Below are 144,179 nucleotides of genomic sequence, written 5' to 3' on the forward strand. Positions count from 1 at the left end.
TGCTTCTTCCATATATTTAGTAGATACAACATATATAATTGCATTTCTTATCTACCTAACAAAAATCTGTATATACAATTTATTATGATTTATCTAATTATGCATTTCATGGTCATACCAAAAGCTGATTTTTTTATTTTCATGGATTTTATACATATAATGAATTGTATTTATTATCCGCTGAATAAGACTACTATTACTATAACAAATACGGGACCCATCAGAATTCAAAGGTAAATATAATTTAGACTTTGTCGAGCACCACATTGTTTTTACTATCTCTTTTTTTTTACTTTGTAGACCCCAAAAATTGTCACTTGATTCTTTTTGTATACGACTCCCCTAAGACTCTCATCTATATCTTCACATACGGATTGTTCTAAAATTCGTTCAACTCCGGTGAAACATTAAATGCCATCAACCACCATGAACCCCACCCCCAACCCACCCAAACCACTCATTTTGAAACAAAAGGACATATTTTATATGTGGGTCTCATCAATCATAAAGACAAGAAGATATATAGGGGAACTTGAGATGAAAATGTTGAATGGTGCTCGGCCTCCATGGAGGCCGAATTTGAAATGATTAGAATTCATATTTGTATGTTTCAAAAAATTGAATACAAATTACACATATACTTAGAGAACAATGTGCAAGTGCGTAACTTTTCAGGACTAAATGCATTAAAATAAGCGCTACACACAAAAAAGAAATATGCGGCTTTTTTGTACATGCACTGTTCATCCTTAAAGTTCATGAATTTCTTTTTTTTTGCGCAACTTTCATTTCAAGGTATTCTATCCTGAAATTTTACACACATACACATTACATCCATTTATACTTGTACACATTCTTTTCTAGATTTTTTTAAACTAAGAAGCTTGAATTTTGAAAGCACTACTCAACTTGAGAGATCCCAAATATAATGGAGCGAGATATAGGGGCATCCCCAAACTTGGAGAGACAAAAGGGGAACTGTTGGACTAGCGTTTTCTCTATTTATCTCTTATTTTAGGTATATATAGGGGACATGATAGACGGATTGTTGAACCTGCTCATTGATATGTTTTAAACGTATATACTTATCCGAACACTTTTATGTAGTTTTTCCCTAAACTTGCATGAATGTATGAAATTTAACCTGACAGACGATGTTTTAAGAAGAATTACCTTGATGTTATTTATCGGTGCGGAAAATAAACATTTCTAGAAGAATCCAAAAAAGAGAGATAGGTTTTGAATCAGAAGAGGCCAAGTACAAGGAGATAGGGCCAAGGAGCACCACATGACCTTAAGTGTGTGGGCCCCATAGGCAGTGGCGGAGCTTGAGCATAATCCAAGTGGGGGCCATTACTTTAATGGGAGCAAATTAATCGGGAAGGAGGAGCTAATCTCTAGTTTAAACACTAGTTAGGCTTAAAATATAGCATATTCTTTGGTGGATGCACAAATAAAGGGGGGAGGGGGCATGGCCCCTATTGGTCTACATGAAGCTCCGCCACTGCCAATAGGCACCCCTTGGATGTCAGAATGTGCCTGTATAGCTCCTTCAGCGTAAAAAAACTCAAGGGACTAATCACATAAATTTTTTCTTGGAACAGAGACCATTGTAATTGTTGTTCTTCATCCAAGAGGGTTGTCTTAATTGTTGTTCTTTATCCAAGAGGACTGTCTAGAGGTAGACTCTGCCTCTGAAGAGGTGATTTTATCCCCATCGACTCCATCAGCCCGTACTCCATCATCTCCGTCACATTTCTCTCAAACATGTGTGAATAACCCGATGTAGGCATATGTAGTGGATGGGAATTGGATGATGTCAATCTGGTAATAGTGCTAAGATTCATAGGGCTTTGGTTCATGGTATGATGATTGTTCTAGAATTGTTATTGTTATGGCTTTGTTATGATTAATGCTTATTAATAGAGTTTAGGTGGTATGATTTCATATCTTAACCATATATGTTTTCATGGTATTTATGTGTTTGGATTGGACTTGTAAGTTGTATGCACCTATTATTGTCTTGAACCACGACCCATAGGGTGACAAACCGGGATATAAATGGGACCAACTCCCTCGATTTGGACAACACCTCTATTGCTCGCAATCGAGCTGGTCCATTACTTAGTGAGAAGGAAAGAAATGGATCGTCTTGCCGCCATGCATGATGTTTCTCGAATGATCAGCCGGATGTGGTAACCTAGTGCCCAAACAGTCGTCTGCCTCTGCTCCTCAACTCATGCACAGCGAAACGAGGACGAGGGGGTGGCGTCGGCTGAATCAGGGGAGCATTTTCTACTTATCAACTTTGAGCGCATGTGCTCCCTATGCCACACCAATAGTGCTCCCCACAAATGTGCCTCCTATCTGGAGGCTGAGTTAGCCATCCATGTCAAACTGACTATGGACCCTATGATAGAACGGGTCAAAACACTAAACGAAGTGCAAAAAAGAAATAGAATAAACTTGCTTCAATGGGTATTTTGAAGGAATTTCTACTAAACTGAGTAAATAAATTGTATCACAAAATTTACGGAAATGTTAACGATCTATCGTCATCTCAGAGGGTTTTTTTGAGCGAACACGTTGTGACACATTTAATTTTCAAGTACAAATCTCAAAGCAAGATAGGTGCCGATCAATGTTCTCTCCCACGCCCACACATCTGAGCTGACAACGAGTTGATGGCACTACACAGTTCGCTCAAGATGTCAATCTAAGCGAACACATCCGGGGTGACAAATTGTGTTTGTAGAGCATGGCATTTTTTACCAGTTTCCTTTGATGTAACACGAACAATTTGGTTCTGCCACCATGGCAAATCCTTAACAAATTGAACTTTTTAGGCTGCCAATTCTTACAGAAAATCCTTGAACACTCATGGCAATTATGCTGTAGCTTGACAAATTCCTAGCAATCTTTTCTACTAGTATGTCATTGTTTTCTTTACAACACGACAAATCTTTATACAATAGCACAGCAAATATATTTGTTTTAGCATGGCAATTCTTGAGCATTCGCTGGGTGTGATTTTTTGAGGGAATACTCGCAGATCGCCGTGTTCGATCGGATGACCTCCCTGTAACATCAGCTCGAATAGTTAAATGTTTGGGTCCAAAACTTCAGCTCGAATAGTTAAAAATATAAAGTAGATTTCACTATTTATGAAATGTAAATACTAGTATATATGTGAATGGCCAGTACTACGCGCCGGCAGACCGGCCAGGGGTTCGGCCGGTTGCATCCAAACCATACATGCAAGCGCTGGAGGCCGTCAGATTAGCCTTATCGCTTCGCACAAAGTCAACTCTCTCATTCTTCCTCACGCACGCATTCCTCGCCAGAAGGAAAAAGGGGAACGCCGCGCCGCATGCAGCCCGCACGCACCCAGGCCATCGGTCAATCCCCGACCACCTGCCCCGCCCCCACCACGCAGATCGCCGCCCTCGCCGCTGGTCGGAGTTTGCCGTGGTAGTGTTTCCACTTCCGCTCCCCTCTTTCTCCCCCGTGTCCATCTCCTGCGCCCCTGCACCACCTCCTCCCTCCCGGTATCCTCCGCATGCTTCTATTGCAGCGTCGGCCAACTCGCCGGCGGCAGCCCGACAACTTCCCCATGTTCAAAGCTCTGAACTCGTTCACGGTCACCATTGTAGCATCTCGCAGATGCGGTTCCAGCTCGCCACCGACACCGTTGTAGCATCTCCCCCCACGTACAGAAAAAATCTGGTCTCGTTGTCGCCATCATTGCAGCTCGCTGCGGGGGCCATTGTAGCATCACAGGGATAAGGTTCCAGCACGCCACAGGCATGGTCGCAACATCCTGCTTTGTAGGAATCCAGCTCGCCGCGCCCGTCGTTGCAGAACACCATGGTCACCATTGTAGCGTCCACAAGACTTGGTTCCAGCAAAACACGAACTCGATTGCGGCTCCACAAAAACGTGGTGCCAGCATCCCTACAGTTCACGTAGGCACCGCCGCGGTCGAGGACATTGTCATGGTTGTAGCTCACCGCTTAGCCGTTTCCAGCACGCCAAGCGGCCAGTTCCAGCAAAACTCCATGGCCGCTTGCAGCTTGCCGGCGTGCTCGTCGCCGCTCGGGCTGATGCCACAGCTCATGCTCATGGATCACATCTCACAGTCGTAACATCTCAGTCACTGGTTCCAGCAAAAAAATGAGCATTGTTCCAGCAAAATCAAGCAATGGTTCCAGCAAAAAATCATCTTCACCGTTGAGTCGCAATGCCGGTTGCCACTTGCACTGCCGCCGGTTGTAGCAATTTGAAACGCTGGTTGTAGCACGGCGTGACACGACTGTAGCAAAAATTCCCGACCTCGGCTTGTGCAATGTAGCAAAAAATGCCACGCCGGTTGTAGCAAATGGAGACACCGATTGTAGCAAATTGTGATGCCGGTTGTAGCAAAAGCTGGAGCCGGTCGTAGCAAAAAACGAAGTCTGTTGTAGCAAAAACCAAGTCACCGCACGCGCTATAGCTTCGCTCGACGCTAGTTGCAGCTTTCTGGGATGTGGTTGTAGCATTCTCTGCTTCCGTTGTAGCAAAAACCAAGTCGGCGCACGCGCTATAGGTTTGCTCGACCGTGGTTGCAGCTTCCTGTGAGGTGGTTGTAGCATTCTGCGCCGAGTTTGTAGCAAAACGTGAGGGTCATTACAGCTTCAAGGGTTTGGAACAAAAAAAAGGTATGGCCGTCATCGAGGGGCGCATCTCCGGCGTGAATGGATGTAGGAGCCGTCTGGCCCTGGTGTGGAGGATTTGTGGACGGGGAGGTGCACGCTCACCGGACAGAGAAGAAGGAAGGGAGGAGGGCTCTGTGGGAGGAGGCGCTGCGCGCGCGAGAGAGAGGGGAGAGAGAGAGATGCGGGGGAAGGACGATACAGGAGGTGGAAGAAAAGACGGAGAAGACACGCACACACGTGAGCAGGGCCCACATCCCACGTGTCACCAACCGAATCGTTGCGAGGGAGTGCGCGTGGACGCGACCGGCCGAAGCTTCGGCCGGCGCTCCGTCCCGAAACGTTTCCCTATGTGAATTCGAATAGTGATATTTATATGAGTGAATTCTGGTTTTTACCCTCTATTTTGATATTTTTGACATTAATTATCCTATTTAGCAGGATTTCATCCATTTTACCCCATTTAGCAAAAGTTTTGCCACAATTTACCCATTTTAAAATTTTGCGAGCATTCTGATGAGCAGGTCCCAATTGTTAGGTCCACCTAGCATGCCCCATCAACAGTTTTTACCTACCTATTTTTCTCCACGTTGAACCAGTCCTCGCAGCTTCGCTCGACTGGGCTGGCCTGATATAATCGCCAGAGCAGGTCGCTCGCGTCCAACGCACAAGGCGTAAGTTGGGCCGCACCACTCTGGCCTCCAATATTCATAGCACACATTGTTCGCCTTCCTTCGAATCACACACACGCTGCAAACAAAGAAAAAAAAGGATTTCAACAATATTCAAAATGGTGAAAAAACTTTAAATCAATGTACGTCAGTTATAGATGGGTGATATGTATACACGTGATCTTCTAATAAGCATTTTAATTCTGTCTGAATCAAACGCCTCACCGGCCAATGCATGAGTCAGGAAAACTTCATAATACATATATGATGGAGATGGTCAAAATCATGTGGAATGGGGTACGACGTGAGGGCTTGCTTGTTCACCAACCTCGCTGATTTGTTGGACGAGCGGCCCCCATAGATCTACAACCAAGCACAACCTGATGGGGGCATGTACATGGACGCGCCCACGCCGACGTCGGCGAGCTTGATGGAGCCGGATTACATGGGGTCATTTCTTGCCTTGATGTCGCGCCCAGACGTCGGCGAGATTGACGGAGCCGGATTCCACGGGGTCATTTCTTGTCTTGATGTCACGACCATATATAACACCGCTCGAGGAGGTATGAAATCACGCCGCTGCCGTTGCCTGACAATCCCTAACCATAAGTTCGAGCGAGCCTGACGGGTACGTGTGGGCAGAAGCCTGGACGGGCGATGCAATCTATTAGGCGTGAGTAAGGAGCGTGGTCGACTCAGGCATTATGCGTTGGACGAGACGCAAGTGACCTCCATCGGGCCGGTCCGGTCGGGAGAAGCCGTGAGGACTGGTTCACGATAGAGAAAAATAAGCAGGAAAAAACCATCAATGTGGCATGCCAGCTAGACTTTATAATTGGGACCTGTCTGCCAGAACACTCATGAAATTTTAAACAGGGTAAATCGTGACAGAACTTTTGTTAAATGGGGTAAAATGGATGAAATTTCGCTAAATGGGGTAAGTAGTGTCAAAAATGTCAAAATAGGGGGTAAAAACCGGAATTCACTCTATTTATATTTATCCAACAGTATAACACAATAACGCAAGCCCCAAAGTGAACCATATGAACACATATAAAAAGGAAAGTTAACCATGAAAAGTACGTAGTATACAACGATGAGAGCTGCGTGCTCAGCCTTCAGATTTCCACGGGAAGCTCCCTGTACGGCGACGCCAACAGGTGCAGCTGGTTTTTCCTCCTCGCCGTCGAGCCGACGATCATGTCCATGTCGAGCTCATCCGGCCGCATTCCGTTGGGGAGGCTCCAGTTGAAATAGTAGAGAAGTCGCGCAACGATGAGCTCCAGCACGGCGAGCCCGAAGGTGTCTCCAGGACACATCCTCCTCCCGCTACCGAACGGGAGGTACTCGAACTGCAAGCCTTTGAGGTCCCCCGCCGTGCCGCCGTCGAACCTCTCCGGCCTGAACTCCTCCGCGTCGGGCCATTGCTCGGGGCTCCGCGCCATCGCCCACGCGTTGACGATGACCTTGGTTCCCTTGGCGACCTCGAACCCACCGATGTCGCAGGTCTCCCCGCAGAGGCGGGGGAGAAGGAGTGGCAGCACCGGGTTCAGCCTCAGGCCCTCCTTGATCACCATCTTCATGTAGCGTAGCTTGTCGATGAGACCCTCATGGTCGTCCGGGCTCTTGCCGTCGAATGTTCGTCGAACCTCAGCCTGCGCTTTGGCCATCGCATCGGGGTTCCTCATGAGCTCCGACATGATCCACTCGGCGGCCGACGACGTTGTCTCCGTGCCTCCGGTGAGCATGTCCTAAACCACGACGAACATGTATGACTCAAAGAAGAGAAAACGCCGGACATGGTTTAATTTGAGAGCATATATGTCACCACTTACGAATAGGATTGCTTTGATGCTTGTCATGCTGATGGGGACCTCAAGCTTCCCCTCATCCTTGATCCGAAGCAAGACACTCAGGAGGTGTTCTTCTTCATCTCCGGTGGTCTTCGACGTCGTTGCTGTCTTCTTTTTCTCTGCTCGATGTGCCTCGCACTCAGCGATCATCTTGTCAAATATGGCGTCGAGCTGACGGCGCGTTCGCCACAGCCGGCGTGTCAGCCCAGTGGCGACGTCCACGAACCACAGAGACGGGAAGAGGTCCCCGGCGCTGAAACCCCCGCCTTCTTTCACAGCCACTTCGACGACCGGCATGTACTGCTCCTGGAGTTCCTCGCCACACAGCCGGCCGAACGTCGCCTTTGCGGTGATCGAGATCGAGCTCGAACAGAGCAGCCTCCCGAGGTTGACCGGCTCGCCGCCTCGGCCCGCGGCGCCGACCTTCCTCATGAGGGAGCGGGTCTCGCCGTCCCGGACAGGCGCGAGCTGCCGCACCTTGTGCGCGCTGAGGAGCTCGACCATGCAGAGCTTGCGCAGCATCCGCCAGTACGGGCCGTACGGCGCGAAAGCGATGTCCATGTTCCCGTAGAGGATGATGTCCGAGGTGAGCATGCTCGGCCGCGACGCGAAGGTGAGGTCCTTGTCCCGGAGCACCTCCTGCGCCGCCGCCGGAGAGGAGATCACGACGGCGTCGACTTGGCCCAGCCGCAGGGACATCACCGGGCCGTGCTTCCTGGCCAGGTCCCGTAGCGCCGCCTGCGGCTGCGAGGTGAGGAGGTGGAGAAGGTTGCCGATCAAGGGGAGGCACCATGGACCTGGAGGCCGCTTCTTTTTGGATCTGCGGCTAAGCAAGGACGCAAGGATCACCAGTGAGACGACGGAGAGGAAGACGGTGGCTGCGCTTAGCTCCATGTGGATGTCTTGGCTTGGTTTGTTTTGCTGAGGACGAACAGCAAGACAATGCTCTTGCAGTTTTATAAGCCTTGCGATGTCTGGCGGTATCACCAGTCAACTGCACTATGGTAGTATGAATTAAATTCAAATATAATTTATAGGTGCATGTGGAAAGATACCATTCTTTTATCTAACATGTGGAAAGCAAATGACAATAAAAAACATTTGAATTTATGAAAGTACATAAGAGTTGGATATACTAGCAAATTGTCCGTGCACTACATGATTCAAAGTACAAAAATACATGTGCACAAACTTAAAGGAAAAACACTCTAGTTTTTATGGTCTTTTGTCCATGAGGCTCTAGGACCTGATGTTCTCGGACCTGACACTCTGGAAAGCCCTAGACCTGGCAGGGTTTCTTGAAACTCGAACCAACCGGACCAGAAGGAGGAGACGCCGCTTCTGGTTAGTGTTTATAGCGATGACCTGGACCATCTGGAGGACACCTAACAAGATGGTATATCGGTCTTCTTACGGCGGGCCTCTGACTCTACATTCAAACTCTTGGCTTTTTCGCAGCTCTGACACATGCTCTTTAGAGCATTTCCAACAGGCGTCAGACGCGCCGCGCGTAAAAAACAGATTTGCCGCGCGCGCATCGCCTGATTTGGCACGGCGCGCTAAAATGCAGCAGCGCTGGCTTCAGTAGCCGCGCTAAAATGTAGCGTGCGTGTGCCGCTCCAGCAGCGCGCTAAAATGCAGCGCGCGCGACAACATTTTCGGAAGCATAAAAATAAAGATAAATTGCATAGATAAAAAATAAAGATAAATTGCATAGATAAAAAACGATACAAAGGTATTTTACATCGGTGCAACTAGATAGATAGTTCGAAAACATAGATAGATAGAACTACGGTGCAACTAGATAGAAACTACTACGGCATACTAGATACAAACTACTCCAAATCGTTACCACCACCATCACCATCATCATCCTTGTCGGTGTTGTCCGAGGTATCGAGCCAAATGTCGTCCCAACGTTCATCGTTTGACGTGAATATCGACCTCCCACCTGCTGAAACGATGTCGCACTGCGCATTCGCCAATGCCTTCCGCCGACGCCGGTCCGCCCGCTCCGCGCGGCGCCTTGCCGTCCTCTCCGCCCAGTAGGCACGCTCGTCGGCGACGTCCTCCGGGTGGCGACGGCGCCACTCCGCCATGGCTCGCTCGTCCTCCTCGGCGATGAGGAGGCGGCGGCAGCGCCGAGCGTGGTCGGCACGGTCCATGTCAGTGATGAGACGCGGCGGAGGGGCGACGCGCTGCGCCTGCTCGCGCGTGAAGACGTCCCGGAAGTTCATCTGCTTCCGGGGCCTACCCAACCGCCACGCCGCCGCGTCGTACGCGCGGGCCGCCTCGTACGCGCTCCGGAACGACCCGAGGCCGAGCCGGACGTCGCCGGACCGGATCTCGGCGGAGTACCAGCCGTTGGGGCGCTCGCGGACGCCGCGGTAGCCCGACGAACCCCGGCGGCGCGGCGGCATGGTGGCGCGGTGGTGGCGCGGAAAGCGGCGAAACGGCGAGGTTGCGAGGGGAGGGCGTGTGGCTGTGTCTGTGCCCGTGGCGAGCGCGGCATTTTATAGGCGCGCGCAAAGCGGCGCGCCAAATCTACCGCGCCGCGTGCCGCTTTCTCCCGCGCGCGCGTAAACGCTTTCCGCGCGCGGTAACTTACCGCCACCGCTGGAGCGCGCGGAACCATCCGGCGCGCGCTAAACCCAAATTTTATCGCGCGGGCGCGTCTTTTGCAGCACCTGTTGGAGATGCTCTTAGGTAGCAGGACCAGGAATGGTTTAGCAGTATGATGGACGTGATGACGGTGACAACATGTCGCCTTGCCTCGCCGCTTAGCCCTTATGTATTGGCCGCATGGTGGCCTTTTAATTCAGAGTTGGTGTTGTTGTCCCAGTAAACTTATTTTGTATTTGACTTGCCTTGAACTTGTTGTCCAGACATGATGGTTACTTTATATATAAAGCAAAGTGAAAGACTTCTGAGGCTGTTTGGATGCGGTAAGGCAGGAATATAGTTCGTTTGAATAGACGGTGGGCTATGTTGCAAAAAGATGTCACAACTTAACTCAAATGTGTTAGATGCAGATCTGACGATCAGAAATAACGGATAACAGATACACCACCGTCATGAACCGAGTTTATTACAGAGGTAAAGATAAGTGCATGACTACGCCGGGTACAATCTAAAATTACCGTGTTGACCGGTCAGCTTGATAAACAATTGGATGAGCATTATCCAACTGGACAGCTCATCCTGCTTTGTTGGAGAATAGCATTGTCACATGGACAGGTCATCTTTGATTTATTCAAGAAATTGGATTGTTTTTTCCCAGATAATGGATGAGAATAAATAACCATCATCTATGCATTTCAAAGATAGAGACAACCTAAATAATTAGATGGTCAACACGGCAAGCAAAGATGGAAACAGCAGCAAGCAACGTCTATTGCGAAAAATGTTGGGGCTTAACTCCCAGATAGCTTAGTACAACCTATTGTTCCAAGCCCCCACCATGATGTGCTCCTGGTGCTTTCTACGCTGCAACATAGACCAAGACCGTGACTGGTTGATAGAGTAAAACCTTTAGAAAACTAGCTACTAGTAGATATTAATGGAAAGAAGAAAGAAAAAACATATTAATTCTCTCAATAGCCTAGCCTATGGAGTCAACCCAATAGCCCTGCATCGAAGACATATTAATTTTCAACTAACTTAGAGCATCTCCAGTCGCGTCCCCAACAGTCATCCCCCCCCCCAAACGACTTTTTCGCCGTTGGTGCCGAAAAAATGCCCCAGTCGCGCTCCCAGAAGGCCGAAATTCGCCGGTTCGACCCGTTTTTGGGCCCGGCATTCGCAGGCCGAACCCGACGCACTGGGGGGGGGGGGAGGGGGGGAGGGGGCTCCGGTGCAAGAGAAAAGCACGTCTGGCCCACACCGTCAGGCGAAAAGTCAAATCTTTCTTCCCGATTTGCCTCCCACCCCCCGCGTGCTCGGCCGCCAACAGGTTGTATCCCGGCGCCGCCCACCGCCCCGCCATCACTAGATAGCCATCCCCGCCGGAAAAAGAGCATAGGTTTCGGCGAGGTAGCCCTTCTGCCAGTAGCTGGGTGATTTTCTGCCGTTTTCGGCCGCGGAGGGGCAGTTTATCGGCGGGTACGCGCCCACCACGCCCGCAAGGTGTTCAGCGATTTGCCTGCCTCGGCAATGGACTCGGACGACGAGGAAGCACTCGCCGCGCTGCTGGAGAAGGAAGCCGAGGTCGACGTTCAGGAAGAGGAGCATCTCATGGTCCCCGCCGCACTGCTGGCAAGCAATGAAAAGCCGCGGCGAGGTGGCTTGGCGCCGGGGCGGATGAAAGCAAAGAATCGGCATCGTATCGAAGGCTACTGCATGCTCTACTCCGACTACTTCGCCGACGCTCCACTGCACGGCACAAAACATTTCGGCGCTGTTATCGGATGAGCCGAAAGCTTTTCCTCAGGATTGTGAATTTCATCCGGGAGTTCGACAGCTACTTCAAGTGCAAGAATGATTGCACCGGCAAACTTGGATTCACCTCGATCCAGAAGTGCACGACAACGGTGAGGATGCTTGCATACAGAGCTCCCGGTGATTCACTCGACGACTATGGGCGCATGGCCGAGTCCACCACCATTGAGTGTTTCTACAAGTTCTGTCGGGCAGTGGTGGCAGTGTTTGGACCGCAATACTTGCGAACACCCAATTCGGAAGACACTACTCGGATCCTAGCACAGAATGTAGCAAGAGGATTTCCTGGGATGCTCGGAAGCATCGACTGCATGCATTGGAAATGGAAGAACTGTCCATTTGCTTGGCAGGGGATGTACAAAGGCGCCAAAGACGGTTGCAGTGTGGTACTTGAGGCGGTGGCCACACAGGACCTCTGGATTTGGCACTCCTTCTTTGATATGCCAGGAACTCACAATGACATCAATGTGCTGCAGTGCTCCCCTGTCTTTGCCAAGCTTGTTGAAGGTCATTATCCTCCGGTGAACTTCGAGGTCAATGGGCGGCACTACAACAAGGGGTACTACCTAGTTGATGGCATCTATAAGAGGTGATCTATATTTGTGAAGACTATCTCAAATGATGTGCCAAGAGGCAAGAAGGCCCACTTTGCCAAGGTGCAAGAAGCTTGTAGGAAGGATGTCGAGCGGCCATTTGGTGTGCTCCAATCTCGATTTGCTGTTGTCCGGTACCCTGCTCAGACCTGGTCGAAAGATCAAACGTGGGAGATCATGACTTGTTGCGTCATCTTGCACAACATGATCATCGAGAGCGAGCAGGAAGAGCCAGTGTTTGTCACTGAACCATACTACAGGCAGGGTCCTCTAGCCCAAGTTGATCACTATCTACCGGAAACCTGGACTGCCTACCTCAGTGTTCATCAGGAGATCCGAGACCCACAGGTGCATCATCAACTACAGCAGGATCTATTGGAGCACCTATGGAGGCTCAAGGGCGACGTCGGGCTCGAGGTGTGATGAAATATGAGTTTTTATTTGTTGAACTATATAATTTGTATTGAGCTATTTGTTGTTGCACTATTTTGTTGAACTATTTGATTTTTGTGATTAACTATGTGATTTGAAAAATATTTATGTTGAGAATTCAACGTCGAACCACGCCGAATATGAGCCGGTTCTCATCCATATTGGGCCTTTATTCGCCAAAAGTGGGCCGAAAACTGGACCAATATCGGCGCCTAGGGGCGACGGCTGGATGCCCAACCGCCCCCAGCGCCGATTGTACCGCCGGCTCGCCTCCACGCGGCGATTTTTATGCCTCCTGAGGGGCCAACGGCTGGAGGTGCTCTTAGTTTCTGAAAGATGTTGTGCATATGATCCAAGGCAATTCCTATTCGCCACTCATTGTGTGAAAAAGAGGTGATCCGCACACAACTCTAATGTCTTGGGTCACACCCATTACGAGGTTAGTTGTTGTCTCATTTTGTGTTTCCACTTTTGTTTCTACTTATTCTATTTTTTAATTTCTAATTTTTACATTAGTTAATATTTTTTTCTTGTTATGTTAGGTTTATTTATTATTCAATTCATGTATTCATTATTTATTATAAAAAAGGTTTAAAAATAATCTCCATAGGTATTCCTTTGTCATATTAAAATTTTCTTGTTCATTGACAAAATATTACCATTATTAAGGTCCTCATGTTTCGTCTTGGTTAGGTGAACATTTATTCTGATAATCATGAATGATTTTTGGGCTACATGAACATTTTTTTCCTTTTCATATTTTCTTTTGAAAATATATTTATTTCACTAGTTGTATGATTTAAATGGAAAATTATTTACGTGTTGGTATCCATTAAAGAAGTAACTTTGATACAGCATATTTTAAATGAAAGATATATTTTGTTAAACATGTATAAATTGAAAAATAACACGTTGGAAATGTTCAGGAATACATAAAAACAATCATCTAGTTTAAAAGAGACCTACTATTCCCCGACGAACTCAGAGAATAGACAGAAAACGCACACCCCTCCTTCTGCCGCGCTAGATTCGGCCTGGCCAAAAGCACGGCGACGCTCCACTGTTTCTGTTTCGTTTTTTTTCCTTCTTTAAAAAAGGTTTGGGATTTCAAATATAATCTGAATTTCGAAAATGTTCCAATGTTCAACAAATTCTCATGAATTGAGAAAATATTCCCGGATTATAAAAATAGTCATGAATTTGAAAGAATGTTCCAATTTCAAAACAAATGTTCATAAAATTTAAAATCCTTTGAGTTTCAGAAAATGATCACGAATTAGGAAAATGTTCCTCGATTTCCAACCTATTATTGAATTTTTTTGAAAAAAATCAAAAAATAAAAAAAGTAAATAAATCAAAAATTGTTCTTGATTCAAAAAATGTTCACCAATATCAAAAAATTCAAAAATGTTCACGGACTTCAGAAGTTGTTTACAATATTCAAACTAATCAAGAATTTTGACAAAAAGTTTTCTGATTCAAAAAAGTTCATGATTAAAATAATGTTCGTGAATTTAAAAAATGTTCATGAATTTCAAAAATAATATTAAGTGTTCCTGAAATTCAAAATTTGTTCTCATATTTCAAAAATTGTTCCTGTTTGAGAAAAAATATTCATAATTTTTAAATAAAGCAAAAAATAGAAGTAGAAGGAAAGGAATAACCAAAAAGGGAAAAAGGGAAAAAGGACAGAAGAAAGAAAAAAACAGAAATTTGTTCTAGGAAGGTTCTAGGTGTGGAGGACACCCTGGATGGGCTGGCTCATATAGCACAAGGGCGCTTGTGTGTGGCCTCGGGGGTGCGCGTTTCATCTCTATCCCCTGCGGTACACGGGGGAATAGGACCGCCGATTTAAATAGGGTTAATGGATTTGTATAGAGGAAAGTATCGTTATCCCCCTCAAATCCTATCTGATGGACCGATTTCCCCCCAAACTCTAAAACCGGATCAATCAGCCCCTAAACTCTCCAAAACCGGATCAATTCTCCCCCATGGTGGTTTTGCACCAGATTTAGGTGGTTTTGACTAGTCTCTTTGCTGACTGGACAGTGCTGACTTGGCAGATTTCAGGTGTTTTCATCGATTGGGGGAGCCGGTCGACCAATCAGCCCCCAATTCAGGTGATTTCGGTCCATGTGCATCGACCAACCTCCCTGTGCCTGGACGACGACGCCCAACCTTGCCGCGACGGCGTCAAGCACGCCGGCGGCGTCCGCCGACGCCGCCATGCGTCCGCCCTGCCGCCGGCCTCCACGCCGCCCGATGGTGAGTCAACCGCCCCCCTTTCTTTCCCGTCAAAGTCATCTACTGCATGATCTTAGTTTAGGAGAAATCAGAGCTGCGCTTAGAAGTCATCTACTGCACCCAATTTTGCTGCCATGGCAGGCAGATGGTGGAGGTGTAGGGTAGATCATAGGAAGATTGTTTTTATGGGTAGGTCCTGAGCTATGTAATGAGGTAAAGATTGTTTTTTTGGGCAGGTCTTGTCGATGAGGCAGCAGATGAAGAAGAAATAAGTTATGTGTCACTACATTATTTTGGCAAATTTGAGACAGTGGATGGATTGCTTGTATACAATGGAGGTCTGATGATTACTTTTCCGTTCGATAGGAAAAGCCTAAAGTTTGAGCTTTTGTTGTCTTATGCTCAGGACATGTATCATGTACAAAGAGGACATTGTAGGGGGGATTATAGTTACAAGATGCACTGGCTTGTTCCAGGGAAAAAACTGAGTGAGGGTTTGCAATTTATTTTTGATGATTCAAGTGTGGAGAAGATGGGGAATGCAACACCTATTGGGTCATGTGCAGAGATCTATGTGGAGGAAGTGCAGTTGTGTGAAGAAGCAGTAAAGCAGTTGCAAAACAGAGTAGATGATGTGCCTGTGGTAGATGATGTGCCTGTGGTAGTTTCAGAAACATATTCCAAGCATAAAGGTAGCAGATTTGCATTGGTAAATGTGGATGCTGTGGAGACAAACATGGTCGATGAGATGTTTTTATCAAATGTAGCAGCTTTAACAGAACAAAGAGCAGAGCTAGAAGTTGTTGTAGGTGTGAAAAGGACAGCTGCTGAGCAAGAAAATTTGACGATAATAAGTGAGGCTAATGACTTTCTTACTACATTTGAGAGTCCAGTGAAGATTAAGAAAAGTAGAGCAAGTAGAGTTGCAGCTAAAAGAAGAAAATTACCTCTTGCAGCTCCAGTTTCAGCAACTACATCTTCAGGTGCAGCTCAAGGTACATGTGCTCCTCCTCCAACTCCAGGTGCAGCCCAAGGTGCATCTTCTTCATGTCCAGGTGCATCTTCTTCATGTCCAGGTGCATCTTCTTTAGCTCCAGTAGGAAATAAAGCAAAATCTGCAAAGACCAAAGCAGTAGCAGGTACACCACAGAGAGGAACAATGCCACAATTTACTCAAGGACAGAACCCAACAGCTACTTCTGAATTTGAGTATACATCTACAGATCATGTTGAAAATGGAACAAGTGCTAATGAAGTATTACATGAAAATGTAAAAGAAGGAGAAGAAGGTGATGATGAAAGTGACATTGACTACCAGCCTTTGTCAGAGCACAGTTCCGCTGAAGAATCAGAGGCAGAGAAATTAAGGAAATTAGCAAGGGAAATTAGGAGGCAGAAGAGAGCAAAGAAATTAGGGGATGCTGTGGGGCCTGTCATCAAAGATAATAATGTGATTGAAGGATTGTCTGGTGATGAGAAGCTGGATGGCATAGAAGATGATGTTGTGTCATCAGATGATGACTGCTCTTTTGATGAGGAAAGTGATGGTGAGGGGGCCACACAGCTAGTGAGAAGGAAAAGTGAATGGAGAAAATATGACAGCAAATCAGAAATTCCTACATTTGAGATAGGAATGGTTTTTAGAGGAAGACATCAGATGAAGAAAGCTCTAATAAAATATGGCATTAAGAAACATGTGCATATTGCTTTCACAAAGGATGAAAATCATAAAGTAGGTGCAAAGTGTACTTGGCCTGGCTGCAACTGGATGATCTATGCTTCTAAAACTACTAGAAATAAGTGGCTACAGGTGTCTACCTTTGTAGATGAGCACCATTGCATTCCAAGAAGAGATAACAAACTGGTCACATCAACTGTTATTGCTACAAAATATGGCAGGCTTATAAGAGCAAATCCAAATTGGAAGTTAGAAGATTTGAGGAAAACTGTACTTGAGGACTTATTTGCTGATGTGACAGTTGCACAGTGCAAGAAGGCAAAGAGAATGGTCATGCAGAAACTATTGCATTCCACTGAAGGAGAGTACTCAAAATTATTTAATTATCAGTTAGAGCTGCTGAGAACTAATCCTGGAAGCACAGTTGCAGTGAAGTTGGACCATAATGAAAAGGATGGGTCATATGTATTTCAAAGGTTTTACATGTGTTTTGATGCCTTGAAGAAAGGTTTCTTGGCAGGTTGTAGAAAAGTTATTGGCCTTGATGGTTGTTTTTTCAAAGGTGCTTGCTATGGACAGATGTTGTGTGCTATAGGAAGAGATGCAAATAACCAGATGTATCCTATTGCTTGGGCTGTTGTGGAGAAAGAAAATTATGAGTCATGGTTCTGGTTTCTTGCCAAAATAAACCAGGACTTGAAAATAAGCAATCAAGGAGATGGATATGTATTTATGTCAGATCAACAAAAGGGACTTATAGGGGCAATGGAGGACATTTTTCCTAAAGCTGAGCATAGAATGTGTGCAAGACACATATATGCTAATTGGAAGAAAAAACACCCAGACCATGATCTTCAGAAAAGGTTTTGGAGATGTGCAAAATCACCAAACAAAGTGATTTTCAACTACAACAGGGCCAGGCTAGCACAATTTACTGTTGAGGGTGCAAAAGATATGATGAACACTGATCCAGTACATTGGAGTAGGGCCTACATGAAGCTGGGGTCTAATTGTGATTCAGTTGATAACAACATGTGTGAATCTTTCAACAACTACATCCTGTTAGCTAGGTACCTTGCTATTGTCTCAATGCTTGAGTGGATCAGGTGCAAAATTATGGTGAGGGTACAAGAAAATAGAGGGAAGTCAGTTAACTGGAAAGGAACTATATGTCCCAACATTTTCAAAAAACTGAAGCAAAACATAAGGAGATCAGGTTTTTGCCATGTGCTGTGGAATGGGAAAGATGGATTTGAAGTGCAAGAGCATGAGAAATTCAAATTTACTGTTAACTTGCAGCTCTGGACTTGGTCGTGTAGATATTGGCAGCTGTCAGGTTTACCCTTCTGCCATGCCATTAGTGCTATCTATAAAACATGACAGAAAATTGATGATTATATTGCTCCTTGCTACTCCATAGAAGTGTACAACAAGATATATGATCATTGCTTACAACCTTTGGAGGGAGAGGAGAGTTGGCCTATTTCAACAAATCCAAAGCCACAACCACCTGGTCACATTAGCTTGCCTGGAAGGCCTAAAACAGAAAGAAGGAGAGAGGAAGGAGAAAAACCTAAGGGTACTAAGATGAGCAAAGTAGGTGGCAAGATCACTTGTAGTTCTTGCAAAAGGCAAGGACATAATAGATCAAGCTGTAAGAACAATGATGCAGCTAAACATCATGGAAATGCTCATTTGGTCAGAGAAGCTGCAAAACAAAAGAAGCAAGACAAAGAGGCTTTTGATGCTCTTTAGACTCAGAAAGCTATGCTTGAAAAGCAGGTTAAGATGACACTTGTTAGTACTAATGAAAACTTGGTTGCTTTTTGTTTCTACTAATGAAAACTTGGTTGCTTTTTTGTTTATACTAATGAAAACTTGTTTGCAGGCTGCTGATATAAAAGGCAAGGCAATGGCTGTGCAACCTAGGCCAAAGACCCGAGCAATGACCTCCCCATGGTCCAAGGCCCGAGCCCCTGCTAGAAAGAAGATCACGCTATTGGTGTCCAAGTGGGCCTGGACCATGCTGCAACGATAGTACGTATCTGACTACAAACCGCTACGCGGCGGACACTTCCAGAACTCCATGACAACGGTCTAGCAGAAGCATAGCCAAAGCAACCAGAGTGTTCGTCATCGTCCCTGCCTCTCTTTCCTTGATTGTACCAACTGCGACCATCCAAGAAGAATCACCGCCAATGCCTACGCCACCACTGCTCCGGATCGTGCACCTAAGCCGGTCTCACTCACCGCCCGACACCGCGACAGAGTCGGCGGCAAGCGCGGTGGACGGAGGTCGTGGGGTGGACCTCGCTTTTGTGGGCCACGCACTAGGGCTGGACCCCGCCAGCGTCCGCCTCAACGGCTACTTCGTCACCCGCGGCCCAGGGCACACCTCCACGGCGGTCACCTGGGGTGTGCTCATTTCCATCTTGTCGCATGCGGGATGTCCACCGACGCCGACCCAACCACACCCGTCCCCGTCCATGGTAGGTTCGCGCCTTCTCCACCACGCTAAGATACGCCTCTTATACAGTATAGTGCTCCCTCTGTCCCAAAATTTCTTTCTTAAATTTGTCTAGGTGTGATATGTATCTAAAATTAATTAGATATATCTGTATCTAATCTAAGACAATTTTTTTTGAGATGAAGGTTCTTGCGGTGCCGCCGTGTTCTTTGAGGAAACCCCGGTTTCCTGATTCATGGCACTACGGGAGATAGAGAGCAACAAGCTGGATGGAAGATTGGAAGATTACGTGTTTGCTTTGTGACATTTAATCTGTCAGTTTGTCATTGTGGACGTACATTGTGCGACCGAGAGTCCAACCAGCAACCTGTTGATCTCTGATTCTTTGAAATTGCTCAATTTAGCTACTTCCTCTGTCTCATATATAAGATATTGTTACAACCAATGTGTGAGTATAACATGAAAAGATTTTCTAGCGAAACCAGTTTCTATCCGATCAGATGATGTCGCCCATATTGCTTGGGAATGTGTGCACATATTACTGTAAATCAAGCATTGTGTGACACATATACATCATACTACTTTCTCTCTCTGCTTCAATCCATCCAACTTTCTTACCTAGCTATGTGACTCTGTGATGTGTGGGACAGCTAGCGAGGGGAGCCCACAGCAGAGTGACTAGTGGGAATGTTTGACATTAAAAGGTAGTATTACATCCCACCCATCCATGCTTTCAGTTTGATTATATCCAATTCACAAACCGTTTGGATATTGATACTTTAAATCTTCAAGGTAAGATCAATTTTAAACACATTCGAATATTTTTCATATTCAAAATATTTTTTCGTTAAATGTTTTCATTCTTTTTCCATCCTGATATCAGTACTATCTCATTCATGTTTCATTTCTACTTTTAGAATTTTGAAATAGTTTTTCATATCATTTTGTTAAATTATCTTTCATGGTTAGGTTGGATTCTAAAGTGTTTTTTCACATATTTTCTACATGATTTCATTTCTATGTCATCGCAAGTTTACATGTTACATTATTTTTAATGCATTCCCTTTTTGCATGTTTTTTGTTATTATTACATTCCACAATTCATTAATGTTTCATCTAGGATTTGATGTAAGTTTCATCATGATTTATTACATTCTCTTTTGCATGTTTTTATTATTGGTTCATCGTGGTTTCATTAATGTATCATCTCGTTTTTTTTGAATGTTAGGACAATAGGAAAGGCTCCTACTGCATGTATATATGTTCAAGCCAGCAAATTCTTACATATGTACAACAAGTGAGGGAAGTAGGAGTTCTATCAAAAGTGCAACAATGTGAAATAATACACAATGGGCTGGATTAGGGGACAACCTCAAGAATGGCATAGACTAGTTGCCTTTTGTGGGAAGGCACTCTATAAATAAGATTGTGAAAGTCATTCTTGAATCTTCTTTTCCAGGAGGTGACCGAGGGTAGCACTTGTCTAAAGTGATTGTTGTTTCTTTCTTTCCACAGGCTCCAAGCTGCCACCAAGAAGATCTCCATGGTCATCTCATATTTCATATAAGTTCCTGAAAGGATCGATAGAGTTGACTAGAGGGGGGGGGGGTGAATAGGCAACTAACAATTTTTAACTTTTCTTTACCAAATTAAACTTTGCATCAAAGTAGGTTTTCTAGACATGCAACTATGTGAGCAACTTATATGATGCAACAACAACAAGCACACTACCAAGCAAGGGAAATAACACAAATAAGCTTGCACAAGTAAAGGTACGAGATAACCAAGAGTGGAGCCGGTGGAGACGAGGATGTGTTACCGAAGTTCCTTCCTTTTGAGGGGAAGTACGTCTCCGTTGGAGCGGTGTGGAGGCACAATGCTCCCCAAGAAGCCACTAGGGCCACCGTATTCTCCTCACGCCCTCACACAATGCGAGATGCCATGATTCCACTATTGGTGCCCTTGGAGGCGGCGACCGGACCTTTACAAACAAGGTTGGGGCAATCTCCACAACTTAATCGGAGGCTCCCAACAACACCATGAAGCTTCACCACAATGGAACATGGCTCCGCGGTGACCTCAACCGTCTAGGGTGCTCAAACACCCAAGAGTAACAAGATCCGCAAGGGATTAGTGAGGGGAATCAAATTTATTTTGGTGGAAGTGTAGATCGAGGCCTTCTCAACCAATCCCTAGAAAATCAACAAGTTTGATTGGCTAGGGAGGGAGATCGGGCGAAAATGAATCTTGGAGCAACAATGGAGCTTAGGGTTGGAAGAGGTAGTCAACTCGGAGAAGAAGATACCCCTTATATAGTGGAGAGACAAATCCAACCATTATCCACTTAACCATCCCGCGACATGCGGTACTACCGCGCCTGCCAAGCGGTACTACCACAAGGCCTCACGGTACTACCGCATCCCCTTGTGGTACTACCGCAAGGCAGGGATGGACCAGCCTGGGAAGGTCGTGGACAAAAAACGTTTGTGGGCAGTTCCGCTGATTTTCAAATAGTGCAAAAGTCCGACACGGTACTACCACTGAAGGCAAGCGGTACTACCGCACGGGGAGCGGATGTAAAAAATTACATCCGCTCCTACTTCCGCTATTGGTGATGTGCCGGACCAGGGGTCACGGTACTACGGCTCCCAAGGAGTGATACTACCGTGACCACCTGCGGTACTGCCGCAAAGGCATGCGGTACTACCGCAGGGGCCTGCGGTACTACTGCTCCGAAGAGCAGTACTACCGCAAGCCTCAGAACAACAACAATAGGAAATCTTCTTTTTGCACAAACATGAAGAAACGGAGGATGCTCCAAAGTGCTAAGGAAAAGGCGGTTCCAAGAGGAGTAAACGTGTACGTGACGATTCCACCCAAACCTTTCCAAAGCGGACCCCTCTTAATAGTACGGCTTTCCTACGACTCAAATCCACCAAAAAAGGAACGTAGAAAAACGCTGTCTTCAATAATCTTCGAGGGGCTCCTAACCGTCTTGTGCCTAGTCATGAAATATCTGAAATACTCGAGACACACGATTAGTCCGCAAATGCATTGTCATCAATCACCAAAACACCTTAGGGATAAATATGCCCTTACAATCTCCCCCTTTTTGGTGGATTGATGACAATACGGGATTTGCACAAGGGAGAAAGAATAGAACATGAGCAAACCATACATCTCTAAAATATAGACGGGCTCCCCCTAGATGTGTGCTATTTAGATGAGTGCTTTGGACTGCACGACACACATACTAGGATCAAAACTCCCCCTATATTTTATAGACATGGCTTATCTTGCAATAACAATGCTATCACTAAGCATGATAGTAGATAAGAGCATGAACTAAGTAGAATAATATATCATAAGCTCAGTAAGGTGCGATAGATAGAGTGCATATGTCTTACACCATATGATAGATAAGTCTCACACGCTCAAATAAACTCAAACCAAACCAAAGCAAACAAGGTTCAACAAACCAAACACAAGTGAAGCAAACACGACACGACACGACAAATCCCTACACTCTCTCCCCCTTTGGCATCGAGACACCAAAAAGGCAGAGAGGACACCTACAACACAAGTGGTGGCTCAAGCAGAGTAGTCGTTCGCACGCTCCTCGTCGGACTCAGTAGTGGGAATGTGCTCCTCCTCAGAATCAGTCCACATGTAGCCTTGTTTTGCCATCCATTCAGCCTCTGGAGTGATGTGCTCCTCGGAGCCGCCAGAAACATCCTCTCCAAAAACCCTCATGATCTTCTTGTCGCGGCGACGACTCTCCTTGGAGGCCACGTGAGTCCGATACTACCCCTTGGCCTGCATGCAGAACAAGGCCTTCATCTTGGCCTTCAGCCTCTTCGCCCATGAGGGCTCAATGGAGGGAGGTGCATATCCCGCAGAGCTATCCTCAGCTGCACTCTCCTCCTCAATCTCCTTCTCATCAGCAGCCCTCTTAGCAGCCTCAGCCTCGGCACGAGTAGTAGTGTTAGCCCACTGGGGCTTGATGAGGAGTCTGATGGAGTCATGACGGATCCAGTCAGGGGCCAGAAACTCCTCAGTGGGATAGATCTTCTCCCAAGTCTTCGATATCAGGAGGAACAGATATGGACCATAGATGGGTACCTTGCGGGTGAATACCGTGAACCGAAGCTCACACCACATGATATGTGAGACATCAAGTGGTTGAGTCTAAGAAACTCGGGCCTCCTCACAAATGAGCAACGTGTCCACAAGAAAGGCATGCACCTTGTCCTTGTACCCAATGCGAGGAAAGAGGGAGTGGCGGAAAATCCGGTGCATGATGTCAAGGAACGGGTTGAGCACCCACGTCGACTTGCCACTGGCTAGTTTCTTCTCAACATAGAACAACAGAAGCTTGTCCTTGTTAGCTGACTCGGCGTTGGCATGAGGGCGAACACCAACCGGCGTGTGGAGCCCCTCATCAGGCACTCTGAGCAAATCCATGAACTCCTTCCAAGTAGCAGTCAACTGGCGTCCATTGGTCATCCAAGTCATCCTCCGATCCTCCCCAGAATGAAAGTGGACCGAAGTAAAGAACTGGGCCACCAGCTCAGGGTCATAGTCCAGGTGGAAAGAGATCACATCCTCAATGGCAAACTGCTCCACGAGATCCAAGGCCTCACCAAAGTAGTGACGATGCATATCATCCCTCATGTGGTGCATGTCGATCCAGTGCACATCCACATACAAGTTCTGCTTGGCCTTGATCACATCCAGGTAAATGAGATTCTGCTGCTTGGTCCAGAACAGTTCATTCCCTCTGAAGTTGGCACGAGGATTCGTATAAGGGTTGATCTTCCTTAGAGAGACAAACTCAGCAAGAGGTAACTCATCCATGTCCTTTGATGGTGCCTTGACCTTGCTAGCAATGGTCTTGACATTGCGCTTGGGGGCATTGGAGCCCTCCAGAACATCCTCTTAGTTGCGTAGACGTTTGGAACCGGTGTCACGACTTGGATTGGAACGAAGAGCAGGGACACCGGAGCCACCACCTAAGACACACACAAAACACAAACACACACGAGAAGCGAGATGGGTCAAAACAAAGACCACATTAAAACACAAGAAACCAGTAGAAAGTGCATATGGTAATTGCCATGAAGAAGATTTGACAGCAGCGGTAGTACGGCCTAGTCGCGCGGTACTAAAATTTCAGTGCTTCTCCTAGTCGCGGTAGTACCGCGCGGTGGCATGGTAGTACAGGGGCTCGAAGCGGCAGTGGAGCTTTAGTACCGCGGCCCGTGCGGTAGTACCGCGCTCGAGGAGCGGTAGTACCGCACGGCATCAGATCCGAACAAATGAATCTGAGAACAACCGTGACAATGAGGCGGTACTATGGTTGATCAAATCTACCACGGGACAACATATCAAGTACACTTTCTATGCACCACTACTCTCCTACATCCTACTCTTGCAAAGATTTGGCTTAAAATCTCAAGAATCAACATGCATCTCCCCAAAACCTAGAAGCGAAAGCACGAACAAAAGAGAGAGGGATTTGGGGAGAGACCTTGATCCATGGCAAGAGGAAGTGGTGCGGAACGATCCCACCGGTCGGAATCCGAGGAGAGCGGCCGGGGACGGAGATCCGGCGAGGGTCTCCGGTGCCGTTCCTGAGCAGGAGAGAGAGAGGCAGTGGGGAGAGAAACAGATGAATGGGTATGGGGGAGTTGGAACTCCCCCTGCCGGGTCTTAACCCCACGCGCCCTCGGCAGCGCGGTAGTACCGCACCTCATCGCGGTAGTACCGCTGTGGCGGAAGAGCCGCACCGAAGTGGTAGTACCGCTCCCCAAAGCGGCAGTAAAAAATTACTGCCGCGCTGGGTGCGGAAGTACCCTGCACTCCACAAGCGGTAGTACCATGGCCGGCCGCGGTCGTACCGTGAGCTCAAGACGATGCAAGTTTCAAACAAAAAAAGAGAGAAAGGGGCTACGCAAGAAAACTACAAGCGAACGAGACACCGCAAGAACACGCTCAGCACAAAGAAAAAAAGGCAAGAGACAACAAGGACCAACCACGAGACACAACCTCTCCAAGGAGAGGGCGGTGGCCGGAGCCACCTATGTTTGAGTCAATTGGCATGGCACCGCGAAGAATTATTCTTGGGCCCATGACCAAAACTCGTCTTTGAAGCACAAGTGCCATAAAAAATGGCTAATGTGAAAGAGTTGATCAATTTATGCATAATGGGGGAGGGAGAGTTCATTGAGAGAATAACACTCCCCCTATGTCCATGCCTACACCTAAACAAGATAACAAGTTGAGTATGGTGGGGTGTGCACGGGTTCAAGCAACATTGCTCGAATCAATGATATTTAGCTCATGCCTTAACTCGCGAAATCTTGCTTCATCCAAGGGCTTCGTGAAGATATCTGCAAGGTTATCAAGAGTGTTGACATAGTTGAGTTCGATCTCCCCTCTCCTAATATGATCCCGGATGAAGTGACATCGGATCTCGATATGCTTCGTCTTGAAGTGTTGCATCGGGTTGAGAGAAATCCTGATTGCACTTTCATTGTCACACCAAAGAGGCACTTTGTCACAAATGACACTGTAATCCTTTAAAGTTTGCCTCATCCATAAGAGTTGTGCACAACAACTACCGGCCGCCACATACTCCGCTTCGGTGGACGAGAGAGACACACAACTTTGCTTCTTGGAAGACCAACTCACCAAAGAGCAACCGAGAAATTGGCACCCTCCGGAAGTGGACTTCCTATCCACTTTGTCTCCCGCCCAATCCGAGTCCGAATAACCTACAAGCTTGAAGTTTGCTCCTCTTGGGTACCATAAGCCAAAGTTTGGGGTATGAGCCAAATATCGAAAGATTCGCTTGACCGCCACGAAGTGACTTTCCTTAGGTGCGGCTTGAAACCGTGCACAAATTCCTACACTCAACATGATATCCGGTCTAGATGCACAAAGGTAAAGCAAGGAGCCAATCATGGAGCGATATACCTTTTGATCCACAGCTTTACCATTGGGATCTATGTCAAGTTGGCATTTGACGGGCATAGGAGTAGACGCCGGCTTAACATGACTTAGCTTGAGTCTCTTGAGCATGTCTTGAGTGTATTTGGCTTGGTTGATGAAGGTCCTTTCTCTTCGTTGCTTGACTTCAAACCCGAGAAAGAACTTCAACTCTCCCATCATGGACATCTTGAACCTGGAGGTCATGAGTGCGGCAAATTCCTCATTGAAAGCTTTGTTAGGGGAACCAAAGATAATATCATCAACATATAGTTGGCACACAAACAACTCCCCTTTGACCTTCTTAGTAAAAAGAGTGGGGTCGATTTTCCCAATTACAAAACCACGATCTTGCAACAACTCGGTAAGGTGGTCATACCACGCACGTGGGGCTTGCTTAAGGCCATAGAGTGCCTTATCGAGTTGATACACATGATCGGGAAAGTAGGGATCCTCGAACCCGGGGGGTTGCTTGACATATACCAACTCATTAATAGGACCATTAAGAAAAGCACTCTTCACATCCATTTGTTGTAACTTAAAGTTATGATGAGAAGCATATGCAATCAACATGCGAATGAATTCAAGACAAGCAACGGGAGCAAAGGTTTCACCGTAGTCGATACCCTCGACTTGGGAGTAGCCTTGTGCTACCAAACGAGCCTTGTTGCGAATGATAATCCCATGAGCATCTTGCTTGTTCTTGAATATCCACTTGGTTCCAATGACATTGTGGTTCCCCGTTGGCCTTGGCACCAATCTCCACACCTTATTGTGCTCGAAGTTGTTGAGTTCTTCATGCATGGCATTGAGCCAATCCGGATCTTCGAGCACCTCATAGACCTTTTGGGGTTCAACACAAGAGACAAACACATGATGTTCACAATAGTTTGCTAATTGTCTATGAGTGCTTACCCCCTTTATTAAGCTTCCAAGCACATTTGTAATGAGATGATCCTTGGTGGAGAGCTTGGAAGCAATCTTGGCGGCACGGCGCTCCAATTCCTCCTCGGGGGTGAGACGAGGAGCGGTCACTTGATCATCTTGAGCGTTGTCTTGAGCTTGTTCTTGATCTCGAAGAAGCTCTTGATCTTGAACTTGATCGGAGGAGAGAACTTGACCTTGAGCATCACTTGATGTTACAACACCATCTTGAGATTGACCTTGCCCTTGGTCTTGTTCTTGAGGTTGAGGGCCTTCACTTTGTTCTTCGGAAGCGTGTGGGCCTTGGGTTGGTGATGGCTCCACTTGAGTGGAGCATTGTCCTTCTCCTTCGGCCACAAGGGGTTCCTCAATGGGTAGGATGAAACCAACATCCATTCTTCTTATGGCTTGGGGAGGAATTTCATCACCTACATCACAAGTGCCACTTTGCTCCACTTGGGAGCCGTTATTCTTATCAAACTCCATGTTACATGTCTCCTCAATAAGTCTCGTGGACTTATTTAGGACATGGTAAGCATGGGAGTTTGTAGCATAACCAACAAATATGCCCTCATGAGCTCTAGCCTCAAATTTAGACAAATGAACACCTTTCTTGAGAATGAAACACTTACACCCGAACACCCAGAAGTACTTGAGGTTGGGCTTGTTCCCGATGAATATCTCACATGGAGTCTTGTTCAAGCCTTTGCGGAGGTAGAGCCGATTTGATGCATGACACACGGTGTTGATGGCTTCGGCCCAAAAGTTGTATGGAGACTTGAACTCCGCCATCATGGTCCTTGCCGCATCCATCAACGTCTGGTTCTTTCTCTCCTCTACACCATTTTGTTGAGGGGTGTATGGTGCGGAATATTGATGCTTGATCCCCTCATCACTAAGAAACTCATCCAAGGCGTAGTTCTTGAACTCGGTGCCGTTGTCACTTCTTATTGTCAAGATCTTTGCATTGTGTTGACGTTGAGCTTCATTTGCAAAGTCAATGACGGTTTGTTGGGTCTCACTCTTCCTCTTGAAGAAATATACCCAAGTGTATCTTGAATAATCATCCACAATCACCAAGCAATACTTCCTACCCCCAAGACTATCAAAAGATGGATGCCCAAAGAGATCCATCTGAAGGAGCTCCAAAGGCCTCTTCGAGTAAATGATAGTCGTGGGAGGGTGAGCCTTTTTATGTAGCTTTCCTTCGATACAAGCACTGCAAGCACGATCTTTGGCAAAGGTAACATCTGTTAGTCCACGGACATGGTCCCCCTTGAGAAGACTTTGCAAAGATCTCATATTGACATGGGCTAGACGGCGATGCCAAAGCCATCCCACGTCAAATTTAGCCATTAGGCATGTCGCGGTCTTAGTGAGTCACCCCGAAAACTTAATCACATAGAGACCGTTTTTGACATGCCCAACAAAGGCTACTTTAATAGTCTTGCTCCATAAGAGGGCCACGGTATCAACATCAAAGAAGGTGGCAAAACCCATGAGTGCTAGTTGACGAATGGAAAGTAATTGTATGCAAGGGACTCAACAAGCATGACCTTCTCGATCGTAAGATCATGAGAAATGAAAACCTTGCCGAGTCCCAATACCTTAGAGGACGAGCCGTCACCCCACTCGACGTTGCTGGGCATGGATGGAATCTTTTGCACGTCCACCACCAAGTCCTTGCTTCCGGTCATATGATTAGTAGCTCCACTATTGAGCAACCATGATCCCCCACTGGAAGCAAACACCTACAAGAGATGAATGCTTGGTTTTAGGTACCCATTTTATAATGGGTCCTTTGATGTTAGTAACAAGGGTCTTAGGAACCCAAATAGAACATTCAATGTACTCATAAGGAGAACCAACCAATTTGGCATAAACATGCCCATCACTAGCACGACACAACACATAAGAAGGGTTAAAGTCGCCGACTTTGTTTGTAGGGGAAGCATTGCCCTTCTTGGCATCACAACCCCTCACGATGTTCTTCTCCTTCTCCTTAGGAGCTGCTTGAGAGGAGGATGTCGTTTGGCCTTGTCATTATTCTTCTTGTTCTTGGACTTGGGCACGTACCCAATCCCTTCTTTGGCCACAACTTCCTTTTGGTTGCTCAAAAGGTCGTTGAGGTTCTTCTCGCCTTGTATGCAAGACACAAGACCCTTCTCAAGTTGCACCTTCAACTTAGCGTTCTCCTCAACAAGATGCACATGCTCACAACATGGGTTAGTAGCATTTGCATTATCAATTAACATCATACGAGGAAAAGTGGCTTTCTCCTTGGTTAGCTTTACTTGAAGTTGATCATGAGACTCTTTGAGGCTAGAATGAGCACTCTTCAAGACCTTGTGAGCCTTGTCAAGTAGGTCAAACTCCTCTTTGAGTCTAGAAAGATCAACCCCAAGCTTGGCCTTCTCGAAGTTTAGCACATGAGAAACAACAAGAGCATGATCAAAATCTTTATTTAACTTAGCGTGATCAATGTTGTGTGACTCCTCAAGAGCCAAACGAAGACCACACTCTTCCTCAAGAGCATTGGAAAGATCCGAAATCTCATCGGCATAGTCACGACTATGCCCCTCCATCTTGGAGATAGTATCTTCGTGAGCCTCGATCATGTCATTGTCTTCACCAAGTTGTTCCAAGAGAGCAACGAAATGCTTCTTGGATTTACTCTTGAGTTTACCCATAAAGGACTCAAACTCATTTTCCTCCACATTAGATCCCTCATATTCATCAATGCAATCCATCAAGGAAGGATTATTAATGATGGTAGTTTTGATGTTGGGGGTTACCTTGTTGGTGGCTTTATCCATGAGGCACTTGGCGGTGATGTTCTCATTGGGTGAGTCTAAGAGAGACACTCGTGGAGTTGTTGCAATGGAAACGGAGGTCATGGCAACCGAATCACCATCTTCATCATCATCATCATCCTCATGGTACTCTTCTTCAACCACCAATGCCTTGTGAGAAGTCTTCTTGGTGAAGTTGCTCTTGTTTGGGTAAGACTTGGCATTGTCCTTTCGGATGAGCTTGCCACCATTGTCTCCCCTCTTCTCATACGGGCACTCTGCAACAAAATGGCTCACATTGCCACAATTATAGCAAGTCCTCACACATTGCTTGCTCTTCGTGCCACTTGAGTTGTTCTTGTTGAAGTTTGGCCTTGAGTTTTCTTGCTCCAAAATTGCCTTGAAGCAAGTGTCATGTGTTCATGATAGGCATACTTTGTATCTTTGGGGTTGCTTTCCTCTTCTTCGTCTTCATCTTCTTCTTCAACACAAACCTTGGCCTTCAATGCAAGGTTGGGCTTCTTTGCCCTTTGAGAGCGAAGCACCGCATTGTCGGCGGTCTTGTCCAAGATGCTCATAGCCACAAACTCATCCAACACTTCACTTGAGGACAAGGTGTGGAAGTCCGGTCTTTTGCGAATGATGGAGGACATGGCCTTATGGTAAGGCATCATTGCCTTGAGGAATTTGCGCTTGATCCAATTGTCATCCGTGTCCTTGCTCCCATGATCTTGGAGTGAAACCGCGAGTTTGGTTACTCTTCGATAAAGCTCACGAGGTTCTTCATCTTCCTTCATTGCAAACTCATCGGCTTCATCTTGCACCACTTCATAATTGGAGAGTTGAATGCTTGAGCTTCCCCAGTAGAGAGAAACAACTTGGTGCCATGCATCTTTGGCTATGGCATAGGGCCGGAGGTGAGGAAGATCTTCGGGTGGAATTGCATCTTGGATGATGAAGAGAGCATTCTCATTGAATTGATTATCCGCGGCTTCTCTTGGAGTGAAGTTGCTTCGGTCATCTGGATAGAAACCTTCTTTAATGATTCTCCCAATATTAGTATTCACATCATTTAAATGACGCTTAAACCGATAGACCCAAGAATCAAAGTCCTCATTTTTCACAATCTTAGGGGGAGGACCGGCATGATTCAAATGAGTGGAAGGAATCGGTCCACAATAAACAAGTGGAGGTTCCACATGGGCAAAGATGTCGGTGCCATTTTTACCACTAGAAGGAGTGTCGGTGTCAAAACCGGCGGATCTCGGGTAGGGGGTCCCGAACTGTGCGTCTAGGCCAGATGGTAACAGGAGTCAAGGGACACGAAGTTTTACCCAGGTTCGGGCCCTCTCGATGGAGGTAAAACCGTACGTCCTGCTTGATTAATATTGATGATATGGGTAGTACAAGAGTAGATCTACCATGAGATCGGAGAGGCTAAACCCTAGAAGCTAGCCTATGGTATGATTGTTGTTCTGTATGTTGTCCTACACACTAAAACCCTCCGGTTTATATAGACACTAGAGAGGGTTAGGGTTACACAAAGTCGGTTACAATGGTAGGAGATCTACATATCCATATCGCCAAGCTTGCCTTCCACGCCAAGGAAAGTCCCTTCCGGACACGGGACGAAGTCTTCAATCTTGTATCTTCATAGTCCAGGAGTCCAGCTGAAGGTATAGTCCGACCATCCAGACACCCCCTAATCCAGGACTCCCTCAGTAGCCCCTGAACCAGGATTCAATGACAACGAGTCCGGCGCGCAGATTGTCTTTGGCATTGCAAGGCGGGTTCCTCCTCCAAGTACTTCATAGAAGATTCTGAACACAAAGATAGTGTCCGGCTCTGCAAAATAATTTTCCACATATGGCCATAGAGAGAATAATATTTACACAGATCTAATCCGCTGACGTATTCCATAGTGCGACATCGCACCACGGCCAAGCCTTTATTCGAATCGTTTTATTATCCCACCTCAGCGCGTCACGCGAGGCGGTTTCCTTGGCACGTCTTGTTAAAGCAGAGATCGTGTCCCCTTATTCCGGGATTCTCATCAATACGGGCGTGGGTAACCCAACCGCTTCTAGGACTCCTAGACTATAGGCAAGTCCAAACGGCCACAGAGAGGACGCTTGATATTCACCCTCTTTATAAAGGGACAAGGCTCTTACTTTTTTTCCCTCCGGTGCTCAATCGAATCCTTCCCCCACCTCAAGCTCAAACACCCAAGGTTCAGGTCAGGTACTCTGAACCTTCAATCATGTCCAGATCTAGCCTTCAAGGCCGATGGGTGCCTTCCTCTGTCACGGAAGAAGACATCAAAAAGTTGAGGGAGGCTAGATATCTGACCGCCAAGGTTGTGCATCGGCTGCCCGCCCGAGGGCAGGCCGTGCCCTCCCCCGAACCCAACGAGAATGTCGTGTTCGTCTCCTACTTCCTCTGAGGTCTAGGCCTTTCTCTAGATCCTTCCGTCAGGGGTTTGAAGTTTTATTACGGGCTAGATTTCCATGATCTAGCTCCGGACTCCTTTCTTCATATCACGACATTTATTGTCGTGTGTGAGGCCTTCCTCCGGGTTACCCCTCACTTTGGCCTATGGCTCAAGACCTTTGAAGTAAAGCCGAAGATGATCAAGGGGCAACATGCAGCGTGTGGAGGTGCCTCAATATGCAAGATGACGGGAGCTCCATGGCCCAAAGGTTCCACTCCAACGGTGTCTGAATTGTGGCAACAGGAGTGGTTCTACATCACGGCTCCTAGAAGTGCCAAGTGGGCGGCCGCCCCAGTTTTCCGCTCAGGCCCTCCACCACAAACTGATGTCATGGATCAGCAGAGGTCTGAGCTGGGGTCCAGCCAAGGACGTGCCTATACTGCAAAGCCGCATTCGAGATCTCTTCAATGGAGATTTTAGTTTGGTTGCCGTAATACAAGTTATGCTGGTTCGTCAAGTCCAGCCTTGCAAACGCTGGCCCCTTCGCTTGTGGGAGTTCAATCCCGAGGGGTCGCGTGTCATTCAAAATTTCCTCGGTCTGACGCACGAGGAGATGTACAAGTCATTCTTCAGACCTCAGGTAGAGTGTCCGAAAATTACCGAGGACGTGGGCCTAAGCAGTAACCGCACCGCCGAACAGGTAAGGAATCTTCCAGCCGAACATACTATCTCTCACTTGTTACGAAGTTATTTCTGAGAGTTCGCTTTTTGACCAGGACTGGCTGACAAAGGCGAAGTTGATTCGGTGTTCGGCCCCCCTCCCTGAGTGTTTGGAGAATCCGGTATTGGAAAAGATGCTCCAGGTCGCACCTTGCCCGGAGCCCTTGAAGGAAGATACTGGGGAGGATAATACGGGCGGACGCAGGCCCCCAGCACTGCCCATTCTAACCGAGGGAGCGAGCGTCTCCATGAAGGAAGACGACCGGAGGAGGAAAAGGACTGCGCCCGGGGATTCGGAAGCCGAAGCTTCCAAACGGGAGAAGAAGTCTCCCACAGAGGGTCCTACCTCGGGGGGTGCTTTTGTCGCACAAAGTCCGTGGGGGGATCAATCCTCCAGCGAGTCGTAAGTGACTCGAAATACTTTAATAGTACAGGTATGCCATCTTTTTCTTCTGAGAAAATAACCACCGCATATATCTTTGCAGTTCGGGTCTTAGCCCCTCTCAAATGAGCTCGTCTTCGGGGGATCTTCTTCCAGAGATGATGGAGAGCGAAACGCCCCCTCCGGACTCCTCCGCTCCGGAAGCGGGCGACCCCGAAGTGTCGTCGCGGAGGGCGTCTCCGGGTCCGGTGAGGCTAGAAGATAATCCCATTGACCCCCGAAGCTCCCAGTGTCCGGCTCCCGAAGAGAGCGGAAAAAAGAGTCCGGCACCGTCTGGTGTGCGAACGGATGTTCTGAGGGGGTTGGTGGGGCGAGCGGCTATCTCAGATGAACACTGTATGCTGATGAATACGGTGATGGAGAGAATCTCGTCCGCCGAAAGCAGATTGCATGAAGCTTTTATGAGTCTACTGACAGGCTTTGAGGTACGTAAAATAATGTATGATAGTCCTGCACATGCTAGGTGTGCCCTGTGTAGATAGTAGCCCCTGAGACTCTGGTTGTCGTCGAAAACGACGACGAACAGAGGATCATATTCCCAGGTAATAACCATACTACCTCTATGTGCAGGTGATGGAAGCTCCGGTGGCTAGCCGGACTAGCGAGTTTGCCCATTTAAAATGGCAGTTGGATGCGGCAGACGCCGACATCGAGCTTGTTAACCAAAGGCTTGACGAGGCACAGGGTAAGTGTCATTATCTGGTAAACGCCACATAGTAAGAGCAGCATGATGCCATTATCTTTAATATGTTGTGACTGCAGATGGAGCTGCCACTGTTGAGGCCTTGCGGGCAGAACTTGCCCGAGCCAAGGAACAAGCGAGGTTTAGTAATGCGGCTGCTTTGAAGGCAGCCAAAGAGTTGAAAACTGAGAAGGCCGCGCATGGCGAGAGCCGAGATAAGATGGCCAAGATGGCCATAGAATTAAAAGCCGCCGCCGACCGTTGCCGGGTTCTTGAAAAGGAAAACCTAGCGAAGGCATTGGACCTTGAGAAGGCTGCTGCGACGAGAAAAGACATCCGCTCTGCTATGAGGGCGAAGAAGGAGGAGCTGCGGGAAGCCAGGGATATTGTAGCTGGGAAATCCTTTATGTTGCGGAGGAAGTTCGGAGATCCATGGTATGCCTCTCTGGATCGGCTATGGAGTTCGAAGGATGTGTATATGGATTTGGCGGCGAACGCTGCCGATGCGGCCAAGTACTTCCAGGGTCAGACGGACCGTGAAGTGGACCAGCTGTTTTGGACACAATTCCATTCTCCCGAGCGTCCGCTTTCATTGACTGACCAATTAGCCGAATGGGCCGAACTGAATAGGTTGTCTGGACTCGCCATGAGGTCTATTGTGGATCAGCTATGGCCGGAAATGTTGGAAATATGCCCTAGAGGCAATAATAAAAGCATTATTATTATATTTCCTTGTTCATGATAATTGTCTTTATTCATGCTATAATTGTGTTATCCGGAAATCGTAATACATGTGTGAATAACAGACACCAACATGTCCCTAGTAAGCCTCTAGTTGACTAGCTCGTTGATCAACAGATAGTCATGGTTTCCTGACTATGGACATTGGATGTCATTGATAACGAGATCACATCATTAGGAGAATGATGTGATGGACAAGACCCAATCCTAAACATAGCATAAAGATCGGTTAGTTCGTTTGCTAGAGTTTTCCAATGTCAAGTATCCTTTCCTTAGACCATGAGATCGTGTAACTCCCGGATACCGTAGGAGTGCTTTGGGTGTACCAAACGTCACAACGTAACTGGGTGACTATAAAGGTAGACTACGGGTATCTGCGAAAGTATCTGTTGGGTTGACACGGATCGAGACTGGGATTTGTCACTCCGTATGGCGGAGAGGTATCACTGGGCCCACTCGGTAATGCATCATCATAATGAGCTCAAAGTGACCAAGTGTCTGGTCACGGGATCATGCATTACGGTACGAGTAAAGTGACTTGCCGGTAACGAGATTGAACGAGGTATTGGGATACCGACGATCGGATCTCGGGAAAGTAACATACCGATTGGCAAAGGGAATTGTATACGGGGTTGCTTGAATCCTCGACATCGTGGTTCATCCGATGAGATCATCGTGGAGTATGTGGGAGCCAACATGGGTATCCAGATCCCGCTGTTGGTTATTGACCGGAGAGTCGTCTCGGTCATGTCTACATATCTCCCGAACCCGTAGGGTCTACACACTTAAGGTTCGGTGACGCTAGGGTTGTAGGGATATGTATATGCAGTAACCCGAATGTTGTTCGGAGTCCTGGATGAGATCCCGGACGTCACGAGGAGTTCCAGAATGGTCCGGAGGTAAATATTTATATATGGGAAGTCCTGTTTCGGCCATCGGGACAAGTTTCGGGGTCATCGGTATTGTACCGGGACCACCGGAAGGGTCCCGGGGGTCCACCGGGTGGGGCCACCTATCCCGGGGGGCCACATGGGCTGTAGGGGGTGCGCCTTGGCCTACATGGGCCAAGGGCACCAGCCCCAAGAGGCCCATGCGCCTAGGGTTTCAAAGGGGAAGAGTCCTAGGAGGGGAAGGCACCTCCTAGGTGCCTTGGGGGGGAGGGAAACCCCCCTTGGCCGCCGCCCCCCCTAGGAGATTGGATCTCCTAGGGCCGGCGCCCCCCCCCCCCTTGGCCCTCCTATATATAGTGGGGGAAGGAGGGCTTTTCTCCCACGCCTTTGGTTGCCTCCTTCTCCCTCTCCAACACCCCCTCCTCCTCCATAGCGCTTAGCGAAGCCCTGACGGAGTACTGCAGCTTCATCACCACCATGCCGTCATGCTGCTGCTGGAGCCATCTTCCTCAACCTCTCCTTCCCTCTTGCTGGATCAAGAAGAAGGAGACGTTACACTGACCGTACGTGTGTTGAGCACGGAGGTGCCGTCCGTTCGGCGCTAGGATCTTCGCTGATTTGGATCACGTCGTGTACGACTTCCTCATCCCCGTTATTTGAACGCTTCCGCACGTGATCTACAAAGGTATGTAGATGCAATCCAATCACTCATTGCTAGATGAACTCATAGATGGATCTTGGTGAAACCGTAGGAAAATTTTTGTTTTCTGCAACGTTCTCCATCAGTGGCATCATGAGCTAGGTCTATGCGTAGTTCTTCTTGCGCGAGTAGAACACAATTTGTTGTGGGCGTAGATGTTGTCAACTTTCTTGCCACTACTAGTCTTATCTTGCTTCAACGGTATTGTGGGATGAAGCGGCCCGGACCAACCTTACACGTATGCTTACGTGAGACCGGTTCCACCGACTAACATGCACTAGTTGCATAAGGTGGCTGGCGGGTGACTGTCTCTCCTACTTTAGTTGGAGCGGATTTGATGAAAAGGGTCCTTATGAAGGGTAAATAGAAGTTGACAAATCACGTTGTGGCTTTCACATAGGTAAGAAAACGTTCTTGCTAGAACCCTACTTCAGCCACGTAAAACTTGCAACAACAATTAGAGGACGTCTAACTTGTTTTTGCAGCAAGCGCTTTGTGATATGATATGGCCAAAGTTGTGATGAATGATGAATGATATATATGTGATGTATGAGTTGTTCATGCTATTGTAATAGGAATCACGACTTGCATGTCGATGAGTATGACAACCGGCAGGAGCCATAGGAGTTGTCTATATTTTTTTGTATGACCTGCGTGTCATTGAGAAACGCCATGTAAATTACTTTACTTTATTGCTAAACACGTTAGCCATAGTAGTAGAAGTAATAGTTGGCGAGCAACTTCATGGAGACACAATGATGGAGATCATGATGATGGAGATCATGGTGTCATGCCGGTGACAAGATGATCATGGAGCCCCAAGATGGAGATCAAAGGAGCTATATGATAATGGCCATATCATGTCACTATTATTATTTGATTGCATTTGATGTTTATCATGTTTTGCATCTTGTTTGCTTAGAACGATGGTAGTAAATAAGATGATCCCTCATAATAATTTCAAGAAAGTGTTCCCCCTAACTGTGCACCGTTGCGACAGTTCGTTGTTTCAATGCACCACGTGATGATCGGGTGTTTGATTCAAAACGTTCACATACAACGGGTGTAAGATAGATTTACACATGCAAACACTTAGGTTGACTTGACGAGCCTAGCATGTGTATAGACATGGCCTCGGAACACAGAGGACCGAAAGGTCGAGCATGAGTCGTATAGAAGATACGATCAACATGAAGATGTTCACCGACGTTGACTAGTCCGTCTCACGTGATGATCGGACACGGCCTAGTTGACTCGGATCATGTTATACTTAGATGACTAGCAGAGGGATGTCTATCTAAGTGGGAGTTCATTGAATAATTTGATTAGATGAACTTTATTATCATGAACTTAGTCTAAAATCTTTACAATATGTCTTGTAGATCAAATGGCCAACGTAGTCCTCAACTTCAACGCGTTCCTAGAGAAAACCAAGCTGAAAGATGATGGCAGCAACTATACGGACTGGGTCCAGAACCTGAGGATCATCCTCATAGCTGCCAAGATTATGTCCTACAAGCACCGCTAGGTGATCCACCCGTCCCACAGAACCAAGACGTTATGAACGCTTGGCAGACACGTGCCGATGACTACTCCCTCGTTCAGTGCGGCATGCTTTACAGCCTAGAGCCGGGGCTCCAAAAGTGTTTTGAGAGACATGGAGCATATGAGATGTTCGAAGAGCTGAAAATGGTTTTCCAAGCTCATGCCCGGGTCGAGAGATATGAAGTCTCCGACAAATTTTTCAGCTATAAGATGGAGGAAAATAGTTCTGTCAGTGATCACATACTCACTATGTCTGGGTTACATAACCGCTTGACTCAGCTGGGAGTTAATCTCCCAGATGATGCGGTCATTGACAGAATCCTCCAGTCGCTTCCACCGAGCTACAAGAGCTTTGTGATGAACTTCAATATGCAGGGGATGGAAAAGACCATTCCTGAAGTATTTGCTATGCTGAAATCAGCAGAGGTAGAAGTCAAGAAGGAACATCAAGTGTTGATGGTGAATAAAACCACTAAGTTCAAGAAGGGCAAGGGTAAAAAGAACTTCAAGAAGGACGGCAAGGGAGTTGCCGTGCCCGGTAAGCAAGCTGCCGGGAAGAAGCCAAAGAATGGACCCAAGCCCGAGACTGAGTGCTTTTATTGCAAGGGAAGTGGTCACTGGAAGCGGAACTGCCCCAAATACTTAGCGGACAAGAAGGCCGGCAAAACAAAAGGTATATATGATATACATGTAATTGATGTGTACCTTACTAGTACTCGTAGTAGCTCCTGGGTATTTGATACCGGTGCAGTTTCTCACATTTGTAACTCAAAGCAGGGGCTGCGGAATAAGTGGAGACTGGCAAAGGACGAGGTGATGATGCGCGTCGGGAATGGTTCCAAGGTCAATGTGATCGCCGTCGGCACGCTACCTGTATATTTACCTTCGGGATTAGTTTTGAACCTTAATAATTGTTATTTAGTGCCAGCTTTGAGCATGAACATTGTATCGGGATCTCGTTTAATTCGAGATGACTACTCATTTAAATCCGAGAATAATGGTTGTTCTATTTATATGAGAGATATGTTTTATGGTCATGCTCCTATGGTGAATGGTTTATTCTTAATGAATCTCGAGCGTAATGCTACACATATTCATAGTGTGAGTACCAAAAGATGTAAAGTTGATAATGATAGTCCCACATACTTGTGGCACTGCCGCCTTGGTCACATAGGTGTCAAACGCATGAAGAAGCTCCATGCAGATGGACTTTTAGAGTCTCTTGATTACGAATCATTTGACACGTGCGAACCATGCCTCATGGGTAAGATGACCAAGACTCCGTTCTCAGGAACAATGGAGCGAGCAACCAACTTATTGGAAATCATACATACTGATGTGTGCGGTCCAATGAGTGTTGAGGCTCGCGGTGGCTATCGTTATGTTCTCACCCTCACTGATGATTTGAGTAGATATGGGTATATCTACTTAATGAAACACAAGTCTGAAACCTTTGAAAAGTTCAAGGAATTTCAGAGTGAGGTTGAGAATCAACGTGACAGGAAAATCAAGTTTCTACGATCAGATCGTGGAGGAGAATACTTGAGTCACGAATTTGGCACACACTTAAGAAAATGTGGAATAGTTTCACAACTCACGCCGCCTGGAACACCTCAGCGTAATGGTGTGTCCGAACGTCGTAATCGCACTCTATTAGATATGGTGCGATCTATGATGTCTCTTACCTATTTACCGCTATCTTTTTGGGGCTATGCTTAAGAGACTGCCGCATTCACTTTAAATAGGGCTCCGTCGAAATCCGTTGAGACGACACCGTTTGAACTATGGTTTCGGAAGAAACCTAAGCTGTCGTTTCTGAAAGTTTGGGGATGCGATGCTTATGTCAAGAAACTTCAACCTGAAAAGCTCGAATCCAAGTCGGAAAAATGCGTCTTCATAGGATACCCTAAAGAAACTGTTGGGTATACCTTCTACCTCAGATCCGAAGGCAAGATCTTTGTTGCCAAGAATGGATTCTTTCTAGAGAAAGAGTTTCTCTTGAAAGAAGTAAGTGGGAGGAAAGTAGAACTTGATGAAGTGTTCCCTCTTGAACCGGAAAATGGCACAACTCAAGAAAATGTTCCTGAGGTGCCTGCACCAACTAGAGAGGAAGTTATTGATGATGATCAAGATACTTCTGATCAAGCTCCTACTGAAATTCGAAGGTCCACAAGGACACGTTCCGCACCAGAGTGGTACGACAACCCTGTCTTGGAAATCATGTTGTTAGACAACAGTGAACCTTCGAACTATGAAGAAGCGATGGCGGGCCCGGATTCCGACAAATGGCTAGAAGCCATGAAATCTGAGATAGGATCCATGTATGAAAACGAAGTATGGACTTTGACTGACTTGCCCGTTGAACGGTGAGCCATAGAAAATAAATGGATCTTTAAGAAGAAGACAGACGCGGATGGTAATGTGACCATCTATAAAGCTAGGCTTGTCGCTAAGGGTTATCGACAAGTTCAAGGGGTTGACTACGATGAGACTTTCTCACCGGTAGTAAAGCTGAAGTCCGTCCGAATCATGTTAGCAATTGCCGCATTTTATGATTATGAAATTTGGCAAATGGACGTCAAAACGGCATTCCTTAATGGTTTCCTTAAGGAAGAATTGTATATGATGCAGCCGGAAGGTTTTGTCGATCCTAAGAATGCTGACAAGGTGTGCAAGCTCCAACGCTCGATTTATGGGCTGGTGCAAGCATCTCGGAGTTGGAACATTCGCTTTGATGAGATGATCAAAGCGTTTGGGTTTACGCAGACTTATGGAGAAGCCTGCGTTTACAAGAAAGTGAGTGGGAGCTCTGTAGCATTTCTCATACTATATGTAGATGACATACTTTTGATGGGAAATGATATAGAACTCTTGGACAGCATCAAGGCCTACTTGAATAAGAGTTTTTCAATGAAGGACCTTGGAGAAGCTGCTTATATATTAGGCGTCAAGATCTATAGAGATAGATCAAGATGCCTCATAGGTCTTTCACAAAGCACATACCTTGATAAGATATTGAAGAAGTTCAATATGGATCAGTCTAAGAAGGGGTTCTTGCCTGTGTTGCAAGGTGTGAAATTGAGCTCAGCTCAATGTCCGACCACGGCAGAAGATATAGAAGAGATGAGTGTCATCCCCTATGCCTCAGCCATAGGTGCTATTATGTATGCCATGCTGTGTACCAGACCTGATGTAAACCTTGCCGTAAGTTTGGTAGGAAGGTACCAAAGTAATCCCAGCAAGGAACACTGGACAGCGGTCAAGAATATCCTGAAGTACCTGAAAAGGACTAAGGACATGTTTCTCGTTTATGGAGGTGACGAAGAGCTCGTCGTAAAGGGTTACGTCGATGCTAGCTTCAACACAGATCTGGATGACTCAAAGTCACAAACCGGATACGTGTATATTTTGAATGGTGGGGCAGTAAGCTGGTGCAGTTGCAAGCAGAGCGTCGTGGCGGGATCTACATGTGAAGCGGAGTACATGGCAGCCTCGGAGGCAGCACATGAAGCAATATGGGTGAAGGAGTTCATCACCGACCTAGGAGTCATACCCAATGCGTCGGGGCCAATCAAACTCTTCTGTGACAACACTGGAGCTATTGCACTTGCCAAGGAGCCCAGGTTTCACAAGAAGACAAGGCACATCAAGCGTCGCTTCAACTCCATTCGTGAAAATGTTCAAGATGGAGACATAGAGATTTGTAAAGTACATATGGACCTGAATGTAGCGGATCCGTTGACTAAACCTCTCCCTAGAGCAAAACATGATCAACACCAGAATTCCATGGGTGTTCGATTCATCACAATGTAACTAGATTATTGACTCTAGTGCAAGTGGGAGACAGTTGGAAATATGCCCTAGAGGTAATAATAAAAGCATTATTATTATATTTCCTTGTTCATGATAATTGTCTTTATTCATGCTATAATTGTGTTATCCGGAAATCGTAATACATGTGTGAATAACAGACACCAACATGTCCCTAGTAAGCCTCTAGTTGACTAGCTCGTTGATCAACAGATAGTCATGGTTTCCTGACTATGGACATTGGATGTCATTGATAACGAGATCACATCATTAGGAGAATGATGTGATGGACAAGACCCAATCCTAAACATAGCATAAAGATCGGTTAGTTCGTTTGCTAGAGTTTTCCAATGTCAAGTATCCTTTCCTTAGACCATGAGATCGTGTAACTCCCGGATACCGTAGGAGTGCTTTGGGTGTACCAAACGTCACAACGTAACTGGGTGACTATAAAGGTAGACTACGGGTATCTGCGAAAGTATCTGTTGGGTTGACACGGATCGAGACTGGGATTTGTCACTCCGTATGACGGAGAGGTATCACTGGGCCCACTCGGTAATGCATCATCATAATGAGCTCAAAGTGACCAAGTGTCTGGTCACGGGATCATGCATTACGGTACGAGTAAAGTGACTTGCCGGTAACGAGATTGACGAGGTATTGGGATACCGACGATCGGATCTCGGGCAAGTAACATACCGATTGGCAAAGGGAATTGTATACGGGGTTGCTTGAATCCTCGACATCGTAGTTCATCCGATGAGATCATAGTGGAGTATGTGGGAGCCAACATGGGTATCCAGATCCCGCTGTTGGTTATTGACCGGAGAGTCGTCTCGGTCATGTCTACATATCTCCCGAACCCGTAGGGTCTACACACTTAAGGTTCGGTGACGCTAGGGTTGTAGGGATATGTATATGCAGTAACCCAAATGTTGTTCGGAGTCCCGGATGAGATCCCGGACGTCACGTGGAGTTCCGGAATGGTCCGGAGGTAAATATTTATATATGGGAAGTCCTGTTTCGGCCATCGGGACAAGTTTCGGGGTCATCGGTATTGTACCGGGACCACCGGAAGGGTCCCGGGGGTCCACCGGGTGGGGCCACCTATCCCGGGGGGCCACATGGGCTGTAGGGGGTGCGCCTTGGCCTACATGGGCCAAGGGCACCAGCCCCAAGAGGCCCATGCGCCTAGGGTTTCAAAGGGGAAGAGTCCTAGGAGGGGAAGGCACCTCCTAGGTGCCTTGGGGGGGAGGGAAACCCCCCTTGGCCGCCGTCCCCCCTAGGAGATTGGATCTCCTAGGTCCGGCGACCCCCTTGGCCCTCCTATATATAGTGGGGGAAGGAGGGCTTTTCTCCCACGCCTTTGGTTGCCTCCTTCTCCCTCTCCAACACCCCCTCCTCCTCCATAGCGCTTAGCGAAGCCCTGACGGAGTACTGCAGCTTCATCACCACCACGCCGTCGTGCTGCTGCTGGAGCCATCTTCCTCAACCTCTCCTTCCCTCTTGCTGGATCAAGAAGAAGGAGACGTTACGCTGACCGTACGTGTGTTGAACACGGAGGTGCCGTCCGTTCGGCGCTAGGATCTTCGGTGATTTGGATCACGTCGTGTACGACTTCCTCATCCCCGTTCTTTGAACGCTTCCGCGCATGATCTACAAAGGTATGTAGATGCAATCCAATCACTCATTGCTAGATGAACTCATAGATGGATCTTGGTGAAACCGTAGGAAAATTTTTGTTTTCTGCAACGTTCTCCATTAGGAAAGGCCAAAACCGAACAGCTATTTCAGCTTGGTGCAGCAGATCCTTGACGTGGTGCCGCGCATTAATGCGGTGAAGAGGTCGGCGTGCATAGAGGGCTCACGGATGGCCTTTGCCCGTGTTAAAGCATACTGGGCGGAGATGGATGCTACCACTGTTGCAGCGCGGGATTCGGCCATAGGTCGAATGGTTGCTAAGCACTACTTTGAAGAAGTTCTTGAGGGTGCTCGTTTGATAGAGACCCAGTGCTCAAAAAATATTATGTTTGAGTGATATGTAATCTCATTGTAAGCGAAATGCTTTTATAAATTTTTATAAGGCTATTTTTATACTTTTGCCTGGAAGTAATATGATGCCTCCTGGGCGGCCGTTTATGTATACATGTGTATAACCTGAAAGATTGCAGCCGTCGGCTTCGACCCCCACGCATATAATGCGGAGGTGCTCGCAAAAAACATGCGTTCACACTTAACCCAACATCTTGGTCCTATTAAGGAGGTGATAGCAGAGCAAGCGAGGCAACCGGACTATAATGCTTTAACACTTTCACTTAGCCATAGGAGTTTGACAGTGGGGCTACTAGATAGCCCCTGGTGGCTCCGCACTCTCCCGATCCCGGGGTGCGTACATGCCTGGCCGGAAGACGGCCCTTTGTTAAGGCGGAGGAATTCTAACATTCCAACAGGTCATCAAGTGGTTGACCAGTCTCACGCTATATCATGATAGTCAGTTTTCGGCTTTCTCTACTGAGGTGCTCGTCCGGATGAACCAGGGCACAATTGCAGTAGTTCTCCTGGTGCTACCTTAGCCGTTAAAGCGGAACATAAGGTTCTCCTGATGCATATAGGGCCAAACTCGCGACGCCGAACACTCCCTAAGGTATTCGGTCTTTGTGGTATAAACCGGGCCTAAATAATGGCCTTTGTAAGAATCCCCTTGTGTCCAGGTACGTGCATTGTTCTGGCGTGGCCACATGCCAAGACGTCAGCATCCTTCTCAACGGTGGATATGTATCAACAAGAGACAGTAAAAAAGGTTTACGCAGGGTCTTAATCTAAAAAGAATCCTTGGGGCGGGTCCCTGCTGCACGTCTACGCCTGTGTCTCCGTTGTGCTGTATCCTGGACGGGTGTAGCACGATGATCGTTTGTAAAAGAGAGGAATTTAGGTGAAAACGTTGTTGTGCAAAAAGGATAGTTTTTAAAGAAACCATGTATAATTCAAGATGAGAAGAAATTGCCACTTGTCTGCGCGCGTTGAGCCCCTTGTATTGACAAATAGGGGTGTGACCATTTATTCGGTATAAATAGCGGCGCCGGACTTGATTAGTTGTGTCTGAGGTCTTGACGACCTATTGGATGCTTTCGCTGGTCCGGGCGCCTTTAGTGTGCGGCTGCCAAGGTAGCCGCGCTCTCTTCGGCGCGCAGAGATCGCTTGATATTTCCTTTCATTGAAATGATGCCACGTGGACCGGGCATCTTGAGTGTGAGGGAGGCGTAGTGTGGTATTGCATTAAAGCGAGCGAAAGCTTCGCGTCCGAGCAGTGCTTGCTAGCCACTTTGGAACGGAGCGATATGGAAGGTTAAATGCTCGCGACGGAAGTTATCAGGGGAGCCGAATATAACTTGTAGTAGGAGGGAGCCCGTACAATGAGCCTCTGGGCCTGGCGTTACTCCTTTAAAGGTAGTATTGCTATGGCGAATTTTTTTTGGGTCTAACCCCATCCCGCGGATTGTATCCTGATATATTAGGTTTAGACTGCTGCCACCGTCCATCAAGACTCGTTGAAGTGATATCCGCCAATTACTAGGTCTAATACCAGGGCAGCCCATCCTGCGTGTCGGATGCTTGCTGAGTAATCGCGATGGTCGAAGGTGATCGGTTGAGACGACCAGTGGCAGGACTTCGCGGTGACAGGCACTTGGGTATATTTTCCTGGGAGTGCCGCGTTGTTTTTTCCCTTGATCACGTGTAACACGTTTACTGTTTTGACTTCTGGTGGAAATTTCTTTTGTTCTCCAGTGTCTTGCTTGGGAGGCTCGTCCTCGTCTTTACTTGGTGTATCCTCCCCCTTGTGTACGGCATTGAGCTTGCCGGGCTGCTTGAAGACCCAACATTCTTTGTGGGTATGATTAGCCGGTTTACCAGGGGTACTATGGATCTGACATAGTTGGTCCAGAATTTTGTTGAGGCTGGACAATTCATCCCTGGTGCCTTTAGAGGGCGGCTTTTGCTGACCTGGCCGAGAGCTTTTGAATCCAGCATTTACTGCCGTGCCCTTCATGCAGTCTTCTTTATTCCGGCGTTTGTTATTGCTGTTGCGCCGTGATTTCCCGTTTCCATCTCTAACTTCAGATGTACTGGGGTCGCTGGTGCTGCATCTGGCTAGCCAGCTATCCTCACCCGTGCAAAAGCGGGTCATGAAGTTTGTTAATGTGGCCATCGTTCTCGGCTTATTTTGGCCAAGGTGTCTGGCGAGCCATTCGTCACGGACGCTATGCTTAAAAGCTGCCAAGGCTTCGGCGTCCGGATAGTCGACAATCTGGTTCTTTTTAGTAAGAAACCTGTTCCAAAGCTTTCGGGCTGACTCTCCAGGCTGTTGAGTTATATGACTCAAATCGTCCGCATCCGGAGGTCGGACATAAGTCCCTTGAAAATTTGCCCGAAAGGCGTCTTCGAGCTCTTCCCAACTTCCAATGGAGCTTTCGGGGAGGCCTTTAAGCCAGTGATGAGCTGGCCCTTTGAGTTTGAGGGGTAAGTACTTGATGGCGTGGAGATCATCTCCTCGAGCCATATGGATATGAAGGATGTAGTCCTTAATCCAGACCCCAGGGTCTGTTGTTCCGTCGTATGCCCCTATGTTTACGGGTTTGAATCCCTCTGGAAATTCATGGTGCAGCACCTCATCGGTGAAACATAGGGGGTGTGCGGCACCCTTGTAGCTGGGTGTACCGCGTTGTTCGGATGTTTTTTGTGTTGCATTGTATGCTGGGGCGCGCTTGCGTGGTCCATAGATGGATCTTGTTGCGTCGTCCTTTGGGTGCGAGCCCTCGCATGGGTCGCGTGTTGTATTTTGAGTGGCGTTGTATGCCGCTCTGTGTTGGTAGAGGGGTCGTCTATCCGGCCAGGTGGCTCCTTTGATATTTGGTTGTGGGGGGTCTGAGGCCTCCTCATCGAATTCAGGTAGCAGCTTCCGCTTTGGGTAGCTCTTGGAGGGGCGATTGTCGCCGTACCTCGCTGCTGTGTTGAGTATTTTACTCCATCTGATTTCGAGTGTGTCTTGCGCAGCCTTGAGCCTTTGCTTCTGCTTTTTAAGACTCCTTGCGGTGGCAACAAGCCTTTTACGGGCATTCTGCTGCTCCAGGTGCCTGTCCGGCGTTATGTCGTCCGGACTATTATCCTTGATAGAATTTGTTTGTTCGGTTTGATTATCCAGATTGCCGTTGTCCGGTAGTGGTTCGCCCTGCTCCAGCGCTGGGTCTGTGTGATCGTTATTTCTATCGAGGCGGGATTTGGGGCGGCGCTTGCGTCACCGCTTTGACTGTTTCTCGAGGGAACAAGCCTTCGGTGCGTCCTTCCGCTCCTCGTTGTCATCTTTTGGTGCGTCCACCATGTATACGTCATATGACGAGGTGGCTTTCCCGGGCCCAATAGGCGCTGGTTCTTCATTGTCTCTTTCATCGGCGTCCATACCGTTGATGTCTTCGGAGTCGAAGTCGAGCATGTCGGTTAAATCGTCGACAGTGGCTACAAAGTGGGTGGTGGGTGGGCTTTGAATTTCTTCATCGTCCGTATTCCAACCTTGCTGACCGTAGTCCGGCCAGGGCTCTCCTATTAGAGAGAGAGAGACTTTAGTGTCTTCAGAATATCGCCGAAAGGCGAGTGCTGAAAGACGTCCGCGGCAGTAAACTTCATGATCGGCGCCCAATCGGATTCGATCGGCAGGGGCGCGGAGGGTTCGGAGTCCGGAGAGGAGTCCGGCTCCTTGGAGTCACGAGTCTCGCGGATTGCGGGGCTGGTGTTCGGCTTGATCGCCGTTGGGATCGCAGCCCCCGAGGCGGCGTCCAACCACCCATCCTCGATCGGCGCAGTTGGCTCCGTATTAAGGGTCGAAGCCGATGCGGGTGCGGCCTCCAGGACACTGTTCGGCGGCGGAGCTAGATCACGCTCGTCGTGGCAGTGCGGCACGCTCGGCAGTGGCTCGAATCCGTCGAGGATCAAGTCCCCGCGGATGTCAGCCGTGTAGTTTAAACTTCCAAATCTGACCTGACGGCCAGGGGCATAGCTTTCGATCTGCTCCAGATGGCCAAGTGAATTGGCCCGCAGTGCGAAGCCGCCGAAGTCGAAGATCTGTCCGGGGAGGAAGGTCTCACCCTGGACTGCATCGCTATTGATGATCGTAGGACCCATCAAGCCTAGCGGCGACGACACAGAGGAACTCTCAATGAAAGCACCAATGTCGGTGTCAAAACCGGCGGATCTCGGGTAGGGGGTCCCGAACTGTGCGTCTAGGCCGGATGGTAACAGGAGGCAAGGGACACGAAGTTTTACCCAGGTTCGGGCCCTCTCGATGGAGGTAAAACCCTATGTCCTGCTTGATTAATATTGATGATATGGGTAGTACAAGAGTAGATCTACCACGAGATCGGAGAGGCTAAACCCTAGAAGCTAGCCTATGGTATGATTGTTGTTCTGTATGTTGTCCTACGGACTAAAACCCTCTGGTTTATATAGACACCGGAGAGGGTTAGGGTTACACAAAGTCGATTACAATGGTAGGAGATCTACATATCCGTATCGCCAAGCTTGCCTTCCACGCCAAGGAAAGTCCCTTCCGGACACGGGACAAAGTCTTCAATCTTGTATCTTCATAGTCCAGGAGTTCGGCTGAAGGTATAGTCCGACCATCCGGACACCCCCTAATCCAGGACTCCCTCAAGGAGCCTTCTCACTAGTAGCTTCCCCCTTGTCGGAGTTAGCATCCGTCACCTTGTTAGTGGGATCACCCACTTTCAACGCTGCAGTGGATAGTTTAAGCCCTTCAGTGAATTTAGTAAACATGCTTTCAACCTCGGTCGTCATGGAGGTTTTCAATGTCTCCAAGGTCACATTGAATTCCTCATGAGAGATCGAGGTTCCCCCATCGCCCGTAGACGAGATCGGATTCACACCGGAGTGCTCCTCCACACCATCTACGGTGTCAACCATACTCTTCGAATGGCAAAGTCCTTAGTAAAGAGAGGAGGCTCTGATAGCAATTGAAAGGATCGATATAGTTGACTAGAGGAGGGGGTGAATAGGCAACTAACAATTTTTAATTTTTCTTTAGCAAATTAAACTTTGCATCAAAGTAGGTTGTCTAGACATGCAACTATGTGAGCAACCTATATGATGCAACAACAACAAGCACACTACCAAGCAAGGGAAATAACACAAATAAGCTTGCACAAGTAAAGGTACGAGATAACCAAGAGTGGAGCCGGTGGAGACGAGGATGTGTTACCGAAGTTCCTTCCTTTTGAGGGGAAGTACGTCTCCGTTGGAGCGGTATGGAGGCACAATGCTCCCCAAGAAGCCACTAGGACCACCGTATTCTCCTCACGCCCTCACACAATGCGAGATGTCGTGATTCCACTATTGGTGCCCTTGGAGGCGGCGACCGGACCTTTACAAACAAGGTTGGGGCAATCTCCACAACTTAATCGGAGGCTCCCAACAACACCATGAAGCTTCACCACAATGGAATATGGCTCTGCGGTGACCTCAACCGTCTAGGGTGCTCAAACACCCAAGAGTAACAAGATCCGCAAGGGATTAGTGGAGGGAATCGAATTTCTCTTGGTGGAAGTGTAGATCGAGGCCTTCTCAACCAATCCCTAGAAAATCAACAAGTTTGATTGGCTAGAGAGAGAGATCGGGCGAAAATGGAGATTGGAGCAACAATGGAGCTTAGGGTTGGAAGAGGTAGTCAACTCAGAGAAGAAGATACCCCTTATATAGTGGAGAGACAAATCCAACCGTTATCCACTTAACCAGCCCGTGACATGCGGTACTACCGCGCCTGCCAAGCAGTACTACCGCAAGGCAGGGGTGGACCAGCCGGGGAAGGCCGTGGACAAAAAAACGTCTGTGGCCAGTTCCGCTGATTTTCAAATAGTGCAAAGGTTCCGACACAGTACTACCGCTGAAGGCAAGCGGTACTACCGCGCGGGGAGCGGATGTAAAAAATTACATATGCTCCTACTTCTGCTACTGGTGTTGTGTCGGACCAGGGCTCATAGTACTACAGCTCCCAAGGAGCGATACTACCATGACCACCTACGGTACTACCGCAAAGGCATGCGGTACTACCGCAGGGGCCTGCGGTACTACCGCTCCGAAAAGCAGTACTACCGCAAGCCTCAGAACAGCAACAAAGGAAATCTTCTTTTTGCACAAACAGGAAGAAATGGAGGATGCTCCAAAGTGCTAAGGGAAAGGCGGTGCAAAGAGGAGTAAATGTGTACGTGACGATTCTACCCAAACATTTCCAAAGCGGACCCCCTCTTAATAGTACGGCTTTCCTATGACTCAAATCCACTGAAAAAGGAACATAGAAAAACACCGTCTTTAATAATCTTCGAGGGGCTCCTAACCGTCTTGTGCCTTGATATGTCTCCGTCATATCTATAATTTTTTATTGTTCCATGCCAATATCCTACAACTTTCATATACTTTTGGCAACTTTTTATACTATTTTTGGGACTAACATATTGATCCAGTGCCCAGTGCCAGTTCCTGTTTGTTGCATGTTTTTTGTTTTGCAGAATATCCATATCAAACGGAGTCCAAACGGGATAAAATTTGACGGAGATTTTTTCTAGAATATATATGATTTTTGGGAAGAAAAATCCAGGCGAGACGGTGCCCGAGGTGGCCACGAGGAAGGGGGCGTGCCTGCCCCCCTAGGTGCGCCCCTGACCCTCGTGGGCCACCCGCAAGGCGGTTGATGCCCTTCTTTCGCCGCAAGAAAGCTAATATCCGGATAGAGATCATGTTAAAATTTCAGCCCAATCGGAGTTACGGATCTCCGGGAGTATAAGAAACGGCGAAAGGGAAGAATCTGAGAACGCAGAAACAGAGAGAGACAGAGAGACAGATCCAATCTCGGAGGGGCTCTCGCCCCTCCCACGCCATGGAGACCATGGACCAGAGGGGAAACCCTTCTCCCATCTAGGGAGGAGGTCAAGGAAGAAGAAGGAGGGGGCTCTCTCCCCCTCGCTTCCGGTGGCACCGGAGTGCCACCGGGGGCCATCATCATCACCGCGATCTACACCAACACCTTCGCCATCTTCACCAACATCTCCATCACCTTCCCCCTCTATCTACAGCGGTCCACTCTCCCACAACCCGATGTACCCTCTACTTGAACATGGTGCTTTATGCTTCATATTATTATCCAATGATGTGTTGCCATCCTATGATGTCTGAGTAGATTTTCGTTGTCCTATCGGTGGTTGATGAATTGCTATGATTGATTTAATTTGCTTGTGGTTATGTTGCTGTCCTTTGGTGCCCATCATATGATTGCGCGCGTGCATCACACCATAGGTTAGTTGTTTGTTGATAGGACTATGTATTGGAGGGCAAGAGTGACAGAAGCTTCAACCTAGCATTGAAATTGATGCATACAGGATTGAAGGGGGACCAATATACCTTAATGCTATGGTTGGGTTTAACCTTAATGAACATTAGTAGTTGCGGATGCTTTCTAATAGTTCCAATCATAAGTGCATAGAATTCCAAGTCAGGGATGACATGCTAGCAGTGGCCTCTCCCACATAATACTTGCTATCAGTCTAGTAAAGTAGTCAATTGCTTAGGGGAAATTTCGCAACTCCTACCACCACTTTTCCACACTCTCTATATTTACTTTATTGTTTATTTATCTAAACAACCCCTACTTTTTTATTTACGTACTCTTTATTATCTTGCAAACCTATCCAACAACACCTACAAAGTACTTCTAGTTTCATACTTGTTCTAGGTAAAGCGAACGTCAAGCGTGCATAGAGTTGTATCGATGGTCGATAGAACTTGAGGGAATATTTGTTCTACCTTTAGCTCCTCGTTGGGTTTGACACTCTTACTTATCGAAAACTGTTGTGATCCCCTATACTTGTGGGTTATCAAGACCTTTTTCTGGCGCCGTTGCCGGGGAGCAATAGCGTGGGGTGAATATTCTCGTGTGTGCTTGTTTGATTTATCACTAAGTAATTTTTATTTGCTGTTCTTAGTTGTTCTCTATCTTTAGTTATGGATATGGAACACGAAATATCAAAAAAAATTAGGTGTACTTGCTACTCATGGAGATGGGGAACCTCCTAAAACCCTCGATGCTGGTTATGTGAAAAATATTATGTACTTCTTTAATAATCCTGAGAAGACCCCATTCAATTATGTAATGGGAGTAACGTTGGATCAACGTGAATACTTTAGGGATTACTGCTTGACACAAAAAGGGAAACTATTATGGGATCAACTTCATATATTGAATTGGTATGCTAGGCAACTATGCTTGAGATATGATTATACTTGTTGCTCTAAGGTGAAGGCTCCACACCTTCCCTTTTCATGTGAATTTAATGATAATGAAACCTTAGCTTCTTATGCTAATGGTATATATGATTACTATGATGTGGAACAAATAGAAGAATTTGTTGCTTTTAAGGGTGCTTATGAAATTGAATCTTTGTTTGAAAAGCATGAAGCTTATGATGATGATGTTTATAGGCCTGAAAATTTAGCTATCTTAAAATATTGCTATGATAATTATGAATATAATTCCTATATTAATGCGCTTATTGAGAAAGTCCCCGCTGTCCAAGAAGAGACTAATATTTTACAGGAGTCTATGGAAGAAGAAATTGATGAAACCGTGAGCTCATTGGATGAAAAAGATGAGGAGGAGAGTGAAGAACAAAAGGAGGAAGAGCGGATTAGCTACCTGTGCCTACCTTCTAATGAGAGTAACTCTTCAACTCATACATTGTTTAATTTCCCTTCGTGCTTACCGAAGGATGATTGCTATGATGATTGTTATGATCCCGTTGATTCTTTTGAAATATCCCTTTTTGATGATGCTTGCTATGCTTGTGGCCAAGATGCCAATATGAATTATGCTTATGGAGATGAACTTGCTATATTTCCTTATGTTAAACATGAAATTGTTTCTATTTCACCCACACATGATAGTCCTATTATCTTTTTGAATTCTCCAAACTACACTATATCAGAGAAGTTTGCTCTTATTAAGGAATATACTGATGGGTTGCCTTTTACCATTGCACATGATGATTTTGATGAATATAATATGCATGTGCTTGCTGCTCCTACTTGCAATTATTATGAGAGAGGAACTATATCTCCACCTCTCTATGTTTCCAATATGATAAAATTGCAAGAAACTGCTTATGCTATGCATTGGCCTTTACTATGTGTGCATGAATTGTTCTTTTATGACATGCCGATGCATAGGAAGAGATTTAGACTTCGTTGTTATATGATATATGTTACTTTGTGCTCACTACTAAATTACAAATCATTGTTAATTAAAATTGGCTTTGATATACCTTGGGATCCGGGTGGATCCATTACTTGAGCACTATATGCCTAGCTTAATGGCTTTAAGAAAGCGCTGCCAGGGAGACAACCCGGAAGTTTTAGAGAGTCATTTATTTCTGTTGAGTGCTTTTATATAGTTTAAAAACAACAAAAATAAAGAGGGGAACCCAAAACTTTTTCAAAAAGGAAAGCGAAAGTGAGAAAGACAAGCATTGTTGAAGTGGGAGCTAGCCTTGAACTTTGTTCATGATCATGGAAACTTTGTGAATCTTGATTACATAAAATTTTGAATAAAAATAATAATTCCCTTGTACAATTCCATTGTATTATAAAAATAATGTGCCAAGGTTTGCCTTTAGGATGTTTACATTTGCTTGATGGTTTGTACGGTGCAGGACAGAAACTTTGGCTGTAGTGCGCGATTTTACATTTTTCTATGGAACATCAAATGGTTCTGATTCTTTTTGCAATGTCTTCCTATACAAATTTTTTATTTTTCCTAATTTTGGTAGAATTTTTCAAGTATCATAAGTATGGTGAATGTTCAGATTATTACAGACTGTTCTGTTTTAGACAGATTCTGTTTTTGATGCATAGTTTGCTTGTTTTGATGAAACTATCGATTCATATCAGTGGATTAACCCATGAAAAAGTTATATTACAGTATACACAATGCAAAAACAAAATATGAATTGGTTTGCAACAATACTTAGAGTAGTGATTTGCTTCATTATACTAACGGATCCTACCGAGTTTTCCGTTGAAGTTTTGTGTGGATGAAGTGTTCGATGATCGAGAAGGTCTTGATGTGAGAAGAAGGAAGAGAGGCAAGAGCTCAAGCTTGGGGATGCCCGAGGCACCCAAGTAAATATTCAAGTAGACTCAAGCATCTAAGCTTGGGGATGCCCCAGAAGGCATCCCCTCTTTCTTCAACAAGTATCAGTATGTTTTCAGATTCTATTCGTTCATGCGATATGTGCACACTTGGAGCGTCTTTTGCATGTAGTTTTCGTTTTTATTTTATGCACCATGATGGTATGAGATAGTCCTTGGTTGATTTATAGAATTCTCATTGCACTTCACTTATATATTTTGAGTATGGCTTTAGAATGCTTCATGTGCTTCGCTTATATCATTTGAAGTTTGGATTGCCTATTTCTCTTTACATAGAAAACCGCCATTTGTAGAATGCTCTTTTGCTTCACTTATATTTGTTATAGCACGGGCATATCTTTTATAGAAAGAATTAAACTCTCTTGCTTCACTTATATCTATTTAGAGAGATGACAGGAACTGGTCATTCACATGGTTAGTCATAAATCCTACATAAAACTTGTAGATCACTGAATATGATATGTTTGATTCCTTGCAATAGTTTTGCAATATAAAGATGGTGATATTAGAGTCATGCTAGTGGGTAGTTGTGGATTGTAGAAACACTTGTGTTGAGGTTTGTGATTCCCGTAGCATGCACATATGGTGAACCGTTATGTGATGAAGTCGGAGCATGATTTATTTATTGATTTTCTTCCTTATGAGTGGCGGTCGGGGACGAGCGATGGTCTTTTCCTACCAATCTATCCCCCTAGGAGCATGCCTGTAGTACTTTGTTTCGATGACTAATAGATTTTTGCAACAAGTATGTGAGTTCTTATGACTAATGTTGAGTCCATGGATTATACGCACTCTCACCCTTCCATCATTGCTAGCCTCTCTAGTACCGTGCAATTTTCGTCGGTACCATACACCCACCATATAGCTTCCTCAAAACAGCCACCATACCTACCTATCATGGCATTTTCGTAGCCATCCCGAGATATATTGCCATGCAACTTCCATCATCATCATATACATGACTTGAGCATCATTGTCATATTGCTTTGCATGATCGTAAGATAGCTAGCATGATGTTTTCATGGCTTGTCCGTTTTTTGATGTCATTGCTATGCTAGATCATTGCACATCCCGGTACACCGCCGGAGGCATTCATATAGAGTCATATCTTTGTTCTAGTATTGAGTTGCAATATCGAGTTGTAAGTAAATAAAAGTGTGATGATCAACATTATTAGAGCATTGCCCCAGTGAGGAAAGGATGATGGAGACTATGATTTCCCCACAAGTCGGGATGAGACTCCAGACTTTAAAAATAAATAAAAGAGGCCAAAGAAGCCCAAATAAAAAAAGAGGCCAAAGAAGCCCACCAAAAAAATAAAAAAAATAAAGCAAAAAAAGAGAGAAGGGGCAATGTTACTATCCTTTTTCCACACTTGTGCTTCAAAGTAGCACCATGTTCTTCATATAGAGAGTCTCTTGAGTTATCACTTTCATATATTAGTGAGAATTTTCATTATAGAACTTGGCTTGTATATTCCGATGATGGGCTTCCTCAAATGCCCGAGGTCTTCATGAGCAAGCAAGTTGGATGCACACCCACTTAGTTTCAGTTGGAGCTTTCATACACTTATAGCTCTAGTGCATCGGTTGCATGGCAATCCCTACTCACTCACATTTGATATCTATTGATGGGCATCTCCATAGCCCGTTGATATGCCTAGTTGATGTGAGACTATCTTCTCCTTTTTGTCTTCTCCACCATCATATTCTATTCCACCTATAGTGTTATGTCCATGGCTCACGCTCATGTATTGCGTGAAAGTTGAAAAGGTTTGAGAACGTCAAAAGTATGAAACAATTGCTTGGCTTGTCATCGGGGTTGTGCATGATGTGAATATTTTGTGTGGTGAAGATGGAGCATAGCCAGACTATATGATTTTGTAGGGATATTCTTTGGCCATGTTATTTCGAAAAGACATGATTGCTTTATTAGTGGGCTTCAAGTATTATTATTTTTATGTCAAATGATAGACTATTGCTTTGAATCACTCGTATCTTAATATTCATGCCATGATTAGATATGTGATCAAGATTATGCTAGGTAGCATTCCACATCAAAAATTATCTTTTTTATCATTTACCTACTCGAGGACGAGCAGAAATTAAGCTTGGGGATGCTGATATGTCTCCTTCGTATCTATAATTTTTTATTGTTCCATGCCAATATCCTACAACTTTCATATACTTTTGGCAACTTTTTATACTATTTTTGGGACTAACATATTGATCCAGTGCCCAGTGCCAGCTCCTATTTGTTGCATGTTTTTTGTTTTGCAGAATATCCATATGAAACGGAGTCCAAACGGGATAAAAATTGACGGAGATTTTTTTGGAATATATATGATTTTTGGGAAGAAAAATCCACGCGAGACGGTGCCCGAGGTGGCCACGAGGCAGGGGGGCGCGCCTGCCCCCCTGGGCGCGCCTCTGACCCTCGTGGGCCACCCGTAAGGAGGTTTATGCCCTTCTTTCGCCGCAAGAAAGATAATATCTGGATAGAGATCGTGTTAAAACTTCAGCCCAATCGGAGTTATGGATCTCCGGCAATATAAGAAACGGTAAAAGGGAAGAATCTGAGAACGCAGAAACAGAGAGAGACAGATCCAATCTCGGAGGGGCTCTCGCCCCTCCCACGCCATGGAGACCGTGGACCAGAGGGGAAACCCTTCTCCCATCTAGGGAGGAGGTCAAGGAAGAAGAAGAAGGCGGGGGGCTCTCTCCCCCTCGCTTCCGGTGGCACCGGAGTGCCACCGGGGGCCATCATCATCACCGCGATCTACACCAACACCTCCGCCATCTTCACCAACATCTCCATCACCTTCCCCCCTCTATCTACAGCGTACCACTCTCCCGCAACCCGCTGTACCCTCTACTTGAACATGGTGCTTTATGCTTCATATTATTATCCAATGATGTGTTGCTATCCTATGATGTCTGAGTAGATTTTCGTTGTCCTATCGGTGGTTGATGAATTGCTATGATTGACTTAATTTGCTTGTGGTTATGTTGCTGTCCTTTGGTGCCCATCATATGATTTCACGTGTGGATCACACCATAGGGTTAGTTGTATGTTGATAGGACTATGTATTGGAGGGCAAGAGTGACAGAAGCTTCAACCTAGCATAGAAATTGATGCATACGGGATTGAAGGGGGACCAATATACCTTAATGCTATGGTTGGGTTTTACCTTAATGAACATTAGTAGTTGCGGATGCTTGCTAATAGTTCCAATCATAAGTGCATAGAATTCCAAGTCAGGGATGACATGCTAGCAGTGGCCTCTCCCACATAATACTTGCTATCGGTCTAGTAAAGTAGTCAATTGCTTAGGGGCAATTTCGCAACTCCTACCACCACTTTTCCACACTCGCTATATTTACTTTATTGTTTCTTTATCTAAACAGCCCCTACTTTTTATTTGCGTACTCTTTATTATCTTGCAAACCTATCCAACAACACCTACAAAGTACTTCTAGTTTCATACTTGTTCTAGGTAAAGTGAACATCAAGCGTGCGTAGAGTTGTATCGGTGGTCGATAGAACTTGAGGGAATATTTGTTCTACCTTTAGCTCCTCGTTGGGTTCGACACTCTTACTTATCGAAAACTGTTGCGATCCCCTATACTTGTGGGTTATCATGCCTAGTCATGAAATATCTAAAATACTCGAGACACACGATTAGTCCGCAAATACATTGTCATCAATCACCAAAACACCTTAGGGATAAATATGCCCTTACAATTCCATTATTGTATCAACATTCAAATTTAGACTTGTTCAAAACATGTCTGAGATTGATCTTTTTTCAAGATTTACATATTCTGAACCCAGATCAGCAAAAGAATTTTAAATCGGATCATTGGTTCAAAAGTTACAAGTGTTACAAAGTGTAGAATAAAACTAAAAGCATGAGTGAATGGACTGTGGGGTGAAAGAATAAAATATGTTGAGTGCAATAAAGTCTTGCTCCTAAACAGTGGGTGGGCCCCAACAATAAGGAGAAATCACATATGATAAAGAAAATGAGCAGAGTACTTCGTATGTGACATGTGTACGTGAACACATGGCGCAATGCAATTGGCTACCAGGACACTGGTTGAAACCGATTCCGCTAGAAAATCCTCTCTCTTGTAATAACATATTATATTATGGGACGAAGGGGGTAGCAGTCAATGTTTTTCAGGGTCCAGTGCTTGATTGACTTTAGTTTAGTTTCATCAAATATTAGTACACGATATTAAGGGTCCAAAGATAGTAGCAACTTATTTGAGCAAGCATGCAAGCATATTCAAATCATGGGTATTAGAAATTCTACTCTTCCTGATATTTGAGAAAGGGCATTGTGATATTGAACAACCCCAGTACCAATGTGTCTGTTATTTTCCAACTCAAATCTACTATTACTGATTTCGGTACTATGTGTCGCATATTTGACATACACTATGCTCATAGTCTCACAACATTCTCATCTACTTTTTGCAAAAGTTGTGTTACTTATGTGCATAGTGCTAGACTAATGTTGTTATGCTGCACTCGATAAAACGCTTAATAGGAAGAGATATTCCCATGAAATTTTGATCTAAATCTGCACATGATATTCCTATTAGATCCTAGAGTTCTTTAATCCTTGAAGCCGAAGTATGGGTTGGAGAGAGAAAATTGTTCCAAGAAGATCAAGCTCCAACACAATAGCTCAGCTCTTTCAAAATCTAGTGAGGAGCTACTTAGTGATGAGATCACCCTTGGTTTGAAGAGAACACTGAAATTGTTGGACGTCATGAGTCCATCTAAGAAGATCAAACAAGTAGACTACAAACAAAGTTCACAACGTCTTAACGAATCATTCATATTTGTAAATTAAATACATTAAATCCCAAAATATGAACTCTTCCTTGTCGATTGTTCTTGCATTGGGTCATCAACCAATGGAGCAGAAACATAGTCACCAGAAGATTATTTAGCCTACTTTTCAGAAATTGCCTATTATACTACGATTGCATTGTTGTATTGTCAATTAATGCAATTATGCTTTTGTATTTGGTATTGTCGGTTAATACAATTATGGTTTTGTATTACGTGACCGATATGGAGAGTTCGGTCTTGGCTGAGTTCAGTAGTGCAAAAAAGAAGATGCGGGATTTTGTTGCTTCTTATGAAACTACATCTCAAAAGATCAGTAAGATGGGCAAGGGTGTATCCTTTCTTACGAAGGTGCAAGTGGTGTTGTTGTTCTGTTGCTTTGTAGTAACAAATATACTGCTGGATGGAAGAGTCATTTTGCTTTACTAAGGTATGGATGGATAATGAGATTTTTTTTCTCCTTGTTAGGACCGAGAGTATGTCGACCAGAGGAGGGGTGAATGAGATATTCAAAATTTCTTCGAAATTTCAAACCAAAACCAATCACAACTGCGGAATAAAAGATATTGACAGAGCACCAAGTGAAACAGATTGAAGACACAACTGAAAAATAGTACACCGAGAAAGACTAAGCAAATCTTTCAAGGAAAAATAGCATGGTCTTCTGGGTATACTAGCATAAGACTTCCGCTATGACAATGGTAGCACAGAATGAAATCAAGATGAACAACATGGATGACCAGAGAACAACAAAGGACAGAAGATCTACACTACTGATTTGGCAAGGAGATATAAAGCTGAACTAGACAGGCGACTAACAAGCTAGTAGCGCGAGGAGGTAAGAGTGAACGAACATACACACACAACAGTGGCAACCAACAGAGATACGCAAGGAATAAAATATAGATATAGAAACTTGACCAGGGAAATCAATCGGTACACAGAGTAATGAAGATAAACTATTGAAAGTATCGCAATAGAGTAGAATGAACCAGTGATGCTCGATGGCGACAGATGATTTGGTAGACCAGTTCACTCTTCTGAAAAAGAGCTACGTCTTGTTTGAGGGACTTGTGGTTGAACACAAGAGCAAACCTCTCTCCATCCTATTCTCCTTCAAACGAAAGCTGATCAAACTTCGGTTGAGTTCACTCAGGGCAGATACTTGTCGGCAATCTCCAAACTTTCGGCAGACTTCTTCGCGAACCACAATTACTATTGGTTGCTGAAGACTTTGCTTGGTGAATATAATTACTCTTCAACACTCAAGTTGACACCTATCCGTCCAGAGAGTGTGCACCTCTCAAGAGTAACTGGTACAAGTGCTCTAACTCAGATCTATTGTGATGCTCAACCGTTGTCTAAGTTTCGGTTCTTGATTTTCTCTCGAGAGGGGTGCTCAATCAATCTTCTCAGAATCTCAAGCGAAGCACCCAGTGAAAAATGTTGGAGGGGGTGGCTATTTATAACCGCAGCCTTCTCAGATTTGGATGGGAAATGACCATTTAGTACACAAAGCCCAACCAATGGCCAAGTGACACATTTCCAACGGTCGAAATTTTGAGCACGGCGGTAACATTGCTTGCAAAACAAGTAATGCTAACTCCTCGGTTCAAATGATATCTCTTGCAGCACAGAAGAACATCGTCTCTGGCTGACAAGTAATCATTCAGAACTCAAAGAGATCCAATTTCTCCCAGTCTTCCATAGATTACGGCTAAGCATCACAACAGACCTAAGCATCGAGAACCTATACCCCTCATAATAGTACGGTAGTCCTATGACTCAAAGAAGAGAAAGAAGAAGAACGGAACAAAATGCTACGCCTTCGCTTCGCCTTCAATCTTCTAGACTGCAGTCATTCTTCTTCGAACACGCCGAGTGAAAATTGCTTTGCATCAGCAATAATTTAAAGAGGTCAATTCCTTCACACAGTCATCGTGGTACTATATTTTCTTGAAATGTATCTCTTCCTTCTCTGTGACGCAGATGCTCTTCGATGAAGTTCTTCGAACTTCAAGGCGGAATGTAGCATTCTTCTCAGAACTTCATGGACTATTTTTCTCTGTGTGCACTAGCAAACAAATCAGTCCATGACTATTTCTGGCAATAATCTCCAAAATACAAGGTGGCAAGATATTGCACCAGCACTGCTACTTTTTTAATTGCCATTACATCTTAATTAAGAAGGTTCTCGTCTGCAAGAAGATTTTGGGTTGATATACTAATTAGATTTTTTCTTTAGCCATAATCAGTTGTTTTGTATTTATGTGATGTCTCAACTCTTGTGTAGCATTTGTTGGAATTTTTATATCACTATCTTATAGTGTCATACAGGCTTTGGTGGGAGATTTAGTATAACACTGGTTAAGGAAATTATAGCAAGAGAACTGAATATTCCAGTGTTTTATCAAAGTATCTTAGTAGTGATATCATCCAAGTCTATTTAGTTTCAAATGATTTGTATGTTTTTTAAATTATCTAAATATTTTGTGGATTCTAGTATGAATGGAGCTACGATTCCAAACAAACTGTGACTATGTTCTGAAGTTGTATTTGATCACATATTGAGCCCTTATTCATCTATATTTTCCACTAATTCTTCTATAATTGTTTGTTCTATTTTGCACAGATTCGCAGCTGTGATTCTCATGTTAGTCCTCTATCAGAAGCAAGGTGACCGGAGACTGTTTAGATGTTCTACGACTCTTTTTCATTATTAGCTTGTGGCATGGCAAAAAATTGGTGCTCTTGGCATTTTAATATAAACATGTAACGAATGGCTCGTGGCTTTAAAAGCAAGAGTAGGCGGTTGGATGACTAAACAACTCTAAAAATATGCTAATTGCATATTTGTTGAAGTGATTTTCCCATTTCTTATTTTATGGTTGTTTTTCCTGTTGTTTTTAAATAACCCTATCGTCCTTTTTAAGTTGTCGGGATCACAAATATTTCTTCATGAAATTGCTTTCATTTAGGGAAACGTTTTACGTCGGTGCGCCGGCCGAACGCTGGGCCGGTCGCACCGCTCGATCGCTCGCGCAACCCTCGCTACTAAGCCACCAGCGCGTCGCTTGACCGTTCAACCACTCAACCTTATCCTTTCCCATCGTTGTCGACCGCTCAACCTCTTCTCTTCCACGAGACACCTCCCTTTCTCCTCCTCTTCCATCTCTCCATCCCGGCGGTGTGACTCCTCCGTTGATCCTTCCCCCTCCGCTCCACTCATCAGGCGAGCCCAAGGCAGCAGATCCGCCTACTGGTGACAGAATCCGGCAAAGGAAGATGCTGCAACGACGCCCCGGCGAGCTGCAATGACGTCCTGGTCCGCGCACCGCGAGATGCTGCAATGGCGCCACGGCGAGCTGGAATCGATGACTTCCTACACCGCGCCCCCGTGTGGCGTGCTGCAACCGGCCGCAGAGGAGCTGCAACCACCAGTACGGCATGCTGCCACCCGAGACGAGGAGTCCCACGATGCTGGAACCAGCGATCCATTTTGCTGGAAGCAGCAAAAAAAATTTGTTGGAACCGGCCTTCTTCCCTAGCTTGTAATGGGGCTCGGCGAGCTAGGTGCTACAACCGTGATCCTGTTTTGCTGAAACCCCATGATTTTTTTGCTGGAAACAAATTCTCTTCCAGAGTTGCGGCAGTGAGGCGAATTTTTGCTGCATTTGTTGTTTGTAGGATTTTTGCTGGAACCATATTAATTTGTTGCTAGAAATGGTTGTGTTTTTTGCTACAGTCGATTTTGACAGAGATTTGTTGTTTGTGAGATTTTTTGCTGGAGCCAGTGTTACAACTGACTATGAGATATGCTGGAACCATAGCATTTTTTTTGCTGGAACCATAGGTCGCCGGTGGTCGCTTCCCACAAAATTGCTGGAACCGACTGTGAATTTTGTTGGGACTGCATCAATTTTTTGCTGGAACCATGGTCGCTATAGAAGATGCAGGGTGGATGTTTTGGACCTCCGGCGGGCAGCGGCGGCACGGGAGGAGGTGCTGGGGCGTGCTGGAGTGGGGTGATTCAGTGATACGAGCGTGATCAAACGGTTCGGTGGGGCTCCGTATTAGGCAGATCGAACGGCCCAGGCGGGACCGGCCGAAATTTTCGGCCGGCGCACCGGCACCTATCAGTCGCCTTTCATTTATGCCTGGTTTAGAACTCTTTATTTTGTCTTCAGTTTTTCAACCATATTATTAGATTCTCAAACACATCATCTGATTGATTTTCTCATCTGCAAAAAAAAATCCCATAGGTATTCTTTTTATATATAATTTCTATTGTTTTACGGAATTAATTTTAGCACTATAAACTCCTCATGTTTTCTCTTGGGTAGGTGGACATTTATTTTGATAAACATTAACACGTTTTTTGCGATACATGAACATTTTGTGTGTATTTTGATACCAGATAATGGTTTGTACAAACATTTTTGGTGATTTATAAAAAAAAATTGTAACAAATCTAGTAATTGAAATGGATAAATAGGAAAAACAATTATGCGGTTTTCCTTTCTTATAAACGTCAAGCTTAAAAGTGTCGTTTTATTTCATTTATAAATGAGCTATTTTTAAAAATATATGCATTTCATTTTTTGCATGGGAAAACTTCTTTTTCTGCATTTAACAAGAAAAAATACTTCCAGAAAAATCACGCAAACTCGTTTTTTCTAAATCTGGCATCAAATTCTCCATACACAAACAACCACACAGTAATCTTAGATTCATCATGCTAAAAACAAACCCTAATATTCATCACCCGGCCCGATTAACGAGTAAAGCCCCATCCTGAAGTCGTCCTCGTTTTCCTCGAGGTGAAACGTGTATTCCTCGATCTCCGCGGCCATTTTCTTGCTGCAGGGGCACGGGTGGAGTTTGTAGACTCTGGCGAAGCGCTTCTTCCACTCGTTGTCCGGGTCGTAGCTGTGCAGTTTGCCCGCCCGCCGGTACTCCACCACCTCCTCCTCCTCCATGTCGATGTAGCGCGCGGCTTCCTCGTTCGCCGCCTTGCCGAACGCTACCAGCGCCCGCAGCCGGGCCAACTTCTGCGCGTTTGTCTCCGGCGGCATCGCCTTGCGCTGCTGCTCTTTTCCGTCACCCGCACAAGCGACGGCGGTCCTTTTAGCTGCGTTCGAGCGGGCTCCTTTCCCCATGATTGCCTCTGAAGGATTTTCTCTACAGGATTTCAGGAAGCGTTCTCTACTCCTCAGGAGAGAGGCCGCGTACGTATATATTGATCGAGGCCAAAGCCTGGCCGTGGCGTATACGGATTACATCAGCTTGAGAATCACGGAAAGATCAGAGATAAGGCAGGAAACGAATCGGTTTAGAACTTAGCAAACCGTGTACAATTCTGGAAGACTTTGGTTGGTACGCAGTGGCGAGCTGCAGCGAGCTTTATTAAGCCCTTTTTGCTTCTTTTTTTCATATATATAGTAGTAGTATATTTTTTAGGAATAAAATGTTTATGTCTTATATTCAGTTTAGAAACTAAAGCGGAAATAGTCGCATGTTGAAAAACTGTTCGCGTACATATAAGACTATTTATATGTAAATTTTAGAAATTGCTCATTTTTAAATAATATTTAGAAGGAAAACGTTTGGAGACGGCGCGCCGGCCGAAGCTTCGCCCGGTCGCGCCGCGCCGCGTAGCTCGCTTTAGTTTTTCTCTTCATGTGACTATGTGAACATCTGGGACCACCCACCGCCTACCTCTTCATCTTATCTCTTGAAAACACACTACAGCCATTGGTTTCCCTCAAGTCTCTCTCCTCCCAATCCCAATCTCGTCAGCCATGGCACGGCCATCCCCCCGGTGAGCAGCTCCTTCCATGGTGCTCGTGCGGCTCCTACCTTTCCTTGGCTGTGACGCTCGTCACCTTGTCCGCCTTCGCCGGCAGCTGGACAAACGCCCTCTCCATGGCCGTCGCAGTCAGGGTGCTTCGGTCGCCATGGCCAAGCTGCATCCGGCCACGGCCACGGCGGCGAGTTTGTGCTGGAACCGAGGGGCTTTGCTGGAACTGGGTTTTTTTTGTTGGGTCCACCATTTTGTTTTGCTACAACCCCTTTGTTTTTTGCTACCATCCCCATTCATTTTCGATGAACATCTTCGTTTTTGTTGGAATTGGTGCCCCTGTCTGCTGCAACCAGCTGGTGTATGTGCTACAAGGTCGGTGCCTCGTCGGGGAAGCTACATCCAGCAGCAAGGAGTGTTGTATCCAACGCCGTTCGAACGTCGGGAGCTGCAACCGGCTACCGGGGGAGCTGTAAGAGTGGGTGGCCACTTTTTTGCTGGTGCATTTTTTGCTGAACCAATTTTTTTGTTTTTGCTGGAACCGGTGTATTTTTTTGCTGGAACCAAGATAATTTTTTGCTTCTTTGGATACAGAGCTCTCAAATGCTCATGTCGTTTTTGTTGGCACCTAAGTTTGTTTTTGCTACAAGCATTTTTTGATTTTGCTTCAACCAACCACCCGACTTCGACCCGGGGTGAATTTTTTTGCTGAAAGATTTTTGTTGCCTTGGCACTCGAACCCGGCGAGTTGGAGACGCGGAGATGATGCATCTAGCCACCCTGACTGCTAGCACATGCATCGTCAGAAGTTTGGATCCAGCAAATTATTTTGCCACCACCATAATTTTTTTACTGGAAACAGCTTCAAATTTTGCTTCCACCATGTTCTGTTTTTGCTAGATCTAGCTTTTGTTTTTGCTTCCACCATGACGACAGCCGGCAGCGATGAGGACAACCGGCGAGGAGGGTGGCTACAGGCGAGCGCACCGAGGCGGGCGGTACTTTCAGGCTGGGCGCATCGCTCATCCATGGCAGCGCTGGGAGTTTTTTTTTGAAGGAAGAAGACGCCTGGTGAAAGAAAAGGAGAGAATCGTACGGCTATGAGTTATTCGATCGGACGTTGCTAGTACAACCGGCCCAAAGTTAGGCCGGCGCACCGGCGCCTAGTAGTGGCCTGTTTAGAAAGCATTCAAGTATTTGCATCAAGTATGTGTGATTTAAATGGGCCGAGATGAGAGCGGGGGCCGAGGGCCGAGCCTGCTACAAGAAGATCACGCGGTTGGTGGGCCGGGACCCTGCCGCAGCGAGAGTCCGTATCCGATTACCAACCGCGCCGCGCCGCGGCGACACTTCCAGAAATCCCCGCAAGAATCCGCGCCAGCGCCAGCACTAGCAGCAGAGCCAAAGCAACCAGAGTGTTCGCCATTGTTCCTCTCCCTAGCCCCCGATCGTACCAGCTGCGAGCATCCAAGAAGAATCGCCGCCGATGCCTGCGCCGCCGCTCCGGACCGTGCACCTGCGCCGGTATCCCTCGCCGCCCGACGCCGCGCCAGAGTCGGCGGCCATCGTGGTCGACGGAGGCGGCGGGGTGGACCTCGCCCGGGTGGGCCGCGCGCTGGGGCTGGACCCCGCCAGCGTCCGCCTCAACGGCTACTTCGTCAGCCGCGGCCCCGGCCACGTCTCCACGGCGGTCACCTGGGGCACGCTCCTCGCCTTCTTCGCCGCGCGCGGGCTCCCCACCGGCGCCGACCCCGCCGCCCCCGTCGCCATCCGCGGCAAGCCCGCGCCTTCGCCCCCACGCCCAGGTGTGCCTCTCTTACAGTATAAACGTACTATGAAAAAAGTTCTTGCGGCGCCAGTGTTCTTTGAGCAAACCCCGACTTCTTGATTCCCGGCGCTACTGGAGATAGAGAGCAACATAGCAGTCAATGTTGTTCAGGCCTTCAGGGTCCAATGCTTGGTTGAGTTTTGGGTCAGTTTCATCAAATATTAGTACAGGATATTAAGGGTCCAAAGATGCAGTAGCAACTTATTTGAGCAAGTTGGATGCATGTTCAAATCAGGGGTATTAGAAACTCCACTCTTCCTGACATTCGAGCAAGGGCATTGAGATATTCAACTGCCCCGGTGCTAATGCGTCTGTTATTTTCCAACTCAACTCTGCTCTTCCTGGTTTCGGAACTGTTGGCATACACTATGTTCATAGGCTCACAACATTCTCATCTACTTGTTGCAAAGCTGTGTTACTTAGTACGTAGTATGTGCATCGTGCTAGAAAAATGTTGTTATGCTGCAGTCGATAAAAAGCTTAATGTAAACATTTTGATCTGAATCTGTGCATGATATTCCTGTCAGATCCTGGAGTTCTTCAGTCCTCGAAGCGGAAGTCTGGGTTGGAGACAGAAAATTGTTCCAAGAAGAGCAAGCTCCAACACAACAGCTCAGCTCTTTCAAAATCTAGTGAGGAGCTACTTAGTGATGAGATCACCCTTGGTTTGAAGAGAAGACTCAGGTTGGACGACATGACTCCATCTAAGAGGATCAAACAAGTAGACTACAACTCAGGTGAGTTATAACAGCCGAAGTTCAGTCTCTTAACTTAATCATTCATATTCGTAAATCAAATACATCATATCCGGAAATCTGAACTCTTCCTTATTTGGTTGTTCTTGCATTGGATAATCAACCAATTGAGCAGAAACACAGCAGCCAGTCAAATTCTCCTGCAGCTTCATCAACGGGCATGGAAAGCGAGCACCAGATGAGGAGATGGTCACCTCACTCCCATGCAAGAGAGTCCGATGATATGCCAAATCTGTCCTGCAGACTGAGACTTTTGTGTCACAAGTCTTGGTTACTCGAAACAACTCGCAGAGCTAAGATTATGTAAACTGACATGGCTAAGGCTTAAAGCTATGTGTAGATGTGTAGAGTGGTCTGGAGCCATAGTTTCAGGTTTGTATCAAGTGCCAGTTGCAACAGTTGTAAGATTTAGTATTTCTTGTTTACATTGGTGTGTTTGTATGATGCCAGAAAATCTGCTAATGGTGGTCCAAGATGATGTAATCGGTGCAAAATGCTAATATCAATATTATCAAATCAGTTACCAGTGCATTTGCCTCCTTCCCAAAATATGTCATGTTGGTTTTGTTGAGCAAGTTCATAGAAAAAACTATCAACAGCTACAATACCAAATCAGTATCAATACATACACCATGAAAAAATTTCACAGTGTATTTATTTAGTATAGTAGATATTGATATCTTTCTATAAACTTGGTCAACTTTTTAAAATGACTTGAGATGAAATTAATATTCCTAATATTTTTTGGAAGGAGTTTTTATAATCAAAACAGAAATGTACTTCTCAATTACATCAACTGCTGCATCTTTATGAGATCAGCTCAAATATTCAGTAGTACTCCCTCCGTAAGATAATATAAGACGTTTTGACACTATGACAGTGTCAAAAAAGGTCTTATATTATGTTACGGGGTATTTCACTAGGCAGTTATTAATAGCCGATAATTCTTATTAAATTATAATATTTGGGGTTAACAATTGTGTACATGAATGGGAGAAGAAAAAAAAACAAACTATATGCAAATGAGAGAAAATAAAGGCCTAGTATGTTCAGCAGAACACATAATTGTGCATACTTTTGAGCTTTGCATCTAAAATAGTTGAGGATCATACACACAGGCATACAGCTAAAACAATGGCAGCATAAACATTTTAGCCGTAAGCGGTCAACAGTAGAGGAACTACATCTCTTGATATTGACAGTGAGCAAAAAGATTGCACAACTGAGGTAAGAAAAACGCCATTCCAGGAGAAAGATTAGAAGAGCATAACTTCAATAAAGGTGGTAGTCAACTGGTCTGCACTCTTTAACACTGTATTGTCTCTAAATTTACCCAAGTGAGGCAAGAAAAGCATCATTCCAGGAGAAAGATTAAACAAACATAACTACGACACAGGTGGCAGTTAACCGATCTGCACTCTTAACACTATACTGTGACCTTGCACCTTGAGAACAAAAATATATACAGCAAACTGAAGCATTGATACCTGACATCTGAGTGCAAGGTCACAAGTTCACTACAACGAAGAAGCTTGCACCGCCTGACTGCAAGCATTGATACCTTCAACTATTCTTCCTTTATGGTTCAACAATGCCATCAACTCCCATCCAAAGTTTCCTTCTCCAAAGATAAACTTCTGAGGCAAACATCAAATTCAACATATGTTACTCCTCCAGAAGTCCAAAAGGTTTATTTGAACACAAGATACTTCAGGCTTCAACTTCGTTACCAACAAAGAAGGATTTTATCTCTTCCGTAAAATGGTCCGTCCAGTCAGAGAGAGAAGCAAATGGAAGTAAGCCAGTCAAGGCTGGGATAACAAGCCCCAGCACAGCATAAAATATGCACCGGCGAACCCAGTACGGGAGCCACATACCATCCTTGCTGTGAGTTACTGATATAGGACCATGAAGAACGTGGTAAATAACAGATGGATAACAGTTTCCAAGTAAATGGATGGAACAAAGGACTTCCCACCATACAAGCCAGATATTTCCATCACCGCCTAGAGTATTGGCACAAAACCTTCCAGCAAAGCCGCAAATAACTCCCAACAAAATGAAATTGAAAGTTATAGGCATATTTGATCCAGTCAGTGCGGAACGCTGGGATGCTAACCAAGCAATTGCCACAATCATGACTATGCCAAAGCACATACGTGTTGCTGCTATCACATGACATCTGACGAACTGCAAGCCAGAATTGAAGTTTGACACTGAATTTGGCACCCACCAAGATTTAGATCCCTGTATGAGGTGGGAAAAGAGACAGTGAGAAGCTTCTGATTAACAAAGAGACTTATCAAGAGTAATTTTGAGCGATAAGGTAGATGAACGTACCCTTGAAGCAGCTGAACAAGCTGCTGTAACATCAGTTATCCGTTGGTACGAGTGAACATAAGTTCCATAAGCAAAACACACTGACATAATTACCACTGCACTAACAAGGAAATCTATAAGAGTCCTCAGAATTTCTGCATGCCTTGTGTCCTGCATCTGAGTCTTGAATTTCTCTCCTTGGAAGGAAGCTTTCTGAAAACCCAAGGACAACTTAATCTTCTCTAACATGTGCGAGGAGGAGCTAAGAGCTAATTCAGTCTGTTTCAGCTGCAGCTTTCTCATGCTAAGACTAATCTCACACTCCTTGAGTTCGTGTGAGCGAGCCTGCTCCTTCACAGATCTCTCAAAAGCACTGAGAATGCACTGATCAGCTTCACGAGAGGATCTGCTATGAGCACGATCAGCCAGCTGTCGATTGTCTCTGGCATAAAGAACAAGTTGACTTTCTACAGAGTTCATGAGGTCCTGCTCGATTTCTTTTGTATGATTTTGCAGATCAACAGCGCTCGAGTTTCCTACAGCCCCAGAGCCTCCATCTGTAGAAGAGTATTCAGGAGTAGGACTACTCTCATAGACAGGTATCTCATTAATACGATGAAGCGTCCTCAGTGTGCTGCTAAATGAATTCTCAAAATTTCTCATGAAACTGTCAAACCTGTCACCATATGTCTATACAACTGATAAGTAAAAGATATACAAGGAATGTCAACAGAAAGGTGAGCTCCAACAAAAAGAGGGCCATGCTTACATTTGCCAAAGATTCCTTCACCGCTGATGTACAGATCTGCGATTTGAGACAACATTTTTAATGGTTTACAGGGCTTATTGCTAAATTATAAATCATGTACCTTGGAAAGGATGACCGGATGCAATCTTTCGCCTGAATCATTGCTCGAATTCATAACCTGTCATCAGGGAAGGTAACTCCTTATTACCCTGACCAATAAGGTAGACCATTTAACAAAATGATCATGAAACGCAAATGTGTAGTAGTACGCGGGTGAGTACAATGTATCGTTTACTAAAGAGAACAAGTGTGCAGTTGTGGGAACTGCAAACGAATGAAAAGGCGGCGAATGTAAGCAGACGTGCATAAGTTGGCATTGGAAAGATGAAGTGGAGGAAAGAAAGGCAGCACATTCAACAGTTCAATTTTAGATCATTTAGCGTTCACCACAGATATGGAAATTAGTAACAACGTCGAATCTTGGAACCAATAGCAGACGTTGCACTAAATCGACAAGCTGTGCTCAATCGGACAAGCAGCCACGGTTCGCAAACATTAAACCCCATGTTATTTCATCTACTTATAATTCTATTACCCCATGCTAGTACAAGTAAACAGTCAATTTTCCTTTATTTTTTTGCTGCAGTTTGCAGAAGGAGGTTCTCCTTCCAATAGGCACACTAAACTTTCATTCCATGAAACTACACCTTAAGGGCGCAAACATTTCTTCCGGTTTCTATGTTGACTAGGAGGTTTTACAGCATATGCATTGGTGCAGTACAATTACAAATGTGCAAACCTCAAAACCAAAAGATGGTAATACTAGGAACTTAATTTTTTTTTTTTGAAAGATATACTAGGAACTTATCAGCTGTGTGTAAAGGCAGCATATAGTTTTAAAGAAAATGCTACTCCCTCCCATCCGAATTAATTGTCAGCGTCAATTAAATCGGATCGGAGGGAGTACAAATGCTGGACTAGCGCAACCATGTATGTAATACCAAGCAAAAAAATTCGAGACTTTATTGTGTACCACCGGCCGGCAGAGCACGTACCCGCGCGAGAACTGCCGCGAACGACATCCCCAGGGGCAGCGCGAGGCCGTCCTGCGCGGCGGCGCCGCCATTATCTTCGCCTTCGCCGTCGCCGCCCCGAGAAGCCAGTGCGGCGGGCGCCGGACCGCGCCGCCGGCGCAGCGGGCGGAGCCGCACCCCCTTGCGCGGCCGGGAGGCCCGCGAGCCGGAAGAGGATGCCGACGAGGACGCAGGGGCGGGCTCGCCGGCGAGGCCGGGCCCGTCGTCCATCCCGGAGGGGAGAGGGGGTCCCGCGAAGCCGGTGGTAGTCAAATGGGGTTCCGCGATCTGGATGGAGATGGATGGGGAACGGCCGACAAGAACGAAAACGAAGCGGCGTGGGAGTAAACAGAACTACGGATGTGTGCGCGGCGGTTGGGCTGAATTAGCCGTTGGATTTTCGTTCAGAGAATGGGATTTTGCCCTATCTTTTCCAAGCCTTTTGATCATTTTTGTATATTTTTTAGCCCTTCTTTTGCATGGTATACATGATATTTTACCTTAATTTTATTTGCCGTTTGACCATTTGCCTTTTGCCCCTTTTCTAAAATTTATATCATCTCCAGAATTTAGCTGACATGAAAAAACCAAGTTACCCCTCCTATGAATTTCACCAAATTAAATTCATCTATACCGCACGCCGGCAGCGAGAAGAGTGGAGTGTTGTTCCCCAAACTGATGCATGGCACTCAGCAAAAGGAAGCAAGAAGTGTGTAGAGGGGGTGGGAGGTCTTGACGAGCGGTGCTACAGGCATGAGCTAAGGAGCGGCTTCGACCTACCTCAGTTGGGAAGGGAGCTCAAGGGCAAGCATAATTTCTACCTAACTACTTAAATGCTAATTAGCAGATAATCTCTCATTAGATAAATATTTGGAGAACCCGTACCCAGATCTCGACACAACATCATGATCTTTGAGGCAAACAGTGTTGACGAACTTGGCTGCAATTCAACGAGGCCGATCTTCTGCCAAGCGGCGATAAATTGGGGTTTGTTGCGCTACTTCACACCACGGTGACCCGGTGCCACCCCCATGCAACAGTGACCAGCCGTTTGTGATGCCATGGGGTCGAAGACTTTGCGCCGCCCACGCGCCATCAATTAGTGGATGTGCGTTCTCTCGATGTGAGAACGACCCGAAAGCGACGACTCTGCTTGTCCTTTGAAGTTTTGATTCCGAAGTGGAATTGTATCGATTGAATGTGGCGGTTTGGGGGTACATATTCTATTCTAGCGTCGACAATTTTCTAATATAATTCGTGGATGTAATTGAGAACACGATGATTTCAAAGATGCATTAAAGGATTAGAAACTTTGAGAAGGATGAGCATATGCTTGTGATTTGCCATTATATTTCAGAAAATTGATGTCTCTGTTCAACTTTATCAATGGAAATCGTATTTGCGGTCATTGTGTGATGGATGGCATACTTCTTGCACATGCTTCGGTAACAGCAAAACTGATGCTTTTGCTTACTTGCATCTAAACATGCTCTTGATTTTCTGAAGTGAACCATGGCAACAAAGTTCACCTACAGACTCTTAGGAAACGGGCGAAAATTTGATTCCGCCAAAAAATAACATTTTTGAAGCACTCGTTTGGAGATAACGATGTGATGATTTTGGGCCGGTTAAATGGACTATGAAAGCACTTGGACGGCCCATCGTTACTATGTTTGCATCGAGAAAATAATCTGTCAAGCGCGAAAAATATTTCAAGTGGATGTGGCATTCCCTCGATGCAACAACGACCCGAAAAGCAACGACTCTGCTTGTCCTTTGAAGTTTTGATTCCAAAGCGGAATTGTCCTTTGTAGTTTCGATTCCGAACTTGAAAGAGCAAGACTCAATTCATCACAACAAAGATAGAAAGGGAAGAACACCATATGATTACAACAAGATCGTGCCCTATCAAGATCACGAGAGAGAGAGAGAGAGAGAGAGAGAGATCAACCACTAGCTGCTAGTACATACCCTCAGCCCCCCGGGGGGGGGGGGGTGAACTACTCCCGCCAAGTCATGGAAGCAGCGAGGATGATGAAGATGGCCTCCGGTGATGACTTCCCCCCTCCGGCAGGGTGCCAAAACGGAGCTCCGGATGAGGTCGCTTCAGAACAGAGCCTTGCGGTGGCAGAAAAAATCATCTAGATTAACTTTCGAGGGTTTCTAAATATATAAGATTTTTTAGCGTTGGAATCACGCGAAGAGGTACCACAGGAGGCACCCGGCCCCCAGGGCGCGCCTACCCCGGCCCCCAGGGCGCGCCATGTCGCCTTGTTGGGCCCCTGTGGGTCTTCTGGTACTTCCTCGAAGCTTCCCGAGTCTCTTTCCTTTCAGAAAAAATTGTCAAAAAGTTTCGTCATGTTTGGATTTCGTTTGGTATGGATTTTCTTAAACACAAAAAACAAACAGAAAACAACAACTGGTCCTGGGCACTAGGTTAATATGTTAGTCCATGAAAATCATATAAAAATATACCAAAACCATATAAAATTATTGTAAACATGGCATGAATACTTTAAAAATTATAGATACGTTGGAGATATATCAGAGAGATACACAATAATTCTCTTCTAACATTCACAATTTGCGTTCAAGTCAATACAACTCAATGATACGATAATGACACGTCATAAGTCACTCCCATGCTCATAAACTTACCACCTACCGACATGAAATCAATGCAAAATGGTAGCACATGCCCACCCCCATTTGCCATGTTAATATCCATAATGTCACACACACATATATATCTTGCTCAATCTCCCATATGGCAACAAGTTTGATGATCTACGAGTTGCCATAAATTTCTATTGTTGCTATCAAATAGATCACAAGTGAGGAAATCATATAAGCTAGTCTAGGGGTGCATGGCAGGGGAAGGAAATTAGATCAAAATTGTGAAATGCAATTGGGAATAGAAGGCTTGGGGAAAGAAAGTGGTATTGCTATGTAGAGCTACCAACCTCCATCGTTGTGAGTTGGATCAGTTGTCGAAGGAGAGATCCCTAGCTCCCTCATGCCGATACATGGAACTCCATTGTAGATGGATCTCTCATGTCCACTCGTCCACCATGCAAAAACAATTTTCCTACTTGTTGGGCGTATGGTTGGGCTTATGCCTGCATCCGTAAAGGCCACCATCACCGTTGCCTCATGTACCTTGAGAAGAAGCAACTGCCATTTGCACCATCTTTCAGCCAGCTCATTATCAACTCATCACACCGCCAAGTCGTTCAAACCTAGCCGCTCCAGCGACCATGTCCATTGTACATAGTGGGGAGAAGAGCAGGTGCGGAAACTTGATACGGTGTGGATCTGATTGGGTTTAGTTCCACGTTCGAGTGCAGAACCTCTTACTGGAATGCAACCAACAAGCACAGCCACATCCCCATCCACATCCACGTGGGTTCGAAAAAAAAATCAGCTGAAGACTACATAAGAGCTTAGAAATCATGGGTCAGCTGGGCATGCATACATCCGCATCCACCAATTATACCGACTAAAAGAACGCCCCGTGCATTGCAACGGGGCCACATTAATTTTAAAAGTTCAATATCAATTATGTTAATATTACATTTAATATTCTCATACATATTAAGTGACATTAATGACCTTTTTTATTATCAAATTGTCACATATGTGATGTAGTAAAGCACATGAAAGAGATGACGCCGCTGACGAGATCTTGGCGATTATATGTAACATAATCAAGCGGTGCTAGCTCAACTTTAGTGCCAATCAGCATAGCCTATTTAGCCGATATATTTAGATCAAGTCCAGCACCCCGCATCGACGTCGCTGCCGTCTTCCTCAACCTTGGGCCACCGCGACATTGTTGTTTGATCCGCGCCGCCCCGAGCTCCCATGTCTTCCCCTAGGGCGCCATTGACACCGCCATGATCTCCTCTTGCCTTTCCCCTGTTTCCCCTCTCGTTTGCTCTCGTTAGGTATTTCGCCGTGGTCGAGAACCGCCGTCCGCCATGGCCATTGCAGGGGTAGCCACCGAGCTCCTCGGATTAACCCCGTGGCACATGTTCGCTCCTATGCATGCCCATGCCCGAGCCTGCCGCTCTTCTTCCGCGCCCGCAGGGCCACTCCCTCTCCATCCCCACGCCCGTGCTACACAGCGTCGGTCGCGCCCGCCGCTGCCGTCGCGCTCGCCGCAGCCACCGCACCACTGTGCCCCGCGCGACACACACCCTGGCCGCGCGCCACACTCTCGCTGGCTGCGCTCGCCCCATCTGCTGCTACATATCCCTTCGCTCGCCCCGCTGTCGCGCCCCTGCCTCGCGCCGCCTCCAGTCGTGGCCATCTTCTGCCGGCCGCCCCCTCAGCCACGTCGGCCGCATCTCTGCCCTCCATCGTCGGCCGCTCGCCTCACCTGCTGCGTGCTGCTTCCTGCCGCTATGCGTTGCTCTACCGCTGGTACGCTGCTGCGCCATGCCCTCAACACCGCCGTGGACAAATGTGACGGAGGAATTGTTAATGGAGTACGAGAAGGAGGTGGCGGAGAAGGTGTGGAGAGGCAGGAGGTCTGGGGTGGTGTCACCTGGCTGTGGTGGAGGTGTTTATGCGAGAAGAAGCCGGAGTGGAAGGAGAGGTCACAATTGGAAAGAATCGCAAAAAAAAAATCATAACCCAGAGATCTCATTCCAAAAAATGCTAATATCGATGGAGGGTGATTTCCTTCAATAGGTGGAAAATGTAGGAAATATTGGTTGTTATCAAGGAAAGGTAAAAATTTAGAAAAGTTAGGATTTTTGAACTTGTTCGTTTGGTGGAGCTATCAAAACATAGTGCTTCAGAAATACGCAAGTACTCCCTCTATCTCAAAATAGTTTAAGAAAACGTCTTATATTTCGAGATAGAGAGAGTACTCTCTCCGTTTCTTTTTAGTCTGTATATAAAATTTGATCAAAGTCAAACTTTGTTAACTTTGACTAAGTTTTTAGAAAAAATATATTAAGATTCATAATATGAAATCAATATTGGTAGATGCTTCATGAAATTAATTTTCATACCATATAGCTTTAGTATTGTAGATGTTCATATTTTTTCTATAAAGTCGGTCAAACTTTACAAAGTTTGACTTTGACCAATTTTTATATGCAGACTAAAAAGAAACGGAGAGAGTAGTACATTGTTTCTTTTTTTTATGGAAGTAGTACCAGGCTTGATGTTCCATGTGGAGAAACAGTCATAGACCAGAGCATTCATTGCAAAAAAGGTCGAGAGAAACATTTTTCTCGCGAATCCGCATATTGCATATCTTTCCATTGATAGGGGGTGAATATTACAGTGATGCGGCCCTTAATTGACGTACACCAAGATACATCAATGAGGGTGCAAAAAATAGAAGCAGAAGAAGAGGTTGCTCAACCTCACAGAAGAGGTCGAGAGAAACACAGAAGTTAAATATGGAAGACAGAAAAGATAGAACTAGAGAAGTGGCGAGGCAGGTAGCTTGAGGTAGATCTATCACGGTGCCGTTCAACAATCTGTCGATCATGTTGTAGTTTTCCATGTATTTTATTAGCAACCAACGGATACTAGGGAATGAGAGGCGTCGCGGAAGAAGTTTGTACTCTAGCTCGCCATAGAGGCTCCCGGCGGCATCGAGGCAGCACGACACAGCTTATTGATCCTCGTAGGGAGATTAGGCACCTCTCCATGGTTGGTACATGCACGATCATCAAGTAAATTACATCTATGATACTTAAACTTAATAGGGTTCACTTCCATCACTGTATTTAGAAAAGCTTAAAATACGGTCACTGAGGTAGGCGTGTCACTCTACGGTCACCAGTACCGTATCAGTTTTATTTTTGCTGACGTGGCTAATACCCCTCTCTCACTACTACTGTACTACACTATTTCTCTCTGTAATTCTGTCAAACACCTTACCTGCGCCCATCGCTGCGCCACACCCCCACACTCCCACCGTTGCCGCAGCTCTTCAGTGTCAGTGTGTCACGTCAGAGCTCCTGAAAGCCTCGTGCGGCCCACGAACGAATTGCTGCGCTGGTTGGCCAGACTCTCATGCTTTCAAATCCCAACTCCCGCACCATGCCGAGCTTGAAGCTCATCAGCGTCGTTGGCACCATGAAAGTTACTGTCCCGATGCGCCTCGTTGGAAGTACAAGCGCCGCTGTGGAGGTCACCATGGGTTGCTGCTTCAGTTTACTGACCCGACGGGCGTCAGAGGAGGTCGGCCTGGTTTGAGAAATGCATGGTTGCGTGCGTGACCAAGCGGCACCATGTTTGCGACAGTGCCGACTTAGCCTTACACCATGCCGTGCTCCTCAACACCTGATCCGCCTACATCGCCTGACATGGTTGGCAACCTGCTCTCTCCTCACCTCGTCGTCCTGCCGGAGGCCCACGCCGTCATACCCTCGCAGCTCTCAGGCGTACTCGTAGTTTGTGCACTGGTCGCTGAACCCCAGCCTGCAACCAGTAATCCATCGGCACGCCGGACGCCCCGTTGGTTGCGTCTTCGTTGAAGACGTCACATGGGTTGATGGTGCAGAGACTGCAGATATGCGGTGACTCAGAACGGAGAGCTGCGAGGACTTCAACTTGCTCAAGTACGGCATCGCCCCGCCAAACACCATGCACTCCATACCGTCGGCTGCCCGCGCATGTTATTTTCTGCCGCTGCGGGGCGACGTCATCGAGCTCCATGGGGTGGGCGAGGAAATGCACCAAAGTTCGCCGTGCATGGTAGCAACCTCGTACGGGTGCAACGCGTCATCGTACTGCTCAACAAAGAGCGGGGCATTGAAGGAGAGGAGCTCGAGCCGAGCGGGACTTCTGGCCTGACGAGGAGAAAGGCGGTGGGTAGTAGAGGCCGTTGCACAAGAGTGCCCGGAGGCGATGTGCTGCTCGCCGCGGGCTCTAAAGCATGTTGGCATAGACGGACGGGCGGTGCTCAGTTTCATTAGATCTGATGCCAAAAAGATTGTGTGAGAAAGATGCGCTTGGCACGTAAGCAAGTCAACGATGCAGGGCCGGTCAAAATGTGCCACGTTAGCAAAATACATTGGATACGGTAGGGCTGACCGTAGAGGAACGCATTTCTGCGACCTCAATGACCGTAATTTGACCCTTTTGGAATACAGTGATGAAAGTGAACCCTAGAGTCAAGTTCAGGTACTATAGACGTAATTTACTCCACGATCATCATCATTAGTTAGTGTTCAACATGACATGCTTTACAGTCTTACAATTTTTCTCCAACAAAATCTTGAGGACATTCCCCCAAAAAATAAAATCTTGAGAATCATTTTGCTTGCCACAAGCCGATTTGGAGATCCAAGGCTCCTCCGAGAATTCTTTATGTGGCTTGCGGTACATCAAAGGTGCTTGACTGCTGATAACCTGGAGCGTAGGGGTTGGCCTTCTAATGGAAACTGCCCGCTGTGCCTCTCGGCTCATGAAGACTGTACACACCTTTTTGTGCATTGTGCCTACACACAACAGGTTTGGATGAAATTCAGGGAATGGACGCGCGCTGATATTCGAATTCCGAATGATAGTTTCATCACTACTGAAGACTGGTGGCTGACTGCGCGAAAGGAGGTTCCCAATAACGATCGACGCAATTTTGACACCATTACCATACTGTTGCACTAAAGGATTTGGAAGGAACGGAATGCCAGAATTTTTGAGCATGTGGCGTGCAACATTGACAGGTTGCTGGATCTAATCAGAGATGATATTAAGGCTTGGAGAGCTGCTGGCTGTGTTAGCGGTCTCTTTTAGTTTCTTCTCTTTTCTAGTCTTCGTGTGGGCTTAGGTTGGGCCTGCTTTATTTGTTTCTTCAGAGTTCATACTCTGTCAGCAGACAGCTCTAAAGGGGAGCCACTAGTTAACGAGCGCTCCTTCGGAAGCCTCGCAACGATCAGCGTCACTTGGCGCGCTTTCAGCCATTCGCCACGTGTCCCGCTCTAGGCGCTCCTTCCGGATTTTATTCTTTTTATTTTTCCGCATGCATTTTCGACTATTTAAATGTTTTTTCCGGGTTTTTTCGACGTTTTGGTTTTTCACCGGTCTTCCTTAGCTTTTTGATCAAAACAAATTTCGAAAAAAAAATTGCACGAAGAAAGCGTTTTCTTTTTTTCCTTTCGCTAGAGTCATGGTTTTGCTTCCGCGAGAGGCACAGTTTTGCTTTCGCGACAGTCACGGCCGTGCCTCTCGAAAACAGAAAAAACGTGTTTTCTGTTTTTTTCTTTCGCGAGAGTCACGGTTTTGCTTCCGCGAGAGTCAAGGTCGTGCCTCTCGGAAACGGGAAAAAACACGTTTTTTGTTTTTTCCTTTCGCGAGAGTCACGGTTTTGCTTCCGCGAGAGTTGATACGTCTCTAACGTATCTATAATTTTTGATTGCTCCATGCTATTATATTATCTATTTTGGATGTTAATGGGATTTATTTTACACTTTTATATCATTTTTGGGACTAACCTACTAATCGGAGGTCCAACCCAAATTGCTGTATTTTTTTTGCCTATTTTAGGGTTTCGAAGAAAAGGAATATCAAACGGAGTCCAAACAGAATGAAACCTTCGGGAACGTGATTTTCTCAACGAACGTGATCCAGGAGACTTGGAGTGTGCGTCAAGAAACAACGGAGGAAGCCACAAGGCAGGGGGCGCACCTACCCCCCTGGGCGCGCCCTCCACCATCGTGGGCCCTCCGTTCCTCCACCGACGTACTTCTTCCTCCTATATATATCCACGTACTCCCAAACATCCAGGAGCACCACGAAAACCTAATTCCACCGCCGCAACCTTCTGTACCCGAGAGATCCCATCTTGGGGCCTTTTCCGGAGCTCCACCGGAGGGGGCATCGATCACGGAGGGCCTCTACATCAACTCCATGGCCTCTCCGGTAATGTGTGAGTAGTTTACTTGAGACCTTCGGATCCATAGTTATTAGCTAGATGGCTTCTTCTCTCTCTTTGGATCTCAATACAAAGTTCTCATCGATCTTCTTGAAGATCTATTCGATGTAATCTTCTTTTGCGGTGTGTTTGTCGAGATCCGATGAATTGTGGGTTTATGATCCATATTATCTATGAACAATATTTGATTCTCCTCTGAATTCTTTTATGTATGATTGGTTTATCTTTGCAAGTCTCTTCGAATTATCAGTTTGGTTTGGCCTACTAGATTGATCTTTCTTGCAATGAGAGAAGTGCTTAGCTTTGGGTTCAATCTTGCGGTGCTCGATCCCAGTGACAGAAAGGGAATCGACACGTATTGTATTGTTGCCATCGAGGATAAAAAGATGGGGTTTATATCATATTGCATGAGTTTATCCCTCTACATCATGTCATCTTACTTAAAGCATTACTCTGTTCTTATGAACTTAATACTCTAGATGCATGCTGGATAGCGGTCGATGTGTGGAGTAATAGTAGTAGATGCATAATCGTTTCGGTCTACTTGTCTCGGACGTGATGCCTATATACATGATCATACCTAGATATTCTCATAACTATGCTCAATTCTATCAATTGCTCGACAGTAATTCGTTTACCCACCGTAATACTTATGCTCTTGAGAGAAGCCACTAGTGAAACCTATGGCCCCCGGGTCTATCTTCTATCATATTAATCTTCCAATACTTAGTTATTTCTATTGCCGTTTATTTTACTTTGCATCTTTATTTCTCTTTATCATAAAAATACCAAAAATATTATCTTATCATATCTATCAGATCCCACTCTCGTAAGTGACCGTGTAGGGATTGACAACCCCTTTATTGCGTTGGTTGCGAGGTTCTTATTTGTTTGTGTAGGTGCATGGGACTTGAGCGTGATCTCCTACTGGATTGATACCTTGGTTCTCAAAAACTGAGGGAAATACTTACGCTACTTTACTGCATCACCCTTTCCTCTTCAAGGGAAAACCAACGCAGTGCTCAAGAGGTAGCAAGAAGGATTTCTGACGCCATTGCTGGGGAGATTCGCGCCAAGTCAAGTCAAGCACAAGTCAAGACATACCAAGTACCCATCACAAACTCTTATCCCTCGCAGTACATTATTTGCCATTTGCCTCTCGTTTTCCTCCCCCCACTTCACCCTTGCCGTTTTATTTGCCCTCTCTTTTCCGCTCTCTTTTCTTTCGCCATGTCAGAATAAAAAAGGGTTGGGGGTTCTCTCCCGAGTTTTAGTACTTTTGGCAATCCTTCTATTCTCTCTAAACTCATAAAAAATGATGCTATGGAAAGACCTACCAAAGTTATCAATGAGAATCTTAATAATTTTGACGAAGATGATTCTGGAATTTTTCGTTATTTACTCGATGAATCTTTGAAAGATGCTTGGGATAGACTATTAAGGATCCGGGCCAGCTATGTGCCCCAATACCAAATTGAAATTTACTTAAAGAGCTTTTATATTGCCCTACCTTCTTCGTTTAAGCATGTCCTAGATTCCATTTTGAAGAAGGTTTTCTTGAAGGGGATTCCGTAGATACTTATGAAAAGATGAAAACCATATTTGGGCACCCCATGAATGAGAAAGTTGAATCTACATCTCTTTTGCTCTCCTACCAAAACGAATCTATCAAAGAGATGAAAGCTAGCTTAGATGTAAATTTCTGTGAAATGCTTAATCTTTCTTCTACCATTAACAACCATGTGATTTATCAAAAATAGAAAGATTAATGCCATAGATAATAAGTTTGCTCTTTTCTTCCCTAAAACCAAAGATGGCAATACCTAGATCTATCTTCGCTTTCATGCCTAGCTAGGGGCGTTAAACGATAGCGCTTGTTGGGAGGCAACCCAATTTTATTTTTATTCCTTGCTTTTTGCTCCTGTTTAGTAATAAATAATTTATCTTGCCTCTGTTTTGGCTGTGTTTTTTGTGTTTAATTAGTGTTTGTGCCAAGTAGAACTGTTGGGAAGACTTGGGGAAAGTCTTTTTGATCTTGCTGTAAAAAACAAAAACTTTAGCGCTCACGAGAATTGATGCCATTTTTATTTGGAAAGTTCTATTTAGTTAATTCTTTTTGCAGATGATTAATAGATAAATTCCTCACGTCCAGAAATTTATTTTAGAATTTTTGGGGTTCCAGAAGTTTGCGTTAGCTACAGATTACTACAGACTGTTCTGTTTTTGACAGATTCTGTTTTTCGTGTGTTGTTTGCTTATTTTGATGAATCTATGACTAGTAAAAGAGTTTATAAACCATAGAGAAGTTGGAATACAGTAGTTTTAACACCAATATAAATTAAGAATGAGTTCATTACAGTACCTTGAAGTGGTGTTTTCTTTTCTTTCGCTAATGGAGCTTACGAGATTTTCTATTTTGAGTTTTGTGTTGTGAAGTTTTCAAGTTTTGGGTAAAGATTTGATGGATTATGGAACAAGGACTGGCAAGATACTAAGCTTGGGGATTCCCATGTCACCCCAAGGTAAAATTCAACGACACCAAAAAGCCTAAGCTTGGGGATGCATCGGAAGGCATCCCCTCTTTCATCTTCGTCTATCGGTAACTTTACTTGGAGCTATATTTTTATTCACCGCATGATATGTGTTTTGCTTGGAGCGTCTTGTATGATTTGAGTCTTCGCTTTTTAGTTTACCACAGTCATCCTTTCTGTACACACCTTTTGAGAGAGACTCACATGATTGGGAATTTATTAGAATACACTATGTACTTCACTTATATCTTTTGGGCTATATAGTTTTGCTCTAGTTCTTCACTTATATCTTTTAGAGCACGGTGGTGGTTTTCTTTTATAGAAATAATTGATCTCTAATGCTTTACTTATATTTTTTTGAGACTCCTTTAGAACAATGATACGTCTCTGTCGTATCTACTTTTCCAAACACTTTTGCCCTTGTTTTGGACTCTAACTTGCATGATTTGAATGGAGCTAACCCGGACTGACGCTGTTTTCAGCAGAATTGCCATGGTGTTATTTATGTGCATAAACAAAAGTTCTCGGAATGACCTAAAACTCCACGGAGCGTCTTTTTGGAAATAATAAAAAAATACTGGCAAAAGATCAAGACCAGGGGCCCACACCCTAGCCACGAGGGTGGGGGGGCGCCTGCCCCCCTGGGCGCGCCCCTACCTCGTGGGCCCCCTGGAGCTCCTCCGACCTCAACCCCAACTCTATATATTCACTTTCAGGGAGAAAAAAATCAAGGAGAAGGATTCATCGCGTTTTACGATACAGAGCCGCCGCCAAGCCCTAAAACCTCTCGGGAGGGCTGATCTGGAGTCCGTTCGGGGCTCCGGAGAGGGGAATCCGTCGCTGTCGTTATCATCAACCATCCTCCATCACCACTTTCATGATGCTCACCGCCGTGCGTGAGTAATTCCATCGTAGGCTTGTTGGACGGTGATGGGTTGGATGAGATTTATCATGTAATCGACTTAGTTTTGTTAGGGTTTGATCCCTAGTATCCACTATGTTCTGAGATCGATGTTGCTATGACTTTGCTATGCTTAATGCTTGTCACTGGGGCCCGAGTGCCATGATTTCAGATCTGAACCTATTATGTTTCCATCAATATATGAGTGTTCTTGACCCTATCTTGCAAGTCTATAGTCACCTACTATGTCCTATGATCCGGCAACCCCGAAGTGACAATAATCGGGACCACTCCCGGTGATGACCGTAGTTTGAGGAGTTCATGTATTCACTATGTGTTAATGCTTTGGTCCGGTACTCTATTAAAAGGAGGCCTTAATATCCCTTAGTTTCCGCTAGGACCCCGCTGCCACGGGAGGGTAGGACAAAAGATGTCATGCAAGTTCTTTTCCATAAGCACGTATGACTATATTCGGAATACATGCCTACATTACATTGATGAATTGGAGATAGTTCTGTGTCACCCTAGGTTATGACTGTTACATGATGAACCACATCCGACATAATTCTCTATCACCGATCCATTGCCTACGAGCTTTCCATATATTGTTCTTCGCTTATTTACTTTTCCGTTGCTATTGTTACAATCACTACAAAACACCAAAAACATTACCTTTTGTTATCATTACCTTTTGCTACCGCTACCACTACTATCATATTACTTTGCTACTAAATACCTTGCTGCAGATATTAAATTTCCAGGTGTGGTTGAATTGACAACTCAGCTGCTAATACTTGAGAATATTCTTTGGCTCCCCTTGTGTCGAATCAATAAATTTGGGTTGAATACTCTACCCTCAAAAATTGTTGCGATCCCCTGTACTTGTGGGTTATCAAGACTATTTTCTGGCGCCGTTGCCGGGGACCATAGCTCTATTCTTTGAGTCACTTGGGATTTATATCTGCTTATCATTATGAAGAACTTGAAAGATCCAAGAACCAAGATTTATCCCTCAACTACGAGGGGAGGTAAGGAACTGCCATCTAGCTCTGCACTTGATTCACCTTCTGTTTTGAGTAAGCTTGCGACACCTAAACCTGCTTCTGCTATTGATTCTGATATGTCGCATGTTATTGATGATGCCACTTCTGCTATGCATGATACTGAAAGTGCTAGTGATCGACTAGAGGGGGGTGAATAGGCGATTTTTATGAAAGTCTTCAAAACATAGAAGTTTCGAAGACAAACGATAGAAATAAACCTATTACCATGCAGCGGAAGGTAGACTACACTAAGAAAGCCATAGTCAAGTATTCAATGAAGTGAAAGCACAATGACTAATAGCAGCTAGGCAGTATAGATCAGGTAGGAAGATAGTGTGAAGACAATCAGAACAATCAGTTACTCAGTGAAGACAAAAGATAATGCAATCATACAATGACTTCACCAGGGCCAACAGTAAGTAAAGGAACGGGAAGGACGAAACCAGTGACTCGTTGAAGACAATGATTTGTTGGACCAGTTCCAATTGCTGTGACAACTGTACGTCTGGTTAGGGAGGCTGAGATTCAACTCAGAAGACCGCGTGTTCACCTTATTCCCCTTGAGCTAAGGACACCCAGTCCTCGCCCAATCACTCTGGCAAGTCTTCAAGGTAGACTCCCAAACCTTCACAGACTTCGTTCACCGGTGATCCACAATGACTCTTGGATGCTCAGAACGCGACGCCTAACCGGCTGGAGGATTCACAGTCCTCAAGTGTAGTAAGTCTTCAGATCACACAGACATGAAGACTTCAGTGATGCCTAACACTCTTTGGCTCTGGGTGGTTAGGGCTTTATCCTCGCAAGGAATTCTCTCTCAAAGGCTTCGAGGTGGGTTGCTCTCAAACGACAAAAGCCGTACACTAAGTCTGAGCAGCCAACCGTTTATGGTTATAGGGGGTGGGCTATTTATAGCCACTAGGCAACCCGACCTGATTTGTCCGAAATGACCCTGGGTCACTAAGGAACTGACACGTGTTCCAATGGTCAGATTTCAAACACACACGGCAACTTTACTTGGGCTACAAGCAAAGCTGACTCATCCAGCTCTGGATAAGATTTGCTCTCATTGTCTTCGCTCGAAGACATAGGATTTTGGTTGAGCATCACTTCAGTCACTCTGACTTTGTTCACTTGGACCCCACTTAACAGTACGGTGGTTCCTATGACTCACCAAAGAAGAAAAGGAGACAACGAAACAACTAAGTCTTCGTGCCCCATAGTCTTCACGCAATGTCGTCTCTTGTCATAGTCTTCAATGTGAATATCTTCACATACCACCATTGTCTTCAATGTCTTCATACATTTTTAGGGGTCATCTCCGGTAGATAAACCGAATCAATGAGGGACTACTACCTGCGTTATCCTGTAATTCTCACAAACACATTAGTCCCTCAACCAGGTTTGTCGTCAATACTCCAAAACCAACTAGGGGTGGCACTAGATGCACTTACAATCTCCCCCTTTTTGGTGATTGATGAAAAACTGGTTGAAGTTTTCAACGGGGATAAAAGTATGTGAAATGTAAAGGATTTAGGTATTGTCTTCATAAGTGGCAAAGGCTCCCCCTGAAGATGTGCATATAAGTAATTTGCTTTTGGAATGCAAATGCACATGGCAGGTTGTACTTGTGGAGATCCTCTTCAACTTATGACGACAATTCATCATGCATGAAAAGTATGTGAAGATAATGACATGCATAATGAAAAATGGACGTCTGCAGAATGACCTAAGTGCGGAAGTTATCATCGCACATGCGGAATTTATCATCGCATCACAGAATAGCAAATAAGTAGCAGACGACCATCGAGTTTAAGTGTTACAACTCAAAGAACCAAATGTATCAAAAAGCGAGAGTTGTAAACACTAGGCAAAATATAAAACCACCGCCCATATGGACCCGCTTGAAGACTATCAAACTCATATGCTTCTCCCCCTTTTGTCAGTAAGGACCAAAAAGGTTTTAAGACATAGAGCACCTACTCGTTCCCATGAGGAGTTGGTGAAGCAGCAGGGTCGTCGGTGTTGGTTGGCAGTGCAGACGAACTTGGTGCAGTGTCGATTCGCGCTGAAGGTGGTGAAGTAGCATCGTCTTCATCATCGATGACACGTGCATTCACTGTTGCAGCAGAGGAGGAGAACTCAGAGTCTTCAAGAGACAGAGTACGCCGCATCACAGTCCTTCTCGGAGGTGTTGAGTCAAACTTGAAGTGTTCAGAGAAGCCATCATCTTGAAGATCATCTTTAGAACACATAAGCGTCAGCCCTTTCCATGTACGCCGACAAGTTTCATGGGCGACAAAGGCATTCTTGGTGGCAAGGTTGCGAATCCTGTTTACGTCCACCAAGAGGCTTTTCATTTGGCGCTTCAGCCAGTCATGATGCTTATCCTATTTCTGATGAAGGGCAACCAGAAGCTCTCGGTCATTGAGAACACGAGATCGCTTCTTAGGCCGTTGTGCAATGGTGCTTTCAGTGGCTTCAGTGAGGGCACGATGAGGTGCATGGGTAGTACCAGCCAGAGGATAAACACGAGGGACTGCTGTGACTCCTTCAATGTGTTGTGAGAAGCTTTGATTATCAGCATTTTGAAGACTAAGGGGCTCCTTGGCAGGCTGTGAATAGATGGCTTCAACTGACATACCGACGTCAGGCAGAAAAATTAGATGATTGCGAGCAGAGGGCTGATAGGTGACAGCTGAGTGTAGTTTGATCAGACGCATAATCCATGGAGCGTAAAACTTCAAGCCAAAGAGATCAGATCCTGATGCAGCAAGTTGGCGTATGAAGAAGTCTTGTGCATTGAAGCTTTTGCCATGAAGAATATGGAAGACCAAAGACTTCATTGCACCTTCAAGCTTTGCATGTGGAGAATGTCCTTTGATGGGCCAGAGAGTTCTCCTTATAATGTGATAGATAGTACATGGCAGATACTCAAGGTCTTCAACAAAGAACTCCTTAGGATATTCAGCATCGGGAGGCAAAGGCTTCATCATGCTAAGCATCTGACTCATGTTGGGTTCGGGCTTGTGAAAAATGCTTTCCATAGCAGCACCGTGAAGCTGACAACCAGGTTCATAAAGATCACCTGGAGTGGGCAGGCCAGTGAGCTCAATGACATCACAGGCTTTGGCTTCATGATGAACATTGCCTGTCATCCACTCAAGGATCCAAGTCTTCGGATCCCTGTTGTAGCCACGAATATGAAGAGTGGCATAGAATTAGAGCAGCAATTCTTCGTTCCAGTGCTCCTTGTCAGTGACGAACTGCAACAAGCCAGACTCTCTGAAGAAATCCAGCGCTTCTTCCAAACAGGGCAGACCAGTTATGGCTTCAGTGTTAAGACGCATATGTGGAAAAATGCGACCTTGATTGTATAAGATGCATGAGTAATAACTGCGCTGCTGATAGCTCCAGAACCGATCAGAAGATATTCTTGCCTTAGAGTAGGGGTTCTTGGCGCTATCAAAGAAGGTGTTGTGTGCTTTGAAGCCATTGATATTGAATGATCCGGGTGCAGATGCAGTGCCTGGAAACCTAGGCAGCCTTGGCATTGGCTTCTGAACCTGAGGCCTGCGCTCGACGTGATAGTCAAATTGGGGACCAGCAGCAGGTGGAGGAACAAGAAGAGGCCATTTGACAGTGATAAGCTGGCCATAGTTGTATGCTTGCTCGATAGTATGTGGCCTTGGTGGCGGAACAGGAGCAGTGGTATCAACAGAGGCGTCAGGCTGCACATCTGTTGCAGGTGCATCATTGGCTTCATTGGCTTCTGGCACAGTGTTTGGTGCAGGCTCCACATTGTCTTCAGCCATGACCACGTCATTGGCTTCAGTGGTATTAGTGGTGGCAGCCTCAGGATTCTCAACCTCCACTTGAGGAGCTGGAGGGTCGGGCACCGACACGTTCACTTCAGGAACAACTTCTTCAGTGATGGGGGAGTAGGGACACGTTCTTTGGCTGATGCAGCCGGATTGTCTTCAGCAACTTTAGCTTCAGACTCGGAGAGATTCATAGTAGGAGTGGCTTCTAGGAACACTTGACGTGCAACAGATTGGTGGTGCACTTCTCCTTCTGGAACGCTCGAAAGAGGGACCTGGGGACTTGGTCCTTTGCGAAGCCTGCGTAACGCTGGCGACGCCTGTGGAGATGGAGTTGGCTGGGCCTCAAAATCATCTTCTTCTTCTTGCACTGGTGGGGTGACTTGTTGTTGGGGAGTACTCGGGGTGTCTTGTTGTTGTGGGTGATCAGCCCATGATGCATCCTGAGCAATTGGCGTCAGAGGACGACTAATGCTGATGAGTTCGCTGTTCGTGAGAACAGGCGATGATGCCAAGTTGTGCTTGATCTGAGGAAGAACTACATCATCTTCAACATTGTCATGGTGACCAATGTCTTCAGCAGCGGTGGGGTCAACTGCTGGAATGTCTTCAGCTTCAGGAGCCTCTGTGGAAGCAGGCTCATGAACTACCATCCGTCGTTCTTGATGCAAAGAGTCAGGACGAGCAACCAAGATGGGCTCGACAACAAGGGGCTCTGTGGTAGCAGCCCGATCTTTCTTGGTTTTGCGCTTCTTCTTGGAGGGAGCGACATCAGAAGCTTTAGGATTTTTCCTCTTTCTGGCTTCAGCCTCGGCAGCCCTTGTCTTCTTCAGTTCTGAAACGGTTGACTTGACCTTTGGCTTCGAGCCGGACATGCTGCTTGGGAAGACAATGCGAGGTTCTTCCCGCCTTGAAGGTGCAGATTTGTCAGTCGATGGCTTCTTCTTCTTTGCAGCCATTTTGGCGTCGATGCCAGGACGCCCAAGAGCCTTGCGCTTCTCAGCTTCATTGTAGGCTTGCACGCACTTGTCAGCCAGACTCTTCATGCGCTCACGAGAACCTTTAGCTTCTTCTCGTTTCTTGAGAAAAGCTTCCTTGAGCTCGTGCAGCATAACCTTAAAGTTTTTGACATCTTGCACACTGAGCTTTGCCATGTGCTTCTTGAACTGGGCTTTCTCATAGTTGATCTTGTGCTTCAGTTCAACGATGCGCTGAGCTAGAGCTAGCTCAGAAGCAATGGCGCCAGTGAAAGAGACGCTGAGGCCAATTGGAAGTTGCAGATCTTCAAAACTGAGATTAGGGGTTTCAAACCACTTATCAATGAAGTTGTGGATGATTGCCACGTCAAAGAGAGGCAAATCATTGAAGATTTTTGCTTCTTCCTTACTCTTAATCAGTTGCTCAAGAGCGTCATCTGCAAGATCTTCATCACTGGACAGATCAATGTGTTCGTCTCGCAGAATGGTAGCAGGGGTCAATGCCTGATCAGTATTCTTTTTCATCTCCATCTTCTTGGAGATACGTGATAGATCTTCAGACTGCACACTGTCTTCAGGAGGTGCAGTAGCCAGTGGCTTCGCACGTGAAGCTTTTGGAGGAGCAGCTGACTTTGAAGCTTTAGCCTTCTTTTGCTTCTGTGGCTTTGGAGTAGGAGTTGGGGCTTCATCAGTGTCAGCATCATCATCAGAATGATCCACTTTGGCACCTTGAACAGAAATGTGAGTGATAAGGCCATCAAGGTTGTAGAAAGGTCTGATGATATTAGGTTCAGCATCGCGTGTGCCGTTAGCCCGGGGAGCAGAAGGACCAGGGTTGAAGTCTAGTCCCAATGACTTCTTGTTTTCCTTGGCCGATGCCTTTGCGTGCTGGAAGTTGCTCTTGAAGAGATTATCGTCACGACACCAGAGCAGTGATGGCATTTTCAGGCTGTGGTCCACGGACCATACAGGGATAGAAACCCTGAGCAATAGCTTCAACTCTGGTCTTGGGTGGAAGGCTCCGGAAGAGAATGTCACCCCAAGGACTCTTGATGGCATTCTTCTTAGTATACTCCTGGGTCACAAACTTGTATTTAAACCATTGTTCGGCCCAATATCTTCGAATCCATTGGATTCATGTCTTGCGCTGATTGTAATCCTCTTCTGGATCTGTCTTGTACAACTCTGAGAGGTCATCAGGCAGATCTCTTGATGTTCCCCCTCGACGCTGTCTGCCACCCTTCCTTGCTGATTTCTCTGTAGCCATGAACTTCAAACTGAATGGCTTCAACACGTTCAAAGGCTTCAAAGGCTTCCGCTTGCTGGTCAAACAGGAACTGGCTTCGGGAGAGTTAATGTGATGCTGTAAGAATTCTGCAAACGAATGCAGACTATGAGAACCAAGGGATTCTCCCACGGACATGTACCTTTGACAACATTAGAGATGTGAGGGAAGGGGAGAGGTCATATGCATTCTCAGAAGATTTTGAAGATAAATCAGTTTGAAGACATTGACCTCATGGTGCAAAGACATTCACTTATGTGTTTGAAGTTGGTTCCAGATTTGTACGAATCCAGGAATAGGTACAAGTGAGGAATCTAACTCGTTATGAAGCTTAAGTGAATATACTAGGCATTATATGAGATGCAGACATGATAGATCTAACATTGAGTAGGCAGAAACCACTTTTGGTAAACAGGATGAATCTTTTAGGATAAAAAAGATGGTAAAAAGAGAGTTTTACTTACCACATGATGAACTGCTAGATGGGAAGAGTAGGAGACCAAGCAGTTCAATCCACCGTGCCCTAACTTGGTGACGCAGGACACCTACGGCGGCAGCGGAGAGGACGATGACCGCGGCCGGCGTGAGGACGGCGTCGGTGAAGTCGCGGCAGCTAAGCGCTTCGTCGCCGGCGTCGTCAAGAGCTAGCGGTGGCGCTAGGGTTTTGATGAGGTGGAGAGGTGGAAGAAGGTTTTCTTGACCGCAGGGGACATGTATTTATAAGGAAGTATGCGGCACAACGTAATTACGCAGGTGCCCCTGGCGGTTCACATCTGAGGGGCACATGGCAAACATGCAACATACTTGGAGTTGTCCCACGTTCCCACGCCCGCCCGAACTGTCAGATGGTCGTTCCAGCTTCTCCGGATTTCAGGCAATAAGGATAGAGCATTTAAAATAGACTTAATGTTTGTCTATGTATCTTCTGCTGACAAGGACGCAGAGAAGACATTCGACAGTTTCAATAGAATGCATATGATTTGGACAGATAGAGTTTGAGATAGAAAGCATAGAGAGATTAGGGTCCGAGCACATTCACTTAGTTCAAAAGATTCAACAAGGAAGACGTAGCTATAAGTGAATGCTGTAGAGGACAGAACACTAATATGTATATATCAGAAGACAATCAAATCAACATAGTGAAGATAATCATGAAGACAAGTTGAAATTGAAGACAAACCAAATGTGAAGACATAGCAAATGTAATGCCATGAGTAAAACACTTCAAACATAAGAATTTGGTGGTGGCGTTACCCACCGTATAGGAAGTATTAGACCCAGACATGGCGCACAATTATCGTGGCGCTCCGAAGTCAAATTCCACGTTAATGTATTCACACTCAGAATGTAAGTCTTCATTGATTGAAGATATACTTTACTTCATGTGTTGCACATCTATGTCATCAACATGCTTAAGTGTTAGGATGTGTGCCTGATCACAGGACATTTGAGGATTCCAAGATATTTAGCTCACACCGTAACTTGCAAAACCTCTTCTCATCCAAGGGCTTGGTGAAGATATCTGCCAATTGCTCTTCAGTGTTGACGTGTATGATATCAATATCTTCCTTCATAACATGATCTCTGAGAAAGTGATGACGAATTTCAATGTGCTTTGTCTTCGAGTGCTGAACTGGGTTGTTGCCAATCTTGATGGCGCTTTCGTTGTCGCAGTAGAGTGGCACTTGCTTCAGATGAATGCCATAGTCTTTGAGTGTTTGCTTCATCCATAGAAGCTGAGCGCAGCAAGATCCAGCAGCAATGTATTCAGATTCAGCAGTGGAGAGAGATACATAGTTCCGCTTCTTTGAAGACCAACATACAAGTGATCGTCCCAGAAAATGACATGTGCCTGATGTAGACTTGCGATCCACCTTGTCACCAGCATAATCAGCATCCGAGAATCCAACTAGATCAAACTCTAAGCCCTTTGGATACCATAATCCTAGTGTTGGGGTGTGAGCCAAATATCTGAGAATTCGCTTCACAGCTAAGTGATGCGATTCCTTTGGTGCCGCTTGGAACCGGGCACACATGCAAACACTAAGCATGATATCTGGCATAGATGCACATAAATAAAGCAAGGAACCAATCATGGAGCGGTATACCTGTTGATCAAACTCTCTACCATTGTCTTCAGGACCCAGATGATGTTTGGCTGGCATTGGCGTCGTGAAGCCTTTGCAATCTTGCATCCCAAGTTTCTTCAGGCAATCTTTGAGGTATTTCTCTTGAGATATAAAGATGCCGTTGCGTTGCTGACGTATTTGAAGACCAAGGAAGAACTTCAGCTCACCCATCATGGACATCTGATATTTCTCTTGCATCATATATCCAAACTCTTCACTATATTTCTGATTGGTGCAGCCGAAGATAATGTCATCCACATATATTTGGCACACAAACAGTTCACCATCATATGTCTTCGTGAAGAGAGTGGGGTCGAGGGAACCAGGTTTGAAGCCTTTGCTCTTCAGGAAGTCTTTGAGTGTGTCATACCAAGCCCGAGGGGCTTGTTTGAGGCCATACAGTGCCTTGTTGAGCTTGTACACCATGTCAGGATGTTTTGGATCTTCAAAGTCAGGCGATTGTGCAACATACACTTCTTCTTCAATCTTGCCATTGAGAAAAGCGCTCTTCACATCCATTTGATACAGAAGAATGTTATGATGATTTGCATAGGCCAGCAGTATGCATATGGCTTCAAGCCTAGCCACAGGAGCAAATGTTTCATCAAAGTCAATCCCTTCAACTTGAGTGTATCCTTGAGCAACGAGACGAGCTTTGTTTCTGACAACTTGACCATGCTCATCTTGCTTGTTGCGATATATCCATTTAGTGCCTATTATATTGTGCTTACGAGGATCAGGACGCTTAACCAGTTCCCATACATTATTCAGCTCAAACTGTTGAAGCTCTTCTTGCATAGCTTGAATCCATTCAGGTTCCATGAAGGCTTCATCAACTTTCTTGGGTTCAGATATTGAGACGAATGCGAAGTGCCTATAGAAATTTGCTAGCTGTGTTTCCCTTGAACGAGTGAGGGGACCTGGTGCATTGATGCTATCAATTATTCTCTCAATATGTACTTCATTTGCAACACGAGGATGTACAGGACGAAGATTTTGCTCTTGCTGATCATTGTCATTATTAGAAGGATTGTCTTCAGGCTGAGCATTGTCTTCAGGTTGATCAGGTGCGGAGATGATAAGTTCCTCTTCAGGCTGAGCTTCAGATGGTATGATTTCTCCAGTTCCCATAAGTTTGATTGATTCACTGGATGGAACTTCATCTAGCACATTTGGCAGGTGCTCTCTTTGCGAGCCGTTAGTCTCATCGAACCGCACATCCACAGTTTCAACCACTTTATAGTGAAAGAGGTTGAAGACTCTGTAGGAGTGCGAATCCTTTCCATATCCAAGCATAAAACCTTCATGTGCTTTCGGTGCAAATTTTGAAGTGTGATGTGGATCCTTGATCCAGCACCTGGCACCAAATACTCTGAAGTAACTGACATTTGGCTTCTTGACAGTAAGGAGCTCATAGGATGTCTTGTTGAGAAGCTTGTGAAGATAAACACGGTTGATGATATGGCATGCAGTATCAATGGCTTCAGGCCAGAATTTTCTTGGAGTCTTGTATTCATCAAGCATCGTCTGGGCCATCTCAATAAGTGTTCTGTTCTTGCATTCCACAACTCCATTCTGCTGCGGCGTGTACGGAGCTGAGAATTCATGTGTGATGCCCAAAGTATCAAGAGTGTGCAAGTTTCTCATGCCAGCATGCCCTAGCCTCCGATGCCAGAGCCAACATTCTGAAGCTTTTGCTAGAAGGCATACGACAAGTTGTGGTCCTGCTGAGAAATCTACCACGTACATATCATCTTTCCGATACCCTTAAAAAACTAGAGACTTGTCAGATTCCATTAGAACAAGGCAACAATATTTTCCAAACATCACAATCATGTTTAAATCACAAAGCATTGAGACAGACATTAAGTTGAAACCAAGGGATTCAACAAGCATGACTTTATCCATGTGTTGATCCCTTGAGATTGCAACTCTACCTAGACCCAATACCTTGCTTTTACCAGTGTCAGCAAATGTGATGTGACTTTTGTCAGATGGACGTAAGGTTGAGTCCATAAGAAGACTTCGCTTGCCAGTCATGTGATTAGTACACCCACTATCAATAATCCATTCTAAAGCAGCTGGTGTCGTACCCTACAGTGCAGTTAGGGGGATAGGCTTCACGAAGAGAATTTTGAAGCATAAACATTTGATGAGCAAGTGGATTATGAAAGCTTAGATCAAGGTTAGGACTGATAGGGCAAGTAGCAAGTGACTCAGGAACAAAATACATAATAAGACCATTTGGGCATTTGATCTTGCGCCCTACAAGATGTTTATGGTCCCCAGCAATAGCTTCAGACGATTTTGGTTTTCGGCTGGAGACCTTTCCCTACAAAAGAGAGTTAAGCTTTCTTAGCCACCCACATCTTCAAGGGTGGCTTCGAAGCAATGAGTCTAAGTGCAGCATCTGAGAACTTTGGCTTTGGAGCCCTAGCAAAAAGTCTTGCAGGTGGACAATAGTACTCATACGAATAAGCAGAGTAGTTATTGGTCTTATGAACATGGCGGTTTGATGAAACGCGCTCATATTCATAGACCTGAGTAAGGTTTCCCTGCAAAACATTTGCGTTAGTGTGACTCAGGTGAGTCCTCTGTCTGTATGAAGCCTTTGGACCATATGAAGCCTGTGGTCTGGGGTTTGTCTTCTTCATGTGTGGTGTCATGACGACATTCACAGGAAGATTCTCCAAACATCTTTTCGGCACCCAGACTTTGTTCATAGGCGGCCCATTCCTGCAGTTAGTACCAATATACCTAGCAAACACTTCACCATTCTGATTCTTAAACAGTTTATAGTTTGCATCAAAGGATTCATCAATAACAATGGGATTAGCACAAGTGAAGCCAGATAGGGTGGATGGATCCGCTGAAGGTTCCTTTGTAGCAACCCATGTGGTTTTGGGGTACTGCTCAGGTTTCCAGTAAGAGCCATCAGCATTCATTTTCCTTTCAAACCCAACACCCTCTTTCCTAGGGTTTCGGTTCAGGATCTTCCTTTTGAGGACATCACATAGTGTCTGATGCCCTTTGAGACTTTTGAACATCCCTGTTTCAAGCAATGTCTTCAACCTAGCATTCTCATCAGCAATAGCAGTGGCATCCTCAGCAGAGGGGTTAGTTACCACATCAGCAGTTGAAGATATTGCAACCGTAGCAGCAGTAGAACATTCAGCAACAGAAGTAGCGTTATCACGCTCAATGCATTTAAGACATGGTGGTTCAAATCCTTCCTGAGCGGAACTGATCTGTTTGGCACGAAATGAATCGTTTTCCTTTTGAAGATCTTCATGAGCCGCTCTCAATTTCTCAAGATCTTGCTTCCTTTGAAGATAATCATAGGAAAGCTTTTCATGAGTTGTTGAGAGAGTTTCATGACGACTTTCAAGTTCCTCATACTTAACGTGAAGATTTTTTATGTCTTCAATTAAGGACTGAGATCGAGTCATTTCAGCGTCTAACAGGTCATCACTTTTGTCTAATAGTTTTTGAATATGTTCCATAGCTTTCTATTGTTCAGTTGCAATTTTAGCAAGTGTTTTGTAGCTGGGTTTGGAACCACAATCAGAGTCATCTTCACTTGATGTTTGATAGTGAGTGGTGCGTGAGTTTACCTTGGCACCGCGTGCCATGAAGCAGTAGGTGGGAGTGGAGTTGTCCTTGTCATTAGCATCGGTGTTGGTGACGGAGTCATTGTCTTTAGTGTTGAAGATGGACTTGGCAACGTAGGCTGTAGCCAGACTTGCAACGCCAGAATCAGACTCCTCCTCAGACTCCACCTCTGCCTCCTCAGAACCAGACTCCTCCTCTGAATCCATTTCCTTGCCGACAAACGCGCGGGCCTTGCCAGATGAGCTCTTCTTGTGTGATGAAGACTTTGAGGAAGACTTGGAAGAAGACTTTGAGTATTTCTTCTTCTTCTTGTCATCAGAATCATACTCCTTGCTCTTCTTCTTCTTCTTCTTCTTCTTGTTCTCATTGTCCCACTGTGGACACTCAGAGATGTAGTGACTAGGTTTCTTGCACTTGTGGCATGTTCTATTCTTGTAGTCATGAGCAGAAGCTTCATCATTTCTTGAGCTTGATCGTGAAGACTTTCTGAAGTGTTTCTTCTTGGTGAATCTCTGGAACTTCTTCACAAGCATAGCAAGCTCCCTTCCAATGTCTTCAGGATCATCAGAACTGCAGTCAGATTCTTCATCAGATGAGGAAACAGATTTTGCCTTCAAGGCGCGAGTTCGCCCATAGTTGGGACCGTAGATGTCTCTTTTCTCAGAAAGCTGAAACTCATGTGTGTTGAGCCTTTCAAGTATGTCAGATGGATCGAGTGTCTTGAAGTCAGGACGTTCTAGAATCATCAGGGCTAGGGTGTCAAACGAGGTGTCAAGTGATCTCAGGAGTGTCTTGACGATTTCATGCTTTGTGATCTCAGTAGCGCCGAGAGCTCGAAGCTCATTTGTGATGTCAGTGAGGCAGTCAAACATGAGCTGGACATTCTCATTGTCGTTTCTCTTGAAGCGGTTGAAGAGGTTGCGAAGGACACCGATTCTTTGATCTCTCTGGGTTGAGACGCCTTCGTTGACCTTGGAGAGCCAGTCCCAGACTTGCTTGGATGTTTCCAGAGCACTCACACGGCCATACTATCCTTTGGTCAGATGACCATAGATGATGTTCTTGGCAGTGGAATCCAGTTGAATGAACTTCTTGACATCAGCAGCGGTGACACCTTCACCAGCCTTGGGAACGCCATTCTTGACGACATACCAGAGGTCGACATCAATGGCTTCAAGATTCATGCGCATCTTATTTTTTCAGTAGGGATATTCAGTTCCATCAAAGACGGGGCACGCAGCGAAGACTTTAATTATCCCTGCAGTCGACATAGCTAAAACTCCAGGTGATTAAACTGAATCACACAGAACAAGGGAGTACCTTACTCTGATACCAATTGAAAGTGCTAGTGATCGACTAGAGGGGGGGGGGTGAATAGGCGATTTTTATGAAAGTCTTCAAAACATAGAAGTTTCGAAGACAAACGATAGAAATAAACCTATTACCATGCAGCGGAAGGTAGACTACACTAAGAAAGCCATAGTCAAGTATTCAATGAAGTGAAAGCACAATGACTAATAGCAGCTAGGCAGTATAGATCAGGTAGGAAGATAGTGTGAAGACAATCAGAACAATCAGTTACTCAGTGAAGACAAAAGATAATGCAATCATACAATGACTTCACCAGGGCCAACAGTAAGTAAAGGAATGGGAAGGACGAAACCAGTGACTCGTTGAAGACAATGATTTGTTGGACCAGTTCCAGTTGCTGTGACAACTGTACGTCTGGTTAGGGAGGCTGAGATTCAACTCAGAAGACCGCGTCTTCACCTTATTCCCCTTGAGCTAAGGACACCCAGTCCTCGCCCAATCACTATGGTAAGTCTTCAAGGTAGACTCCCAAACCTTCACAGACTTCGTTCACCGGCGATCCACAAGGACTCTTGGATGCTCAGAACGCGACGCCTAACCGGCTGGAGTATTCACAGTCCTCAAGTGTAATAAGTCTTCAGATCACACAAACAGGATGACTTCAGTGATGCCTAACACTCTTTGGCTCTAGGTGGTTAGGGCTTTATCCTCGCAAGGAATTCTCTCTCAAAGGCTTCGAGGTGGGTTGCTCTCAAACAACAAAAGCCGTACACTAACTCTGAGCAGCCAACCATTTATGGTTGTAGGGGGTGGGCTATTTATAGCCACTAGGCAACCCGACCTGATTTGTTCGAAATAACCCTGGGTCACTAAGGAACTGACACGTGTTCCAACGGTCAGATTTCAAACACACATGGCAACTTTACTTGGGCTACAAGCAAAGCTGACTCATCCAGCTCTGGATAAGATTTGCTCTCATTGTCTTCGCTCGAAGACATAGGATTTTGGTTGAGCATCACTTCAGTCACTCTGACTTTGTTCACTTGGACCCCACTTAACAGTACGGTGGTTCCTATGATTCAACAAAGAAGAAAAGGAGACAACGAAACAACTAAGTCTTCGCGCCCCATAGTCTTCACGCAATGTCTTCTCTTGTCATAGTCTTCAATGTGAATATCTTCACATACCACCATTGTCTTCAATGTCTTCATACATTTTTAGGGGTCATCTCCAGTAGATAAACCGAATGAATGAGGGACTTGTACCTGTGTTATCCTGTAATTCTCACAAACACATTAGTCCCTCAACCAGGTTTGTCGTCAATACTCCAAAACCAACTAGGGGTGGCACTAGATGCACTTACAGATACTTATGATGAAACTACTTCTATGCTTGATACTACTGTGCCACTTGGTGAATTTCTTGATGAACAACTTGCTAGGGCTAGAGAGAATGAAACTATTGAAACTGATAATATTGATGAAAGTGATGATGAAGACTCTCCCCCTAATAATATGAATTACCCGTTGTTCCTGAGGGTTATGTTCTGGATGAAGAATCTGCTAGAGCAATTCTTGCTTGCAATGATAGATATGATCTAAAGAGGTTATTCGCTAAATGGAAGCAGCAATCCCTTAATGCTAGAATGAAACCTGACCCTGATTTTGCTACTTCACCTATCTGTGTTACTGATAAGGATTATGAATTCTCTATTGATCTTGATATAATTAATTTGGTTGAATCTGATCTGAAACTATTGTGGCACATCTTACTAAATTAAATGATATAGCCACCCTGTTCACTAATGATGAGAGAACTCGCTACTTTTATATCCTTAAAATATTTCCGTTCTCATTAAAGGGTGATGCTAAGATATGGTTTAATACTCTTGATCCTGGTTGTGTGCGTAGTCCCCAGGATATGATTTATTACTTCTCTGCTAAATATTTCCCTTCTCATAAGAAACAAGCTGCTTTAAGGGATATATATATAATTTTGTGCAAATTGAAGAAGAGAGTCTCCCACAAGCTTGGGGGAGGCTTCTCCAATTACTTAATGCTTTCCCTGATCATCCTCTTAAGAAAAAAAATGAAATACTTTATATCTTTTATAATGGACTAACCTATGCTTCCAGAGATTACCTGGATAGTTGTGCTGGTTCTGTTTTCAGGGAAAGAACACCGGATGAAGCTGAAATTCTATTGAATAATATGTTGACTAATGAAAATAATTGGACACTTCCTGAGCCAACTCCTGAGCCTATTCCTAAACCAACTCCGAAGAAGAGAGGTGTTCTATTTCTCAGTCCTGAAGATATGCAAGAGGCAAAGAAATCCATGAAAGAAAAGGGTATTAGAGCTGAAGATGTTAAGAATTTACCTCCTATTGAAGAAATGCATGGTCTTAATTTACCGCCTGTCAAAGAAATGCATAATTTTAATCCATCTCCTATTGAAGAAACACATGGTCTTGATTACCCGACATAGGTAGTAAAGGTAAATTCTCTCTATAGATATGATAAAGCTGAATTCCCATTTACTAAGTTTTCTAGCCCATGCTTAGACGAGTTTGATAAATTTATGGTTAAGCAAGAAGACTTCAATGCTTATTTTGGTAGAGAATTAAAACGCAGTGCTAATATGCTTGAACACTTGGGTGATTATATGGCTAATGTCAAAGGTGAACTTAAACTTGTTAGTAAACATGCTTCTATGGCTACCACTCAAGTAGAAGAAGTACTTAAAGCTCAAAATGATTTGCTCAATGAATTGAATAGTAAGAATAATGATTTTGCTGTTAGAGTGGCTACTAGAACTGGTAAAATGACTCAGGAACCTTTGTATCCTGAAGGCCACCCTAAGAGAATTGAGCAAGATTCTCAGAGACATAATATAGATGCACCTAGTCCTTCTAAGAGGAAGAAAAGGAAAATGATAGGACTTTGCATGCTTCTAGTGAACCTATTACTGAAACACCTGAGAATCCAAATGATATTTCTATTTCTGATGATGAAACACAATCTGGTAATGAACTTGAAACTAGTGATAATGTTAATGATAATGTTCATGTTGATGCCCAACCTAGCAATGATAATGATATAGAAATTGAACCTGCTGTTGATCTTGATAACCCACAATCAAAGAATCAACGTTATGATAAGAGAGACTTTGTTGCTAGGAAACATAGTAAAGAAAGAGAACCATGGGTTCAAAAACCCATGCCTTTTCCTCCCAAACCATCCAAGAAAAAGGATGATGAGGATTTTGAGTGCTTTGCTGAAATGATTAGACCTATCTTTTTGCGTATGCGATTAACTGATATGCTTAAAATGAATCCTTATGCTAAGTACATGAAAGAAATTGTTACTAATAAAAGAAAGATACCGGAAGCTGAAATTTCCACCATGCTTGCTAATTATACTTTTAAAGGTGGATACCAAAGAAACTTGGAGATCCAGGAGTACCCACTATACCATGCTCCATTAAATGAAACTATGTTAAAACTGCTTTATGTGATCTTGGAGCTGGTGTTAGTGTTATGCCTCTCTCTTTATATCTTAGACTTGATTTGAATAAGTTGACACCTACTGAAATATCTTTGCAAATGGCTGATAAATCAACTGCTATACCTATCGGTATTTGTGAGGATGTGCCTGTTGTGGTTGCAAACGGTACTATTTTAACGGACTTTGTTATTCTTGATATTCCCGAGGATGATAGTATGTCTATTATTCTTGGAAGACCCTTTTTGAATACTGCAGGGGCTGTTATTGATTGCAACAAAGGCAATGTCACTTTTCATATTAATGGTAATGAGCATACGATACACTTTCCAAGGAAACAACCTCAAGTCCACAATATCAATTCTATTGGAAAAATTCCATCAATTATCTTTGGAGGTTTTGAATTCCCTCTTCCTACTGTTAAGAAGAAATATGATATTCTTATTATTGGGGATGTGCATATCCCCGTTGAGGTAACCTAGTGTTATTCGAAAATTCTCTAGTTCCATGTTATTCGGAATGAGTTTGTTAACAAGACTTCATCAACCTTGTTAATGGATTCCTTTTGATGATCATGAGATGGATGAATTTAGAAAACACAACTCTCTGTACCCTCCTTTTACTTTCTGTTATTTATATTAAATAAAATAAAAATAGTATTTTCTGTCTATTATCTGAATTATCCGTGCAATATAAAAATACCCCAAAAATAAAAGTTCTCCAAATGCCCTGAAATTTAAATATGATTTTTTCTGGAATATTTGGTACTAAGAACACAGCAGGGGGGCATCCACCTGGCCACGAGGGAGGAGGGCGCGCCCCCTGCCTCGTGGGCCCACGGTGGCCCTCCTCCACTTATTTCTACACCCACACACTCCTTCCTCCCACAAACACCATTATCCAGCTCAAACCTGATTCCAAGCCCATTTTGCTGCCATTTTCGATCTCCTTGCTCAAAGCACCTCTCACAAAACTGCTTGGGGGGATTGATCCTTGGTATGTGAATCCTCCATTGGTCCAATTAGTTTTTGTTCTAGTGCTTTATTCATTGCATATTTTTGCTACTTAGGTGACCCTGTTCCTGAGCTTGCATGTCAAATTTAAATGGTTCCTAGTAGTTCTAATGCATGATATAGGCTCTAGGCACTTGTAGGAGTAGTTGCTATCAATTTTGTTGAGTTTGGTTCACTTTTATTTTGAAGTTACTAAAAATTTCAGAATTTTTCAAAAAATAATGAAGAGATTTTTGAGGGGCTCATTGAGCCGAAGCTCGAAGGAAAAGAAAAATGAAGAAGCAAAGAAGCCCAAATATAATTTGCCTCGCACCGCGGAGGTTAGGCCGTGTGAATGGCCCTCCGATGATTTCTTGAGAGCAACCGGGATTTATGAGGATTTTTATGAATTGGCTAAGAATGCAGGCCACACCGACTTCCTCCGCGACCAACGCGAACAATATCTCTTACTCACCAATACTTTTGTGCAAAACTTCTACTATTATCCTAGGGAATCACTTCCTTCAGTAGAGTTTCATTTATATGATGTGGTTAAGAAGATGTCACTATATGAATTTTGCAGGGTTTGCAAAATACCTTTCGAGGGTAGCTTAGAGGAACCACGTCGCAAAGACGTGGATGGGTTTATTGATACTATCACTGTAGGGGAAACTAGAAAGGTTTCCGATGCAAGAATCACTAGCATACATTTTCCTGTTTTATGCGACTTTGCAATATTTGCTAGTCGTTGCTTAATTGGTCGCGGAAACTGTGGAAACCTTAGTGTTCCTGATATTTTTATTTTGTTCCATGGTTTATTCCGTGATGACTCTGTTAGTATGGGCGGTATTATTGCTAAACGGTTAAGTCTGAACCATACAAAGGGGCCCATCTTTGGTGGTACCTATGCTTCACGCATTGCTGCATATTATAACATACCCATTAGGCACTATGAAGAAGAAGAAAAATTGCTGCCTACTGTTTATTTAGATTATAAGAGTATGGTAGCGCATGATTTTATTATAAAGAATAGGGAAGGGGAGCTTAAATACAAATTGTTCTTTGATAAACGTCATCCTGAGACTATCACCTTGCCTGCTCCTTTCTTGTTTGATTTATCTATAGGCCAGTACCTCGTCTCGCCGGAGGACATTCACGCTTACCGGAACCCTATATCAGCCACAGAGCCAGAGTTGGAACCACAAGTTGATCCTCCACGACAGTCTAATTACCAGTGGGATCCGGAGATGATTGCCAACCAGTGGCAATCAGAGTCTTCTTCTTCGCAGTACGACCCCAACTATTACTATGGATATTCGCCAGGCCAACCGTGGCCATAGACCAACTTAGGCCAAAAGCCTAAGCTTGGGGGAGTACGTATTTCTCACCGACATTACATTCATGTTCACACACTCATTCCTAGATGTCGGTGCTCATACTTTTTCATTGTAATATCCATGCTAGTTTATTTTCTCTTTTTATGCTTTCTTCTTGTGTGCTTAATAAACCTTAAGAAAAACCAAAAAAATAGTTGTAGCTTTTAGCTAGTTTTAATTTCCATGCCTATAGTAGTAATTAAAAAGAAAACCCAAAAATATTTCCTGTTCTTCTTTTGCTTGTTGGGAGCATTCCGTGTAAATAGTTTTATTTCTTTTCTTTTCTTTGGGGGTCGATAGGAGAAGACCATAATTAAATTTTTGAAGTGGCTCTTATATGCATTATTTTTGATCTGACAAAAGAGCCCATATTGCCTTGTCTTCTCCTATTTATTGAATGCTTGCAGATTCCAGCTTAGTTCAATGCATGCGCACTATTATTATTATCCACATCGTTCGATCCTTCAAGTGAAAGGCAATTATGACGATATATGATGGACTGACTGAGATGAGAAAAGCTGGTATGAACTCGACCTCTCTTGTTTTTGTAAATATGATTAGTTCATCATTCTTGATTCAGCCTATTATGAATAAACATGTTTGCAATGACAACTAGAGATCATAGTTTCTTATGCCATGCTTAATTAGCTAGGAGCTTATAATGGTTTACCTTGCATGCCAACATGCTATTAAAATGGTTGTGATGTGGTATAATAGGGTGGTATCCTCTTTTGAACGATTCGAGTGGCTTGACTTCGCACATGTTCACGCATGTAGTTGAAACAAAATCAACATAGCCTCTATGATATTTATGTTCATGGTGCATTATATCCTACTCATGAATGCATTAGGTGTCGATTAATTTTAATGCATGTTCATGACTGTTGTCGATCTCTAGCTGGCCGCTTCCCAGTATTTTGCTAGCCTTCACTTGTACTAAGCGGGAATACTGCTTGTGCATCCAATCCCATAAACCCCAAAGTTGTTCCATATGAGTCCACCATACCTACCCATATACGGTATCTACCTGTCGTTCCAAGTAAATTTGTATGTGCCAAACTCTAAACCTTCAAATAAATATCCTGTTTTGTATGCTCGAATAGCTCATGTATCAACTACGACTGTCCGTATCTTCCATGTTAGGCGGGTTATTCTCAAGAGGAGTGGACTCCGCTCCTCACTCACGAGAAAATGGCTGGTCACCGGGATGCCCAGTCCCATGCTTTATGCAAACTAAATCAAAATAATTGCAAACAAAACTCCCCCTGGGAGTCTTGTTAGTTGGAGGCACTCGTTGTTTCGAGCAAGCCATGGATTGATGCTTGTTGGTGGAGGGGGAGTGTAAACTTTACCATTCTGTTTGGGAACCGCCTATAATGTGTGTAGCATGGAAGATATCGCCATCTCTTGGTTGTTATGTTGACAATGAACGTATACCGCTCAAAATATTATTCGCCTCTATTTCAAAACCGAGCTCTGGCACCTCTACAAATCCCTCTTCCCTCTGCAAAGGGCCTATCTATTTACTTTTATGTTGAGTCATCCTCCTCTTATTAAAAAGCACCAGTTGGAGAGCACAACTGTCATTTGCATTCATTACTATTAGTTTACATTGAGTATGACTTGACTGGATCTCTTTTACCATGAATTACAATGTCTAGTCAGTCCTTGATCTTTAAAGGTGCTCTGCATTTATGTTTTGCGGTCTCAGAAAGGGCTAGCGAGATACCATATTATTATATCATATTATGATTGTTTTGAGAAAGTGTTGTCATCCGAGATTTATTATTATTGCTGGCTAGTTGATTATGCCATTGATATGAGTAAACATGAGACCTAAGCATTGTTGTGAATATGGTTAGTTCATAATCTTTGCTGAAAACTTGAATGCTGGCTTTACATATTTACAACAACAAGAGCAAACAGAGTTTGTAAAAGTTTTTCTTTATCACTTTCAGTTTGTCAACTGAATTGCTTGAAAACAAGCAAAGGTTTAAGCTTGGGGGAGTTGATACGTCTCCGTCGTATCTACTTCTCCAAACACTTTTGCCCTTGTTTTGGACTCTAACTTGCATGATTTGAATGGAACTAACCCGGACTGACGCTGTTTTCAGCAGATTTGCCATGGTGTTATTTATGTGCAGAAACAAAAATTCTCGGAATGACCTGAAACTCCATGATAACCCGCAAGTATATGGGATCACAACAGTTTTCGAGGGTAAAGTATTCAACCCAAATTTATTGATTCGACACAAGGGGAGCCAAAGAATACTCTCAAGTATTAGCAGCTGAGTTGTCAATTCAACCACACCTGGAAACTTAATATCTTCAGCAAAGTGTTTAGTAGCAAAGTAATATGATAGTAGTGGTAACGGTAGAAAAAGATAACAGTAGTAAAAGTAATGTTTTTGGTATTTTGTAGTGATGATAGCAATAGCAACGGGAAAGTAAGTAAGCGAAGAACAATATATGGAAAGCTCGTAGGCAATGGATCGGTGATATAGAATTGTGCCGGATGCAGTTCATCATGTAAAAGTCATAACCTAGGGTGACACAGAACTAGCTCCAGTTCATTGATATAATGTAGGCATGTATTCCGAATATAGTCATACGTGCTTATGGAAAAGAACTTGCATGACATCTTTTGTCCTACTCTCTTGTGGCAGCGGGGTCCTTACGGAAACTAAGGGATATTAAGGCCTCCTTTTAATAGAGAACCGGAACAAAGCATTAACACATAGTGAATACATGAACTCCTCAAACTACGGTCATCACCAGTAAGTATCCCGATTATTGTCACTTCGGGGTTAACGGATCATAACACATAATAGGTGACTATAGACTTGCAAGATAGGATCAAGAACTCTCATATATTGATGAAAACATAATAGGTTCAGATCTAGAATCATGGCACTCGGGCCCTAGTGACAAGCATTAAGCATAGCAAAGTCATAGCAACATCAATCTCAAAACATAGTGGACACTAGGGATCAAACCCTAACAAAACTAACCCGATTACATGATAGATCCCATCCAACCCATCACCGTCCAGCAAGCCTACGATGGAATTACTCACGCACGGCGGTGAGCATCATGAAATTGGTGATGGAGGATGGTTGATGATGACGATGGCGACGGATTCCCCTCTCCGGAGCCCCGAACGGACTCCAGATCAGCCCTCCCGAGAGGTTTTAGGGCTTGGCGGTGGCTCCGTATCGTAAAACGCGATGATTTCTTCTCTCTGATTTTTTTCTCCCCGAAACTCAATATATGGAGGTGGAGTTGGAGTCAGAGAGGCAATAGGGGGCCCATGAGCTAGGGGGCGTGCCCCCACCCTCGTGGCAAGGTGGTGGGCCCCCTGGCCTTCATCTTTGACAGGTATTTTTCTTATTTTCTAAAAAGTGGCTCCGTGAAGTTTCAGGTCATTCCGAGAACGTTTGCTCCTGCACATAAATAACACCATGGTAATTCTACTGAAAACAGCGTCAGTCCGGGTTAGTTCCATTCAAATCATGCAAGTAAGAGTCCAAAACAAGGGCAAAAGTGTTTGGAAAAGTAGATACGTTGGAGATGTATCACTCCACGAAGCGTCTTTTTGGAAATAATAAAAAATACTGGCAAAAGATCAAGACCAAGGGGCCCACACCCTAGCCACGAGGGTGGGGGGCGCGCCCCCTACCTCATGGGCCCCCTGGAGCTCCTCCGACCTCAACCCCAACTGTATATATTCACTTTCAGGGATAAAAAAATCAAGGAGAAGGATTCATCGTGTTTTATGATACGGAGCCGCCGCCAAGCCCTAAAACCTCTCGGGAGGGCTGATCTGGAGTCCGTTCGGGGCTCCGGAGAGGGGAATCCGTCGCTGTCGTCATCATCAACCATCCTCCATCACCAATTTCATGATGCTCACAGCTGTGCGTGAGTAATTCCATCGTAGGCTTGCTGGACGGTGATGGGTTGGATGAGATTTATCATGTAATCGAGTTAGTTTTGTTAGGGTTTGATCCCTAGTATCCACTATGTTCTAAGATTGATGTTGCTATGACTTTGCTATGCTTAATGCTTGTCACTAGGGCCCGAGGGCCATGATTTCAGATCTGAACCTATTATGTTTTCATCAATATATGAGTGTTCTTGATCCTATCTTGCAAGTTTATAGTCACCTACTATGTGTTATGAGCCGGCAACCCCGAAGTGACAATAATCGAGACCACTCCCGGTGATGACCGTAGTTTGAGGAGTTCATGTATTCACTATGTGTTAATGCTTTGGTCCGGTACTCTATTAAAAGGAGGCCTTAATATCCCTTGGTTTCCAATAGGACCCCACTGCCATGGGAGGGTAGGACAAAATATGTCATACAAGTTCTTTTCCATAAGCACGTATGACTATATTCGGAATACCTGCCTACATTACATTGATGAATTGGAGCTATTTCTGTGTCACCCTAGGTTATGACTGTTACATGATGAACCACATCCAGCATAATTCTCTATCACCGATCCATTGCCTATGAGCTTTCCATATATTGTTCTTTGCTTATTTACTTTTCCGTTGCTATTGTTACAATCACTACAAAACACCAAAAACATTACCTTTTGTTATCATTACCGTTTGCTACCGTTACCATTACTATCATATTACTTTGCTACTAAATACCTTGCTGCAGATATTAAGTTTCCAGGTGTGGTTGAATTGACAACTCAGCTGCTAATACTTGAGAATATTCTTTGGCTCCCCTTGTGTCAAATCAATAAATTTAGGTTGAATACTCTACCCTCGAAAACTGTTGTGATCCCCTATACTTGTGGGTTATCAAACAAGATGGCAATAATAAAAACTTTCATACAAGTGCATTGAATACTATGAGAAGTTTGATACTTGATAATTGTTTTGAGATATGGAGATGGTGATATTAGAGTCATGCTAGTTGAGTAGTTGTGAATTTGAGAAATACTTGTGTTGAAGTTTGTGATTCCCGTAGCATGCACGTATGGTGAACCGTTATGTGATGAAGTCGAAGCATGATTTATTTATTGATTGTATTCCTTATGAGTGGCGGCCGGGGACGAGCGATGGTCTTTTCCTACCAATCTACCCCCTAGGAGCATGCACGTAATACTTTGTTTCGATAACTAATAGATTTTTGCAATAAGTATGTGAGTTCTTTATGACTAATGTTGAGTCTATGGATTATACGCACTCTCAGCCCTCCACCATTGCTAGCCTCTCTAGTATCGCGCGACTTTTGCCGGTACCATAAACCCACCATATACCTTCCTCAAAACAGCCACCATACCTACCTATTATGGCATTTCCATAGCCATTCCGAGATATATTGCCATGCAACTTTCCATCATTCCGTTATTATGACACGCTTCATCATTGTCATATTGCTTGCATGATCATGTAGTTGACATCGTATTTGTGGCAAAGCCACCGTTCATAATTTTCATACATGTCACTCATGCATCATTGCACATCCCGATACACCACCGGAGGCATTCGCATAGAGTCATATTTTGTTCTAAGTATCGAGTTGTAATTTTTGAGTTGTAAGTAAATAAAGTGTGATGATCATCATTAAGCATTGTCCCAGTGAGGAAAGGATGATGGAGACTATGATTCCCCCACAAGTCGGGATGAGACTCCGGACGAAAAAAGAGGCCAAAAAGAAAATAAAAAGAGGAAGAAGGCCCAAAGAAAAAAAAAGAAAAAAAGAAAAAGAGAGAAAAAGAGAGAAGGGACAATGCTACTATCCTTTTACCACACTTGTGCTTCAAAGTAGCACCATGATCTTCATGATAGAGAGTCTCCTATGATATCACTTTCATATACTAGTGGGAATTTTTCATTATAGAACTTGGCTTGTATATTCCAATGATGGGCTTCCTCAAATTGCCCTAGGTCTTCATGAGCAAGCAAGTTGAATGCACACCCACTTAGTTTCTTTTGTTGAGATTTCATATACCTATAGCTCTAGTGCATCCATTGCATGGCAATCCCTACTCACTCACATCGATATCTATTGATGGGCATCTCCTGAGCCCGTTGATACACCTAGTTGATGTGAGACTATCTTCTCCTTTTTTGTCTTCTCCACAACCACCATTCTATTCCACCATATAGTGCTATATCCATGGCTCACACTCATATATTGCGTGAAGATTGAAAAAGTTTGAGAACATCAAAAGTATGAAACAATTGCTTGGCTTGTCATCGGGGTTTTGCATGATTTAAATATTTTGTGTGGTGAACATAGAGAATAGCCAGACTATATGATTTTGTAGGGATAACTTTCTTTGGCCATGTTATTTTGAGAAGACATGATTGCTTAGTTAGTATGCTTGAAGTATTATTATTTTTATGTCAATATTAAACTTTTTTCTTGAATATTATGGATCTGAACATTCATGCCACAATAAAGAAAAATTACATTGAGAAATATGTTAGAAAGCATTCCAAATCAAAAATTCTTCTTTTATCATTTACCTACTCGAGGACGAGCAGGAATTAAGCTTGGGGATGCTTGATATGTCTCCAACGTATCTATAATTTTTGATTGCTCCATGCTATTATATTATCTATTTTGGATGTTAATGGGCTTTATTTTACACTTTTATATCATTTTTGGGACTAACCTACTAATCAGAGGCCCAGCCCAAATTGTTTTTTTCTATTTTAGGGTTTCGAAGAAAAGGAATATCAAACGGAGTCCAAACAGAATGAAACCTTCGGGAACGTGATTTTCTCAACGAACGTGATCTAGGAGACTTGGAGTGTGCGTCAAGAAACAACGGAGGAAGCCACGAGGCAGGGGGCGCCTACCCCCTGGGCGTGCTGAGGGAGTCCTGGATTAGAGGGTGTCCGGATGGCCGGACTATACCTTCAGCCGGACTCCTGGACTATGAAGATACAAGATTGAAGACTTCGTCCCGTGTCCGGAAGGGACTTTCCTTGGCGTGGAAGGCAAGCTTGGCGATACGGATATGTAGATCCCCTACCATTGTAACCGACTCTGTGTAACCCTAACCCTCTCTGGTGTCTATATAAACCGGAGGGTTGTAGTTCGTAGGACAACATACAGAACAACAATCATACCATAGGCTAGCTTCTAGGGTTTAGCCTCTCTGATCTCGTGGTAGATCTACTCTTGTACTACCCATATCATCAATATTAATCAAGCAGGACGTAGGGTTTTACCTCCATCAAGAGGGCCCGAACCTGGGTAAAACTTTGTGTCCCTTGCCTCCTGTTACCATCCGGCCTAGACGCACAGTTCGGGACCCCCTACCCGAGATCCGCCGGTTTTGACACTGACATTGGTGCTTTCATTGAGAGTTCCTCTGTGTCGTCGCCGTTAGGCTTGATGGCTCCTACGATCATCAATAGCGATGCAGTCCAGGGTGAGACCTTCCTCCCCGGACAGATCTTCGTCTTCGGCGGCTTCGCACTGCGGGCCAATTCACTTAGCCATCTGGAGCAGATCGAAAGCTATGCCCCTGGCCGCCAGGTCAGATTTGGAAGTTTAAACTACACGGCTGACATCCACGGGGACTTGATCTTCGATGGATTCGAGCCACTGCCGAGCGCGCCGCACTGTCACGACGAGCATGATCTAGCTCTGCCGCCGAACAGTGCCCTAGAGGCCGCACCCGCATCGGCTCTAACCCTTAATTCGGAGCCAACTGCGCCGATCGAGGATGGGTGGTTGGACGCCGCCTCGGGGGCTGTGAACGGCGATCGAGCCGAACACCAGCCCCACACTCCGCGAGACTCGTGACTCCAAGGAGCCAGACTCCAAACCCTCCGTGCCCCTGCCGATCGAATCCGATTGGGCGCCGATCATGGAGTTTACTGCCGCGGACATCTTTCAGCACTCGCCTTTCGGCGATATTTTGAAGACACTAAAGTCTCTCTCTTTATCAGGAGAGCCCTGGTCGGACTACGGTCAGCAAGGTTGGGATATGGACGATGAAGAAATTCAAAGCCCACCCACCACCCACTTTGTAGCCACCGTCGACGATTTAACCGACATGCTCGACTTCGACTCAGAAGACATCGACGGTATGGACGCCGATGCAGGAGACGATGAAGAACTAGCGCCTATTGGGCCCTGGAAAGCCACCTCGTCATATGACATATACATGGTGGACACCCCAAAAGAAGGAGATGGCGATGGAACAGCGGAGGATGACCCCTCCAAGAAACAGCCTAAGCGCCGGCGTCAGCGGCGCCGCTCAAAATCCCGCCAAAGCAAATACGGTGATTCCAGCACGGGAGATAATAATACTCCGGAGAGTGCCGAAGAAAACCACCTCCAGTAAGATTCAGCACAGGAGGATGGAGAAGCCAGCCCTCATGAGAGAGCGGCACACAGAGAGGTCGAGGACGATAATTGTATGCCTCCCTCCGAAGACGAGGCAAGCCTCGAAGACGACGAATTCGTCGTGCCAGAGGATCCCGTCGAGCAAGAGCGTTTTCAACGCAGGCTTATGGCCACGACAAGAAGCCTCAAGAAAAAATAGCAACAACTTAGAGCTGATCAAGATTTGCTAGTCGACAGATGGATTGAAGTCCTTGCGGCCGAAGAGCATAAACTCGAACGCCCCTCCAAGAGCTACCCAAAGAGCAGGGTGCTACCCCGATTAGAGGAGGAAGCACTTAAACCTACATCACCAGCACTTGATGCGGCTGACCGGCCACCTCGTGGCCGTGACAGAGAGGCCTCTCGGCCCTCCACTCAAGCCACGCCTCATACCAAGGCACGGGAAAATGCGCCAGACCTGCGAGATATGTTGGAAGACAAGGCAAGGCAAACAAGATCGATCTACGGATCGCGTGGGCGCCCCACAACTCGAGATGGTAACCGACACACCGGACACAAATCCGGTAGGGCCGAACACAGTAGACAAAGCTCATTGGAGCTATGTCGTGATATAGCCCAGTATAGAGGCGCCGCACACGCACTATGCTTCACAGACGAAGTAATGGATCATCAAATCCCCGAGGGTTTCAAACCCATAAACATCGAATCATATGATGGCACAACAGATCCTGCGGTATGGATCGAGGATTATCTCCTTCATATCCACATGGCCCGCGGCGATGATCTCCACGCCATCAAATACCTCCCACTCAAGCTTAAAGGACCATCTCGGCATTGGCTTAACAGCTTGCGAGCAGGATCAATAGGTTGTTGGGAGGACCTGGAAGCCGCATTCCTCGACAATTTCCAGGGCACCTATGTGCGACCACCAGACGCCGATGACCTAAGCCATGTAATTCAGCAGCCAGAGAAATCGGCCAGGCAATTCTGGACACGGTTCCTAACAAAGAAAAATCAAATAGTCGACTGTCCGAACGCAGAGGCCCTAGCAGCCTTCAAGCACAATATCCATGACGAGTGGCTTGCCCGGCACCTTGGACAGGAAAAGCCGAAATCTATGGCAGCACTCACGACACTCATGACCTGCTTTTGCGTGGGAGAAGACAGCTGGCTTGCTCGTAGCAACAATATGACCAAGAACCCTGGTAATTCAGATACCAGGGACAATAGTGGCAAGTCGCGTCGCAACAAGCAGAAGCGCCGCATTAACGGCGACAATGCTGAGGATACGACAGTTAATGCTGGATTCAGAGGCTATAAATCCGGTCGGCGGAAAAAGCCATTCGAAAGAAATCCTAGGGGCCCGTCCAGTTTGGACTGAATACTCGACCGCTTGTGCCAGATACATGGCACCCCCGAAAAGCCGGCCAATCACACCAATAGGGATTGTTGGGTGTTCAAGCAGGCAGGCAAGTTAAATGCCAAAAATAAAGACATGGGGCTGCATAGCGATGACGACGAAGAGCCCCGGCCGCCGAACAACAGTGGACAGAAGGGTTTTCCCCCACGAGTGCGGACGGTGAACATGATATACGCAACCCACAACCCCAAGAGGGAGCGGAAGCGTGCGTTAAGGGACGTATACGCGGTAGAGCCAGTCGCCCCAAAGTTCAACCCATGGTCCTCCTGCCCGATCACCTTTGATCGAAGGGACCATCCCACTAGCACCCGTCATGGCGGATTCGCCGCATTGGTTCTAGACCCAATCATTGACGGATTTCATCTCACTAGAGTCCTTATGGACGGCGGCAGCAGCCTGAACCTGCTTTAGCAGGATACAGTGCGAAAAATGGGCATAGATCCCTCGAGGATTAAGCCCACCAAAACGACCTTTAAAGGCATAATACCAGGTGTTGAGGCCAACTGTACATGCTCAGTCACACTTGAAGTGGTCTTCGGATCTCCGGATAATTTCCGAAGCGAGGAGTTAATCTTTGACATAGTCCCATTCCGCAGTGGCTATCATGCACTGCTCGGGCGAACCGCGTTCGCCAAGTTCAATGCGGTACCACACTACGCATACCTTACGCTCAAGATGCCAGGCCCTCGAGGAGTAATTACGGTCAATGGAAACACCGAACGCTCTCTCCGAACGGAGGAGCACACGGCGGCCCTTGCTGCGGAAGTACAAAGCAGCCTCTCGAGGCAGTTCTCCAGTCCGGCCATTAAACGTCCGAACACCGTCAAGCGCACCCGGAGTAACCTACAACAAGACCGCCTGGCACGTTCCGAGCAGGCGTAGCAATGCGGCCCCAACCCCAGCCCTCGCAAAAATGCGACACCAGTACTTCGCGTACATAACTACGCTCTAGAAATACCATGGGTACAGGGGGAGGGGCACCATCACGGCACGCCCGAAACACGACTTAAACCGCACCAGGGGCTGCCGATTTTTTAATTTTCTCTTACTTTCAGGACTCCACTCTTCGGAAGGCCTGTTCGGCAGTTCAATTGCCGCACAAACGATGCAAGAATCAGGGAAGCAGACAAGCCATGCCGCATTACGGAACTCCCAGGTGGTCTCTATCACGAGCAGTATACCTGTTTCGCATACCATTCCGCAGCCTGCCCCTGGAACGAACATGTTAAATAGTCCAACCTTTTGCTTATCACATTATTTGTATCGTTCCGCTTTGATTGCAGCCCTTTTTAATAAACAATGCATAGCTTTTGTCTCTTTTTGCATTACTCTTTTTTTACAAATATATGTTCCTTAACGACATGTTGCACCCGTACACTTTGGTACCGCCAAAATACGCCAGGGGCTTTAGTACCCCTCAATATGGTGTGAGAAGTCCGAACACTTTAACAAGTACGGCACCCCGAACTTATAGCATTATATGCATCGGCTCCGAATCATGTCTTGGGTCAATAGTTGGGTTTGCCCGGCTCCTATGTTTTGGTGCCTTACGTTCCGCTATATCGGCTAAGGTAGCACTAGGAGAACTACTGCGATTGTGCCCCAGTTGAGCTGGGTCGAGCACCTCAGTAGAGAAAGCTAAAACTGACTGTCATGATGAAGCGAGAGCCGGTCGCTGTTCGAGAGGTTTTTCGACTCCCTAAAGACTTATACCGCTTAGAGCGAGGAGTCGGCTCTGTCCGGCCAAGGCGTGGATAGCGCCCCGAACTCAGTCTTCCGAATACCAGGGGCTTCGCCAAAATTTAAAATTATAGAATTCTATGGCTAAGTGAGAGTGTTCACGCATTATAGTCCGATTGCCTTGTTCCTTGTGCTGAGCACCTCCCTCGAAGGACCCAAACATGGGAAAAAGAGCACTCAGGTTTATCCCCGAACACCCCAGCACTAGCGGCACGGGGGCAGAAGCCGATGACTCGCCATCTCTCAGAATTGATAAACAGCCGCACATAAGGTAATATTTTAAATTCCAACAGCATTGCTTAGCGCATATGAACAAGTTTTCAGCGCACAGGACAAAACGAGCGAGTTTTACTCAAAAATTACATCCCTAGAACATTCATCCGCCACAAAGCGGGCACCCTTCAGAACATCCGTATAACAATTCTCGGGCTTGCGATGCTCTTTCCCCAGCGGTGGCCCGTCCTTCACAAGCTTCTCCGCATCCAGCTTGCCCTAGTGCACCTTAGCACGGCCAAGGGCCCTACGGGCACCTTCAATGCAGACGGAGCGCTTGATGACTTCGAGCCTTGGACAGGCCCCCACCAGCCGCCGCACCAGCCCGAAATAGCTTCCAGGCAGAGCCTCTCCAGGCCACAGCCGAACTATGAGGCCCTTCATGGCCTGTTCGGCCGCCTTGTGGAGCTCGACCAGTTGCTTCAGCTGGTCGCTCAGGGGCACGGGGTGTCCGGCCTCAGCATACTGAGACCAGAACACCTTCTCTGTCAAGCTGCCCTCCTTGGCTCGACAGAATGCGGCAGCATCGGACACGCTACGGGGAAGATCTGCGAATGCTCCTGGAGAGCTCCGGATTCGGGTAAGTAACAAGTAACTCACGCTTATGTGTTTGCTTTGCATAAAGAATGCCTTACCCGCCGCTATCTTTTTCACTGCATCCAACTCCTGGAGGGTCTTCTGGGATTCGGCCTTGGCAGACTTGGCATTTTCAATAGCCATTGCGAGCTCGGACGCTCGCGGCTTTGAGTCAAGCTCCAAACTCTCATGTTTTTTCATGAGAGCCTGGAGCTCTTGCTGCACCTTGCCAACCTGGGCCTCATACTTCTCCCGCTCGGTGCGCTAGGTGGCCGCCCTCTTCTCGGCCTCGACCAGTGCTTGCTTAAGGGTTGCCACCTCCGACGTGGCCCCTACAGTAGCCACCATAATCCTGTCATTTTTTGTGATTGCACCTTTTTTATATATATTTAAACAAGGTATTTCTTACCTTCCTTGTCCTCAAGCTGCTTCTTGGCACGCCCGAGCTCTTGCTCGGACTGCTCGAGGTTCTGCTTTAGCGTGTCCACTTCCGCAGTCAGTGCGGCGGATGCCAGCAGAGAAGCCTGCATACGCATATTGACTCCTTTTTGTTAGACTCCTGCGAATTTTATTTGATCCTCTCTTCGGCTTTTCTTCCCGAACGCCAAACAGAGCATCAGGGGCTACTGTCTATGCGGTAATATTATTTACACATCCTTTACTTACCTCAAAGCCTGTTAAAAGGCTAGTACAAGCTTCAGTCAGTCCGCTCTTGGCGGACTGAACCTTCTGGACCACTGCACTCATAATGGTGCGGTGCTCCTCGTCGATGGAGGCACCTTTGAGCACCTCCAACAGATTGTCCGGTGCCTCTGGTTGAACGGGGGTCACCGGCACGGTGGGCTTGCTCCTCTTGGAAGGAGGTCTCCTGCCGGACTCTGGAACCTTTGAAGGTTCCGGAGTGGTGTCCGTCCTACAGCCGGACTTGGAGCCCTGGGGGGTTTTATCCCCTTTACTCCTGGAGTCCGGGAGGTCGCCTTGCGGCACCTCCAGGACCACCTCCTCCTGGCTTGGAACATGTTGGGACAACACTTCGGCGTCGTCCGTAGGGCGGGGGGAGGAAGCCGTCGGAAGCGAATTCACATCCGACGAGTCCAGTGAACTGCTCGACGATGCGTCGAGCCGGTGTTTGGGTGGGCTGCATAAACATATTCGACATAAGGGAAAGTTGTGCAATAAAGGAATACTATGAATTACTCTGGTATCCGGATACTTACGATTTCGCCAGGGGCTTGGCCCTGAGCGGCCACTCCTCTCCACCGTCGTCGGCGTCGGTGGAGTAGTCCGGAGGAAGGGTTTTCCCCTTCTTAGACCCTTCGGCCTCCCCAGTGAGGGCGGCCTTCCTTTTCTTCTCTACCCCCGCTGGAGGGGGAGAGGTCTCTTCTTCCTCCTCCTCGTCTTCACGGGAGGAATGCGCCTTGGAGCCGTCGGATGATGAACCCGACACCTCCCGGCGCCTGGCACTTTTTCGAGTCCCCGTGGCCTTCTTCGTGGCCTTCTTCTCCGGCACCACATAGGGTGCCGGAACCAGCAACTTCGCCAAGCGGGCATCGGCTGGGTCTTCGGGCAAAGGAGCCGGACAGTCGATCTGTCCGGACTTCACCTGCCAAACCTGTCAAAGGTAAGGGAGCTTAGATCCCGCATAGAGTTAAACTATGAAAAACTAATACCCTGTAAAAGGCACAAACAACTTACCGCGTTGGCGTGACGCTGCGCGCTAAATCCGCGATCCTCGGTAGCGGATGCGGGAGCCTCGGCGCCCTTGAAAAGCACCTTCCAGACATCTTCGTACGTCGTGTCGAAGAGCCTGCTCAGAGTTCGGTGCTGCGCCGGGTTGAACTCCCACAGATTGAAGGCCCGTTGTTGACACGGGAGGATCTGGCGGATGAGCATGACCTGGACTATGTTGACAAGCTTGAGCTGCTTGTCCACCAGGGTTTGGATGCATGTTTGCAGTCCAGTCACCTCTCCTTTGCTGCCCCACGACAGGCCCGTCTCTTTCCAGGACGTGATCCGCGTTGGGGGTCCGGACCGGAACTCAAGGGCTGCGACCCACTCAGGGTCATGCGGCTCGGTGATGTAAAACCACCCCGATTGCCACCCCTTCAGGGTCTCCACAAAGGAGCCCTCGAGCCATAAGACGTTGGGCATCTTGCCCACCATGGTGCCTCCGCACTCCGCCTGGTTGCCGCACACCACCATCGGCTTGACATTGAAAGTCTTGAGCCATAGGCTGAAATGGGGGCAGATGCAGAGGAAAGCCTCGCACACGACGATAAACGCCGAGATGTTGAGGATGAAATTCGGGGCCAGATCATGGAAATCCAGGCCATAGTAGAACATGAGTTCCCAGACAAATGGGTGGATAGGAAAGCCCAGTCCGCGGAGGAAGTGGGGAAGGAACACTACCCTCTCATGGGGCCTTGGGGTGGGGAGGAGCTGCCCCTCTTCGGGAAGGCGGTACGCGATGTCGTTAGACAAGTATCCGACCTTCCTCAGTTTTTTGATGTGTCCCTCCGTGACAGAGGAGACCATCCACTTGCGTCCCGCTCCGGACATGGCTGGAGAAGGTTGAGGTGGGGAGTGCGGACTTTGGCGCTGGAGCTCGAGTGCGCGAAAATGGATAGGCAAAGGAGGAAGAAGGCATAGGTGAAAAGGTGGATCCTTATCCCCTTATATGGGTGGACGCAACTACGTGTCCCCACCAGCCTGGTAAAACTCGCTTATCTCCAAGCGCCGTAATCAATGGCGCGGTTGGGTTACCCACGCCCGTATTGATGAGAATCCCGGAATAAGGGGACACGATCTCTGCTTTAACAAGACGTGCCAAGGAAACCGCCTCGCATGACACATTGAGGTGGGATAATAAAACGATTCGAATAAAGGCTTGGCCATGGTGCGTCGCACTACGGAATACATCAGCATATTAGATTTGTGTAAATATTATTCTCTCTATGGCAATATGTGGAAACTTATTTTGCAGAGCCGGACACTGTCTTTGTGTTCAAAATCTTCTAATGAAGTACTTGGAGGAGGAACCCGCCTTGCAATGCCGAAGACAATCTGGGCGCCGGACTCGTAGTCATTGAAGCCTGGTTCAGGGGCTACTGAGGGAGTCCTGGATTAGGGGGTGTCCGGATGGCTGGACTATACCTTCAGCCGGACTCCTGGACTATGAAGATACAAGATTGAAGACTTCGTCCCGTGTCCAGAAGGGACTTTCCTTGGCGTGGAAGGCAAGCTTGGCGATACGGATATGTAGATCTCCTACCATTGTAACCGACTCTGTGTAACCCTAACCCTCTCCGGTGTCTATATAAACCGGAGGGTTTTAGTCCGTAGGACAACATACAGAACAACAATCATACCATAGGCTAGCTTCTAGGGTTTAGCCTCTCTGATCTCGTGGTAGATCTACTCTTGTACTACCCATATCATCAATATTAATCAAGCAGGACGTAGGGTTTTACCTCCATCAAGAGGGCCCGAACCTGGGTAAAACTTCGTGTCCATTGCCTCCTGTTACCATCCGGCCTAGACGCACAGTTCGGGACCCCCTACCCGAGATCCGCCGGTTTTGACACCGACACGTGCCCTCCACCCTCGTGGGCCCTCCGTTGCTCCACCGACATACTTCTTCCTCCTATATATAACCACGTACCCCCCAAACATCCAGGAGCACCACAAAAACCTAATTCCACCGCCGCAATCTTCTGTACACGAGAGATCCCATCTTGGGGCCTTTTCCGGATCTCAACCGGAGGGGGCATCAATCACGGAGGGCCTCTACATCAACTCCCTGGCCTCTCCGGTGATGTGTGAGTTGTTTACTTCAGACCTTCGGGTCCATAGTTATTAGCTAGATGGCTTCTTCTCTCTCTTTGGATCTCAATACAAAGTTCTCATCGATCTTCTTGGAGATCTATTCGATGTAATCTTCTTTTGCGGTGTGTTTGTCGAGATACGATGAATTGTGGGTTTATGATCCAGATTATTTATGAACAATATTTGATTCTCCTCTGAATTCTTTTATGTATGGTTGGTTTATCTTTGCAAGTCTCTTCAAATTATCAGTTTGGTTTGGCCTACTAGATTGATCTTTCTTGCAATGGGAGAAGTGCTTAGCTTTGGGTTCAATCTTGCGGTGCTCAATCCCAGTGACAGAAAGGGAACCGACACGTATTGTATTGCTGACATCGAGGACAAAAAGATGGGGTTTATATCATATTGCATGAGTTTATCCCTCTACATCATGTCATCTTACTTAAAGCATTACATTGTTCTTATGAACTTAATACTCTAGATGCATGCTGGATAGTGGTCGATGTGTGGAGTAATAGTAGTAGATGCAGAATCGTTTCGGTCTACTTGTCTTAGACGTGATGCCTATATACATGATCATACCTAGATATTATCATTACTATGCTAAATTCTATCAATTGCTCGACAGTAATCCGTTTACCCACTGTAATACTTATGCTCTTGAGAGAAGCCACTAGTGAAACCTATGGCCCCGGGTCTATCTTCTATCATATTAATCTTCCAATACTTAGTTATTTCTATTGCCGTTTATTTTACTTTGCATCTTTATTTCTCTTTATCATAAAAATACCAAAAATATCATCTTATCATATCTATCAGATCTCACTCTCGTAAGTGACCGTGAAGGGACTGACAACCCCTTTATCGCGTTGGTTGCGAGGTTCTTATTTGTCTGTGTAGGTGCATGGGACTTGAGTGTGATCTCCTACTGGATTGATACCTTGGTTCTCAAAAACTAAGGGAAATACTTACACTACTTTACTGCATCACCCTTTCCTCTTCAAGGGAAAACCAACGCAGTGCTCAAGAGGTAGCAAGGGGCACGGTTGTGCTTTTGCGAGAGTCACGGCCGTGTCTCTCGGAAACGGAAAAAACGTGTTTTTTGTTTTTTTTCCTTTCTCGAGAGTCACGGTTTTGCTTCCACGAGTGGCACGAGTGTGCTTTCGCGAGAGTCACGGCCTTGCCTCCTTGGAAACAAAAAAAACCATGTTTTTTCCTTCCGCGAGAGTCACGGTTTTGCTTCGGCGAGAGGCATGGTTGTGATTTCGTGAGAGGCATGGGCGTGCCTCTTTCGGAAATGGAAAAACCAGTGCTCTCGGTTTGGTTTTTTCATCCAGTTTTTTTCGGCCAGTTTTTTTCGTGAAAAAAAGTTTGTCAAAACCTATCAATATGGGATCAAGTTTTGAAGATCTCGACGCGAGGAATCCAATGATGAAAGCGGTTTGAGATTTGGACGCACAGCTTGAGAGATAAAGCGTTTTGAATAAACGGATCTACGAAAAAAAGGAAAAACTTGATGCGAGGAATCCAATGGTGGCGCTGCATGTGCGCCACTTGTCACAACCTGGGGAGTTGAAGTGATCCTTGCAACGAGTACTCCTCAACTAGTGATTTCGGCTCTAGAGCGCCTAGACTGTCTTGCCTCTTGTACTCCCCCTTACTTCTTATTAAAGAACGGCCTATGGCCCTTAGACATAAGCTTAGGGATGAAAGATGATTCCCTTCCCAGAATCTCGAGAATGAAAGATGATTCCTACACGATCTTGTGAATCTGTTCCTCAAAGGTTAGTCACAAGGACCTTTTTCGAAAAGGAGGATAACCACCGGCCTTTGCATCACGGCGATGCATGCATCAACTTTATTAATTATTCATCAAGATCTTACAAGTAATACATCAATAAATCCGAAGTCACCGCCTCGGCCACATTTGTCGCTACTCCTATATCAACTTGATGAAGGGGTGCAGACTGTCTGAGCGGCATACCACCCAGACCTCACACCGAAGCTCAACATCTAAAACTGGCCAACCAAGCCGCATTGTCGGGTCTGGGGAACATACCAGTCCGTTGCACCCTTAGTAGTCACCGCATGTGCACGCTGCAGAGGCCACCGCTGCCGTCTTCCACCGATCCATCTTCACAGAAGGTACTGATGCATCGAGCTTACTAGGCCTGTCATCGATGCCACCACAGCGCCAGACAACGCCACCTCCCTACGCGCGTCCATCATCACACATCTGTCATCGAGACAATGTCGCGCCATGCCGCCGGGACTCCACATCATCGATGCATCACATGAAACACCGCTCCACCGCTGAAACCATCCACGAGTCCCTCGAGCCAATGCACACCTCCAAGAATGACGGTCCCAAGGGGGAACGGCACAAGAGCACCGCTGATACGTCTCCGTCGTATCTACTTTTCCAAATACTTTTTCCCTTATTTTGGACTCTAACTTTCATGATTTGACTAGAACTAACCCGGACTGACGCTGTTTTCAGTAGAATTGCCGTGGTGTTATTTTTGTGTAGAAATAAAAGTTCTCGGAATGACCTGAAAATCAACGAAGATTATTTTTGGAATATATAAAAAATACTGCAAGAAGAATCCATCATCTTGACCTCTATCGTCACCGGCATGACACCATGATCTCCATCATCTTGATCTCTATCAATGTGTCGTCACATGGTCGTCTCGCCAACTATTGCTATCGCATAACGATAAAGTAAAGCAATTACATGGCACTTGCATCTTATGCAATAAAGAGACAACCATAAGGCTTCTACCAGTTGCCGATAACTTTAACAAAACATGATCATCTCATACAACAATTTATATCTCATCACGTCTTGACCATATCACATCACAACATGCCCTGCAAAAACAAGTTAGACGTCCTCTACTTTGTTGTTGCAAGTTTTACGTGGCTGCTACGGGCTGAGCAAGAACCGTTCTTACCTACGCATCAAAAACCACAATGCGGTATAGTGATTGCTTTTTGTTCTTCAGAAAGAACCCTGTTCATTGAATCTGATTCAACTAAAGCTGGAGAAACAGACACCCACTAGCCACCTGTGTGCGAAGCACGTCGGTAGAACCAGTCTCGCGTAAGCGTACGCGTAATGTCGGTCTGGGCCGCTTCATCCAACAATGTCGTTGAATCAAGAATCAACTAGTGACGGCAAGCAATATGTATATACGCACGACCACAACTCATTTGTGTTCTACTCGTGCATATAAAATCTACGCATAAACCTCGCTCGGATGCCACTGTTGGGGAACACAGTAATTTTAAAAAAATTCCTACGCACACGCAAGATCATGGTGATGCATAGCAACGAGAGGGGAGAGTATCATCTACATACCCTTGTAGACCCTAAGCGGAAGCGTTACAACAACGTGGTTGATGTAGTCGTACGTCTTCACGATCGAGCGATCCTAGTACCAAATGTACGACACCTCCGCGATCTGCACACGTTCAGCTTGGTGACGTCCCGCGAACTCACAATCCAGTAGAGCTTCATGGGAGAGTTTCGCCAGCCCAACGGTGTGATGAAGGTGATGCTGCTGCTACCGGAACAGGGCTTCGCCTAAGCACCGCTACGATATAACCGAGGTGGATTATGGTGGAGGGGGGCACCGCACACGGCTAAAAGATCAACTGATCAACTTGTGTATCCATGGGGTGCCCCCTCCCCCGTATATAAAGTAGTGGAGGAGGGGGAGGGCTGACCCTCTCTATGGCGCGCCCTGGGGGAGTCCTACTCCTTTCCTAGTAGAAGTAGGAGCCCTTCCAAGTAGGAGTAGGAGAGGAAGGAAGGAGGAGAGAGGCAGGAAGGAAAGGGGGGCCGGCCCCATTCCCAATTCGGATTGGGCTTGGGAGCGCTCCTCCCTCTTTTCCCTTCCCTCTCATCTATTCCACTAAGGCCCAATAAGGCCCATATACTCCCCGGGGGGTTCTGGTAACCTCCCGGTACTCCAGAAAAATGCCCGAACCACTCGGAACCATTCCGATGTCCAAATATAGGGTTCCAATATATCAATCTTTATGTCTCGACCATTTCGAGACTCCTCGTCATGTCCGTGATCAAATCCGAGACTCCGAACTACCTTTGGTACATCAAAACACATAAACTCGTAATACCGATCGTCACCGAACGTTAAGCATGCGGACCCTACGGGTTCGAGAACTAGGTAGACATGACTGAGACACATCTCCGGTCAATAACCAATAGCGGAACCTGGATGCTCATATTGGTTCCTACATATTCTATGAATATCTTTATCGGTCAAACCGTATAACGATATACATTGTTCCCTTTGTCATCGGTATGTTACTTGCCCGAGATTCGATCGTCGGTATCTCAATACCTAGTTCAATCTCGTTATGGGCAAGTCTCTTTACTCTTTCCGTAATGCTACATCCCATAACTAACTCATTAGCTACACTGCTTGCAAGGCTTATTGTGATGTACATTACCGAGAGGGCCCAGAGATACCTCTCCGACAATCGGAGTGACAAATCCTAATCTCGATCTATGCCAACTCAACAAGTACCATCGGAGACACCTGTAGAGCACCTTTATAATCACCCAGTTACATTGTGACGTTTGGTAGCACACAAAGTGTTCCTCCGGTATTCGGGAGTTGCATAATCTCATAGTCAGAGGAACATGTATAAGTCATGAAGAAAGCAGTAGCAACAATCTAAATGATCATCGTGCTAAGCTAATGGAATGGGTCAAGTCAATCACATCATTATCTGATGATGTGATCTCGTTAATCAAATGAAAACTAACGTCTATGGCTAGGAAACTTAAGCATCTTTGATTCAACGAGCTAGTCAAGTAGAGGCATACTAGTGACACTCTGTTTGTCACCGACATTACATTCATGTTCACACACTCATGCCAGTTGTCGGTGCTCATACTTTTTCATTGTATCATCCATGCTAGTTTATTTTCTTTTTAAGCTTTCTTCTTGTGTGTTAGAAAAACCCTTAAGAAAAACCAAAAAAATAGTTATAGCTTTTAGCTAGTTTACTTACCATGCTTGTAGTAGTAGTAATTAAAAAAAGAAAACCCAAAAAGATTTCTCGTTCTTATTTTTGCGTGTTGGGAGCTTTCCCGTGCTGACGCCTGCCCAGTGCCGGAAGGTCAAGGAAGTTGGTGAACTGATGACAGGGAAGCCGGCGACCGAAGCCCCGGTGAACGGCGGCCGTAACTTAAATAGTTCTATTTCTTTTCTTGTTCTTTGGGGTCGAAAGGAGAAGACCTTAACGAAATTGTTGTGTGGCTTTTATATGCATTATTGTTGATCTAACAAAGAGACCATATTACCTTGTCTTCTCCCTTGAATTGAATGCTTGCGGATTCCAGCTTAGTCCAATGCACGTGCACTATTATTATTATCCACACTATTCGGTTATGCAAGTGAAAGGCAATAATGATGATATATGATGAACTGATTGAGATGAGAAAAGCTGGTATGAACTCGACCTCTCTTGTTTTTGTAAATATGATTAGTTCATCGTTCCTGATTCAGCATATTATGAATGAAACATGTTTGCAATGACAATTAGAGATTATAGTTGCTTATGCCATGCTTAATTTTTTAGGAGTTTATAATGGTTCACCTTGCGTGCCAACATGCTATTAAAATGGTTGTGATGTGTTATGATAGGGTGGTATCCTCCTTTGAACGATTCGAGTGGCTTGACTTGGCACATGTTCACGCATGTAGTTGAAACAAAATCAACATAGCCTCCACGATATTTATGTTCATGGTGAATTATATCCTACTCATGCTTGCATTCGGTGTTGATTAATTTTAATGCACGTTCATGACTGTTGTCGCTCTCTAGCTGGTCGCTTCCTAGTCTTTTTCTAGCCTTCACTTGTACTAAGTGGGAATACTGCTTGTGCATCCAATTCCATAAATCCCAAAGTTATTCCATATGAGTCCACCATTCCTTCCTATATACGGTATCTACCTGTCGTTCCAAGTAAATTTGTATGTGCCTAACTCTAAACCTTCAAATAAGCATTCTGTTTTGTATGCTCGAATAGCTCATGTATCAACTGGGGCTGTCTGTATCCTCCATGCTAGGCAGGTTATTCTCAAGAGGAGTGGACTCCGCTCCTCACTCACGAGAAAATGGTTGGTCACTGGGATGCCTAGTCCCATGCTCAAATCAAATCAAAATAATTGGAAACAAAACTCCCCCAGGATTGTTGTTAGTTGGAGGCACCCGTTGTTTCGGGCAAGCCATGGATTGATGCTTGTTGGTGGTGGGGGACTTTAAACTTTACCATTCTTCTTGGGAACCGCCTATAATGTGTGTAGCATGGAAGATATCGAGATCTCTCGGTTGTTATGTTGACAATGAAAGTATACCGCTCAAAATATTATTCATCTCTATTTCAAAACCGAGCTCTGGCACCTCTACAAATCCCTGCTTCCCTCTGCGAAGGGCCCATCTATATACTTCTATGTTGAGTCATCATCCTCTTATTAAAAAGCACCAGTTGGAGAGCATCCTATCACTTGCATGTATTATCGTTAGTTTACATTGAGTATGACTTGACTGGATCTCTTTTACCATGAATTACAATGTCTAGTCAGTCCTTGATCTTTAAAGGTGCTCTGCATTTATGTTTTGCGGTCTCGGAAAAGGCTAGCGAGATACCATCTTGTTATATCATATTATGATTGTTTTGAGAAAGTGTTGTCATCCGAGATTTATTATTATTGCTGGCTAGTTGATTATGCCATTGATATGAGTAAACATGAGACCTAAATGTTATTGTGAATATGGTTAGTTCATAATCTTTGCTGAAAACTTGAATGCTGGCTTTACATATTTACAACAACAAGAGCAAACAGAGTTTGTAAAAGTTTTTCTTTATCACTTTCAGTTTATCAACTGAATTGCTTGAGGACAAGTGAAGGTCTAAGCTTGGGGGAGTTGATATGTCTCCATTGTATCTACTTTTCCAAACACTTTTGCCCTTGTTTTGGACTCTAACTTGCATGATTTGAATAGAACTAACCCGGATTGACGCTGTTTTCAGTAGAATTGCCATGGTGTTGTTTTTGTGCAGAAATAAAAGTTCTTGGAATGACCTGAAAATCAACGGAGATTATTTTTGGAATATATAAAAAATACTGGAAGAAGAATCCATGTTAGGGGCCCACACCCTGTCCACGAGGGTGGGGGTGCGCCTACCCCCCTGGGCGTGTCCCCCTGCCTCATGGGCCTCCTGATGCTCCACCGATGCCCATCTTGACTCCATATATTTACTTTCGGGGAGAAAAAAATAGGAGAGAAGGATTCATCGCGTTTTACGATACGGAGCTGCTACCAAGCCCTAATCTCTCTCGGGAGGGCTGATCTGGAGTCCGTTCGGGGCTCCGGAGAGGGGAATCCGTCGCCATCGTCATCATCAACCTTCCTCCATCACCATTTTCATGATGCTCACCGCCGTACGTGAGTAATTCCATTGTAGGGTTGCTGGACGGTGATGGGTTGGATGAGATTTATCATGTAATCGAGCTAGTTTTGTTAGCGTTTGATCCCTAGTATCCATTATGTTCTGAGATTGATGTTGCTATGACTTTGCTATGCTTAATGCTTGTCACTAGGGCCCGAGTGCCATGATTTAAGATCTGAACCTATTATGTTTTCATCAATATATGTGAGTTCTTGATCCTATATTGCAAGTCTATAGTCACCTATTATGTGTTATGATCCGTTAACTCCAAAGTGACAATAATCGGGATACTTACAGGTGATGATCGTAGTTTGAGGAGTTCATGTATTCACTATGTGTTAATGCTTTGGTCCGGCACTATATTAAAAGGAGGCCTTAATATCCCTTAGTTTCCAATAGGACCCCACTGCCACGGGAGGGTAGGACAAAAGATGTCATGCAAGTTCTTTTCCATAAGCATGTATGACTATATTCGGAATACATGCCTACATTACATTGATGAACTGGAGCTAGTTCTTTGTCACCCTAGGTTATAACTGTTGCATGATTGATGGCATCCAACATAATTATCCATCATTGATCCATTGCCTACAAGCTTTTCATATATTGTTCTTCGCTTATTTACTTTTCCCAATGCTACTGTTACAATCACTATAAAACCAAAAATATTACTTTTGCTACCGTTACCACTACTATCATATTACTTTGCTACTAAACACTTTGCTGCCAATATTAAGTTTCCAGTTGTGGTTGAGTTGACAACTCAGCTGCTAATACTTGAGAATATTCTTTGGCTCCCCTTGTGTTGAATCAATAAATTTGGGTTGAATACTCTACCCTCGAAAACTGTTGCGATCCCCTATACTTGTGGCTTATCAAGACTATTTTCTGGCGCTGTTGCCGGGGATCATAGCTCTATTCTTTGAGTCACTTGGGATTTATATCTGCTTATCACTATGAAGAACTTTAAAGATCAAAGAACCAAGATTTTTCCCTCAACTACGAGGTGAGGTAAGGAAATGCCATCTAGCTCTATACTTGATTCACCTTTTGTTTTGAGTAAACTTGCGACACCTACTGCTGCTATTGATTCCAATAGGTTGCATGTTATTGATGATGCCACTTCTACTATGCGTGATATTTATGATGAAACTACTTCTATGCTTGATACAATGTGCCACTAGGTGAATTTCTTGATGGACAACTTGGTAGGGTTAGAGAGAATGAAATTAATGAAACTGATAATATTGATGATAGTGATGATGAAGATTCTCCCCCTAGATATGAATTGCCTATTGTGCCTGAGGGTTATGTTATGGATGAAGAAACTGCTAGAGACTTCTTATCTTGCAATGATAGATCTGATCTTAAGAAATTATTAGCTAAGCTTAAAGAAAAGTCTTTGAATGCTAGAATGAAATACGATGCTGCTTTTGCTACTTCACCTATCTTTATTACTAATAAGGATTATGATTTCTCTGTCGATCCTGAGTTAATTACGTTGGTTGAATTTGATCCTTTCTATGGCTATGAATCTGAAACTGTTGTGGCACATCTTACTAAATTAAATGATATAGCCACCCTGTTTACTCATGATGAGAAAACTCGCTATTACCTTATCCTTAAGTTATTTTCGTTCTCATTAAAGGGTGATGCTAAAATATGGTTTAATTCTCTTGATCCCGGTTGTGTGCGTAGTCCCCAGTATATGCTTTATTATTTCTCTGCTAAATATTTCCCCGCTCATAAGAAACAAGCTGCATTAAGGGAAATATATAACTTTGTGCAATTGAAGAAGAGAGTCTTCCACATGCTTGGGGGAGGCTTCTCCAATTACTTAATGCTTTGCCTGGTCATCCTCTCAAGAAAAATGAAATACTTGATATCTTTTATAATGGATGAACCGATGCTTCCAGAGACTACCTGGATAGTTGTGCTGGTTGTGTTTTCAGGGAAAGAACTGTTGATCAAGCTGAATTGCTATTGAATAATATGTTGACCAATGAAAATAATTGGACACTTCCTGAACCAACTCCTAAGCCAACCCCGACGAAAAGGGGTATTCTATTTCTTAGTCCCGAAGATATGCAAGAGGCAAAGAAATCTATGAAAGAAAAAGGTATTAAAGTTGAGGATGTTAAGAATTTACCACCTATTGAAGAAATACATGGTCTTGATAACCCAACACAGGTAGTAAAGTTAAATTCTCTCTATAGATTTCATGAAGGTGATATTCTCGCTATAAGTCTGCTAGCCAATGCTTGGATGAGTTTGATAATTTTATTGTTAAACAAGAAAACTTCAATGCTTATGTTGGTAGACAATTGAACCGCAATGCTGATATGCTTGAACACTTGAGTGATTATATGTCTAGAGTTAAAGGTGAACTTAAACTTATTAGTAAACATGCTTCTATGATTACCACTCAAGTAGAACAAGTACTTAAGGCTCAGAATGATTTGCTCAACGAATTAAATAATAAGAAGAATCATAATGTTGTTAGAGTTATGACTAGAGGGGGTAAAATGACTCAGGAACCTTTGTATCCTGAGGGCCACCCTAAGAGAATTTTGCAAGATTCTCAGAGAACTAATATTGATGCACCTAGTTCTTCTAAAAGGAAGAAAAATGATAGGACTTTGCATGCTTCTAGTGAACCTGTTGTTGACATACCTGAGAATCCCAATGATATTTCTATTTCTGATGCTGAAACACAATCTGGTAATGAACATGAACCTAGTGATAATATTAATGATGATGTTCATGTTGATGCTCAACCTAGTAATGACAATGATGTAGAGATCGAACCTGCTGTTGATCTTGATAACCCACAATCAAAGAATCAACGTTATGATAAGAGAAACGTTGTTGCTAGGAAGCACGGTAAAGAAAGAGAACCATGGGTTCAGAAACCCATGCCTTTTCCTCCTAAACCATCCAGGGAAAAGGATGATGAGGATTTTGAGCGCTTTGCTGAAATGATTAGACCTATATTTTTGCGTATGCGTTTGACTTATATGCTTAAAATGAATCCCTATGCTAAATACATGAAGGATATTGTTGCTAATAAAAGAAAGATACCGGAAGCTGAAATTTCCACCATGCTTGCTAATTACACTTTTAAGGGTGGAATACCAAAGAAACTTGGAGATCCCGGAGTACCAACTATACCATGCTCTATTAAAAGAAACTATGCTAAAACTTCTTTATGTGATCTTGGAGCTGGTGTTAGTGTTATGCCTCTCTCTTTATATCGTAGACTTGATTTGAATAAGTTGACACATACTAAAATATCTTTGCAAATGGATGATAAATCAACTGCTATAACTGTCGGTATTTGTGAGGATGTGCTTGTTGTGGTTGCAAACGTTACTATTTTAATGGACTTTGTTATTCTTGATATTCCCGAGGACGATAGTATGTCGATTATCCTTGGTAGACCCTTTTTGAATACTGCAAGGGCTGTTATTGATTGCAACAAATGCAATGTCACTTTTCATGTTAATGGTAATGAGTATACGGTACACTTTGCGAGGAAACAACCTCAAGTCCACAGTATTAATTCTATTGGAAAAATTTCAACGATTATTATTGGAGGTTTTGAATTTCCTCTTCCTACTGTCAAGAAGAAATATGATATTAATTGTTAGGGATGTGCATATCCCCGTTGAGGTAACCTAGTGTTATTCGAAAATTCTCTGGTTTCATGTTATTCGAAATGACTTTGTTAACAAGACTTGATCAACCTTGTTAGTGGATTCCTTTTGATGAGCATGAGATGGATGAAGTTAGAAAACACATCTCTCTGTACTCTCTTTTTACTTTCTGATATTTATATTAAATAAAGTAAAAATAGTATTTTCTGTCTATTTTTCTGAATTATCCTTGAATTAAAAAATACCCCGAAAATAAAAGGTCTCCAAATGCCCTGAAAATGAAATATGATTTTTTTCTAGAATATTTGAGAATTTTAGGCACTGAGAACACAACAGAGGGAGCAGCCATGTGCCCACGAGGGTGGAGGGCGGGCGCGCCCCCTGCCTCGTGGACCCTACGTGGGTCCCCTCCACTTATCCTCGCACCCACACACTTCGTCTTGCTCCAGAAAAAATCAATAGCCAGCTCAAACCCGAGTTCTAGCTCATCTTGCTGCCATTTTTGATCTCCTTGCTCAAAGCTCCATTCACAAAACTGCTTTGGGGGATTGTTCTTTGGTATGTGACTCCTCCAATGATCCAATTAGTTTTTACTCTAGTGCTTTATTTATTGCAAATTTTTGCTGCTTAGGTGACCCTGTTCTTGAGCTTGCATGTCAAATTTATGTGGTCAAAAGTAGTTCTAATGCATGATATAGCCTCTAGGCCCTTGTAGGAGTAGTTGGTACCAATTTTGTTGAGTTTGGTTCACTTTTATTTTATGTCACTAAAAATTTCAGAAATTTTTCAGAGGAAGAAATATGTTTAGGAAAATGTACCAAGGTGGTTCCTTAAGGAAGCAAGGCCCCAGGCCCGCGATACGTGAGCCGGACAATGAACTACCAAGAGATGCTCAAGTGCAGCCTTGTGAATCACTGTCAGAGGACTTCATGGTTCGGGCAGGAATTAAGGAGGAATTTGAAGCATATGTGCGTGATGCCGATCTTGAGAGCTTCGTGGCAGATAAGTGCTCTCAGGACTACTACCTAAGTGATTCATTTGTGAGAAGGTTTAAATTTATATCATCATGCAATTCTCAAACTGTCCTATTTGATCTTTATGATAAATCTTACACCATGGACTTAGAAGATTTTAATATTGCTTGTAAACTCCCATAGTGGGGCAATGTTAGTGAACCTCGCAAATTTGAATATAAAGATTTTCTTGCTAGTATCACTGTGGGGGAATCTAGGGAAATCACGCAAGCTACCATAGGGAGCATTCATTTTTCTGCCATACATTATTTTACTCTCTTCATAGGTAGATGCATTAACGGTGAGGATGAGGCATGTCACATGTGTGTTCCTGATCTTAGTGTTCACAAGAGTGCTGTATTAGGAGATAGACAATATAACTTGGGGGCCATTGTTGCACGTAGGTTGCATAATAATAGTATTGATGGAGATTTCTTTGGTGGAATTTATGCAACCCGTTTAGCTGATTTTCTTGAGATACCCATACGTGGATATGATATGGAGTTACCCCCTACTTATCTGGATTATAATGCCATGGTTCGTCATCAGTTTGTTGAGAGGAACGATCAGCCCTCCAATACCGACTAATCTTTGATAGACGACACACCTATCACGTCACTCTCCCTGCTCCTACTTTCTTTGACTTTCAGGAAAAAGGGAGATATGTTATAACCAGGGAGGAGGCCAACAAGTACGAGAGGAGGATGGAGGCAGCTCGCCTCCAAGCTACAGCTCATCGGGCAATCGCCACTGCATCTCAGTACGACCCCAGCTACAACTTTGATCCTGTTGGGGAACGCAGTAATTTCAAAAAAATTCCTATGCACACACAAGATCATGGTGCTGCATAGCAACAAGATGGAAGAGTATCGTCTACATACCCTTGTAGACCGTGAGCGGAAGCGTTATGACAATGCGGTTGATGTAGTCGTACGTCTTCACGATCGACCGATCCTTGCACCGAACATATGGCACCTCCGCGATCTGCACGTGTTCAGCTCGGTGGCGTCCCGCGAACTCACGATCTAGTAGAGCTTCAAGAGAGAATTTTGTCAGCACGACGGTGTGATGATGGTGATGATGCTGCTATCGGAACAGGGCTTCGCCTAAGCACCGCTACAATATAACCGAGGTGGATTATGGTGATGGGGGGCACCGCCACACGGCTAAAAGATCAACTGATCAACTTGTGTGTCCATGGGGTGCCCCCTCCCTCATATATAAAGGAGTGGAAGATGGGGAGGGCCGGCCCTCTCTATGGCGCGCCCTGGGGGAGTCCTACTCCCTCCGGGAGTAGGATTCCCCCCTTTCCTAGTAGAAGTAGGAGCCCTTCCAAGTAGGAGTTGGAGAGGAAGGAAGGAGGAGAGAGGGAGGAAGGAAAGGGGGGCCACCCCCCTTCCCAATTCGGATTGGGCTTGGGGGGCGCGCCTCCCTCTTTTCCCTTCCCTCTCCTCTATTCCACTAAGGACCAATAAGGCCCATATACTCCCTGGGGGGTTCCGGTAACCTCCCGGTACTCCGGAAAAATGTCCGAACCACTCGGAACCATTCCGATGTCCAAATATAGGCTTCGAATATATCAATCTTGATGTCTCGACCATTTAGAGACTCCTCGTCATGTCCGTGATCAAATCCAGGACTCCGAACTACCTTTGGTACATCAAAACACATGAACTCATAATACCGATCGTCACCGAACGTTAAGCGTGCAGACCGTACGGGTTCAAGAACTATGTAGACATGACCGAGACTCATCTCCGGTCAATAACCAATAGCGGAACTTGGATGCTCATATTGGTTCCTACATATTCTAAGAAGATCTTTACCGGTCAAAAGATACATCTCCATCATATCTATAATTTTTGATTGTTCCATGCCAATATTCTACAACTTTCATATACTTTTGGCAACTTTTTATACTATTTTTGGGACTAACATATTGATCCAGTGCCTAGTGCCAGTTCCTGTTTGTTGCATGTTTTTTGTTTTGCAGAATATCCATATCAAACGGAGTCCAAACGGGATAAAAACTGACGGAGATTTTTTTTGGAATATATATGATTTTGGGGAAGAAAAATCCACGCGAGACGGTGCCCGAGGTGGCCACGAGGCAGGGGGCGCGCCCCTGACCCTCGTGGGCCACCAGTAAGGCGGTTGATGCCCTTCTTTCGCCGCAAGAAAGCTAATATCCGGATAGAGATCGTGTTAAAATTTCAGCCCAATCGGAGTTACGGATCTCCGATAATATAAGAAACGGTGAAAGGGAAGAATCTGGGAACGTAGAAACAGAGAGAGACAGAGAGACAGATCCAATCTCGGAGGGGCTCTCGCCCCTCCCGTGCCATGGAGGCCATGGACCAGAGGGGAAACCCTTCTCCCATCTAGGGAGGAGGTCAAGGAAGAAGAAGAAGGAGGGGGGCTCTCTCCCCCTCGCTTCCGGTGGCACCGGAGTGCCACCGGGGGCCGTCATCATCACCGTGATCTACACCAACACCTCCGCCATATTCACCAACATCTCCATCACCTTCCCCCCTCTATCTACAGCGGTCCACTCTCCCGCAACCCGTTGTACCCTCTACTTGAACATGGTGCTTTATGCTTCATATTATTATCCAATGATGTGTTGCCATCCTATGATGTCTGAGTAGATTTTCGTTGTCCTATCGGTGGTTGATGAATTGCTATGATTGATTTAATTTGCTTGTGGTTATGTTGCTATCCTTTGGTGCCCATCATATGATTGCGCGCGTGGATCACACCCTAGGGTTAGTTGTATGTTGATAGGACTATGTATTGGAGGGCAAGAGTGACAGAAGCTTCAACCTAGCATCAAAATTGATGCATACGGGATTGAAGGGGGACCAATATATCTTAATGCTATGGTTGGGTTTTACCTTAATGAACCTTAGTAGTTGCGGATGCTTGCTAATAGTTCCAATCATAAGTGCATAGAATTCCAAGTCAGGGATGACATACTAGAAGTGGCCTCTCCCACATAATACTTGCTATCGGTCTAGTAAAGTAGTCAATTGCTTAGGGACAATTTCGCAACTCCTACCACCGCCTTTCCACACTCGCTATATTTACTTTATTGTTTCTTTATCTAAACAGCCCCTAGTTTTTATTTACGTAATCTTTATTATCTTGCAAACCTATCCAAAAACACCTACAAAGTACTTCTAGTTTCATACTTGTTCCAGGTAAAGAGAACGTCAAGCGTGCGTAGAGTTGTATCGATGGTTGATAAAACTTGAGGGAATATTTGTTCTGCCTTTAGCTCCTCGTTGGGTTCGACACTCTTACTTATCGAAAACTGTTGCGATCCCCTCTACTTGTGGGTTATCAAGACCTTTTTCTGGCGCCATTGCCGGGGAGCAATAGCGTGGGGTGAATATTCTCGTGTGTGCTTGTTTGCTTTATCACTAAGTAATTTTTATTTGCTGTTCTTAGTTGTTTTCTATCTTTAGTTATGGGTAGGAAACGCAAAATACCAAAAAAATTAGTTGTGCCTACTAAACCAATGATTGAAGAACCACTCAAAATCTATCACACTGCTGAAGCTTATTACTTGGATCATCTTTGATCCCTATGTGCTCGTGCTGAAACCCCAACTAGTTTAGTTGAGGGCAAATCTTTAGATGAGCATGCTTGTTATGTGCGACACCAAATATCTGAAAAAGGGAAAATTTTACTGGGTTAAATTCATCATTTGCAATGCTATGCTTGGAATTTATGTGAAATATATGATTTTACTTGTTGTTCTGAAAACCCTAAGAAACACTTTCCCTATCAATGTGATTTTAGTGATAATGGAATCGTATCTTCGTACGCTAAGGGTGTTTATAATTACTATGATGTTCAACAAATTGAAGAATTTGTTGCTTTTAAGGGTTCTTACGAAATTGCTTCTTTGATTGAAAAGTATGATGCTACTCTTTAAAAAACTAAAAAAAATGCCATACTTAAATATTGGTATGATAATTATGCTTCTAATGCCTATGTTGAACCATATATTGAGGACTACTCCGCTGTCCAAGAAGAGACTAATATTTTGCAGGAGTCTATGGAAGAAGAAATTGATGAAACTTTGAGCTCATTGGATGAAAAAGATGATGAGGAGAGCGAAGAACAAAAGGAGGAAGAGCGGATTAGCTACCCGTGCCCACCTTCTAATGAGAGTAACTCTTCAACTCATACATTGTTTAATTTCCCTTCGTGCTTACCAAAGGATGATTGCTATGATGATTGTTATGATCCCGTTGATTCTCTTGAAATATCCCTTTTTGATGATGCTAGTGACCAAGATGCCAATATGAATTATGCGTATGGAGATGAACTTGCTATAGTTCCTTATGTTAAACATGAAATTGTTGCTATTGCACCCACGCATGATAGTCCTATTATCTTTTTGAATTCTCCCGACTACACTATATCGGAGAAGTTTGCACTTATTAAGGATTATATTGATGGGTGCCTTTTACCGCTGCACATGATGATTTTGATGAATATAATATGCATGTGCTTGCTGCTCCTACTTGCAATTATTATGAGAGAAGAACTATATCTCCACCTCTCTATGTTTCCAATATGATAAAATTGCAAGAAAATGTTTATACTATGCATTGGCCTTTACTTTGTGTGCATGAATTGTTCTTTTATGACATGCCGATGCATAGGAAGAGAGTTAGACTTCGTCAGTACAGGATATATGTTACCTTGTCTCACCACTAAATTACAAATCATTGTTAATTAAAATTGGCTTTGATATACCTTGGGATCCGGGTGGATCCATTACTTGAGCACTATATGCCTAGCTTAATGGCTTTAAAGAAAGCGCTTCCAGGGAGACAACCCGGAAGTTTTAGAGAGTCATTTATTTCTGTTGAGTGCTTTTATATAGTTTAAAAACAACAAAAATAAAGAGGGGAACCCAAAACTTTTTCAAAAAGGAAAGCGAAAGTGAGAAAGACAAGCATTGTTGAAGTGGGAGCTAGCCTTGAACTTTGTTCATGATCACGGAAACTTTGTGAATCTTGATTACATAAAATTTTGAATAAAAATAATAATTCCCTTGTACAATTCCATTGTATTATAAAAATAATGTGCCAAGGTTTGCCTTTAGGATGTTTACATTTGCTTGATGGTTTGTACGGTGCAGGACAGAAACTTTGGCTGTAGTGCGCGATTTTACCTTTTTTGCTGGAACGTCAAATGGTTCTGATTATTTTTGCACTGTATTCCTATACAAATTTTTTATTTTTCCTAATTTTAGTAGAATTTTTCAAGTATCAGAAGTATGGTGAATGTTCAGATTATTACAGACTGTTCTGTTTTAGACATATTCTGTTTTTTATGCATAGTTTGCTTGTTTTGATGAAACTATCGATTCATATCAGTGGATTAAGCCATGAAAAAGTTATATTACAGTAGACACATGAAAAAACAAAATATGAATTGGTTTGCAACAGTACTTAGAGTAGTGATTTGCTTCATTATACTAACGGATCTTACCGAGTTTTCTGTTGAAGTTTTGTGTGGATGAAGTGTTCGATGATCAAGAAGGTCTTGATGTGAGAAGAAGGAAGAGAGGAAAGAGCTCAATCTTGGGGTTGCCCGAGGCACCCCAAGTAAATATTCAAGGATACTCAAGCGTCTAATCTTGGGGATGCCCCGGAATGCATCCCCTCTTTCTTCAACAAGTATCGGTATGTTTTCGGATTCGTTTCGTTCATGTGATATGTGCAAACTTGGAGCGTGTTTTGCATTTAGTTTTCATCTTTATTTTATGCACCATGCTGGTATGAGATAGTCCTTGGTTGATTTATAGAATTCTCATTGCACTTTACTTATATCTTTTGAGTATGGCTTTATAGAATGCTTCATGCGCTTCGCTTATATCATTTGAAGTTTGGATTGCCTGTTTCTCTTTACATAGAAAACCGTCATTTGTAGAATGCTCTTTTTCTTCACTTAGATTTGTTAGAGCATGGGCATATCTTTTGTAGAAAGAATTAAACTCTCTTGCTTCACTTATATCTATTTAGAGAGATGACGGGAACTGCTCATTCACATGGTTAGTCATAAAATCCTACATAAAACTTGTAGATCACTGAATATGATATGTTTGATTCCTTGCAATAGTTTTGCGACATAAAGATGGTGATATTAGAGTTAAACTAGTGGGTAGTTGTGGATTGTAGAAATACTTGTGTTGAGGTTTGTGATTCCCGTAGCATGCACGTATGGTGAACCGTTGTGTAATGAAGTCGGAGCATGATTTATTTATTGATTGTCTTCCTTATGAGTGGCGGTTGGGGACGAGCGATTGTCTTTTTCTACCAATCTATCCCCCTAGGAGCATGCGTGTAGTACTTTGTTTCGATGGCTAATAGATTTTTGCAATAAGTATGTGAGTTCTTTATGACTAATGTTGAGTCCATGGATTATCCGCACTCTCACCCTTCCACCATTGCTAGCCTCTCTAGTATCATGCAACTTTCGCTGGTACCTTAAACCCACCATATATCTTCCTCAAAACAGCCACCATACCTACCTATCATGGCATTTCCATAGCCATTCCGAGATATATTGCCATGCAACTTCCATCATCATCATATACATGACTTGAGCATTCATTGTCATATTGCTTTGCATGATCGTAAGATAGCTAGCATGATGTTTTCATGGCTTGTCTGTTTTTTGATGTCATTGCTACGCTAGATCATTGCACATCCCGGTACACCGCCGGAGGCATCCATATAGAGTCATACTTTGTTCTAGACATTGAGTTGTAATATTGAGTTGTAAGTAAATAAATGTGTGATGATCATCATTATTAGAGCATTGCCCCAGTGAGGAAAGGATGATGGAGACTATGATTCCCCCAAGTCGGGATGAGACTCCGGACTTTACAAAAAAATAAAAGAGGCCAAAGAAGCCCAAATAAAAAAAGAGGCCAAAGAAGCCCACCAAAAAAATAAAAAAATAAAATAAAAAATGAGAGAAAAAGAGAGAAGGGGCAGTGCTACTATCCTTTTTCCACACTTGTGCTTCAAAGTAGCATCATGTTCTTCATATAGAGAGTCTCTTGAGTTATCACTTTCATATACTAGTGGGAATTTTCATTATAGAACTTGGCTTGTATATTCTGATGATGGGCTTCCTCAAATGCCTGAGTTCTTCATGAGAAAGCAAGTTGGATGCACACCCACTTAGTTTTCAGTCTGAGCTTTCATACACTTATAGCTCTAGTGCATCCGTTGCATGGCAATCCCTACTCACTCACATTGATATCTATTGATGGGAATCTCCATAGCCCGTTGATACGCCTAGTTGATGTGAGACTATCTTCTCTTTTTTGTCTTCTCCACCATCATGTTCTATTCCACCTATAGTGCTATGTCCATGGCTCACGCTCAGGTATTGCGTGAAAGTTGAAACGGTTTGAGAACGTCAAAAGTATGAAACAATTGCTTGGCTTGTCATCGGGGTTGTGCATGATGTGAATATTTTGTGTGGTGAAGATGGAGCATAGCCAGACTATATGATTTTGTAGGGATAACTTTCTTTGGCCATGTTATTTTGAAAAGGCATAATTGCTTTATTAGTAGGCTTGAAGTATTATTGTTTTTATGTCAAATGATAGACTATTGCTTTGAATCACTCGTATCTTAATATTCATGCCATGATTAGATTACATGATCAAGATTATGCTAGGTAGCATTCCACATCAAAAATTATCTTTTTTTTATCATTTACCTACTCGAGGACGAGCGGGAATTGAGCTTGGGTATGATGATACGTCTCTATCGTATCTATAATCTTTGATTGTTCCATGCCAATATTCTACAACTTTCATATACTTTTGGAAACTTTTTATACTATTTTTGGGACTAACATATTGATCCAGTGCCCAATGCCAATTCCAGTTTGTTGCATGTTTTTTGTTTCACAGAATATCCATATTGGGATAAAAACTGACGGAGATTTTTTTGGAATATATATGATTTTTGGGAAGAAAAATCCACGCGAGACGGTGCCCGAGGTGGCCACGAGGCAGGGGGCGTGCCTGCCCCCCTGGGCGCGCCCCTGACCCTCGTGGGCCACCCGTACGGCGGTTGATGCCCTTCTTTCGCCGCAAGAAAGCTAATATCCGGATAGAGATCGTGTTAAAATTTCAGGCCAATCGGAGTTACAGATCTCCAAGAATATAAGAAATGGTGAAAGGGAAGAATCTGGGAACGCAGAAACAGAGAGAGACAGAGAGACAGATCCAATCTCGGAGGGGCTCTCGCCCCTCCGTGCCATGGAGGCCATGGACCAGAGGGGAAACCCTTCTCCCATCTAGGGAGGAGGTCAAGGAAGAAGAAGAAGGAGGGGCTCTCTCTCCCCCTCGCTTCCGGTGGCACCGGAGTGCCACCGGGGGGCCATCATCATCACCACGATCTACACCAACACCTCCGCCATCTTCACCAACATCTCCATCACCTTCCCCCCTCTATCTACAGCGGTCCACTCTCCCGCAACCCGTTCTACCCTCTACTTGAACATGGTGCTTTATGCTTCATATTATTATCCAATGATGTGTTGCCATCCTATGATGTCTGAGTAGATTTTCGTTGTTCTATCGGTGGTTGATGAATTGCTATGATTGATTTAATTTGCTTGTGGTTATGTTGCTGTCCTTTGGTGCCCATCATATGATTGTGCGCGTGGATCACACCCTAGGGTTAGTTGTATGTTGATAGGACTATGTATTGGACGGCAAGAGTGACAGAAGCTTCAACCTAGCATAGAAATTGATGCATACGGGATTGAAGGGGGACCAATATATCTTAATGCTATGGTTGGGTTTTACCTTAATGAACCTTAGTAGTTGCGGATGCTTGCTAATAGTTCCAATCATAAGTGCATAGAATTCCAAGTCAGGGATGACATACTAGAAGTGGCCTCTCCCACATAATACTTGCTATCGGTCTAGTAAAGTAGTCAATTGCTTAGGGACAATTTCGCAACTCCTACCACCGCCTTTCCACACTCGCTATATTTACTTTATTGTTTCTTTATCTAAATAGCCCCTAGTTTTTATTTACGTAATCTTTATTATCTTGCAAACCTATCCAAAAACACCTACAAAGTACTTCTAGTTTCATACTTGTTCTAGGTAAAGAGAACGTCAAGCGTGCGTAGAGTTGTATCGATGGTCGATAGAACTTGAGGGAATATTTGTTCTGCCTTTAGCTCCTCGTTGGGTTCGACACTCTTACTTATCAAAAACTGTTGCAATCCCCTGTACTTGTGGGTTAGCATCAAACTGCATAACGATATATGTTGTTCCCTTTGTCATCGGTATGTTACTTGCCCGAGATTCGATCGTCGGTATCTCAATACCTAGTTCAATCTCGTTACTGGCAAGTCTCTTTACTCGTTCCGTAATGCTACATCACGTAACTAACTCATTAGCTACAGTGCTTGCAAGGCTTGTTGTGATGTACATTACCGAGAAGGCCCAGAGATACCTCTCCGACAATCGGAGTGACAAATCCTAATCTCGGTCTATGCCAACTCAACAAGTACCATCGGAGACACCTGTAGAGCACCTTTATAATCACCCAGTTACATTGTGACGTTTGGTAGCACACAAAGTGTTCCTCCGGTATTCGGGAGTTGCATAATCTCATAGTCAGAGGAACATGTATAAGTCATGAAGAAAGCAGTAGCAACAAACTAAACGATCATCGTGCTAAGCTAATGGAATGGGTCAAGTCAATCACATCAGTCTCTAATGATGTGATCCCATTAATCAAATGACAACTCATGTCTATGGCTAGGAAAGTTAACCATCTTTGATTCCACGAGCTAGTCAAGTAGAGGCATAGTAGTGACACTCTGTTTGTCTATGTATTCACACATGTACTAAGTTTCCGGTTAATACAATTCTAGCATGAATAATAAACATTTATCTTGATATAATGAAATAAATAATAACTTTATTATTACCTCTAGGGCATATTTCCTTCAGTCTCCCACTTGCACTAGAGTCAATAATCTAGTTCACATCTTTATGTGATTAGTTCACATCTCCATGTGACTAATAACCAAAGTGTCGGGGATTTTTTGCATTCACAAAGTTTGAACATATCTACTAAAGGAGATTTGCTATGAGTTCATGGGCATGTATCAAGAAGGAAATGACAAGGACTTAAAGATGACCAGGTGCCGACTTACAAGAATTTTTAACCCGGATCACAACCTGTCAAATTTGTTCTTGTGTTTATTTTGCAGCATCAGTTTAACATGGATAAATCCCAATTAAACTAGGGGCTAGTGTCGGGGATATACCCTGTGGTATGACCCGGCCAGAAGTATGACTCGGCCGGACTTGGCGATTCACTGGTGACCCGCCCTAACTTGGCGACTCACTAAGTGACCCGCCCGGATCTCTCCACTCACTGATGACCCGGCCGAGCCAGGTGACTCATTGGTGACCCGGCCGGCGGAGCAGAGGAGTAACAAGACCCGGTGGCCCAAGCAGACGGTTCATGGAAGGCCGTCTTGTATTATGGTGGGCCGGATTAAGAGGAAAGCATAAGGAATATTCCCCTACAAAGGAAGCAAGACTAGGACTCCACTTGTAATAGAGTAATCCTAATCCTAATAGGACTAGTCATGTAAACTGCCCCTTCAACATATATAAGGAGGGGCAGGGCACCCCAAGAGGGACAAGATTCACAAGTTCCACAAGTTGGACAAGTTAGGTTTAGACAATAGCTCTCGAGATGAGAACTCTTGTAATCGTGATCATCATCATCAATATCAATGAAGCAGGATGTAGGCTTTTACCTCCACCGTGAGGGGCCGAACCTGGGTAAAACATCGCGTCTCTCGTCCCGCTCAACCCCTTTCAAGCTACCACATAGATGCGTTGGCCTCGCGACTAAGTCCTGACACTAAGGACATCTGCCGTGATAATTCCACGACACAAAGGGTTTACTAGAGTCAATAATCTAGTTCACATCGCTATGTTATTAACACCCAAAGAGTGATCATGTTTTGCTTGTGAGAGAAGTTTAGCCTATGGGTCTGCAACATTCAGATCCGTATGTATTTCGCAAATTTTTATGTCTACAATGCTCTGCACGTAGCTACTCTAGCTAATTGCTCCCACTTTCAATATGTATCCAGATCGATACTTAGAGTCATCTAGATCGATGTAAAAAGCTTACATCGACGTAACTCTTTACGATGAACTCTTTTATCACCTCCATAACCGAGAAATATTTCCTTAGTCCCCTAAGGATAATTTTGACCGCTGTCAAGTGATCTACTCCTAGATCACTATTGTACTCCCTTGCCAGAATGATGCTAAGGTATACAATAGGACTGGTAAACAACATAGCATACTTTATAGAACCTACGACTGAGGCATAGGGAATGACTTTTCATTCTCTTTCTATTTTCTATTGTGGTCGTGTTTCGAGTCTTTACTCAACTTCACACCTTGCAACACAGGCAAGAACTCCTTCTTTGACTGTTCCATTTTGAACTACTTCAAAATCTTGTCAAGGTATGTACTCCTTGGAAAAAAACTTATCCAGCGTCTTGATCTATCTCTATAGATCTTGATGCTCAATGCGTAAGCAGCTTCATCGAGGTCTTTCTTTGAAAAACTCTTTTCAAACACTCCTTTATGCTTTCCAGAAAATTCTACATTATTTCCGATCAACAATATGTCATTCACATATACTTATCAGAAATACTGTAGTGCTCCCACTCACTTTCTTGTAAATACATGCTTCACCGCAAGTCTGTATAATACCATATGCTTTGATCACTTTATCAAAGCATATATTCCAACTCTGAGATGCTTGCACCAGTCCATAGATGGATCGCTGGAGCTTGCTCACTTTGTTAGCACCTTTAGGATCGACAAAACCTTCTGGTTGCATCATATACAACTCTTATTTTAAGAAATCCATGAAGGAATACAGTTTTGACATCCATTTGCCAGATTTCATAAAATGCTGCAACTGCTAACATGATTCAGACAGACTTTTAAGAATCGATACGAGTGAGAAAATCTCATCGTAGTCAACA

General features: G+C 44.9%; 4 protein-coding genes and 2 pseudogenes across 6 annotated transcripts; 3 read left to right on the forward strand and 3 right to left on the reverse strand.

Annotated features, from left to right (window-relative positions):
- Positions 1-6,397: 6,397 nt before the first annotated feature.
- On the reverse strand, positions 6,398-8,128 carry LOC125549032 (cytochrome P450 CYP99A1). Its single transcript, XM_048712533.2, has 2 exons — positions 7,198-8,128; positions 6,398-7,113 (listed from the first exon to the last, which is right to left on the reverse strand). The coding sequence occupies exons 1-2, from the start codon at positions 8,107-8,109 to the stop codon at positions 6,481-6,483; spliced, it is 1,545 nt and encodes a 514-aa protein (XP_048568490.1). The 5' UTR covers positions 8,110-8,128; the 3' UTR covers positions 6,398-6,480.
- Positions 8,129-9,050: 922 nt separating this feature from the next.
- On the reverse strand, positions 9,051-9,765 carry LOC147981058 (uncharacterized). The gene has a single exon (XM_087517019.1). The coding sequence runs from the start codon at positions 9,633-9,635 to the stop codon at positions 9,051-9,053; it is 585 nt and encodes a 194-aa protein (XP_087373145.1). The 5' UTR covers positions 9,636-9,765.
- A 1,602-nt stretch (positions 9,766-11,367) lies between these two features.
- LOC147981059 (uncharacterized) lies at positions 11,368-18,354 on the forward strand (annotated as a pseudogene).
- Positions 18,355-18,797: 443 nt separating this feature from the next.
- On the forward strand, positions 18,798-58,939 carry LOC125549031 (uncharacterized; annotated as a pseudogene).
- Positions 58,940-64,611: 5,672 nt separating this feature from the next.
- On the forward strand, positions 64,612-67,771 carry LOC125545766 (uncharacterized). Its single transcript, XM_048709799.2, has 3 exons — positions 64,612-66,462; positions 67,013-67,222; positions 67,356-67,771. The coding sequence occupies exons 1-3, from the start codon at positions 66,144-66,146 to the stop codon at positions 67,460-67,462; spliced, it is 636 nt and encodes a 211-aa protein (XP_048565756.1). The 5' UTR covers positions 64,612-66,143; the 3' UTR covers positions 67,463-67,771.
- Positions 67,772-68,442: 671 nt separating this feature from the next.
- On the reverse strand, positions 68,443-71,720 carry LOC125545736 (protein CPR-5-like). Of its 3 annotated transcripts, none has more exons than XM_087513779.1 (6): positions 71,363-71,720; positions 70,429-70,485; positions 70,329-70,364; positions 69,581-70,249; positions 68,971-69,487; positions 68,443-68,874 (listed from the first exon to the last, which is right to left on the reverse strand). In XM_087513779.1, the coding sequence occupies exons 1-6, from the start codon at positions 71,609-71,611 to the stop codon at positions 68,819-68,821; spliced, it is 1,584 nt and encodes a 527-aa protein (XP_087369905.1). In that variant the 5' UTR covers positions 71,612-71,720; the 3' UTR covers positions 68,443-68,818. The 3 variants fall into 3 exon arrangements, with proteins under 3 accessions (XP_087369905.1, XP_048565722.2, XP_087369907.1); XM_048709765.2 differs by having other exon boundaries at positions 68,443-68,877; XM_087513781.1 differs by having other exon boundaries at positions 68,488-68,877; positions 70,429-70,516; positions 71,363-71,489.
- Between the last annotated feature and the right edge of the window lie 72,459 nt (positions 71,721-144,179).

The sequence above is a fragment of the Triticum urartu genome, chromosome 3A (genome assembly GCF_056163025.1).
Source record: "Triticum urartu cultivar PI428250 chromosome 3A, HENAU_Tu73, whole genome shotgun sequence".
In the NCBI taxonomy this organism is placed as follows: domain Eukaryota; kingdom Viridiplantae; phylum Streptophyta; class Magnoliopsida; order Poales; family Poaceae; genus Triticum; species Triticum urartu.

Excerpts from the sequence above, each read along its gene's own strand:
- LOC125549032 (XM_048712533.2), bottom strand. The coding sequence starts at position 8,109 with ATGGAGCTAAGCGCAGCCACCGTCTTCCTCTCCGTCGTCTCACTGGTG. Across the intron at positions 7,114-7,197 it reads GCATCAAAGCAATCCTATTC|GACATGCTCACCGGAGGCAC; the intron begins GTAAGTGGTGAC and ends GTCGTGGTTTAG.
- LOC147981058 (XM_087517019.1), bottom strand. The coding sequence starts at position 9,635 with ATGCCGCCGCGCCGCCGGGGTTCGTCGGGCTACCGCGGCGTCCGCGAG.
- LOC125545766 (XM_048709799.2), top strand. The coding sequence starts at position 66,144 with ATGCCTGCGCCGCCGCTCCGGACCGTGCACCTGCGCCGGTATCCCTCG. Across the intron at positions 66,463-67,012 it reads GCCTTCGCCCCCACGCCCAG|ATCCTGGAGTTCTTCAGTCC; the intron begins GTGTGCCTCTCT and ends TATTCCTGTCAG. Across the intron at positions 67,223-67,355 it reads ACAAGTAGACTACAACTCAG|AAACACAGCAGCCAGTCAAA; the intron begins GTGAGTTATAAC and ends CCAATTGAGCAG.
- LOC125545736 (XM_048709765.2), bottom strand. The coding sequence starts at position 71,611 with ATGGACGACGGGCCCGGCCTCGCCGGCGAGCCCGCCCCTGCGTCCTCG. Across the intron at positions 70,486-71,362 it reads TCGCGGCAGTTCTCGCGCGG|GTTATGAATTCGAGCAATGA; the intron begins GTACGTGCTCTG and ends CCCTGATGACAG. Across the intron at positions 69,488-69,580 it reads CTTGTTCAGCTGCTTCAAGG|GGATCTAAATCTTGGTGGGT; the intron begins GTACGTTCATCT and ends CACCTCATACAG.